Source organism: Panthera pardus, unplaced genomic scaffold, assembly GCF_024362965.1.
Source record: "Panthera pardus isolate Hobbes unplaced genomic scaffold, ASM2436296v1 HiC_scaffold_15, whole genome shotgun sequence".
Lineage (NCBI taxonomy): Eukaryota > Metazoa > Chordata > Mammalia > Carnivora > Felidae > Panthera > Panthera pardus.
In genome coordinates, this window is record NW_026526710.1 from 51,677,223 (window position 1) to 51,780,259 (window position 103,037).

General features: G+C 37.8%; 1 protein-coding gene across 3 annotated transcripts; it reads right to left on the reverse strand.

Moving 5' to 3' along the window:
• Positions 1-760: 760 nt before the first annotated feature.
• Positions 761-70,941, reverse strand: RPRD1A (regulation of nuclear pre-mRNA domain containing 1A). Of its 3 annotated transcripts, XM_019465390.2 has the most exons (8): positions 70,626-70,937; positions 47,336-47,465; positions 44,270-44,376; positions 44,092-44,189; positions 41,019-41,145; positions 40,735-40,910; positions 4,070-4,267; positions 761-1,549 (listed from the first exon to the last, which is right to left on the reverse strand). In XM_019465390.2, the coding sequence occupies exons 1-7, from the start codon at positions 70,774-70,776 to the stop codon at positions 4,118-4,120; spliced, it is 939 nt and encodes a 312-aa protein (XP_019320935.1). In that variant the 5' UTR covers positions 70,777-70,937; the 3' UTR covers positions 761-1,549; positions 4,070-4,117. The 3 variants fall into 3 exon arrangements, with proteins under 3 accessions (XP_019320935.1, XP_019320934.1, XP_019320936.1); XM_019465389.2 differs by having other exon boundaries at positions 761-4,267; XM_019465391.2 differs by lacking the exons at positions 761-1,549; positions 4,070-4,267 and adding an exon at positions 37,352-39,463 and having other exon boundaries at positions 70,626-70,941.
• Positions 70,942-103,037: the final 32,096 nt, after the last annotated feature.

Sequence of the window (103,037 nt, forward strand, 5' to 3'; positions counted from 1 at the left end):
ATAAAGTGACCACAGGGCCTTCTAGGAATGGAGAACCAGGGACAGTGGTCAGAGGACAACATTTCCCAAACTTTCTAGACGCTAAGAATCACAGAATAATCTTAGTAGATATGTGCCCTTTATGAAAATGTCCCAAGTGAGTCTTATCACGGAAGTTTGGCAAATGCTGCCCTAGAGATTCCCACAGATTTTTAGCATATCCCAATCCGCTTTAAATGCAATATGTGGTGAAGGCCTGTGCTCCAGAAGTTCAAAGTACCAAATGAATCCGTTCACTCCAAACCACTTCAGCATTACTGGGCAGTAGGTCACAAAAGAGGAGGTGATCTTGTTCTCTCCCCATAAGGAACTTACTATAGGATGAGCTGTAAAACCCTTACTTTATTATCGCATTACTTGGAATTACAAATTGGGAAGTAAGTCATGGACTTCAAAGTTGGTCTGGAGTACTGGTTGTCAAAAATGTGGTCCCTAAACTCAGTGGCATCAGCATCAAATTGTTAAAAATATAAACCAGCAGGCCTTATCCCAGAAGCTCAGGGAGTGGGGCCCAGCAATCTGTAGTTTAACCGCCCTCCGGGTGATTCTGATGTTCGCTCCAGTTTGGGAAGCACAGGCCATGCAAAAGGGATCTCCTTCAGCGGTTGCTCGGCCAGAAAGTCACGGAATACTTCCAATCCCTTGCTTCCTTCCCAGTCCATTAATCTCTCCCCTCCCACGTTACATTCAATCAATCAGATTCACAGAAATTATCTACACATTTCAAAAACAACATAAAACTTTATTAAGAACATCTTATATTGTCATCAGATACAGCCAAAGAAAAAGGGGTAAACAGGGAAACTTCATCTTCCCATGTGCTACCGCCACCTCGGAACAGACTCACGTGCGGATGGCTGGAAGTACAGATGGCAACAAATGCTGTGTATAAATAAATTCAGTGTGTAACACAATGCTCCCTTTCTATACAGAGAAGAAATGGGTTTACACTTTAAAAAGCTTCAATATAGTGCAACAACTATGAAACAAGACTACATCTTTAGGAGCTATTTCTTAATAGAATACAAAGCAGTTTTGTAGCTTTATGTTATTTCATATAATACAAATTTGTAGAATGTAAAATTCAGAAAGGGCATTCGAACTTTCCCAATTAATTTGTACTTTTAAGTTTTTTCTTTCTAAAGATTTCTCAGAACCAGTTCAATGACTACACTTTAATAGATGAGCTGCTCATCTACCGTGACAACTGACAACCTAGTTTTGTTCTTTTAATTTTGCAAATCAAGACAACCAGGTCATCCCATCGTTTGCTGATTCTGAAGGAATTCTTATAGAAAAACCCTGATTCAGAGTGCATGTGAGAAGAGGTACCAAAATAGCTGCATCTGGACTGGTTTTCCTAGAGGGGGAGGGTGGCCTTTGAGCACAGCTGATTTTTCTCAGACTCCCGGGTTCCCCCATGTGGTTCTTTTACTTACTGTAGTGATGGAAGGAGCGGAGGGAACTCCAGGGAATCTGTTCAAATGGCCACTCCAGACAGCTCTCTGCACTGTTTGTGGAGAAAAGAGTGATGGTATCCATTCAAACCACAGTACCCCTGTGGCAAGTGTGGGGACATGCTTCTCTCTTGAGGGGCCGGGCCAAACTGCACTCAAAGATGCATGATTTGCCTCATGTTCATACACAGTGGAGAAAACACTCATGATTTCGAATGTGGTATTATAGTACCCCCATCTAACCCCATTTGTTGAGAAAATGTAAGTCTACCTTTTAGAAAAGAAGACCATTCACTGCTAAGGCTTACCATGTTAACATAAGGCTGAAAAGACAACTTCTAAACCAGACCGTATCATTTGTGTTTACAGTTAGTGAGTTAACCAACAGCTTAACGGTTTGTGGAGGACTGGTCAAAGGGTGCGACTGGGGGCAGGATTCAGGTTGAGTACTATCACTTATCACAAATCGCATCGAGCTCTTTAAAAAAATAATGCCTTTTTATCATAAATATTTAGAACAGATACTGGCATTAAAATCAGTATCTAAGTCAGAAGTCTGTCTTAAATGGTGAAAATATTCCAACAAACTTCGAATAATTCAAATCTTCCCAGGAGTACATAGTTTATAAATTAGTTTTAAATGGAAAAAAATATATTTTGAATGGATAAACCACCACTTTAACAGATCATAAATAAGGTGAAGACAGTGAAAATAAATTAATATACAAGTTTTTGCTTTCACTTTAACAAGAAAAACTAACTTACACGGTATACTTTTAGAACAGGTATAACTAGGTTTTTATAATTGTGCATTTGTTACCCCACCACCCCCATGCTGAATCTTCTTTTTATATAATCTACACCTAGGGACAGAGGTACACAAAACAGACAGACACCACAATGTGTGAATCTGGCTGCTGCACACCATTTCCTTAGTTAGAGTGATGTTACAAATGCTGATCAGGATCTATTAGTAATTGTCAACCACATTACAAGTTAAGTACATTCATGGTTAAGTGGATTAGGTTCCCTGGTGACCTTTGTGTGGTAGTGTTTATAGGGAACCTAACAACTACTATTCTTTCTGTGAGAAAATGTGCCCAGAATCCCAAAAGTTGACTAAAAGACTTTGGAATATAAGCCATATATGGATGGGGACTACTAATATGTGTCTATGTTCTGGAGAGAGGCCAAACTGTTAAAAGCACTGTTTCCAGAACTTTTGGCTACCGAAAATAAATATTCGCCTTCTTCGCATAGAAATTCATTTTAACTATAATTTCTAATATTGAGAAAAAAAGAGTGAAGCCATTCAGACTAGAGAGACATAATTGGCTTGTGGGATTTAAAAGATGTTTTATTGACTATCTAATTTGAATCTGCTTACAAGGAAAAGCAAAATGTCTAATATGTAATGAATAAAAAAAAATGTTTATCCTAAGTCATTATTGAGTACAAATCCACAGCTTAACAATGTGATTTTAAAAAGAAAGCAGGAGAGCATGCAACTGCTCTAACACACAGGGTTAGAAATAAAAGGTAAAAGTACATTTGTTTTGGTAATTCTAAATATACAAATATAATATTTGCCAGATCTACCCTGTAGTGTAGCACTGCTTAATTTCCAAATATACAGTCATTCAAAAACCTTAAGGAAACATTAAAAATGTTCCAGGCTATTTTACTGAACTTTAAGGAATATTGTGTTGAGATATTAGAGCTAAAAATGCTATTGTTTTTAAAGTTAAATGGCTAAGCGAATAATAAAAGTATTTTACGGTTCTTTTAATCCCATAGACGGCTTTATGTTAAAGGGATCAATTATGTTAAAAGGAGACTGATTTGAAAATAGCAATCAGTTCCAGAATCAAAGTTGTCGTCTTGGTATAAGGTCAAATTTTACAACATTTCCAAAGCATTTTCATATTAACCTACTCAAATAATTCTAAATAGTTTAATCAAGGGGGTCCCTACTTAATACTCCTTTTATTCTACACTGGCAGCTGGAATGGAACCCCTACAGTACTATTGTGGAAAAGTTCTCTAAGCTTTGATCTGACCCTCAGTTTAGTGTTCAATTCCTGACCTCTGAGGAATAAGGAATCAAGGCATTAAGAGGCACAGAACTGCTATTTTGGTCAGGGAGAAGGGTGGAGTTTAAGTTGGAACATTTAGTCCCTTCTACAATCAAGTCCTAACTATACCATAATAAAGTCTCTACCAACTCCTGATTAGTTCTCACCCTTAGGAATTACATACTATACAGTGATTAGATACTGAAGAAAAAAAAAGGAAAAACACTTGAAAATACATGAAGAAATAGAAACATGGAATTTCTCACAAGGCCCTGGATCAAAAAAATTTACAAAAAGATCTTCTGAAAATAATCACTATTTGTGAGCTTATTAATACACAGAGATCATCACTTTGTTTAAACTAAGTCATGTTAACTTACCAATAAAATAGTAAACAAACCAACATTTTAAACAATTTTATAAATTACTTGTCACTTCTTTTGTTAGTCATTCTGTCAACCATATACAAAAATAACGCTACAGGACTGTCCACCTAACCTGTCTCCATCTCTTGCAAAGTCCTGGGCCCTGGAAAGAGACTGGTCATCAGTCTTCACTGTAGATGTCCCCTGCAAAGGGCAGGTGCATGTGGCTTCCAGTCACGTTGGGTAATCGGGATAAGTCTGGCAGGCTCTGGATCCGGGACCTGAGTTCTTTGCGCACCAGGGAAACTCTGGCTAACTTGCGCTTGTATTCCTATAACATCAAACCACTTTCATTAGCATTCTGGGAGTTGAGAGAAGAGCTATCTAGCTAATGGTCTGCATAAAATCTGGTATTACACTCAGTTAATGCTTAAAAAAAAAAAAAAAAAAAAAAAGGATAATTACCAAGTTAGCATTAAGATCAAAGGAGGGGCTTTGGAAATATACTACTAGATAAACTCTATTATTATGAAAAACCATCATCTTAAACAGTTGTCACACACCTGTGAAAAGAAGATTACCATGTCAATATAGTTAACCTCAACATGTAAGATCTTCAGGTGTCCTTGAGCTTGGATAAGAAAAACCACATACCTGTTTTCACAAACTTAAACTGAAATTTAGCACTGTTTTCAATTGTGAATTCTAGCAACAAATCACAGTATTATCAGTAACTGTGAATTTGTCTTCAATGGAAACAAGCTGCTATGATATTACATTACAGTTTTTTAAAGCTATCTTGAGCTGCTGACATTTATCATGACTTTGAAATTATGGTAATTCTCAGACCAAACATTAAATGTTATTTAATGTGTCAATAAAGAAGCATATATTATTGTACAAATATTATGTCAATAACTGTACTTTAATATAACTTGTTTCCTTTGTAATGCTAAGCAATTTATTTTCTACATTAAAATACTGAACTTGAGGTGCACCTGCTCAATCAGTTGAGCATTCGACTTCGGCTGAGGTCATGATCTCATGGTGCATGGGTTTGAGCCCTGCATTGGGCTCTTTGCTGACAGCTCAGAGCCTGGAGCCTGCTTCGGATTCTGTGTCTCCCTCTCTCTCTGCCCCTCCCCAACTTGCGCTCTGTCTCTCTCAAAAATGAATAAATGTTAAAACAAAATTTTTTTAAATATTAAACTTGAGAAGGGCCCAAAGCTTCACCAGACCACTAAAAGTTCCAGTGGCCCCCTAAAAGGTTAGGAAACCTTGCAAACAGTGGCCTAAAGACTCAGAAACTGGAAACCAATCAAGATCATGTTTGGTTTTGAGGGAAACAGTCCACTGTCTCTACTGGGAATATTTCCTTTTAATGGAAGTTTCCAGACTTCCACATGGAGAAACAGGATCCTTCTATACTCCATTACCTAGTAGAGGTGGGACAGGAAGGAGGTAATCTAGAATATGGGTATTCTTCCTTCCAGAAAAAATTAGAACATCCTCCTTCTAACCAAGGCTGATCTCACAAACAAGACAGAACAGGTGAGTGATAAGCTTTCATTCTGGGAAGAAGGCTAATCCACAAAGAGCTCTTCTTTAGTGTTCCTCAGCTCTATACATCAGAATCAGCTAAGAAATTCTTGAAGAAACAAATTTTTCAGAAGAAGCTCAGTCCTCCTACATATCAATTAAATGAGGATAATTTCTAGAAGTGGGTCCAGAGTTCATGGATTTTACACAAGTTCCCCAAAGGATGCTAATACACAGAGTTATGAGCCACTTTGTTAGTTTTTCTGCCTAAAATGAAATCAACTAGTGGGGTTTCTTTGAATGATTGAACCTCCTCCTTTAAAGAATAACCACACGAGGGGCACCTGGGTGGCTCAGCTGGTTAAGTGTCTAACTTCAGCTCAGGTCATGATCTCATGGTTCATGGATTCACGCACCACATCAGGCTCTGTGCTGACAGCTCCGAGCCTGGAGCCTGGAGCCTGCTTCAGATTCTGTGTCTCCCTCTCTCTGTCCCTCCCCCACTCGTGCTCTGTTTCTCTCTGTCTCAAAAATAAATAAACATAAAAAAAAATTTTAAAAAAAAAAGCGCATGTGGGGAAAGGGATTTGTCAGACTTACTGAAACTCCACTATTCTAAAGGAAGGAGGAAAAGAGACCTTGGAAGCATGGGGGACTGGGCACAGTGGCAGGCAAAGCAGGTAAAGTTGAAGGCTGGAAAAGTTCAAGCATAGCTTCGGGCACCTAAGAGAGGTATCAATTCTTGCCATGTCTACCTGTCCCTGCAATTCTAATTGATCATGAAGATCAAGATGTAGTAAAAGAGAGTTTAATAGAAATCTGTAATCTCAAGGTATGATTTTCTTCTTCCCCATCCCCTTCACCAGTGATACACGCTGGAACACCAAGTAAGTTTTAGCACAGCAGCTCAGAGTGGCATACGAAAGATTAGCACCAGGATATTTCACATTCCAGAGGCCTACTTCTCAGTAGGCTCTCATAACACACGTCCACATTTAGCACGTTTCTTCCTCAAAACACACCGGTATGGGGACAAACACTTGTCTCCATCTGTCTCACTGTTCTTAGCTGAATCACTCTTGAATACATAATACATAAAGCACTCTGGGGTCAGCATGACACATTTAGATGTTGTTCAAACATGCTCAAAAGCAATCATTCTCTGCTAGAGACTTGAGAAATGTCATATGTGCTGTTAGTGGTCATTACTGCTCAGCCTAATTTTTAGTTTCTAGCATCCAGATAGGTTGTTCTTCAACTAAGATTTCATTCAAATGATACTGGCAACTAAAAGCCTTCACCTTTTTCGAGCCCCGCGTCGGGCTCTGTGCTGACTGCTCAGAGCCTGGAGCCTGTTTCAGATTCTGTGTCTCCCTCTCTCTCTGACCCCCACCCCCCATTCATGCTCTGTCTCTCTCTGTCTCAAAAATAAATAAATGTTAAAAAAAAAAAATTAAAAAAAATAAAAATAAAATAAAAAATAAAAAAATAAAAGCCTTCACCTTTTTTGGTATATACTGCAAACAAAATATTGGTAAATATAAACAAAAGCTACCATTTATTGAATGTCCATTATATGCCAGGCATTAAAATATGAACTCATTTAATCCTCTCAATAATCCCATGAGAAAAGTTATTATCCTTCATCAGCATGTGAAGTCATACTTTCCCAAAGCTTTCTGCTACTGTCACAGGCAGGATCTCCTACCCAGAAGATTTAAGGAACTGTGGCAAGCTGTCTGATGTGAGTCTGAAGAAGAACCTGGATTTCACCTTGTAACTACTCGATTACATGAACCAGGCCATAGTCCTAAAAGTTTTAAATTGCTAGACTAGGTGGTCTAGAAAGAGGCTCTAAGATTTCACAGGTTGGTTTCATATGGCAACAATGCTTTCACCAGGATGTGTGTATTACTTTGATTCTGAGGTACAATAACGTCAGTACTTCTCTCAGATCAGAATCTTCACAGCACCATGAATGTACTCCCCTCTTTCATGGCACGGCAGTCCTGCCATTTGGCAAGTGTATATTTATTGAGTACTGGAGATACAGCATTAAGCAAAACAGATGAGGTGTCCTGCCTCCACAAAACTAACCTATCAGGAGGAAGGAGACATAAAACATAATCTCAAGTATAAATACAATGAAGAAAATAAAGTTGGGCAAAAGGAGAATATGATGGAGCAATACTGGGGAGGGTTAAGAGAGGATTAAAGATTGAAAGAGTTAGCTTTCAGAGCCACTGACCTAGAGGAGGCTGACTTCCAGCCTGATACAGCCAGGAGCTCAAAGGCCCCACTCCTTGGTGAGAACTATTTTTTTTTATCTTTAAATTTATTTTTAACATTTATTCATTATTGAGAGACAGAGCATGAGCATGGGAGGGGCAGAAAGAGGAGGAGACACAGAATCAGAAGCAGGCTCCAGGATCTGAGCTGTCAGCACAGAGTCTGACGCGGGGCTCGAACTCACGAACTGCAAGATCATGACCTGAGCCAAAGTCGGACGCTTAACCGACTGAGCCACCCAGGCACCCCAGGTGAGAACTATTTTCAAAAACCCTACTGGCCATTTCAAGCCTTTGGAAATTATCCTAAAGGCAAAGGACCTATGAAGAAACATCTATTCCAGAAAATCCATTAAGAAAGGCAAGCGTCTGTGGTATGTAAACCAAGATATTCCATCCCTCCCTACTCCCAGCTCAATAAGGCAGAGTCCCCTGAGACTGCCGCAGCTGAGAACCCAAGGATCACTCCCCAACAGACAGACTTTCCTCCTGAGAAGGCTAGGCCGTTAGCATGTAATCCTCCGCAAGCTACCTGTTGCTTACACTGTCTGCCTCAGGATAGTTTAGAAGGCATGGGGCTCGGTTCTACTCAGCCCCCACTGGTGACAAAAAGGCTGTACCTTGGATGTGGCAAGCTGAGAATGCTGGGGCACTCACAACCCTTGCCCCCGACTCAGGAGGTAATGTTCTAACCCAAAGGGAAAAGCTAAGATGAACACAGGCTGCCACCCACCTCTCATTTTCACTAAGAGCTCAGCTCCTACAGCAGGGGTAACCCTAAAGAAAAGTTTACTATGGTCCCCACCCCTAGTTACAGACCCCTGACACAAAAGATTTTTGCCTGACAGAAGAAACAGGAAATAAAACAGAACCTAATCTCTTCACAAAGAAACTGATTTTAGTTACAACAAAGCAAGAAGTTGTTCAAGCCTAAGGGTACCACCAAGAACAGTGGAAGCTACGGTGAAAGGCAATTAGGAGATTCATTCATAACAGGGGCTAAACTGAAGACCAACTAGTTTGCAGGACAGAAACGCAGTAAGACAGTTGGAAGGTGCCGTCCTGGTGTCAGATATCTAACACTGGCCTCAGAAAGAAAATCAGTTATCTCGAAGAGGTAAGTGAACCCCCATGTTCACTGCAGCATTATTTACAACAGCCAAAATATGGAAACAACAAAGTTTCTATCAACAGATGAAGGGATAAAGATGATGTGGTGAATACACACACAGACACTCACACAATGGAATACTATTCAGCCATAAGAAAAAAGATAATTCTGGTATTTGCAACATGGACAAACCTAGAAGACATTATGTTAAGTGAAATCAGCCAGACAGAGGAGCATCTGGGTGGCTTAGTCAGTTAAGCATCCAACTTTGGCTCAGGTCATGATCTCGTGGTTCATGGATTCAAGCCCTGTGTTGGGCTCTGTGTTGACCACTCAGAGCCTGGAGCCTGCTTTGGATTCTGTGTCTCCCTCTCTCTCTGCCCTTCCCCCACTTGCACTCTGTCTCTCTCAAAAATAAACATTAAAATTTTTTTTTAAAAACTAGCCAGAGAAAGATACATATTGTATCATTTATATGTGGAATCTTAAAAACAAACAAACAAACAAACAAATAAACAAACAAAACAAAGGTGAACTCATAGAAACTGAGTAGAATGGTGGTTACCAAGAGCTGGGATGGCAGGGGGAAATGTTGACTACAGTTAATAATAAGGCTGTGTACTTGAAATTTGCTGAGAGATCTTAAGTGTTCTCACCACATATACACAAAACTATGTGAGATGATGGATATTAATTACCCCAATTATGGTAATCAGTTCAACAAAGTACACATACATCAAGTCATCACATTGTACAGTTTAAATATATAAAATTTTATGTGTCTGTTTTATCTCAATAAAGCTGGGAAAAAAGAAAGCTCTTCTTATTACATTAGTAAACCACCCACACCCCCCCCCCGAAAAAAAACTAAAAAAGACCCACAAAAACCCCTAAGCATTGAAAGAGAAAACATACCTGTGGGCCCAGCGTCATACCTGTACTGTATCAGGTAAAGACAGGCGTGTGGAAGCCTAACCTGACAAGTAAACCAATAGGTAAAGGCCAATACTGGTTTATCAGTTATTTTCAGAACCTTCTCATCCTTTTCTAACTAAACCTGCATTTTGCAAAAACAGCTTTCAAAAAATTTATTTTGTGTTGGGGTGCCTGGGTGACCTTTTGGTTCAGGTCATGATTTCACAGTTCGTGAGTTCGAGCCCCAAGGAGGGCTTTGTGCTGGCAGTGTGGAGCCTGCTTGGGATTCCCTCCCTCTCCCTCTCCCTCTCTCCCTCTCTCTCTCTCTCCCTCCCCTGCTCACATTCTCTCTCTCTCTCTCAAAATAAATAAACATTAAAAAAAAATCTGTTTTGTGTATAAACTTTTTTTTCCAGAAGAACTTAATTGTGTTCCAGCACCAAAGGGAGGAACCCGAATTTTAAGATTTAAGATAGGGGCGCCTGGGTGGCGCAGTCGGTTAAGCGTCCGACTTCAGCCAGGTCACGATCTCGCGGTCTGTGAGTTCGAGCCCCGCGTCAGGCTCTGGGCTGATGGCTCGGAGCCTGGAGCCTGTTTCCGATTCTGTGTCTCCCTCTCTCTCTGCCCCTCCCCCGTTCATGCTCTGTCTCTCTCTGTCCCAAAAATAAAAATAAAAAATGTTGGAAAAAAAAAAAAAAAAGATTTAAGATAAAAAATTTCTGGCACAAAAACAGACACATAGACCAATGGAATAGAATAGAAACCCCAGAACTAGACCCACAAACATATGGCCAACTCATCTTTGACAAAGCAGGAAAGAACATCCAATGGAAAAAAGACAGTCTCTTTAACAAATGGTGCTGGGAGAACTGGACAGCAACATGCAGAAGGTTGAAACTAGACCACTTTCTCACACCATTCACAAAAATAAGCTCAAAATGGATAAAGGACCTGAATGTGAGACAGGAAACCATCAAAACCCTAGAGGAGAATGCAGGAAAAGACCTCTCTGACCTCAGCCGTAGCAATCTCTTACTCGACACATCCCCAAAGGGAAGGGAATTAAAAGCAAAAATGAATTACTGGGACCTTATGAAGATAAAAAGCTTCTGCACAGCAAAGGAAACAACCAACAAAACTAAAAGGCAACCAATGGAATGGGAAAAGATATTTGCAAATGACATATTGGACAAAGGGCTAGTATCCAAAATCTATAAAGAGCTCACCAAACTCCACACCCGAAAAACAAATAACCCAGTGAAGAAATGGGCAGAAAACATGAATAGACACTTCTCTAAAGAAGACATCCGGATGGCCAACAGGCACACGAAAAGATGCTCAACGTCGCTCCTTATCAGGGAAATACAAATCAAAACCACACTCAGATATCACCTCACGCCAGTCAGAGTGGCCAAAATGAACAAATCAGGAGACTATAGATGCTGGCGAGGATGTGGAGAAACGGGAACCCTCTTGCACTGTTGGTGGGAATGCAAATTGGTGCAGCCACTCTGGAAAACAGTGTGGAGGTTCCTCAGAAAATTAAAAATAGACCTACCCTATGACCCAGCAATAGCACTGCTAGGAATTTACCCAAGGGATACAGGAGTACTGATGCATAGGGGCACTTGTACCCCAATGTTTATAGCAGCACTCTCAACAATAGCCAAATTATGGAAAGAGCCTAAATGTCCATCACCTGATGAATGGATAAAGAAATTGTGGTTTATATACACAATGGAGTACTACATGGCAATGAGAAAGAACAAAATATGGCCCTTTGTAGCAACGTGGATGGAACTGGAGAGTGTGATGCTAAGTGAAATAAGCCATACAGAGAAAGACAGATACCATATGGTTTCACTCTTATGTGGATCCTGAGAAACTTAACAGAAACCCATGGAGGAGGGGAAGGAAAAAAAAAAAAAAAGGTTAGAGTGGGAGAGAGCCAAAGCATAAGAGACTCTTAAAAACTGAGAACAAACTGAGGGTTGATGGGGGGTGGGAGGGAGGGGAGGGTGGGTGATGGGTATTGAGGAGGGCACCTTTTGGGATGAGCACTGGGTGTTGTATGGAAACCAATTTGACAATAAATTTCATATATTGAAAAAAAAAAATTTCCCCAGAGCAAAACCATTAAGAAATTAAGTTCTCTCCCTTAGCAATAAATAATGAGCTGATATATATGGCTTTTACTGCAAATGTATAGTATTCTGGCTACTCTGTGGGTATGAAAAACTTGTGATGCAAATCAAAACCACAATGATACCACTTCACAACTACAATTATGGCAATAGTCAAAAAAGATTTGACAATAACAAGTGTTGATAAACATCTAGAAGAAATGGAACCCACACACAGTGCTGATGGAAATGTAAAATGGTCTGGTAGTTCCTAAAAAATCAGAGTTACCATATAACCCGGCAATTCTGCTCCTAGGAATATATAAGAAGAGAAATGAAAATGTATGCCCACACAAAAATTTTAACATGAATGTTCATAGTTCACAATAGCTAAAAAGTAGGGGGAAAAAATCCAAATATCCCTCAATTGATAAGAGAAACAAAATATGATATAGTCCTACCATGTAATATTTGGCCATAAAAAGAAACAAAGTACTGACATATGTTACAACATGAAAGACCCTTGAAAACATGCTAAATTAAAGAAGCCAGTTAAACAGATCATATACTGTATGGTTCTATTTATATGAAATCTCCAGAACAGCCCAATTTATAGAGACAGCAAACCCGAGTTTGCTTAGGTTTGGGGTGGGATGAAGTGAAAATGGATAAGAGGTTTCCTTTACGGTAGACAAAAATGATCTAAAATTATACATTGTAGTGATGGCTACGAAATCCTGCAAATATATTTAAAACCTGTACACTGTAGGGGCACATGGCTGGTGCAGTTGTAGAGCATGCGACCCTTCATCTCAGGGTTGTAATACAAAAAAAAAAAAAAAAAAAAAAAAAAAAAAAAAAAGCCCCACATTGGATATAGAAATTACTTAAAAATAAAATCTTAAAAAAAAAAAAAAACAACCACAACACCCTGTACATTGAAAACACCAAGTTACATGGTATGTGAGTTACATCTCAACAAAAATGTTAAAGAGAGGGGGAAAAAAACTCTTTGTGAATTAGTCTGAGGACCTCAGTGCCACAAACAGTATTGCTTTTAATGGCAAATGGATTCCAAGTTTTGCTACTTTACAAAAAAATCCCCTTAAAAAAAAAGCATTAAGGATAGGGACGTCTGGGTGGCTCAGTTGGTAAAGCATCCAACTTGGGCTCAGATCATGATCTCACGGTTCGTAGGTTTGAGTCCCATGTCAAGCTCTGTTGACAGCTCAGAGCCTGGAGCCTGCTTCAGATTCTGTGTTTCCCTTTTTCTCTGCCCCCACCCCCTCCTCGTGCCCTGTCTCTCTCTGTCTCTCAAAAATGAATAAAAGTTCAGGGGCGCCTGGGTGGCTGAGTCAGTTGGCTGTCCAACTTCAGCCCAGGTCATGATCTCAGCACTGGGGAGTTCAAGCCCCACATCAAGCGTCGCCCTCTCTCTCTCTGCCCCTCATCTGTTCATGCTCTCTCTCTCTAAAAAATAAACTTAAAAAAATGAATGTTAAAACAATTTAAAAAGCCGTTCAAGGATAAATTAAAGGTGAGCTGGTTATTCTAGGTGCAGTAAATGCCAAGCTCATACAATACACTCTCCACCAAATTCCAACCTGACTTCTTGGAAAGACCAATCTGTTAATGCAAATATTACATAAAACCCAGTGATGAACATGAGTGATGGTCCAAAGGGTCAAACAAAAGGAATTCCATACAAAATAAACAGATATTGTTTATAATAACTGTTTGTATTATACATCACCGGCAACTTCTAACACCTACTGATTTATATACCAACAATTGAGCTGTCAGTGTGACAGTTTTCTGAGTTGAGATTCTAGCTCTTACTACATATTATTTGCAATTTTCAAACAAACGCATCATTCTGCTGTTTGATACTGAATTCGAAGGTCTCAAGTGATCTACTCCCTACTTCAGTTCCACTAACATTTCTTGAGCATCTACTATAGAAGGTGCCAGTCACTATCCTGGGAACACAAAGATGAATCATAACCCTTACGGAGAACATACAATTTAATAAGCATGCAAACAAATGAGTAATTACAATAAAGTATAAGATGTTCCATCAGAGGTGAAAACCGCTATGACATACGAGAACTGGAGGACGGAGGACTTTACCACAGTTCAGGGAGGGTTTTCAGAATTAAGGATAGGTGAAGAGAATACAACAGGATTACGGGAACAGCAAGATAACAGGCTAGAGAGGATAAATAGCATGACAGGAGCACGACAAGTCACTATTAGACAGTGCATGGTGCAAAGTGAAGAAATTAGTTCCATTACCAAATACAGTCACATTTAAGTCATGAGAGAACTGGTCTGGATATAGTATAGAAGAGGATGAACCTGAGGAAGAATCCCAATCAGGACTTGACAGCAAATGTCTAAGGAAGACTAGGGCCTGGACCAAGCCTGTCGCAGTACAGCACTGCACAAATCACACCGTTCGTCAAGTAGCAATGCACTTCACACACTACATTGGATGCACATAATACCTTAATTAAAAAGACAAAAACAATGTGTAGTAAGAAAACTCAGGGAGCGCCTGGGTGGCTCAGTTGGTTGAGCGTCCAAGTTTGGCTCAGGTCATGATCTCACGGTCTGTGAGTTCGAGCCCCGTGTCAGGCTCTGTGCTGACAGCTCAGAGCCTGGAGCCTGCTTTGGATTCTGTGTCTCCCTCTCTCTCTGCCCCTCCTCCGCTCCTGCTCTGTTTCTCTCTCTCTCTGTCAATAATAAATAAACATTAAAAAAAAAAAAAAAAAAAAAAGAAAACTCAGCAGCACTGGTTGTAGTTCTGATGTGAGGAATGAAGAAGTCTCAGGCTTGATCAGTGGCTAGATGGAGTGTTGTTACCTAAAATAGCAAAAATAGGGAGACACTCCTTTGGGGAAGATAAACAGTACAGTTTTCATCATGTGAAGTGTGAGTTATCCTTGAGGACTTCTGGTAGTAGGTACTTGGAAATAGAAATGTGGTTTCTAGCATTCTGAACTGGAAGTAAGATTTCGGCTTGGGCAGCAGCAAATAAAAGTCTATGGCCCATTAAGCCTACATGGGTGTATACAGAAATGTTTCTGAGTCATTTTAAGCCATTTTGCCTCACCCTAACACAACTCTATCTTCTGCATATCCACCATCAGCCAAGATTCTGTCAAACTCTGGTTTTTGTGGTTTCAGAACAAACAAATCTCTACAAACCTGATTTCCTGAATTATCTACCATACCACACTAAATCCTATGATTCTAATGTGCACCAAGAATATGGCTTGTCCCCTCCCATCCTTGGCTGGGAATCAGACATACAAGAAGAAAGAGAAGTAGGCTAACGACGGAACAAATGTTCCCAGTATTAAAAAGAAATGAAGGGGCGCCTGGGTGGCTCAGTCGGTTAAGCATCCGACTTCAGCTCAGGTCACGATCTTACGGTCCGTGAGTTCGAGCCCCGCGTCGGGCTCTGGGCTGATGGCTCAGAGCCTGGAGCCTGCTTCCGATTCTGTGTCTCCCTCTCTCTCTGCCCCTCCCCCATTCATGCTCTGTCTCTCTCTGTCTCAAAAATAAATAAACGTTAAAAAAAAAAAAAAAAAAGAAATGAAAAAAGCAGTCAAAGTTAATCAGGAAAGTATATACATGGAAAGGTTTGAACTTTTTTTTCTCAGGGAAATACTAATTTTCCCAACACATGCTTCGTGTACTGTGACTAGGACTATCCAACCCTCAGAAGAACAATATACCATTTATGTTCATCATCTGAAGAACTCAGCAATCATACTTAACCAACTCAAAATATCTGCTCTCCAAGTTCTTACGAGAATTCAATTCAAATTGGTTGTAATTTGAGATTTCAAAAAGATCCATTTAAAGCATTTCAAACTTGAAAAGTTTAATGGATTGCCACTGCTCAAGTGTGGGCTGCACACGGTGACTTATTTCTCAAGAGTAGAGTATGAAAAGAGAAAAAATCAACTAAGTTTACAATGAAGAAGCCTGACAAATACTGCCTCAGCCAGGTGATCAAGGGCACATCAACACTGATCAGTCATTTGAGAGTAAGTATCCCTGATAAAATGTGATGCAATTGACAATTTATGTCTGTGCTCTTCCTTTCCAAGATGCATGAACTCCAGTCTAATTTTAAGAAAAACAGCAGACAAATCCCAACAGAGGGACATGCTAAAAATCCCTGAGCAATATTCCCCCAAACTATGAAGGTCATCAAACACAAGGAAGGTCTAAAAAAGTGTCACAGCCAAGAGACTAAAGAGACATGACAATTAAATGTAATGTGATAACCCAAATGGGATTCTGGAATAGAAAAAGCATTAGGTAAAATTTGAAGAAAGTATGGAATTTAGTTAATAAAATAAATCTATACTGGTTCACCAACTGTGGCAAATGTACCATACTAATATAAAATATTAACAATAAGGGAGGGGCAGTCGGTGGCTCAGTTGGTTGAGTGTCCGACTTTGGCTCAGATCATTATCTCACAGTTCATGAGTTGGAGCCCTGCGATGGGCTCTGTGCTGACAGCTCAGAACCTGGAGCCTGCTTCAGATTCTGTGTCTCTCTCTCTTTCTGCCCCTCCTTCGTTCACACTGTATCTCTCTCTCTCAAAAAATAAACATTAAAAAATTAGGGAAAATGGATATAGGCTATATGAGAACTCTGTACTATCTTCATAGCTTTTCTGTGAACTTAAAATTGCCTAAAATAGTTTATTTAAAAAGAAGTCTAATGGACAAATTAAATATTTTCACAGATTACCAAAGCCACTTTGCATACATTCTTATCTTAAACTTCACAAAAATCCTGCAAGAGGTATCACTATCCTTGTTTTATGGATGAAAAAACTAAGAATTAGAAGACTAAGCATAAATTGCTCGAGTTATAAATGCCAGAAGCCAGCCATACAACACATTTTGTTTAATAACATTCATCAAAATTAATGAATAACAAACTAATAGATTAGTTATTCTTGGTCAAATGCTACAACAATCAGCACGCAAAAAGATGATATAATCAAAAATTTTTCAAGATGTTTTGTAGAATACCATTTGTATTATTCACATTCTGATGCAGATTTGCTAAGAATATTGCAAAACCAATTGTAATTTCAGATTCTGAATAACATATTAGAGCAATATACTAAATTTATTAATAAAAATATGAGGAACTGGATAATATTAAGCCTGATCTGTATACAAAATTTTTGTGAAGTCAAAAATGGTACATCTTTAGAATCTTTTGTCCAAATTATTCCTCTTTTACCTGTCCAGGATCCTCATCCCATTCTTATCCTTCAAGTGCCAGCTTAAACCCCAAGCCGTCCAAATGAACCTTCCCTGATTACTTCTCCCACACTGAACTTTCACTACTATTTGACCACTCAACAACATCCTGCTTTGACATGCTGCTAACTATTCCCTATACTACACATAGGATACACTTAAAAAGTTGATGAATGAGAACACCAAAACAATAGAAAAAAATTTGAATCATCTGAATGGCTAAAGCCCTTTCACACAAATATATATACACGTTTCTGAAGAAATGCAATATTCATAAGAAAATACAGATCTTTTCTTCATATAATGGTTGAGTTACATCCTCTAAAAAAGTTTTGAGAAGAGGATATAAATAAAAAAATTTACCTGAATGTTTTTCTACTAGGAACAAATAACAAATTAACCAGAGGCAAACTTTACATCTTTTTCCTCTACAAATTCTGCCCTCTTTTCCATCGTAACCACCTTTGTTTAGCCAACAGCTATTTATAATATTTTATTTAATTTTAAGAGACAGAGAGAGAGAGAGAAGAGAGAGATGGAGAGTGAGCAGGGGAAGGACAGAGAAGGAGACAGAGAATCACAAGTAGGCTCTGCACTGTCAACATGGAGCCCAATGTGGGACTCAAACTCACTGTGAGATTATGACCTGAACAGAACAAAAGTCAGATGCTTAACTGACTGAGCCACCCAGATACCCCCTACAATATTTTCAATGAGACACAACTTAAACCCAGAACTAGTTTTTAAAAGTAGTCTCTACGACCAGTGTGGGGCTTGAACTCATGACCCCAGGATCAAGAGTCACACACTCCACTGACTGAGCTAGTTGGGTGTCCCCATAAGTGTATTAAGTACACACTATACTCTTGCTAGTGTATATGTTATGTATCCCAAACTCTACATCAAAAGATAGATTTTTTTCAGAACCCCAGGCTTCCTCATACCTTCTTCCAACTTTTAATCAGCTTTGTTGGGCTACTTTGGATTTAACTCACTCACTGAAATAAACACAACTACTAGAATAAATGTTCTCAGGCAGCAGCATGGCATGAGTATCACCTTGGGAATGAATGCTTTACAACTCACTCCTGTCAACTTTATTTAAGTCATTTACATCTCCTTCATTACTTCCTTCATTTTAACAAGGCCCATATTTCTGTCTTTAATTTACTGCAACTATCTCTGTGTTTTTTCATTTACAGACACACACCTGTCTCCATCCCAAGGACTGAAAACTATAGCACCAAGTACTTCAACATTAATGAATCAGGAGGTCTGATCTGCCTTGTGTACACTCAAAGTGGGTTAATCTGAACCTTAAGAAAACGCTTTCTTTACAGCTGAGTGTATATTGAGTGTCCAATCTTCCCCATTTTAAAAGACCTACTTTAACGCCAGACACTGCCACAGGAACGTTTTCTACTTTAGTCTCACACTAACTTCCTATGTTCTGCTACTATTAGAGTTATTTCTGAACTTAAATGCTACTATAGGGTTTACTAGTGGAAACACACTTTGCATCCAGCAGAGCACTGGGTACGAACAGGTCCCAGTCAATATTTCTGGGCATGAGGTCAGAAGATCTGGGTGCAAGTACTGCTTCCTGAATTTACTACCAAACGATTTGTTTGCAAGACTTTATGCAAGACTCCCTAGTATTACCTAAGCCTCAAATGCTTTCTTTATAAAATAGGGGTACATATTTTATAGAGTTGTGAGGATTAAATAAGTTAATGCACAAGTTTTTAAATTATGAAGTGCAAAGAAAACAAATGTCCCAAAATTTGTTCTTACTCATTTTAGGGCTGACCCACATACAGTTGTTCCAATTGCTTTCAATGTTTTAACTATTTTTTGAATTTAAATATTTATATGGCTGCCTTTTTCTTGCATATGCTACTAATAATTCCTCTCTTGTGTCTTGACTGTGACGTTTTAAAAAAAAGACTTGGGATGTATGTAAGTGATGAATCACGGGAATCTACTCCTGAAGCCAAAAACTACACTGTATACATTGTATGTTAGCTAACTAGTCAATAAATTATTTAAAAATAAAATAAAATTAAAAAAGACTTGGGAGAATTTCAACTGCTTCCACATGCGGTCATTAAAAACCATGGTCAACAACTACAAGCATCATGCCTACCAGGTCACAGCCCCCTGTTCCCTATACACTTCCTGAGAGCCGCTGTAGCAGGAAGAATGCATCAAGCAAGGAAACCAAATCCCGATTCTAGTCAGCAAGTTGTGCAGTGTTTGTAGGATGCAAGTTTGAGCAGAGTCCAGTTTTCAGAATGCTCTGAAAACAGGGCTTTGAGAAGTCATTCTCTCACTTTTCATTTGTAAAATCAATCTTTAAAAAAATTTTTTTAATATTTTTGAGAGAGAGAGAGACAGGGTGAGAGCAGGGGAGAGGCAGACAGAGAGGGGGACACAGAATCTGAAGCAGGTTCCAGGCTATGAGCTGTCAGCACAGTGCCCGACGCAGGGCTTGAACTCACAAACCAAGGTGAAATTGGACACTTAATCAACTGAGCCACCCACACACCCCTGAAAAATCAATCTTCAGGATCCCTTTCAAGTAGAACAGTATGATGGGACTGGAAAGCACCCAATAAAAATAAAAAAGATATACTAGGATATTTTTTCAGCAAAGAAAACAGGAACATCTGAGCATGATGGTTAAAGACCACCCCACCCCAAAAGTATTTCTTAAAGATAGAGATAGGGTTGTAGTATTCTCGTAACTCCTTATTTCCAACATATTCCAGAAGGCAAATATCTAAGCAATTTAATTTCTCCCTGTATATCTCAATATATGTATCATTAGACTGAAATATGATTTAGTTCTATTTAAAATTTATCTATTTTATCATTATTATTAGTCATTATAACTAAATATTTGAGAATTAAGTGAATTCTTGGGTCACAAAAGAACTAATGTTGAACATAAGGCTAGTTATCTTCACTCAAAATAAATATCGAGACATAATCTTTATATTACAGAACCTCACTTTCACAATCGTGGTTCCTTTTGTTCTCTTGCAAACCCCTAAATGGTTTTGTTCTTTGACATGTATTTATGTCCTTTGCCTCTCTTAAAAAGTTAACACAAACATTTTTCTTAAGCCTCTCTCTTCAATTAAACTATAAGCTTTGATTCTCATTTTTCAGGATCCACTATAATTTATTTCATTTTGGTTCTCAGATTGGATCTCTTTCCTAGGATACAAAAAGTTAATAAAAACCCACAAAAGGGCAGTTTTTTTCTTTTAAGGCAAAAAAAATTCCATGATGTTGGGGACTTTCTGGAGACTGATTAGTCAAGTCGGTTGCCATCTCTAGGAGAAAGAGGGAAGATCTCAGTGGTTTGCTCTAACTTATCTTCTAAAAACAAATACCCAGGGGTACCTGGGTGGCTCAGTTGGTTCAGTGTCCAACTTCAGCTCAGGTCATGATCTCACGGTTTGGGAGTTCAAGTCCCACATCACGCTCTGTGCTGACAGCACGCAGCCTGGAATCTGCTTCGGATTCTGTGTTTCCCTCTCTCTCTGCCCCTCCTTCACTCGTACTCACTCTCTCTCTCTCTCCTCAAAATAAATAAACATTAAAAAAAATTTTAATAAATAAAAATACCCAAATTTAGCTTGGAATCCAATCCTGCTTTTGATAATTTTTTTAAAATATAAAACACAGGTATCAAATCCTCTCTCATTTCTTCTCACATCCCAGTCCTCTCTGATGGAGTTATTTTTCCCTGACAGTGTGCAGCTTTACCATTTAATGGGAAATACTTAGGGTAAATGAATAACCTCTACACACCCTCTGACATCCTTTGAAGGCTTACTATCATTCTCTTAAATAAGTTTTCTAAAGGCAGATTTTACTTTAAAAATATCCTTGAAATGAGCAATTTCCACCTGTTAAGTTTCAATTCTATTACTGCAAAGGTTCATTAGCCTTCTAAATTGTTAGCAAACAAGTGGAAAAGACAGTTTACTCAGGGACTAATTTTTCTGCAAGGAACCCAATGCCCACCTGGCTAGCAACTGAGGTTTGGAAAATCAATGCTAACTTGTAATGAGAATAGATACTGTTATAATTAAGTTTATGTATTTCTAGATGTAATTTAGTATACTGTGACCCTAACTAAAATTTTGATATACTTACTAAATGTCAATCATTGTTCTAAGTGATCCATTTAGTCTTCATAAGTAGAATTATTAACCATGCGTTACATATAATGAAACTAGAGCACAATCAACCACTGATTAAGAAACTTCCTCAAAGTCAACAGATTAAGGAGCAAAAAGGAATTCAAACCTAGACAGTCTGGGTTCAGAGTCTTCATGCTTAACCATTAAGCTACCCTGCCTTTCATATCTTAGAATTATTAATGGGATGGGTATTCTGAAGTAGGTTATCCAACTGAAAGCTACTTAATACCAAATACAGGACCACCACAATGACAGGGCTAATTCATATCCATAAAACAAAATCCTGTAACTAAACGAATTGTGACTTGTATTAGGTAGTCTAATTCTGCCATTAAAACATCTCTGGAGGGGGCGCCTGGTGGCTCAGTCAGTTAAGCATCTGACTTCGGCTCAGAGTTCGATCTGCTGGCTCAGGAGTTCGAGCCCTGCCATGGGCTCTGTGTCAACAGCTCAGATTCTGCATCTCCCTCCCCCTCTCTCTCTCTCTCTGCCCCTCCCTCTTTCACACTCTGTCTCTCTGTCAAAAATAGAAATTAAAAAAAAAATCTCTGGAATTCCCAATAGTGGCGAGTTGTCCTTTTCTTATGAATTATAGCACATGGGCCTATTAATGTTTTTAAACACAAGAGACCAATAAAAAACAGCAACACAAAGACACAAGGGAAAAGACACAAGGGGCTAGTCCAATTAGGAATGATGACAAATATTCCAGGAAAGCAGAACCTGCTGATAATGTTTTGACTTTGGTGGGGAAGAGGCTGTCCAGAAGCTAATAGCATGTAACTTAGGCTGATTCTGTTTATTAAACAACTTAAAAATCAAGTAAGAAGGGTTGCCTGTGTGGCAGTCAGTTAAGTGTCAAACTCTTGATTTTGGCTCAGGTCATGATCTCACAGTTCATGCCATCAAGCTCTGCACTGACAATGCGGAGTCTGCTTGGGATTCTCCTCTCTCTGCCCCTTCCCTGCTCATGCTCTCAAAATAAATTTTAAAAACCAAGTGGGGAGAAGAAATTTAAGCAAATGAGCTGTAACAATCAAGGTGATTTTTTCTATTTGTACTAAAGTTTAAATGAGGAGGTAGACTTAGTCATGCTATCTTTATTCTCGTTTTCCTGTCAAGTTTTTAGCCTCACTCCCTTAGTATGTATTATCCACTTACTAAAGAATGACTCTATCTCAGGGTCATAAAGATCAGCTAATCTGGGGCTTCCCAAATTGGGTGTCTCATGGAACACTGCTGCACAAGGTTTTAACAGGCAGACCATAACTTAGAGATTTTGGGCTGTTTTGAAGCAAAAAAATAAGTTTCTTAGCTACATCCCTGCTCCAACCCTTAATATGCTCATGTCCAGAGCAAAGCTCCAAGAGCAGAATCTGCTTTGTAAAATTCCTCAAAATCACTGAAACACATTTTTGATGAATACATCCTACCATCTCGCAGGGCTAATAGTTTATATATAGAATACAAACAAGAGACCCAACATTTCTCTTGTCCTGGTCATTCAACCTCTTCTTGACAACTTCCAACAGCAAATGCACTACTTTATTTAACCTTCATTCTTGAAGAATAGTTTAATTGGATATAGAATTTTAGGTTGGTGATGTTTTCTTTCAGCACTTTTCATTCCTCTTCCCTTCTTTCTTGAGTGGTTCAGCTGAGAAACCCGCTCTAATTTTCATCCTATAGGTAAGAGGTCTCCCTTGCCCCAGTTCTTTCAAGGTTTTATCTTGGTTTTCTACAGTTTGAATAAGATATGTCTAAGTGTAGACTGTGGGGGTTTTTTTGTTTCGTTTTTTGTAATCCTGCCTCGTCTTTGTTCTTGGAATTTCCTAATCAGTGGCTTGATGTCAGTCATTAATTTTGAAAATTCTTGGTCATTACTTCTTCAAATACTTCTACTTCAATTGTTCTCCTGGTGTTCCAAGAATATGCATGACATCTTTCCAAAATGATCCCATAATTCTTGAATCTTCTGTGTTGGGCTTTTTTTTCCTTTTTGCATTTCAGTTTGGAAATTTCTATTGACCTATTACATAGCTGATAGGTCATTTCCCCAGCAATGTCCAATCTACCGAGGTGACCACCAAAGGCACTCATTTGTCAGTGTTTTTCATTTCTAGTATGGTACCTACTTTTCCATTAGAGTTATTAACATATTAATCAGTTACTTTAAACGCCTGGTCTGACATCTCCAAAAGTTGTGTCCTACATTAGTCTGTTTTGTCTCTTCAGACCGTTTCGTGACTTCTGACATGCCCTGTAATTTTTTCAAAAGCTGAACTTGATTATCAGGAACTGGGGTAAGTAGGCCTTTATTGTGAGGTTTTATCTTAATCTGGCCAGGAGTTGGGCTGTGTTTGCTGTAGATACAGACGGCAGAGGCTGAAACTCATTACTTTAATAGTTCTTTCATATTAATGTCATTTCAAACTAGCAGAATGGTCTTGTCACCTGTAACATACCCACTGGTCCTAGTTTTGCGCTCTTGCCTAAACCCAACTCATCTCTTCTGATAGTTTTCAAAGCATGTGAAGATAGGTAGCACAAGTCTGATCTCTGATATCCCCATTTCCTTCAACTGTTCTCCAAGGTATTTTGTTTCTATTTCTTTGCCATCCTGGCCCCTACCTCTGGATACGCTGTAGTTAATTCCATTAGCCAATGTGCAATCCAGAGTTGAATACAGAAACCCAGCTGTGACTGAACCAGCTTTCAAAGAAACAGAACTTACTTGGCATATTCTGAAAACTTGGTGTAGCTTAACACTGTTTATACCAGCTACGTCACAATGCTAACTGCTACATGACCAGTACTTTCTCTCATGAAGTGATGCCAAGCCATGTCCTAACTGTATTGATGCAGTGAGTTTAGGAGGAAATAACTGGAAGTTTTTAAGCAGAAAAAGTAATGCAAGATTCCCACAGATCCCCATTAATTTTGCACTGGTTACGAACAAAGGTCATTAAACTGTGAATCACTGTTCGTCTCAGAGGTGGCCCTAATTCAACTGAAGTTGTAAGCAAATTTATGTGCATATGTGGATTTTTCAAAGATGCTGGCAACTCAGAAAAGGTTAACAACGTCTATGTTCTTCTCGTATTCTATAATCTTCCTGATTTTCATGAACACTCTTTTTTTTTTTTAAATAAAAAAACCCTAAACACACTTAACCATATTCCCAAAAGTCAAACAGTAACTAGAATTTTATGAAGAATTAGAATACAAAACATATTAACTGCAGCATAATGTTACGTCTAGCATCTAGTAAGTCATCAAATTGATCAAGTTTACTGATAATGAGCTGCCTTAATATCTATGCATTTTGTTGTATGTGCATTGTTTTAAAATGTATTGTTAAATGAATGTATTGCTTATTAATCCTAAAAACCTCCCAGGAATATTACTTTATATTAGAGTCAGATGACTGGATGGATCTTAGAAAGGTTCCAAGAAGAACAGGCTTTGCTCTGAAGCAGTTACTTTCTCCAAAAACTGATCTAAACATGACCAGATTCAGGAGATGCTTAAAAAAGAATTCTCGGGGCGCCTGGGTGGCTCGGTCGGTTAAGCATCCGACTTCAGCTCAGGTCATGATCTCACGGTCCGTGGGTTTGTGCCCCGCGTCAGGCTCTGTGCTGACAGCTCAGAGCCTGGAGCCTGTTTCAGATTCTGTGTCTCCCTCTCTCTGTGACCCTCCCCCATTCATGCTCTGTCTCTCTCTGTCTCAAAAATAAATAAACGTTAAAAAAAAAAAAATTTAAAAAAATAAATAAATAAATAAAAAAGAATTCTCATGTTAGGAAGTTAAGTCTGACAGAGCTCTAGGAGACTGTTAGTATAAATGATGCACAGTTCTCCTTAAACTTTTCATTTACTGAACTACGTGAGAGGTTCACATTTTACTTGAACAAGTCTGATGTGTGCAATGGTATTAAAATTATCAAGACTTAAGTTCTAGTTCTAACACAAATCTTACTTCAAAAGCAAGAAGTGGATAAATTAAATGGCATAGTTACAAGTAATACCACTACTCCCCTAATTACAATGGTGTGAAGGAATTAGACATAAAGAGGCAATGACTTTATTAAAATTTAAATATTCTTGATAGTACATATTCCTCCACAATTCTGTCACAGAGATCTAGTTCTTTAAATAGGTCCAACAGGTATAACTTAAAATTTAACTTAATATGGATAAATGGTCTTTTTCCCCCTTAAAGCTCCACTCCTATTTGAAATAAAGGAAACAAAAAAAAAATAAATGCTGGCCAGCAGCTGTCAATGTTTAGAAAATCACTTACACAATTTAAAAAAATGAAACTGAATATACACAACTACTTAAAAACAAAAGAGTGGAACAAGTACATCAAAATATTAATTAACAAATGTTTTCACTGGTTCATGTAAACCAGTGAATGTTTTTTTGTTATTTCTTTTTCAGTATTTTCTGGATTTTTTCTTCTCCTTTTAAGTAGGCTCCACGCCCAATGTGGGACTTGAACTCACAACCCTGAGATGAAGAGTCACATGCTCTACCGACTGAGCCAGCCAGGTGCCCCTACTTTCTATAATAAACATGTATTGTTTTTATGCTGGGAGACTACTGTATGAAGAAAATGGCATATTGCTTTTATAAGCTGAATTAAGATAAAGTACTTAGAAATTCCCAAGTATAACATAAGGAATAGGGGGAAAAGTCAAGAGCACTGAACTTTAGAACGTTAATAGACCTTATAATACATCTACATCCTAAGGTTGAGAAAAGAACAGGTTTGATACTATACAATTTCTTCAAGTTCATATAGTAAATTCTAGAACCCATAACCCTTAAGTTCTAGGTTCATTAGTCTAAATCCATACTCTATTCATTGAAGACTAAGATATCCAAGTAGAATGTAAATTTGTACATACAGTATGGCTATTAACTGTTTTTCAAGATAAAATCTTTTTGTTTACTTATTTTTGAGTGAGAGACGGTGCGGGGGGGGGGGGGGGGGGGTAGCGGCAGAGAGAGGGAGAGACAGAATCCCAAGCAAGCTCCACACTGTCAGTACAGAGTCTGACATGGGGCTCAATCTCATGAAACCATGAGATCATGACCTGAGCCGAGAGCAAGAGTTGGGATGCTTAACTGACTGAGCCACCCAGGCACTCCCCGCCCCCATTTTTTATTATAGTTTACAATGTTTCAAATCTATGATTTTCATAAGACAAATGTATGAAAATGTTCTCAGGAGCTAAGTGGTTTTAATGTATTCATTTAAATGGATTTTTCAAATTTCCTTGGAATATATTAGTATTTCTGAGCCTCAGTGTTCATTTGTAAAACATGTGTAACTATAGTTATCTACCTCATAGAGCTACAAATAAAAACTGGACCAATACTTAGAAAAATTTTGTTCTAAAATGTAATTTACTTTTATTCACATTTTTAGGAATGCATTACATGGAAGGATGGAGCACTGACTTACTATATTAAGTTTAAACTTCATCAGTAGCTTTACTTTTTCAGAATCCCACAAAGTAGCTCACTTGTCCCACTGTTTCAGTCTTATACTCCCATTTTACAGCCATTATGACTTTAATGCTATTGCTTATAGTTTGCTTGCTTACTTGCCTAGAATTCCCAACCATTCCTTTGTTGATAAGAATAAAAAAAGTAGAGAGCTTTCCCTAACAGGACTATGAGGACACTCTACCTGCTGATGGCTACTCATTAGGGGCGGGCCGGGACCTCCAGGTGTTTAGGCATTTTCAGCACATCACAATGCTGGGTTTTCTTTTTTCTAAAGTTTGTTTATTTATTTTGAGGGAGACCGTGGCTGAGGGGAGTGTCAGGGGGAGAGGGAGAGAAAATCCCAAGCAGGCCACATGGTCAGCACAGTGCCTGACACAGGGCCTAATCCCATGAACCATGAGATCAAGACCTGAGTTGAAATCAAGAGTCGGACATTTAACTGACCGAGCCACCAGGCGCATCCTTTTTTCCCCTCAAGTTTACTTAGAGAGGGAGAGTGAGAGAGAGAGAGAAAAGGAGACAGGTTTCTATCAACTATTTCCTAGGGGAAATTTCTTCCCTCTGATTCTACTTACATATTGTCTTCCTGAAAATGCTTGGTGGTTCTGGTGATATCATCTTATGTAACTACAGACTGTAAGTACAACCTGCCTGGGTTGTCAGTAAAGTGGGCAAGATCCAACATGGATTACAGCAGTGAGTGGTTTTCCAGATACAGATGATCACCATCACTCCTGGGCCTCACCACGCAGAAGGAACACTGCTTTTCCTCTGCTCCAAGATCCCATACAGACAGGTTCCTCACCACTGCAATCTGGTCCAAGAAAGGAGATGCACAGGAGCTGACCCTCCTGGTAGTTTCCACTGGAGCACTCTTAGTTCCAACCTCCTGCTTCCAGGTGTTCAATGTGGGGCAAAGAACATTTATGTAAACGCTCCCACCTGAAGAAGAGTAAATGCCAAGATGTGGTTCCTCTCTTCAATTCCTGTTCCGTATCTGCCTTCTAAGAATACTGCCATAAGGGGCACCAAACTGCATTTCTTCTATTAGAGCAGAGCTATTACATATTTTATATATAGTAAATAAAATTTCTTCATTTCCCATATATCTATCTCTCCATTTTATCTATACCTATCTTTTAAGCAAGGCGGATCAATCATTACAAACAGAACTTTCTGTGACAATGAAAATGTTTTGTATCTACACTATCCAACAAAGTAGCCAAAAGCCACACGAGGCTATTGTGCATCTGAAATCTGGATAGTGCTGAGGATTTAAACTTTGTTTTATTTAATTTTAATTATTATTATTTTTTAGTTTATTTATTTTGAGAGAGCGAGCAGAGAGAGAATCCCAAGCAGGCTCCAGAGCATCAGAGCAGAGCCTGATGCAGGGCTCAAACCCACAAACTGAAATCATGACCTGAATCGAAATCAAGAGTCAAATGCTTAGCTGACTGAGCCACTCAGGCCCCTAATTTTAACTAATTTAAATAGCACAAACAGCAAAGGGCCTACTGAATAGTGCATGCAGCTATCTCTCTATATTTCACCTCAATTCCTTCATCTTGTCTTTCCATTTTATTTCTCTCCCCTCACTTACCCTCTTTTCATTAGATCTTTTTATTTTGCGTTTATGCAAATAAGATACGTAACATAATATATAAGGTATCTTTATATACATCTTTATTAGTTACACTAAGTTTTATATATTTATTCTAACATCTTAAAATAGAAGTCATGGGTAGAATGTCTGAACAACTATCCTGCTTTTGTTTTTTCTATGGAATAGAATGAAAATCTAAATCATCAAGGAAATCATGTGACACTTTGACTGCAAGTCTCTTAACGTAATCAACTACACTCCAGAACACTGGGGTGAAATATAGAAAACATTTTAGACTAACTTAATTTCTGAGACAATTACCTTCAAGAAATCATGAAAAATTACCAAAAGGGTGAATTGTACCTAATTTTGCAAATTATTACAGTATTGCAAATACCGTACCTAATTTTATTTATTTATTTGGTACCTAATTTTAAAGAGGTAGATTCCATAAACAGACAAGTAGGCCTTGATACAGATAAATCAGAATTTCAAAAAATGATTAAACATACTGTTTAAGAGTTTAGGAACCCAGGCACAATCCCTGAGATGCTAAGAATATAACTAGCAATATAAACATCTCCTTTTTTGAGAGGAACTATAGATACAGTAAGACAAGACACAGGCTGGCTAGAAAACCTCCACGTTTTCTTGTTTGGGCCGAAACTTCTGAGGTAGTTACTATAAGCTGGGCAGTTTTAAGCACCCAATTCATGTAAATCACATAACAAACATATAAAGCAGGTATAAGTATTATCCCTATTTTACAGACGAGGAAATTGATGTACAAAGAGGTCAAATGCTTTGCTGAATGTCAGTGAGCTAATAAGCGGTGAAGCCAGAATTTAAACTCCTATAATCGAGAGTCTTCACTCGTCATCACAAAGCTAAAATGCTTCCTGAAGTGTTCACTGCTCTAAGGCCAAAGTCACCTAAGAAAAACTTCTAACCACAGACCTATGTCCTGGCCTTATATCTTTAACACACAAAAACATTTTAATCTTTAATTCAGAATAAATATATTCTTAAGAAATCTAAAAAGCAAGCCAAAATAAGAAATGACAAGTCAAGTTTTTAAGAAATCCCATAGGATGAAACACTAAGATAAGAAAGATATATTAGGGGCGCCTGGGTGGCGCAGTCGGTTAAGCGTCCGACTTCAGCCAGGTCACGATCTCGCGGTCCGTGGGTTCGAGCCCCGCGTCAGGCTCTGGGCTGATGGCTCGGAGCCTGGAGCCTGTTTCCGATTCTGTGTCTCCCTCTCTCTCTGCCCCTCCCCCGTTCATGCTCTGTCTCTCTCTGTCCCAAAAATAAATTAAAAAACGTTGAAAAAAAAATTAAAAAAAAAAAAAGAAAGATATTATTTTAAAAATTAATTTTATAAGAATCTGATGAACAACTTCCAAGAATGGCTGATGTTAAAAAAATAAAGAGGTTTAGGGGTGCCTAGGTGGCTCAGTCGGTTAAGCATCCCCAAACTTTTGATTTCAGCTTGTGTCATGACCTCACGGTTTGTGGGATGGAACCCTGTGTTAGACTCCGCACCAACAGCACAGAGCCTGCTTAGGATTCTCTCTCTCTCTCTCTCTCTCTCTCTCTCTCTCTCTCTCACTGCCCCTCCCCCCTTTCAAAATTAACAAACTTAAAAAAATAAAGTGATGAAGTAGTACCAAAATTAACATGATCAAAAATGCTGATGCTACATTGTCAAAAATATTACACCTCATAAAAAAAAAATACTTCAGAGCTTAGAAGTAAAGCTTATACACAGCAGAAATAAATACCATAAATTATTCATGCTGTAGTAAAAAACTGTATTTACTGGACCTTACTTAAATACTCTTTATTTTAAAAATAAGAAATATAAAGACACATTATAGGTCTTACTGTAGTTACATGTTGTTTACTGAAATGATGCTTAGATTCTTTCTCAGAGCCCATTGCTTTCATCAGACATACACTTTCACATATTTACTTGCATAATTCCTAAACCCATGGATTAGAAAAAGTAATGTAAAACTAGGGAGAGCAAAAGCTTTAAGCACTCATTGCAGAAAAAAAAAAAAAAAAAAAGATAAACAAAAAAAACCACATTAAGGTTTATAAAACTTAGTGTCTAATTAAACAGTATTTTACATTTACATTAAACAGGTCCAAACACTGCAGCAGATTGTATCAAGCTTTTCGAGGTGTAACTAACTTGTTAGGAACATTTATACTTGATTCTCCTATGGGTCACTTCAACAGGGAACCTGTGCCTGCTGGGACTCCCAATACCATGATGATCCAGGGACTGCAATAACCAAATCAGTACTGAATGCTGCGGTTGGTGTGCTGGCAAAACAGAGGTAAGGTTCCAGCCAGATCTGGGCTGACTTGTCAAACTCACAAAACTCTGGCACTACCATCTCCTCTGACTGATTTCCTTCTGACTTGTCCCAGAATGGGAGGATCTGTGAGTTGTCCAAGTAAAAGCTGTAATAAATCCCTTTGTTTCAACAGAGTCCCATAAAAAGGTGAGAAAACAATCTCCACTCCCAACATCAGACAAGCAGGCTGTAAGGAAGAATATAACAAAAACAACAAACTCAAGGGAAGAGGCACCTGGGTGGCTCAGTCAGTTGAGTACCCAGTTTTTACATTGGCTCAGGTTGTGATTCTGGGGTCATGGGATCAAGCCCCATGTGAGGCTCTGCACTGAGTGTGGAGCCTGCTTAGGATTCTCTCTCTCTTCCTGTGCCCCTCTCCCACATACTCTAGTCAAAAAAAAAAAAAAAAAAAGTTTGGAGCATCTGAGGGGCACAGTTGGTTAAGTGTCAGACTTTAACTATTTGTCTATTTGTGAGCTCGAGTCCCGCACAAGGCTCTGGGCTCTCTGTGCAGAGGCAGCTTCAGATCCTTTGTCCCTCTCTCTCTCTGCCCCTCCCCAGTTTGCACGCATGCTCTCGCTCTCAAAAATGAACATTTAAAAAAAATACAAGGGATGGGGCACCTGCATCCAACTTCGGCTCAGGTCTGATCTCCCTGTTTGAGTTCGAGCCTGTGTCAGGCGTGTGCTGACAGCTCAGAGCCTAGAGCCTGCTTCAGATTCTGTGTATCCCTCTCTCTCTGACCCTACCCCACTCTTAACTCTCTCTCTCAAAAATAAACCCTAAAACATATATTTTTTAAACACTCTAGGGAAACTAAAGGAAGATTACAGACATGAGGAAAAATGAAAAAAGATAAACATGAAGTCAAGATTCAGAATACTCAATATACACATAAGTTAAAGAGAGGGGTGCCTGGGTGGCTCAGTCTTTTTGGCGTCTGACTTTGGCTCAGGTCATGATCTCACAGTCCATGGGTTCAAGCCCTATATTGGGCTCTGTGCTGACAGCTCAGAGCCTGGAGCTTGCTTCAGATCCTGTGTCTCCCTCTCTCTCTGCCCATCCCCCATCCCCTCTCTCTCAAAAATAAACATTAAAATTTTTTTAACTTTAAAAAAAAGGAGAAACCATAAAAAATCAGAAGCAAAAAGAAAAGGCAACTTAGATCTTTGCAATTAAAGGGAACATCAACATCAAACAAAATTACTTTTTTAAATGTTGATTTATTTTTTAAGAGGGGAGGCAGAGAGAGAGGGAGACAGAGAATCCGAAGCAAAAGCCTGATGTGGGGCTCCAACTCGTGAACTGTGAGATCATGACCTGAGCCAAAGCAGGACACCCAACCAACTGAGCCATCCAGGCACCCCTCAAACATCAGGCAAAATTAAAAGACCAATATCCTATGTATGTGTAGGCAAAGTGTTAAATGTGCAAGAGAAAGCAAAAATACATTAACTAGGCCAAAAGAAAAAAAGAAAAGACATGATCCAAGAATTCTACATTCAGTGAAGCAGTCAGTGATGGGTGAGCAAAAAAGGAAGCTGTTCTCAGACATGCAAGGACTTTTTGTTACTTTTCATGACTGCTATATCCTGTCCTTTATTTTGACATAGTTGACAGAAATAGCTATTCACATAAATTTTTTCATGACAAATAATACATGAATGGCAATAACACAAAAAAAATAGGATTCTTTACACACCAATAAAAGGATCTAAGATCCTATAAACAAAATTGGGTCTATAGAAAGGAAGGGAAGAGAGTAAGGGGCTATTATTTCAAATTATGCATTTTCAGTATCAATAGCAGATTTTGGTTTTTATCTTCCATTCTGGATTTTTGGTATTTTCCATTTTCCCCAATGCACAAATGTGTATGTATGTATACACACACACACACACACACACACACACACACACAAATATATATATATATTTGAGCAAATACATTTGTGAAAATGTTAAGATAAAAAAGTATGTATGTTCTAGCAGTTTTCCAGAAAATGAAAAAGACTGCTCTCAAAACAGTGTGTTCCCTTTACATCAGAAACATTCAAGTAGAGAATGTGTTTTGGGAAATGTTCTAGAATAATTTCCAGCACTGGTGCATTAAATTATCTCCAAACTCTTTTTAATAACAAGTATCAACTTTAGACTATATCTATCTATCTATCTATCTATCTATCTATCTATCTATCTATCATCCCTTTATAACAACGATGAAACAAACAGCCCATTTAAAAAATAGACAAAGGACTTGAACAGACATTTCTCCAAGATGATAAACAAATAGCCAATCAATTAGGATGGCTACTATCAACAAAAACCCAAATAAAAAGTGCTGTCAAGGATGTGAGGAAATAAGAACCCTGTGCATTTTTGGTAGTAACATAAAATGGTGCAATTGTTATGAATGGTATGCTATGGTACATCAGTTTCTCAAAAAATTTGAAAATAGAATTGTCATATGATCCAGCAATACCATTTCTGGGTATAAACCCAAAAGACCTGAAAGTAAGGACTCAAAATAGATACATGCTAAGACCCCATGTTCATAGCAGCATTATTCACAACAGCAATAAAGTGGAACCAACCCAAGTATCCAAAGACACATGGGAAAACAAAATGTGGTATATACATACCATGGAGTATTTCAGCCTTAAAAGGGAAGAAAGTTCTGGCACACGTTACAACACCAATAAACCTAGAGTACATTATGCTGAGTGAAGTAAGCCAATCACAAAAAGTGCATGATTCTACTTATATTAGGTACCTAGTCAAATTCAGAGACAGAAAGAATGGTGGTTGTCAGGGCTGGGGACAGTAGGGAATGAAGAGCTGCATAATGGGTATGAGTTTCAGTTTGCAAGATGAAAGAATTCTGGAGATACGCTGCCCAACAACGAGAATGTATTTAACACTACTGAAGCATACACTTAAAAATGGTTAAGACAGTCACGGCACCTGGATGGCTCAGTGGGTTAAACATCCTTGACCCTTGATTTTAGCTCAGGTCATGATCTCACAATCACGAGATCAAGCTCCACCATCAGGCTCCCTGGTGGGCATGGTGGCCTGCTTAAGATCCTTTCTCTCCCTCCCTCTACACACTCTCTTTCAAAAAATAAAACTTAAAAAAATGTTTTTAAATAGTTAAGATGGTCAATTTTACGTGTATTTTACCACATGTTTTTTAAGTTTTTAAATTTATTTTGAGAGAGAGAGAAAGTGTAGGAGGGGCAGAGACACAGGGAGACATTGTTAGAGTGGAGCTCAAATTCAGGAACCATGAGGTCATGACCCGAGCCAAAGAGTTGGATGCTTACCGACTGAGCCACCCCGGTGCCCCAACTACGGTTTTTTAAAATACAAAAGCAAAAAATGTACCATCACTTTAATGGCTCCCAGAATTTGCCCTACCAACTAGCTACTCTGAGAGCATTATGCAATTTAAATGACCTGGTAAAAGGAAAAGAGTAGAAAAAATCATTATGTAAAAATAAGGGTTTCTGATACTTATTATCAACTGTCTTCACACACGTTGTGTCATTATGAATTTATATCAATTAATATGCACTTGAGACGTCTCCACTTCCACCTCCCTTTGTCACCAGACAGAATATCATTTTGTTTTCTTAAATTCTAGAAGACTGAGCATTAAAATTACCTTTGCCTCACTGCTTTCATTTTTTCCCCCTACATCTAGGACTTTATGAAAAAATGATCACAGTGTCTGGGTAGCTCAGTCGGTTAAGCGTCCAACTTCAGCTCAGGTCATGATCTCACGGTTCGTGGGCTCAAGTCCCACGTCGGGCTCTGTGCTGACAGCTCAGAGCTGGAGCCTGCTTAGATTCTGTATCTCCCTCTCTCTCTGCCCCTCCCCAAGCCGTGCTCTGTCTCTCAAAAATAAACAAACATTAAAAAAAAGAAAAAATTATCAAAAATAAGCAAGGATTTACCTAAAGTGCAATTCAAAACCATGTTTTTCTAATAACAAGAAACTGGAAAAAACAAACGCTAAACAGTAAATAGCTGGTTAAGGAAATACTTCATTTTAGATAATGAGAATATAATCATGAGAAAATGTTTACTGTAAATGTGTAAAAAAGACTACATAAAATAGCATACACTGGGATTCCATCTCTCAAATCTTATCAATGGTTCTTTAGGAGGTAATGAGATTTTAGGTGGCATCTGTGTGTGCTTATGAATGGTTTCTAAACTACGAGGAACATGTACTACTTTTACAACTAGAAAAACTCTGGTGTCAACTATATTTCAATTTTTTAAGAAAGCCAAAAAAAAAAAAAAACCCTTTAATTCACTCATATGCCAGTTATCTCAATAAAGCTGGGAAAAAAATAAAAATAATATACCTCACTGCACAAAAATGAAAGTGAAAAAGTTAAAAAAATTTGACCTGCCTAAAACCAAATCATCCTCCTCAGCAAAACTAGTCCCTTATTTTAGTATCCTTTTAGTCAATGCCAGTTTCATTTGCCCCATGGTTTCCAAAATTTCATTTATCACTGATTCCTTCTACTCTCTATGCTCAGATGCAGTTAAATTATGATTCAATTGTTCCCATCCCGCCCACTCCTTTATTTTCTCAGTGCTATCACCAAGTAAGGTTCAGGCCTACATTATCCACAATATAAAACTTTCTAATTAAGCTCTGTTTCCCTATTGAAATTTGTCCCCATTGTAATCCACTCAGCAACTTCAATCAGGCTGTCAAACACTGCCACTGCCACCATTCCTCTCCATCCTTTGGACTGTTACAACCAGCAGCTCAAGCTGCTACATGAAGGTAAACACCTCCAGCAATAAAATTTTAATTTAAAATTTTCAGTCCTATTTAAAACATTATTTCCTATAGTAAGAGAGTTAATATTAGAAATTTCTAATCATTAAATATCTTAGGGAAAGCGCAGCTGGGTGGCTCAGTTGGTTAAGTGTCAGCTCACGATCTCACATGAGTCTGAGCCCCACATTGGGCTCTGTGCTGACAACGCAGAGTCCTCTTGGGATTCTCCCTCTCTCAGCCCTTCCACCCACTTGCGCTGTTGCTGTCTCTCACAATAAATAAATTAAAAACAAACAAACAAACAATAAATGTCTCAGGTAAAACAAAATTTTTCTTAAGCATTTAAAAAATGAAAATTAGGTTAAGCATCGGGGGGCTCAATCCCACAAACCTTGAGATAACGACCTGAGCTAAAATCAAGAGTTGGACAATTGATCAACTGAGCCACCCAGGTGCCCGAGAAAATAAAGTTTTATGAAATTAAATACTTTTGAAAATCCAGGAAAATACCATCTAGCAGATAGAGGGGAAGGATAACAAGAGTAAACAGTACATTCAGAAACAGGTAAAAGGCCAAGTAAATTAAGAAACATCTACTTAGCAAAATGGCATGAGAAATATCAAGTATGAAAGCTATTAAATATGTATAAAGTGGAAAGAAAGTAAAAATTCATGTATACAATAATCATTATTTAAATTGTAGATACAAACAATACCAAAAATAATACAAACAAAAATCTGCATAAGTAAAGGTGGGTAAGACAAATTGGCCAATAGAATAGAAAAGGGACTAACTACATTCCCATGTGTACACACACACACACACACACACACACACACACGAATTAAGTATAACAGAAATGGCACTTCACAACATAATAAGAGACAGACTGAGTCATTGATTAATCATTAATACATGACAAGGGACATTCACTATCACTTTCAATTAGATCTCTATGTCACATCATAAACAAAAAAAAATCCTAATGGATAAAAATATTAGGGGAAAAAACAAAGAAAAATAGCAAAGTATTTTTACAGTAATGAATTAAGAAGACCACCTTAACTATATCCAGAAAGCCCAAAATCTACAAAAACAAAGACAAATATTAACATACAAACTTAGAACCAAAGAGAAAAGTAGTTAAAGGATATAGGAAATTTGAAATGGAAAAAAATGGCTAGTTTTTTTTTTTTTTTTTTTTTTTTTTTTTTTTAAGTAGGCTTCATGCCTGACACTGCTTCATGCCCATCACAGGACCCAAACTCACGACCCTGAAATCAAGAGTCAGATGCTCAAGCAACTGAGCCACCCAGGCGCCGGGCAAGAAATATTTTTAAAAGATGACCAATCTGAGTGAACAAAAAAATAATTTTTAAAGTATCAGATATGCAAAAATTTAAAAGATCACCGATAGTAAGTGCTAGGTTACACAGGAAAAGATGTACTCCTACGATACGGAGTTTAAAAAGGCAGAACCTGGGGCACCTGGATAACTCAGCTGGTTAAGTGTCCGACTTCAGCTCAGAGCCTGGAGCCTGCTCCGGATTCTGTGTCTCCCTCTCTCTCTCTCCCTCCCCTGCTCACACTCTTGTCTTTCTCTCAGAAATAAACATTAAAAAAAAAAAAAAAAAGGCAGAGCCTTTACACCTGAAACTAATATAACACTGGATCAACTATATTCACACATACATACATACATAAATAGATGCAGCACAAAAAAATTTAAAAAATTAAAACGGCAGAACGCTTTGGTGGGCTTGAGTATACTGTCAACACTTAAACATACATTCCCTTGGGCCCAGATTATTTTATTCTGCTTCTAAGAATCAATCCCACAGATATACCTGCACAACTATACAGGCCTGATCACCAGGATGGGATGTTCTCTGCAGCACTATATATAATGCACAAAACTAATAAAAGCAACTCAGTGGCTGCAATCTAACACCATGAGAAGAGGGACAGACTTAAATAAACAACATTCATACAACTAATATTATGCCTCATTTTTAAAAATGAGCTAAATAAGAATATACTGATGTAAGACTGCAAAAGATAAACACAGTCCTCTATGAAGTCCATCCTGACTTCCAAACTTTAGAACTACAATTTAAGAGCCATCAATCGAATTGTGATTTCCAATTTTCTATGTAAAACTACTCCATAAACTAGACAATTTTCTATGGAATCCTAGCACACTGTCAGTGTACAATGACATGATAGGGATTTGATAAAAGCATGTTTTCTTATACTGACTCCATCATGAAAAAGAATCCAAAATTGAGCATCAAAGACATTACCTTACTGAATGTGAAAGAATTTCTGATCTCTGTATTTTTCCCTCTCCAACAGTATCAAAATCAAAATGTCACTTTACGTTTCCTATCCATGAATGCCTTCCAAAATAAGCTAGGTGAACAAAAGTTAATGCAATAATTTTAACTTCTAAATGGTGAAATATGATTTCTACAACAATCTATGACATGTATTTTATAAATACAAATTAGATTAATAGTCCATTTAGACAGTAATCTGCTTAATAACCAGCTAAAGTTCCAAAAATGATTCATAATACCCAAAATTTTTAAAAACACTTCATCTTTTCATTCATTACAAATGCTTTAACAGCAACCTCCTTAAAAAACATTTAATAGACAATCCCTGAACTGATACTTTAAATTTTTGTTCCATTTAAAGAAAAAAAAAACAAACCAAAAAACGAAAAACGAAAAACCAATGAGTCATCAATACCTGGTCAATGACAGGTGATGCTCAAAGATGCAGATAACTGAAAACTGTTTGATGACATCACAGCTTACATGGGAAGCATAAATCTTGACCTCTCTGTCTCAACTTCAAAGTGATGCCACCTACTTGACACAAAAAAATGTCTAAATATCTAAAATCATTTCCATAATCTTCTGAGAAAGAAATCAGTTATAAATGATAATTTACAGAGGTTCTGTGGAATGACTTCCTGATTTATCAGAGATCTAAATTTTTTTTTACTTGTAAAAACATGTTTAGCATAATTTAGGTCGTCTCTTTTTACTATGATAATATCCACGCTGAAAAACAAAAACGTTCCTAGAATACTTTAAGACAGTGATTTCTCTGAAGAGTAGATTCCTCTGAACAGAGAGGAAGCAGAAAGAACTGGATAGGGTTTCAGTTTTTGCTTTGATCTTACATTTCTTTAAGTAAAACCTGGAAGCAAATGTGTCTTTTGGAGGCGGAGTCCCTGGGTTCTTAACAATTTACAATCTCTTTGTGACCTTGGGCAAGTTATGTAATTTCCCTGTGCCTCAGTTTCTTTACCTGTAAAGTGGGGATAAATCTTCCTGCTATGTAGGATTACACGAGCTGACAGATGTGACATGCTTACAATAGCACCTGACACATGGTAAATGTTACTGTTACTGTTATCATCAACCTCATCACCAGAACTATCAACTACACAATCTAGCTTAAAGGAACTGGGAAAAGAGGTAACTGGAGGGTGACATCTGATCTATTCCTACACTTACATTTCAAACATAAATTCTATTTTTGTAACCAGTAATAAATAACCAACTTAAGTGAAAAAGCATACAGTAGAAAAGCAAAGTTTCAGTCTTAAATCTTCAAAAACATGAGACGATACAGGCTTTGGAGTTTGATATTTATTTTTAGCAGGAAGAATATGCTAATGATGATGACATCGTTAGAAGATACGCCCATGTCCAATACCTGCAACAGAAGCTCAATAGAAGTTAAAGAAACCATACCAAAAGACTAAAGACAAGAATTGCACATTACTTACCCTTAATTCTGCTAACAGTAAAACAAGTACAGTAGGTTTAAGACAAGTTGCATCACAAGATCAAAACTGGCAAGTTACGTATCACATGTATCTTTTTAAAACTGTTTACCTTTTCCTTTTTATGTACAATTGGGAAACCTTTCTAAAGGTGGAGCATGGTGCTAACAACTTTGCTCCACCCTGAAAAGGGGTAATGCTAAACGAAGAGCTGAGAATTTGGGGTGGGAAAGCTCTTGATCAAACAGCAGGTCTCACAAGTAGAAGGGACAATCCTCTTTGGCATAGAGACTGCTAAAACAAGAACACTACTAAAAGCAACTTAATAAAGGCAGTATCCTAACAGACCTACAAATTTACAGAGAACGGTTTAAATAAAGGGATCCAGACAAGTTAGAAATTCTATTACATCGAATTACAATAGGAAATTGCTACAGCAATAAACAATTTAAACAAGAACTGGTCAAAAAAGATTCTTAAAAAAAACAAAAACAAAAACAAATCTGGCCCATCTACCCAACAACAGCTACTCTGCTCAAAGAAAATATGAGAATGTTTCTTTTTTCACCCTGCACCTCCAGATTTCATCAACTGTAGCAATCACCATTTAATTTAAAGGAGCGACTTTCTACCTAAGGGTGTGTATGAGCCAGGAGTGAGGTGGCAATATGTTAAGCATCAGAATCAGGGATGGAACAAAAGAGTAACTTGAAGACTGACTTTGTGAACAAAACTGATGAATTGTTCAGGGACTGGGAGAGGGGACTAGCATACCCACAACAAATTCTATGCCAGAAAAACTCTTTTTATTTCTTAACTGTATACCTAAAAGCCTGCATGTACTCTAAACAGGAATTCAATAAATCCAACCATAATTTACTATAGATGACACCAGACTTCATACTAACTGCTATTTTCCCACTAGTTTTGTTCTTGAAGAGTTTAAACTCTTATGATGAATTACTATTACTGGGATTTCACATCAATAATTTTAAAAAGCAGCCCGTTTCTGTAATTCCACATTTCTAAGTTTACTCAGGTTGACTTGGTTCAAGTAGAAAGAAGCCCTTTCCTGCAAGGAGAAGCTTACCTGGGCCACTGTCTAAAAATATGCAAAATGTACAGGAACAGAAATATTTTGAAATTCCTACCAAAAAATAAATTAAGCAAATAAGCACTAAAGAAAGAAAAGGTTACGCACTTCCAATTTATGCTCTTTCTCTGCAAGGGCTTCCTTTTGACAACGAAGAAAATCTGCTAACATTCGAGTGAGTTGCTTCCTATCATCTATTTCAGCCGCCAATCTGCCATTGTAATCTGCCAGCAACATACAAGCATCCTCTACCATTTTAGAAAGCCTTTCTCCAGATTCTTTATCTAAGAAAAGCACAGAATAATAGAATTATTACACAACAAAAACAATGCCATATGCCGTTCCCTCACCCTGACTTCCAAAAAGTTCCAGATCACATTTTCTTTTCTTACCTGTTATTTTATCTAGTAGGGATACTTCTTGGACTTCAACAGGCAAAGACGCTATCCTCTGATGAACTGCTGCATCACCTGAAGCTGCATTCTCTAGATCTTGTAATGCTCTAACAAGATCTAGAGTCTAAAAAGTTACACAACTTTAGAACCAAAATAAATGAAGCTTAAACAAACACAAAAGACCTCAATTTTATTTCATATTCCTTTATCCTTACGGGCTATATACTTGTTTAAAGTTTCAAGTATAAACTGCTTTTAAAGATAGTCCATTTCTTTCATATATTAAGAAAAAGAAACTATACTATGTTAGGCATTGGAAATATATAAATTGGAAACTAAAATAAGACATGGCCCTCAGCTTTGAAGAAGTCATACTCAAGCAATGGAGACAGTGTAAAAATAATTACTGGGCTCTGAAAGTGACATGGTTGATTTATATGCCAAATACATACAGTGGTAGAAGGGAAAGCAGGCTATAACTTCAACCTAGACGTTACACGTTTTACATATGACATATTCATTATATTATTATACGTGAGAATTTTTAATACTATATTAGATATTGAGGGAAGGAGGATACAAATCATGTTCTACTACAACACAGAAGGGTCTCACAAAGTCTATTTCTAAATGATGTACTTAAAGCACAAAAGCAATGTAGTTTTGGAATATGTTCAAATATGGTTATCTTCAACTATCCTACAGTTTGCTAATAAGATCATTAAGAGATCACAAAATTCCATATATCTGACGGCTAATACTTATATAACACTTAACCAATGTAAAAATTATTTTATCATTAGAATATTTACTTATACTGTTGTCATATAAGATATAATTAGGAAGAAAGGGCAAGTCTTTGCTGATAATTTCACAATTCATAATATTTATAAATTTACTCCAAAGAAAAATGAATATTTTATTTTTACTGGTTTCCATCCCCATCCACCTCCTTTTTTTTTTTTTTAATCTCTAAGACTAGTTCCTGGAACAGCAGGAAATTATACACACACTTGAAAAATATAGGATATAACCAATTCTGTGAATACATTGAGATGACACTAATAGATAGTTACTGATTTTTCTTTAAGCTATTCCCTGACCAAAAAAAAAAAAATGCTATCACTGGGGTCTAGCACACAGTAGATGATCCAGCATGATAACAATGAATGACGCCTAATAAATATACTATCCCATGTATGCTTTTAATTCATTACTATGTTTTTAAAATTCTAATATTTTACAAAATAATTTTGTTGTAAGATACATCCCCCCTACAAATGAAAGTGAGCTTCCCCCTACAAATGAAAGTGAGCTTAAGAGCAATGACGATTATCATGAAGCTTTTTTTCTCGTGGGCCCCAATTAACTTTTATATTGTCATTTCTTAATCAGTCCTAGAAAGTTCTAAAGCTTTCTGAAGTTCTGAAAAGTCATCTGGCTTTATGGTCCCGATATGCATGCTTTCATCTCACATTCACATTCCCACATGAGTTAATTCTAAGTTTCTAGTGCTGGGTCAAAGATCAGACAAAAAAGCACAGTTGTCTGAAAACAACACTAGCCTACAACTTTCTAATAGAGGAGAATGAAATGAGTTCAAGCGGATCCTACGAAGAGAAATTTTAGTCATTCTTATAAAGAATGACACAAAATGGTAACTACAAAGCTGAACCACTGAAAATTAAGCAGTACAACTAATCTGAAAATAGTCATCATAAAATGAAAAGCAACAGTGTTTTATTTAAGTACTAGATACTCCTAAGAAGTACAACTGGAGTTAGTCTGTCATCAGGGAGAATAAAAAAGGATCAGACTCTGTATCTAAAACTCAGATAAAATACTGTTCATGGAATCATAAAAGGGCTTGTTGCACAAAGTGCTTTGTCTTAAATTATTACCAAATAGAAAAAAATATACACCTTAAGGTTTGGTTGTTCAAAACATTATGTTCTTATTACTTTTTTATTCAAGCTCTTGTCCCTGGTGATCATATGGGCTTCAGTACCTCCTATCAATGAGTGAACAGGTAGTTTGGTTCAGGTCCCAGCTGAGCACCTTGGTCAGATTCTTTCTGCCTCCCCAGTACTACTATGAATATACACACAAAGTTCTAGGCAGTGATTGGTTCTATCTTTCTTTCTAGCTCCTTTCACTGGGGAAAGAGTTTCAACCAGCCTCTGGTTGCATGCAGTGAATTCAGGTCCAGTCCTCCAACTCCCATGGAGCACTGTGAGTTCTTATTACCCTACAGGATACTTATTTCTGGAAATCCATGTCTGTTTCCTGACCAAAGCTCAGAAAAACCAGGCTCTGGCCCACATATTGAATTGTGCTTCTGTACCATTTCTAGTCCACAAAGATATTTACCTTGTTTTATGAGTATGGCTATGTCTTCATTTTCTCCTTTTAAATTTTATCTGTCCCTCCTATATGTTTGAAACATAGAAGGAGGAAGCTTTAACACTCAATGCCCACATAATTAAAAGTTAAAAATGTTTTTCTGGAATCATTTGATGGCTAAGGAATGCTATACTGTACCAACCTGGGAGGACATGGGGTATTAAGATAATAACTCTAATCTGTCTTATTTTACCATGGAACTATATGGTTCTATATAGTTACATAGAACTGTATGAGTACATGCTTGCTGCTATAACACTCATTTTTACATGTTTAAAAGCAAAAATACAGTAAAGGGCAGTTGTATATCTCTAAGAATGGCATTCTCAGTGTACTTAAATCATACAACAAAGGGTCTTATCATACAATGTTTTATTTATTTAAAAGGAAACTATTTAAGTGACAGATATCTCACCAGACCTAATCATACTTAGCAATCAGATAACCTCTTTCTATGTAAAATATAACTGCCTAATATAAAACATACAACATACTATAATAAACATAAGCAATCTGTTAATCAGAAGAGATATTCACAAAGCTTCTTTCTTGCACTCAGAATTATAATAAAAGTCCATTTATATTAGTAAAACCTCAAAATTAATAAAGCTTAGTGGCCACATGAAGTAATAGTAACACAACTCCCTTAACAGAGAAAAACTTCTACCTGTGGTGGTTCACTTGGAGATCCCAGAGAGGAACAGTTTTCATTTTCATCCACCTTTATCTGTTCATAAGTTCGCTTCCTAGGCTTCTTATCGCCATCTGAATTGAAAGAACATCAAAAGTTTTAATGAAAGGAAACATTTTAATGGAGAGATCACGATAAAAGATTACACACTTACACAGAGCTTGCTTAAGTTGTTCTAACACATCATTCTCATAAACAGACCTTTCTTCCCAAATAGATAATACCCTTCCAAGGTGCTTCTTACAACTTTCATCAGTTTCACTAAAGAAAAAATAAAAATATTAACAATTAACACTGTTACTGAAAAGGCAATGGTGATTTAAAATACAGTCAGACATTCATTCTCTGAGAAAAAGCAGTCCAAATTTTTACTGAGCACGACTATGTGATCAGAAGTTCAGTGAAGTGATCAAGACAGACATACTCCCAGCTTCCTTTAAAAGTTTACAGACATTTTTGTTTAAGATTTTATTTTTAGGTAATCTCTACACCCAACATAGGGCTCAAACTTACAACCCTGAGATCAATAGTCACACGCTCTGTCAACTAAGCCAGCCAGGTGCTCCCAGACATCTTAATAAACAAAAAATTACCAAAAAAAGTGCTTGTACAAGCTACAGGTGTTTATAGAGAAGATGCCCTTAACCTAATGGCGGCTGATTATGAGGCCAAGAAGATTTCAAATAGGTGATTTTTAAATTTATTTAACAAATATTTATTGATCAAGGCACTATCTTTGACACTGGAGACACAAATGGAGCTTTATGGCAGCTGTTATTTACAAGTGCCACAAAAAAGAACCAAGTATTAAAGAGAAGCATCATGCAGAGATCTGGCCCAGTTCAAGAGAGATTAGAAAAGGTATCTGAGCAAGCGGTATTTGAGATCTGAGGACTGGAACATCAAGGAAGTGGCAAACAGACTACTCCCAACCACGTCCTACTGCCTTCATCACTACCACTGCAGACTGAACTGCTATTACCTCTTGTCTGGATTTTTAAAGTCTTCTCATTGGAGTCCTCAGCTCTTACTCTTCACTCTATGCTCTACTATTGTAAATCAAATCATAATGCTCTTGAATCTGCTAAGAGCTATCAATCATACCAAAAATAAAACCAAAAAGCCTTATCCCAGACCATAAGGTAGATATGTTCTGCTTTCTGGCTACTTCTCAGTCCACATTCCCTTAATACCTTCTGCCATACAATTCTCCCTGCTGATGCTCAAACATGCCCAGCACACAACTGTCTCATTGTTTCTGCCAAGTATTCCCTCTACCTAGAATCCTTGTCTTTTAGATGCTCAAGTGTCTCATTTTATCCTTTCCTTCAAATGCCACCTCTCCAAAATAGTCACTCTTTATCTCATGAGATAAAGTTCTCATGAGCACTGTCATACTCTCTAGTTCTTCCTTACTTTGCTTCTTCACATTACTTATCTACTGGCATAATATATATTCATCTGTCCACCTAGTTACTACTTTGGTCATCAACTGAAATGTAAGCTCCACTAGGACAGAACTTTATCTTATTCACTACTGTATCGTCAGGGCTAGCACACAGTAGGCGGTCAAGAAATATTTTATTGAATTCCTTGGGAGAGGCAACATATATAAAAGCCTTAAGGGAGAAAGAACTTAAAGAGGTTCAGTTAGCTTCAACTGTGGACTATAAAGCGTGTGTGTGTGGAAGGAACGTGAGACATGTGTCTGAAGATGTAGACAGGGCCATGAAGAAGCATCATCACCTTAAGTCCTGCTCAGGACTTCAGACTTGATCTCTGGGATCAAGTTTTGAGAACTCAAAGTCAAGGGAGTGTTATGATCAGCTCTGCAACTGTGGCTAGTTTCCTAAATGGATTAAACAACACTAGAGGTTCTTGCAAATTATATAGAAATGACATTATAGAAAAAATCTAAACTGTGGGAACTATATATACTACATGGATAAGGGGAGTGAAAGAGAAAGGAGAATGTGATACACTATAAATTACACTATCAAAGAAAGTTTAAGATGACACCTAGTTTCTCATATGGGCATCCAGATAGACAGAGTTGCCATTCACTGGGTGAAACCTGAAGGAGGAGCAAGTCTGACAGGGCGCAGTGACGTGAATTCAATATGAGACAGAGTCCATCGGAGATGTCTGGAAGCATACAACTAGAAATTCCTTAGGCAATTAGACACACAGGTCTAAAACAAAACACATCCAGTGGCCCCTGGATGGCTCAGTCAGTTAAGCGTCCAACTTCGGCTCCGGTCTTGATCTCACAGTTAATTGAGTTATTAGGGTGTGTAATAACTAAATATATGCAGTGTATGAAATCACCCAAAGGTCAAGCGAAGAATATGACCATAGCGAGAGGGACTACCACTGAACTCTTAAAAAATGGCAACATCTGAAAAGATGGTAAGATAGTATCTAAATTGAAAGATAAATAATACTCATTTAAGAAAGTAACATATGGTAGTATTTCATACACTGTAATTTTTAAAAAATGCATCCACTATGACTGAAGTTTTTGGGCATGTGGTGAGCATATTTTCATCCTTAAATCATTCAACACAGATCTTCACTTACCACTGAATTCTGTAATTTAGACTGATTTAACAGTCTACCCCAATAATGTTTACCCAGAAATCTACCAAATATTTGCATATGTTTGGAAATAAGCATTTAAAAAGAGCATAAGCCAAAGCACCAACTTTTACCCTTAGAACTTTTCTGTAGCAAAATTTTTCAACAGGTTTATAATTATTCTAAATAAATTCCTGTACTTCCAAAACACTTTGAAGTATTATCATATATACCCAAACACTAAAAAAACTTTCAAATTATATGCAAGTAAAGGGTAAAACGTTTATCCAGAAATAATACCTGGAAAACAGACAGCTTTATAAGCACACAAATTTTCAATTCAATACTCATTCATTCTTAATGAAGTCCATTCCAAAATGGCAGTTGCTTTTTTTGGTCTCTTAAAGGAAAATTGTTAATTCAAGTACTCCAAAAGCCTACCACTTTGTGACAGTTCAAAAATTTTCCTTTACAGAAAGTATTTAACACATTTACAAATGCCATTTATAGTTAAGTCTTTTCAAATGAAAATTTCAAAGAAATACATTCTCTGTTTTTTGTTTGAATGGCTTACAGTAAATTTTAACAAAAGGACATATTATGCATTTAAAACATTACCAAGTACCCAAAACAATTATCATACCTTGAAACATGTTTAAAAGCCTCCACTATAACTGGCGCAAAATCTTTTGTAAACTCCGGCCCCTTCCTTTTGCTGTTCTGAATGACATCATTGGCTAGGTAGAGAAAAGTAAGCTTCCTGTTTGGTTTGGCTGAAAAATAAAAAAATTTAAAAATCTACTTAAAATATCCTCATTTAAGTTAGACAAACATTCTCAATATCTGAATGAAGCAGTTTGAGAACTACAACATGGCTACTAACCTTTATGTAATATATTCAACTCTAGCTTCTCATTCTACTACCAAAGTCACAATTCTTTACCTCACTAGGTTTCTATAATTTCTGGAGATGGATCATGTGAGGAAAAAAGAGGACTCAAGAGGCAGAGAAAATCAATAATTAATCTGCTTCCTTGCACTTTTACCAAACTGCCCAAAATACTTACCCTTGATTCCTAGTCTTATCACAATTCCCAAATTAATAGTTTTATACACTGAATCCTCATGTCTGTAAAACTGCATCTCTGTAACTCTATCTGTACTAAATTTTGCTAAAACTATTAAACACTACCTGAAATAAAGCTTATTTAAAGTAAGATGGGACGCCTGGGTGGCTCATTGGTTAAGCATCTGACTTTGGCTCAGAAGTCATGATCTCATGATGTGTGGGTTCAAGCCCTCCATCAGGCTCTGTGCTGACAGTTTGGAGCCTGGGGCCTGCTTCAGATTCTGTGTGTCCCTCTCTCTGACCCTCCCCCGCTCATGCTCTGTCTCCCTCTCCCTCAAGAATAAATAAACATTTTTTAAAAAATAAAATAAAGTAAGATGGCAACTGGTACCATTAAAATGGTACCCTAAATCTTGAATTTGAATGTTTTAATACCCACGTTGACTTTACAGTCGATCATTAAGTTACTGTGAAACAAGAGTACAAAACGTAAAATAGGTTGAAAGAAACATCACTTCAATAATTATGGATTTTTTGTTCATGAAATAAATATTTCCCAAGCTAACGGACTAAATGTTAGAGAGACCAAATGGGCAGTTTAGATTTTCTCCTGCTTTGAATTACATGACCTTAAATAACCGAATTCATCTTGACAAAAATATGTCCCTACTCACTATATTCTGTGGGAGTAGTCATCCTTCTAAAAAGAACAGAAAAGATTTCAACAATTATGGGCCAGAATACATTTTTACTGGTTACAAGGTTAAGTGGCTTATTATTAAGTATGACTCAAATAAGAGTCTTACAAATGGGTAAAATTTAGTTAGTTGAACATAATCTTTTGTACTATTTTCATAACGTTATTTTATTAGAATTAAATCTAAATTATTCAAAGTTGTACCATCATATTCAGAAACACTGTACTTTGTGGCATCCACATTCAATGATGGAGGAAACTTCTGGTCAGGAATGATAATCCAGTGCACCATTAATGTGGCCACTTACTGGTTTTAAGACAAAAACAGGCAGGCTATATTTGGTCCTCTAGATTTGAGTATTCAGTTTAAGTGTTCAATGAATTAAAAGCCATTTCTGAGTTCACATCTTTCTTGAGGGGAAACTAGTAACACGATCTTACAAGAAACTAAAATACTGAGTTAGAGATGACCAGACTTTACAAACCTATGCTATCCGCTGCAGAATCTTGTTTGCCTATCTAAAGATGTGGCCCCACACTTTTCATGTTTTTCAAAGTCTTGGAATAGAATAGAGATATGAAAGAGATGGCAATAACAAAGACCAACTTCTGATTTGTTTTTGGCTTGTCTGGTTAGATAAACTATACAGTGTAACTGGTGAAGATACTAGGACCTTTTCCCATGAAGATGACAATAATGTCAACTTTCCCAATATTCAACCCTATTTTTTTTTTTTTACCTAACTCTGCCCAAAGAAAATCTTACCCAAAGGAAAGGTTAATATTACTTAATCCAAGTATTTGCCTTCTCAGCATCAAAATGATTTTAAAAATTCAAATTTGTGTTATTACCCAATTGGGAGAGCATCTGCAGTACTTTGAATGGGTACCTGAACCAATGGGCTCCTTTTCCTAAATAACAGTAACATTCAGCAAACTTTTACTATGTGTTACACACTACTCTAGGCACTTTACGTATAATTTACATTTAATACCTAATTTAATCCAAGGAATGTGAGGTACCATTATTACCTTCATTTGGCAGTTTAACAAATTGGCATCAAAAGGGTTAATTGCCCACAGTGAAATATCCAGGAAGGGATCAGCCAGGATTTGAATCCAAAGTCCAACACCCAAGCTTCCCTCTTAATAACTGGACTATGCCTCTCATGACTATGTTATAAATGAAAGAGAATGTTACCTTTGGAAAAGATCAAGGAGCAACTCAATCAAAGTATTTTAAAATGTTAGCAGCATTATTCACAACAGCAAAAGGTAGAAACAACCCAAGTATCCACGGACAGATAAATGAACAAAATGTGGTACATCAATACAAATGGAATATTATTCAGCCTTAAAAAGAAAGGATCCTGGGGCGCCTGGGTGGCTCAGTCAGTTAAGCAGCCGACTTCAGGTCATGATCTCGCGGTTCACGAGTTCAAGCCCTGCGTTGGGCCCTGTGCTGATAGCTCAGAGCCTGGAGCCTGCTTCAGATTCTGTGTCTCCCTCTCTCTCTCTGTCCCTCCCCTGCTCAAGCTGTGTCTCTGTGTCAAAAACAAATAAACATTAAAAAAAATTTTTTAAGAAAGAAAGAAAGAGAAAGAAAAAAGAAAGAAAGAGAAAGAAAGAAAGAAAGAAAAGAAAAAGAAAGAAAGAAGAAAGGACATCCTGACACAGGCTACAACATGAATGAACCTAGAGGATATTACGCTAAGTGAAACAAGTCAGTCACAAAAAGACAAATACTATATGGTCCCGCTATATGAAGTACCTAGAATAGTTAAATTCAGAGACAGAGAGTACAATGGTTATTGCCAGGGGCTGGGGGAAGAAAGGCATAGAGAGTTACTGTTTAATAGGTATAGAGTTCCAGCTTGGTAAGATGAAAAGTTCCAGTTTTGGAAATGGATCATGATGATGGTTTCATAACAGTGTGAATGTACTTAATACCAATAAACCAAACACTTAGAAATGGTTAAAATGGTAACTTCTGTTATGGGTACTTTACTATGCAAATTAAAAAATGTGTATTTGACAGTATTTTTTAAATCCATGGGCTACCATCTCTTAAAATTAATGCAGAAAAGTTACTACAATATACATTAAAGCAAAAATTCACAAGATTTCAAACTGCAGTTCCCAGTGTATTCCAAAAACAAACCATACCAGGAGCGTGGATTTGGTATGGGGTACAAATATCAAGACATTATTTTCATTTTGTTTCCCTTGTGGAATCCAGGCTAAAATATGAGACATACCTAGAAACTGCTGTAATGTATACTCTTTTCCAAGTTTTCAGTGAAAAAATTTACTTTCATTTAAAGCTAGGTGTACCTTTATGTAGAGCAAATTAAACTAAAGGAACTAATCAAAACAAGCAATTCCAGAAGAAAATTACAAAAATGACTTTCAAGTGAATTTTGATAATTTGAAAATAACAGGGCCATAAATTTTTATTAAGGCATACAAAATTAACAGAAAGAGCAACAAACCATTTCATAATTCCTTAAAGAAAAACTGTTGACAATAAGGCTTAAAACCAAGTCTGATCTAGTCACTTCCTTTATTTCTACTGTCACAGGGCTCCTTATTTTCCAAATCTTCCATTCAATTTAAATAGTGTCCCATGCTGGGCACAGATCAAAAATAACCTTTCCTATTCAATCAAGAGCTTGTAAGCTCTATATAAACTGGTACGTGATACGTCACATCACTAAAAATGTAAGTTCTCTTTCTTTATTCCTTCTCTCCGACGATGTATCACACAAACACTGGAAACAATCTTAAATACAATATTATGTCCCAGTGTATCTGTATGTGTCTGTACTGCTATATTTGCACCAATAAAGTATAAGCAATTAAAGACCGATCAATATTTATATTGTGAAGAACCATTTTCTTATATCTCACCTGTCTGAACTGTAAATTTTAAGCTTCTATGGGTATTAAGTATAGCCCCTTTTCCTCAGACCTTGTATGTAAATAGGTACATCAAAACAAACAAATAAAAATAATAAAATCTGGCCAATATGTGAGGACATAATATTACCTAAAATGTTAAGCATATCCCCTAAAGGGCAATACAAGTTCAGTTCGTCACACAAGTAAGAAAGAGTTACATAATTCACATAACTCAAATTAAAAAAAAGATCAACTACAAGGCTTCAAAAAGAAGAGTCTGGGCTATTAGATAAACAATATGAAACAAACTTAATTAGTCAAAGTACTACATAAATCCCACCTAGTTTCACTAATTCATAATCAGTTCAGAATTCAGTTTTACTTATTCATAATCAGGAACCAACAACATTACTTATTTTCTTACACTGTACAAACCATATACCTATTCATTTTGACATAATACAGAATATTATAATTTAATCACCCATGTTTTTACAGGGACTGAAATTTAAAATCACAGATAATAATGCCAATAAATACAACAAATAGCTAAAATTTTACTGTGTTACCTATTAACACAAGAACACTTTACAGAGGAAGCCCTATTAATGGGAGAAGCAGCAAAAAAACTGAATAAATGGGTGTCTGGTGACTCAGTGGGTGGAGCATCAGACTTGGCTTCGCCTCAAGTCATTCGTGGGATCACGTGGGGCATTACACTGAGCATGAAGCCTGCTTAAGATTCTCTCTCCGTCTGTCCCTCCCCTGCTCTCATATTCTCTCTAAACAAACAAAATAACTGAATACACATACACACACACACACACACCAATGAGCATTACTATAGGTCTTACAGAAAGAAATCAGAAGAAAAGCCATTACCTTGAAATAAAATTCTATTAAAGACTTACTACTGACTGTTGGACAGCCTCATTTATTTCCCTGGTAAACTGATTATCACTACAGACTAGAAGACATGCTCATATAAATAGTTGGTTATATGGCAGAAACTAATTTTCTTTGTCACAGAAACTGTATAATCCACAGGTGATTCCTGAATGGATTCTGTCCCAGACAGGACCAGCTGCAGCTGGCTGCTTAACAGCTGAGGTGGGTGAAAAACGAGGTGGATAAAGCCAGCGTATTCCTGCACCATTGCCACAGTGCCTCAGATTTTTGGCAGCCCACCCTTTGCTTTAAAATCCTTCAAAGATTTTCTATTATTCTCCAGATAATATTTTAAATCCTTAATATGAACCAAAGGCCCAAAAATGTCTGTCTCTGCCATCTATACTACTCTCTTCATGCCCAATACAATGCCTCCTCTAACTTCCCCAACTCCTACCCATCCTTTAGACCTCAGTTAATAAGTTCTTCTGGTTTCCCTTGACCACCTAGTACACACAGGTCAGGCAACTCTGATATGCTCTCGGAGCACCCCATACTTTACTTTGAACACTTAATCCCAAAGATATCATTTTTATTTAATCTAATGCTTCCCAACACAACTAAGTTCCATTGAAAGCAACAACTGTCACTCTCATCTACCAATCTATGGAATCAAGCCCAGCAGTCGATTCAAAATTTGTTCAGCTATTTACTAAATAACTTTTGGCCTAGACCTGTGCCTTTAATTATCTGTTCTACTAAGTTGGCTCCTGGTCTTTACCTTGCCCAACATAACAGAAGATGGGAACAAGGAAATAATTAAATCACACTGCTCTCATAAACCTCAACTTCAAATTCAGATTATGAAAGACAAACTTTCTTACAGATCTAGCTAATCTTGCTTATTTTCAATGTATTGAATTCAAATATTTTTATCTCCCCCTCCACTCTAGAGTTCTCACAAATCAATAACCTATAGAAAAATGGGCTAGTATGAATGGAAAGGTCAAAGAAACACAAATACTAAGCAATTAAAACCAACATCATTTTCCACCTATTAAAATGACCAAGATGGAAGTCTGACACTAAAGTTGGCAAAAGCATGAGTAAGATTATCACCTTTAGACAACTTCAGACATTGGTGGTTAATAAATAAATTACTGCAACCTCTCAGAAAAATCATTTGGCAGTATCGATGAAAAATGTAAACACACAATCCCCTGACCCTGCAAATTTCATGTCTAGGAATTTACCCTATGGATATATTCTCATAAATGCACACAGAAATAATTAAGGACACTCATGACAACAACAAGAAAAAGATAACTAAATAAATCATGCTATATCCATATAATCCAATATCCTACAACTGTTCAAAAATGAGATATTTACATACTGATATGCAAAATTATCTCAAACAGACATCTCAGACGTAGTGTTAAGTTATACATATTCACACAAACACAAACACACAACAGACAGACCTACTTTGAGGGAAGACCAAGAAGTAATTTGGGGAGGCGTGTGTGTCAAGAGTTACCAACAACTCATGTGTTGGTATATTAAACAATTAACTTGAACCTACATGCTGAAAACGCCTTTTGGGTAGTGCTGACTCAGTGCTCCTCCACCAATATGACTTTGTCCTGTAGGTGTATTTATCAATGGTCTCTCCTATTTCAATGTTTGGTAAAAACAAACAAACAAACAGGCACACCTCCACCTACACCCAAACAAATGGACATCTTTCCCAGTCTAATAGGTTAAAATCAATTCAAGTTCCTGAAGTAACTTTAAATTTTTTTATTTTGATATATGCAACAAATGAATTTTTTAAATCTTAAAAAGAACAAACTTCATCCTGAACCATCAGACCACTATAAAGGACACTGTCAAATGGAAGAGTTCTGTTAGAATACACACTATATGGTTTGTTCACATTATGCCACTACAGTAGGATGGAGACTAAAAATTTTTTGCTCCTTTAAGAATAACGTTTTAAAAATAATATTGTGGAATTCTCACAGCCACTGTGGAAAACAATACGGGGGTATTTACCCAAAGAAAACAAAAGCACTAATTCAAAAAGATCTACGCACCCCTATGTTTATTGCAGCATTATTTACAATAGCCAAGATATGGGAGCAACCCAAGTGTTCACTGGTGGATGAGTGGATAAAGATGATGGATACACTATGGAGTATTATTCAGCCATAAAAAAAGGATAAAATCTTGCCATTCGCAACACAGATGGACCCAGAGAGTATACTCCTAAATTAAATAAGTCAGAGAAAGAAAAATACCATATGATTTCACTCATATATGGAATTTAAGAAACAAAGAAAAAAAGAGACAAACACAAAACCAAACTTATAAATACAGAGAACAAACTGATGATTGCCAAGGGGAAGAGAGTGGGTGGGTAGATGAAATAGATAAAAGGGATTAAGAGTACACTTATTTCGATGAGCACAGAGAAATATATAGAATTACTGAATCATCAGACTGTAAACCTGTAACACTGTATGTTAATTATATTTGTATTAAAAAATATATGCACTGACTATTTCCTTATAACTAGGCACCGAAATTTGGTATTTTCCATATTCAATGATTTTATAATTTTATTAGCCAAATCTATTTCCTACAAGACCTCTTGGACCTTATTTAGAAAATCTTTGCACAGTGCAAGACTAGAAATAACTATAAACATGTTTTCCTTACAGGATTCCACAGGTGATTTTTTTTTCAGTGTTGTATCTTTAACTTTATATATGGTATCAAGTAGAAACCTAAGAATCATTTCATATTCTAGCCTTTTCCGCATGAATTTAAAGTGCTTACTTTACCAAATTAATGATTACCAAATTACTACATAAAATGGGTTTCCTCATAAATCTCTGGTCTGTTCCTTCCACATACATTTTTATTTCTGTTATCAACATCACACTCTTCTACCTTCAGTGCCTTCACAGTCTGTGCACAATACCTCCATTACTGTTTTCCCTTCAAAACTGTCAAAATTCACAAAACAAAAATTAAAAATTGCCTTGGCTGTTCCTCCACATTTACTTTTCCCAATGACCTCTAGATTTAGAGGTCTTTTTTTTTTAAACCTTTTTATGTTTATTCATTTTTGAAAGACAGAGGGAGACAGAGCACAAGCAGGGGTGGGGTGGAGAGAGAGGGGGACACAGAATCTGAAGAAGGCTCCAGGCTCCAAGCTGTCAGCACAGAGCCCGGTACAGGGCTTGACCTCACGAATGGCAAGCTCATGACCTGAGCCGAAGTCAGATGCTCAACCAACTCAGCCACCCAGGTGCCCCTAGATTTAGAGGTCTTATAAAAGACCTTGCCTTGTAAAATGTCTTGTAAAAGAACACATTTCTTATAAACTGCCCTGAACTTATAAATTAATTTGGGGATAACTGGCCTCTTTGCAATACATTTTTACTTAGCAATTTACATACTACTGTGCTGTTTTAAATTTTACAAGTGTGTGTTTTAAAACAATAAAAAGTAGAACTGTTTAGCAGTTATATTAAAATAAGCTTATTAAAATACTAATACCAGATGCAAACCAGAAAGTACCTTATAATATCTCGGACAAGAAAATACTAGTAAAAATACCAGTAAAACTGATGTGTCCCAGTTCCAATATAAAGACCAGTTTTGTAGGGAACATCTGCTTCCAGGAAGATAAGAGCAGATGTAGTTTTCCCTATTTTTCTTGGAAAGTACAACTATAAATCCTGGGCATTATAACTAAAACAAATATAAGAAGAAAAAAGGCAGCAGACAGGCTAGGGACCTTGCAACCCAAAGAACAATACAAAATGAGCTCTCGGGGTTTTCTTTTTGCCTTTATCTCAAATTGGGAGTTGAAAAAGTCAGCAACCCAGAAATCCTAACAGGTGCAGACATAAAGAGTTCCAACACAAACTTTCTCATTCCAGCCAAAGGACCAAGAAAAGGACAGCCTAGAAAGACAGAAAACTTTTAGACAATAACCAATCTACTCCAGCCAAACATGACAGGGGAAAACCAAAAACACAAAACAGTGCCCCACTCACATCCATACCAGCAAAGGTTAAGTAGGAAACCAGGCTGTGATATAGAGACTAACACCTCTCAAGAGTGGTGTCAGAGAAGGCAAAGTTAGAAAGGCCTGGACTTCCACCCTTACCCAGGGGTAAGAAGGCACTCCCCCTGGGATGTGCCAGTGAAGAGTCAGGATTTTCACCATGGCCCAGCAATACTAACACCACACATTCCTAAACCCCTTACTCTGTGGTGTCAGCCAAACTCTCACTTGCACTCAGCAGTAACAAAGAGTACCTAACCTTCCCCTGATGGGTTAATGTCATAGAAATCCAGATAAAACAGGATTACATAAAGTCCAGAGTTTCAAAACATAATACATACAAAAAATTATGAATCGGGGCACCTGAGTGGCTCAGTCGGTTAAGTGTGTGACTCTTGATTCTGGCCTAGGTCATGATCTCACACTTGTGAGATCCAGCCCTGAGTTGGCTCCAAGTTGGGCCTGGAGCCTGTTTGAGATTCTCCCTCTCTCCCTCCCTCTCCCCTTCCTCCACTCCTCCCATTTGCACAGGCACGCGCCTTCTCTTAAAAAGAAAAGTATGAATCAATCAAATATCACTCATTATACCAAGAACCAGGGGGATGTGAAAGTGAATGAAAAAGGACAATCAATAGATGCTAACGCCACAATGACAAAGGTATGAGAATTATTTTAAGGTATCCATCATAAGAACACTTCAATTAACATATGCAAATAAACTGAACAGACATCGTATCAAAATTTGTGGGATAAAGCTGAAGCAGGGCTGAGAAACTTTTAGCACTAAATGCATATAATGGAAAAAATGAACAAGTCCCAAATCACTAATCTAAACTCTCACCTCAAAAACACAGAATAATAAGAGCAAAATTAACCCAAGGAAACAGAATGGGGAAATAAAAGTAAAAGCAGAAATTAATGAAACTGAAAAGAAAACTAGAGGGAAAAAAAAAATCAGTGAAACAAAGAGCTATTTTCTCCACCAGTTTTATTGAGATTTAATTGACATACATCATTGTATATCAAGTTTAAGGTGTGTAGCACAATGGATGGACTTGTACTGTGAAATGCTTACTACAGTAAGTTTTAACATCCATCATCACATACAGTTGCAAAAAAAATATTTTTTCTCCATAGGATGAGAACTCTTAGGATTTACTCTTAATAACTTTGATTTATATAACACAGCAAGGTTAATTACAGTCACCATGTTGTACATTATATCCCTAGTACTTATTTACCTTGTAACTGGAAGTTTGTACCTTTTGATCATCTCCTTACAATGCCCCTTCCCACATTCCCACCTGTGGTAACCACGCCCTGAATGATCTCTTTTTGCTGAATCTGGGTTTGTTTGTTAACATATAAATAAGATCATATAGTATTTGTCTTTCTCTGACTTATCTCACTTAGCATAAAGCCCTCCAGGTCCATCCATGTTACAAGAGGCAGCATTTCCTCATTTTTTATGGATGAATAATATTCCATTGTGTATATATAAAACAATTTGTTTATCCATTCATCTGATGATAAACACTTAGGTAGTTTCCTTGTCTTGGCGATTGTAAATAATGCTGATATTATTAACATGGGGGTGCAGACAGCTTTTCAAGTTGGCATTTTCATTTCCTTTGGATATATTCCAGAAGGGGAACTGATGTGTCATATGGCAGTTTTATTTTTTAAGTTTTAAATCTATTTTAATTCCAATTTTAATTTTCTTTCTTTCAAAAAAAATTTTTAACGTTTATTTTTGAGAAAAAGGAAGTGCGCGCAGGAGAGGGGCAGAGAGAGAGGGAGACACAGAACCTGAAGCAGACTCCAGGCTCTGAGCTGTCAGGACAAAGCCCGATGAGGGACTTGAACTCATGAGTGGTGAGATCATGACCTGAGCTGAAGTCAGATGCTTAACCAACTGAGCCACCCAGGCATCCCTCCAATTTTAATTATTTAATTTATTTTTAATTCCATAGTAACTGTACCAGATTATAATCCCACAAACAGGACACAAGGGTTCCCTTTCCTCCACATCCTCTCCATCATTTCTCTTTTTGATGATGGCCATTCTAACAAGTGTAAGGTGATATCTCATTGTGGTTTTGAGTTGCATTTTCCTAATGATTAGTAATGTTGAGCATCAAAGAGCTGCTTCCTTGAAAATATGAATTCAAATGATAAACTTCTACCAAGAATGACAAAGGAAAAAAGGAAAAACACAAATTTTCAATATGAGGATTACCACTGGTATTGAAAGGACAATTAGGATAGTAAGGGCAAACAATGAAAAACTCTGGACACATAAATTTGACACTTAGAAAAAATGGACTATAGTTCCTCAAGAAAAACACAAACCACTGCAAACTCACCAAATATATGAATATACAGAAAATATACAGAAAACCAAATATATGAATATACAGAAAATATATAGAAAACCTAAACAGCCCTGTAACAATTAATAAAATTGAATATGCAACTTTTTAACTCCCAAAAAAGAACTTTCCAGATCCAGATAGTTTCTGCCAAATAATTCTACCAAGCATTTAAAGAAGAATTTTAAAAATTCTACACCTCTTCCAGAAAATAGGGGAACAAACCTCAATTCATTTTATGAAGTTAGTGCTACTCTGATTTCAAAACAAGACACACATGTTGCATGCGCGCGCACGCACGCACACACACACACACACACACACACACACACACACTATAGACCAACAGTCCTCCTGAATACAGATGTAAATACCCTTAACAAAATTAAGCAAACAGAATTCAGCTATATATATACACGTAAAGAATTAACAACCACAAACAAGTGGGATCTCTTGTAGGGATGCACAGCTGGTTCAAGATTTGAAAACTGATCAACATAATGCACCATATTAACAGGCTAAGGAAAATAAATCACATGATCAAATTGATGCAAAAAAGGCTTTTGACAAATTTCACCAACATTTTATTTTAGTATCTCTCAAAAACCAGGAACAGAGAGGAAGTTCCTCAACTGGATACAGAATCTAAAAATAAAACTACAGCTAACACTATACGTAATGGTGAAAACACTGCTTACCCACTAAGGAAAAAGACAAGGATGTCCACTCATCATTCTTATTCAACACTGTGCCTGACATGCCAGCAAGTTCAATAAGGTAAGAAAAAGAAAAAACCACAGAGGTCAAAGATGAAAAAATAAAACCATACCCATTTGCAGATGACATGACTGTCTACACAGAAAATCCCAAGGAAACCTACCAAAAAAACTCCTACAGCTAATAAGTATGTTCAGCAAGGTCACACAAAACAAGATAAATACTTTTTTTAAAGCTTATTTATTTTTGGAAAAGAGAAAGAGTGCACACGCAAGTGGGGTAGGGTCAGAGAAATAGAGAATCCCAAGCAGGCTCTGCACAGATAGTAAAGAAAGGGGAAGATATGCCATGTTTATAGATTGGAAGACTCAGAGTAATAAAGGCCAATTCTCCCCACACTGATATACAAGACTAAAGAACCCTTATCAAAATCCCATCAAAATAATTTTTATTGATATAGACAAGAATATTTTAAAGTCTATACAGAAGAACAAAGGAACTAGAATAGCTATAATAATTTTGAAAAATATAGAAGAAATAAGTTTACTCAATTTCAAGATTTATTACATAGTTATAATAAAGACTATGTGTGATATTTATTGGTACAGGAAAAGACACACAGATCAATAGAATAGAGAACCCAGAAAAAGATGCATACAAATAAGCCCAAGTCAATTTTAACAAAGATGCAGAAGTAATTCAATGAAAGAAAGACAGCCTTTGAACAAACTGTACTGGAGATTCTGAACATCCACATACAAAAACTGAACCTTGACCTAAATTTCACCCCTTCCACAAAAATCGACTGAAAAGGCATCATGGACTTAAATGTAAAACTATATAAACATTTTAGAACAAAATGTAGAAGAAATCTTCAAAATACAGGGCCAAGCAAAGCTCTTAAACTTGATATCAAAAGCAAAATTCAGGGGCGTCTGGATGGCTCAGCTGGTTAAGCATCTGACTTGGTTTCAGTTCTGGTCATGATCTCATGGTTCGTGGGTTCAAGACCCACATGGGGCTCTGTGGTGACAGCGTGGAGCCTGCTTGAGATTTTCTGTCTCCCTCTCTCTGCCCCTTCCCTGCTGAGAAAAGGTCTAGGATGGATGATGATGCCAGTTGCAAAACAATGTGAAAATACACAGTGCCACTGAACTGCACATTTAAAAAATGGTTAAAATGGTAAGTGTATATTATATATAACCAAGAAAAAACATTAAAACATTAAATTTTATGTTACATATACTTTACCACAATAAAGAAATGTGCACGTGTGTGCACACACACAGAGTCATGCACTCAAGGGTCAAGATACAACAAAATTAGTAGTGTGCGCTGCTTTGATAAGCAGTCAGGAATGTGATACACTTTTCAGCTGTGAATGTCATGTGAAAGATACAATGAATTTCAGTAGAATGGTCCCTCTACCTTTATTAATATTTAGGCACTAACCGTTTTCACCCACACCTGCTTTTTACACTGACGTCAACACAGTCAAAAGGGGGAAAATATCTTAGAAGTATTACAAAAATAATTTTTACCTTGTGGACTCATACATTCCCTAAAAGGGTCTTGGTGATTCACTGACCACACTTTAAGAACCACTACCCTAAGAACTGATAAATATGGGAAAAGCAGAACAGTATGACAGACTGAAAATGGTGGAAATTTTCCAAGTTTTTCTCATTAAGGGAAATATTCATAACTGGAATTCATTATTTGTCTTAAAATGTTGGAAGTTCCTAAATCAGGCACTATCTTTAAAAGAAACTGTTTAAAAGCAAAACATTAATACTCCTTCCAAGCTCTAAAAATCTCAGATTCTACACACTTTCCAACATTCATTAACTCATCACGTATTTTACTTCATGCTAGATTCTGAGGCAACGAAGAAATAGGCTCAGTCCTCTAGCAATAGGAAACTCAACACAGAACCATTAAAATACAGTACAATAAGTAGTATAAGAATAGCAGTAGCAAGTACTTGATGTCAGAGTTGGGAGACCCAACAAATTTGAAAGAAGACCACTGAAATGGGAGTGTGGAGAACAGAAAGAAAAAGAATGAAGAAAAATGAACAGAACCTTAGGGTTCTGTGGCACACCATCAATACAACAAACACACACATTACAAGAATCCCAGAAGGGAGGAGGGTGCATAAAGAATATCTGAAGAAACAATGGCCAAAAATGTCCCCAAATCTAGGAAAGACATGAATCCACAAATCCAAGGATTTCAATGAACTCGAAGTAGGATAAACTCAAAGAGACCCACACTGAGACACAGAATCAAACTTTAGGGCAAAGAATTATGAAAACAGCAAGAAATGACTCACTTTCACGCACAAAAGAGACTCAATAAGACTGAGTAACAAGGACAGCCAACTTATCAGAAACTATGGAGGCCAAAAGATGCCAAAAAATACTGAAAGAAATCTGGCAAAACTATCTTTCAATACAAAGGAGAAAATAAGACATATTAACCTAAACAAAAGCTGAGGGATTTTGTCACTAGCAGATCTGTCCTACAAGAAATGGTAAAGAGACTCCGGCAGCCTGAAATGAAAGGATGTTAGATAGTAACTAGAAGAATATAAATAAAGATCATCAGTAAAGGTAACTATATAATTAAATATAAAAGCCAGTATTAATTGATGCTTTAATCTGTAACCCTCTTTTTGTTTCCTATATGACTTAAAAGACAAATACATAGAACAGCAATTTTAAGTCTTTTAATGGGCACACAACTTACAAAGATGTAACTTGTGACAGTAATAACAAAGGGGGGGGGGGGAGACAGCTCTATAGGAACAGTTTTTGTATGCTATTGAAGAAAAGTTAGTATCAATTCAAACTAGATCATTATAAATTTAGGATGTTAACTGGAATTTTTATTCCCAAAAAAGCATTAGGGACTATAAATGGACAATTAACTCTTCCTGGGGACTAGGGGAAGCTGCAGAGAGGAGTAGGTAGACACCAGAGTTTAGAGGCTAAGAAACAGAGTAGAAATAGAAACAGAGTATATAAAAGCACAGAGACACATAAAAGTGCAAGGTGTTTATAGGACTTTTTTTTTTTTTTAGGAAATTACATAACAAAATTAACCACATTAAAGTATCTAATTCAGCAGCAGTTAGTGCATTCATAAAGTTCCACAACCATCACCTATACAGTATTTAGTTCCAAAACATTTTTGTCATGCCCCCAGATGACCTCATACCCATTAAAGTCGTCCATTTTCCATTCCTCCCCTCCTCCCAGCTCCTGACAACCACTTTCTATCTCTGTGGATTTATCTCTTCTGAATATTTCATATGAATACAATCATAAAATGTTACCTTTTGTCTCTGGTTTCTTTCACTTCACATGTTTTTGAGGTTCATTCACAATGTGGCAGAATTAGCCCTTCATTCCTTTTTATTTACTGGCTGAATACTATCCTACTGCATGAATTCCACTGCACCATATAAATTCATTCATCCATTGATGGACATTCAGGTTGTTCCACCTTTTGGTACTCTGAATAGCACTGCTATAAGCAGTCTTGTAAAATATATGTTTGAATCCTTGAATATTTCAACTCTTTGAACATATACCTACAAGTGGAATTACTGGGTCATATGGTAATTCTATGCTAACACTGGTAAGGAGGACAAGCAGATGGCTGAAGAGACTAAACACAAGGAAATTAGATGGGAGGCTATTGCAAGGGTGTTAGTGAAAGATGAGGACTTGGGCAGTAGAGATAGTGCTAAAATAGCAACAAAATAGCTCAAGGTGAGGCACGTATGGAAAGGGGCCAAGCCAAACTTAAAGTTCTGAGCTTAGGCAACTGGTGGACAGTAATGTCTTTCACTGGAACAGGAAAGCCCCCCCCCCCCCAAAACAAAACAAAACCAAAAAAACAGTGGGATGAGAGTGGGGAAAGATGACATAAAGGGTTGTTTTGTGCAAGGTGAGTTTGTAGTGCTCAAGAAATACCATTCAGTAACATTGAAACAGGGGCTAAAAAAAGGGATCACTAAGTGTGATCAGCATATTGATGTTTCTACCATCACTTAACATCTAAAGCACCAAATTATAAACACATAAAATGAAATTATTTTTAGTCATGAAGAGTTTTCTATGTGCTATATGTTAGTTATAGCATATCAACTGCTTTTTAAAAATTCTCAAACAGGGACTTATTTGGATTAAATCCACAATTAATATAGTTGATTTACTAATGAAATCGTAGTAAATCCAGATAAAGCTGCTATGTTATAAGGGTTCTCCAGAGAAACATAACCAATAAAATATGTGTGTATATACATATAAAGAGATTATAATATTAAAAGGAAGTAGCTTATAAGATTATAGACACTGACAAGTCCCAAGATCTGCAGCTAGGTCCCGTGGGTCCCGTCTGCAAGCAGCTCCAGACCCAGGAAGAGTCCATGTTTCAGTGTGAGTCCAAAGGCAAGAAAGAACAGTCAGGCAGGAAGAGTTCCCTTACTTACAGGAAGGTCAGCCTTTTTTAATTCAGGCCTCCAACTGACAGAGGTCAACTCACATTAAAGGAGGGCAATCTGCTTTACTCAGTCTATACATTCAAATGTTAAATTTCCAGAAATTACTTCACAAACATACTGTATGACCCAATATCTAGCTGCCTCGTGGCCCAGTCGGCATGACACATAAAATTAACCATCATTAAGTGCTGTTAAAGATAATAATTCATGATACTCTGCTAAGAAAACTGAATTTTCTGATAAGCAAAAATATGGTCCTTGACTACCCAAATAAATTTCAGTTATTTTAAAAAGTAATATATAAAACAGAATACAGTACACAGTACGATTTGTACAAATACTAATGAAACAAACACTGTTGAGTAGATGAGGATTTTAAGCCACGCTCTTGAAGCAGATTGATGTTCCCTGAGCTAGACCAAAGCATGCCATCACAAAAATCAACTAAGGCAAGCCATTTTCTCAATTTGCAAAAAATATTTTTTCAGTTTTAAGTCTTTCTGTGTAATGTGGCTTAATCCTTTGACACATCCTTCTGTTAGTCTGTACTAGAATTAAACAAGATACATTTAGCACAAAATTATTCTAAAGTTAAGGGTGCACTGCACAATAGTCTTTACAAACCTTTATAAATATCAAGAACTGATATATAAACAAGCTTGAGAACCACTTATTTAAAGAATTATAATAAATACATTTAGAGTAAGACAGCATGATTCTCAGCCTAAAATGATTTACCATTAAAAAGATGTGAATTCTCTTTAAGCTAATATATAAAGTGAAAAGGTCATGATCTCACAGTTTGTGAGTTCGAGCCCCGCACCAGGCTCTGTGCTGACTTGTAGTCTGGAGCCTGCTTCAGATTGTCTCTCTCTCTGCCCTTCCTCCACTCATGCTCGCGCTCTCTCTCTCTCTCTCTCTCTCTCTCTCTCAAAAATAAATAAACATTAAAAAAAATGGTACAATACACTAAGGCCTAACCATTTCTATCATGGTCTCTCTTTTTTTTTTTTTAATGAAATTACTTTAAAAAAACATTTTTTTTAACATTTATTCATATTTTGAGACACAGAGCATGGGGGGGGTGGGGTAGGGGCAGAGAGAGAGGGAGACAGAATCCAAAGAAGGCTCCAGGCTCTGAACTGACAGCACAGAGCCCGACCGCAGGGCTCGAACTCACAGACCGTGAGATCATGACCTGAGCCGAAGTCAGACGCTTAACTGACTGAGCCAACCAGGGGGCCCCTCTATTATGGTGTCTTAAGTCAGCTGAAACCATTAAGAAAAACACTAGAATATTTAGTAACAAAAATTAATATATAAATATTAATATTAAAAACAGACCCATCCTATATGTTCATCAATAAAGAAACAGTTATAAATTTTGATGCGTCCAAAAAACAGAATACAATGCAGTATTTTTTTTTTTAATGAAGCAACACCATTTTTATCAATATGCAACAATCTGAAAGATATATTAAAAGGAAGCAAAGCAAAGCAAAGCAAAGTCTACATGTTGGTCTATGTAATACTCTACCATTTGTCTAAACAAGAAAGAAAAAAATTACATATATGACTGTATATACATAGAAAATTCTGGAAAAATATATAAACTGTTAAATTGATTCTAGGTGGGGAAAATCTGTGGGTAAAGAAGAGAAGAATAATCGGAAGGAGTCTTACCCCTCTTTATAACCTTTTTTGGCTTTTGAATTTTACATTATGTGCATGTTGTTACTAAGATATATCTGTGTATTTTTTAATACACCTGGAAAGTCCAAGCATCTAATGTAAGCACAGTAAAATTTTTACTTAATTTCTCAGTTATTAAAGAAGGGACTAAGGAAAAATTATAAAAAGAAGATTCTAGGTACCTGAGAGCAGCCAAGAGTTATGCTACAGAACCAAAAATGACCAAATGACCTAGAAGACAGCAAGGTAACTAAATAATTCATTATAATCCTCCTAACGCATTTTATAAACATAAAAATTTCAAATATCTTATGGGCACACGGGTGGCTCAGTCCGTTAAGTGTCCAACTCTTGATTGCAGCTCAGGTCATGATCTCACAATTTGTGCGATCAAGCCCCGAGTCCAGCTCCATACTGAGCATGGAGCCTGCTTGAGATTCTCTCTCTCTCAAAATAAATAAACATTAAAAAATACGTATCTTAGGGGTGCTTGGGTGGCTCAGTCGGTTAAGTGTCCAACTTCAGCTCAGGTCACGATCTCATAGTTTGTGACTTCTAGCCCCATGTCGGGCTCTGTGCTGACAGCTCAAAGCCTGGAGCCCACTTCAGATTCTGTGTCTCCCTCTGTTTGCCCCTCCACTGCTTGCACTTACTCTCTCACATTGTCTCAAAAATAAATAAACATTAAAAAAAAAAAAAAAAAAGAGATACAAAGATTTGCAAAAATGTAAATCACTCCAATCCTTAATATTTTTAGGAAATCGTTATCTTTTACTAAATGTTATTTTACATTAACATGAAATCAATTTGGGGCACCTGGGTGGCTCAGTCGGTTAGGTGTCCAACTTCAGCTCAGGTCATGATCTCACAGTTCATAAGTTCGAGCCCAGCCTGTGTCAGGCTCTGTGCTGACATCTCAGAGCCTGGAGCCTGCTTGGAATTCTCTGTGTGTGTGTCTCTCTCTGCCCTTCCCTTCCCCCCTTTCAAAAATAAAAAAACATTTTAAAAAAATGTAAAAATGGGCAAGAATCTGAACAAACATTTCTCCAAAGTCAACATACAAATAGCCTTAAGCACATGTAAATGTGCTCAATATCCTTAGCCATCAGGAAAATACATATGAAAACCACAATCATACTTTACAACCCAATAGGATGGCTACAAAAAAGACAGGTAATACAAGTGCTGACAAAGGTGTAGAAAAATTGGATCCTCATACACTGCTGGTAGGAGTATATGAAGCAGTCACTGTGGAAAAGTCTGGCAGTTCCTCAGAAGGTTAAACATAGAGTTTCTGTATGACCTAGCAATTCCACCCATAGGTATATATTCAAAAAAATGAAAAAACATTCACACAAAAACCTGTATGCAAATGTTCATAGCAATATTACTCATAATAGCAAAAAGCATAAATAACCAAATGTCTTATCAACTGATCAATGGATAAATCCATATAATGGATTATTATTTGGCCATGAAAAGGAATGAAAAATGCTACAACACAGATGAGCCTGGAAAACATTATACTAATCAAAGGAAATCAAGCACAAAGGATGACATGTTGTATACTTCCACTACGTGAAATGCTAAGAATAGGCAAATCTATAGACAACACAAACTAATGGATGCCTAAGGCTAGGGAAAGTGGAGGGGTTTGGGGGATAATGGCTAAAAGGCACAGGGTTTCTTTCTGGGTGATGAAAATGTTTTAAAATTGACTATGGTGGTGGTCTCACAACTTTACGATACACTAAAAACCACTGAACTATACACTTTAAATGAGTGATTGTATGATACGTTAATTATATCTCAATAAAGCAGTTAGAAAACAACAAAATCCTTACGTTTTTTGGTTACACTCTATCACATTTCTCAGGGAAAAATATGGCTACTTTATAGTCTTCATAAAGGCCTTGGGATATATACCTGCAAACAGAAATTCTTTTTTTGTCCCCACCCCAGAAATTCTTTAAAAGAGGCAAAAATAAGGAAGGTAGAACAAAAAAGGAAATCTTCATAACTGGATAATTACCATGTGTGACATTACCATTTTACCTGATTCTTACATTTTGAACAGTAATTTTTCCTACCCATGTCACATTTGTCTTCTTTAATCACTTCAAGAAACTAAAGAATGCCAAGCTTAATACAAAATGTTCTACTGATTTTACTTATTGATTTCTTTATTTCAAATTTGACCAATTCCTTTTATAAATATTTATTTTATAGAGATTATGTGAGGATTCACAATATCACAGTAAGATGGTAAGATAAAACAATGCTGATATTCAGTTAACCATTCGCCTTATCATTATGCTACAGGCCATGGAGGATCCTAAAGCTGATGAGGAGGGATGCTGCGGTGGCTCAGTCAGTTAAGAGTCCAACTTCGGCTCAGATCACGATTCCTCACTTCATCAGTTCGACCCCCACGTCAGGCTCTGTGCTAACAGCTCAGAGCCTGGAGACTATTTTGAAATCTGTGTGTGTGTGTGTGTCTCTCTCTCTCTCTCTCTCTCTCTGCCCCTCCCCAACTTGCGCGCATGCGTGCGCACACAAACTCTCTCTCTCCTCTCAAAAATAAACACTAAAAAAAAATAAAGTTGATGAGCAAAACACTGCAAAGGTGGGGGAACACAAAGGCTCTACCCTACAAAGGTACAGTCATGTCAAGGAAAGGAAACTTCTGGCAGATAATGCAAAACCAAACAAAACTGCAGCAGCAGCAGCATGATCATCATCACCATTACCACCATTACCATCATCACCATCATCACCCAACACCACTCTCCTCCTACAGTATCTATTTATATGCCTTCAATTTTTTTCTAATTATAAATCGTTTAAACATATGGAAATAACCCCAAGCCCAGTTAATAGCACATCTTATCACTTTCCCACAGGTATCAAATGATTTAAAAAAAATACGAAATGTAAGATACCACAGATCCATTTTCACTTCCTCTCTCCCTTATGGTAAGCACTATCTTGCAACGTGATGTTAATCATCACTATGCATGTTTTTCTAACTGTAACTACAGGTATCTGTGAACGAAGCAGAGTATTGTTCCTGCATGTTTTCAAACTTTACCAGATAGCATACTGATCTGCACCTTGCTTTCTTAGCTCAACATTTTGCTTGTTTGTTGTTTTTTTAATTCAGTGATGTTGTTTCATGGAGCTCTAGTCTGTTCAGGAAAACTGCTGGTCGGTATTATATTCCATGAATGTTTCAATATATTCACCCACAGCTGTTTCTAATTTTGTTACTAAGAAGCTACAATAAACATAACTCCTTGAGGACATGTATTAGTTTCTAAGACACATTCCTAGAAGAACTGCTAGGTCAAAGGATATATACCTTCAACTTCATTAGGAAGTCATGGAGTTTATCTCCTTTTTACACTTCAACCAGTAGTGTAGGAGAGTTCCTGTTTCTCCCCATCTTCACCAATTCTTTTTTTTTTTCATCTTCACCAATTCTTGCAAACTGAAGGGTATAAAGTGGTACCTCATTGGTTTATTCTTTCCTTATCAGTAAGATTAAGTATCATTCATTGGCCTTTCAGGTTTCTGCTCATGGGACACCTTTAATAGTACTGCCATTTTTCTATTGCTTTGTGGTAGTTCTTAAGATAGTCTGGGTACCAATCCTTTACTGATTATGTGTTTCTAATACTCTTCCCTAACCCCCAAAAAAGTATAAGCCTTTTGCTTATTTCGAAATCTAGTAAAGTATAGGAGCAAAGACAACTACTTCCTTCTCAGAGTTCAGCTATTTTCCAGATCTTTATATCTTATGTTTCTCAAACCTTTCTGGTCACTCACAGAAGATGAATTCCTCCCTGAGCACCAATACAGAGACACACATATGAACTGAAAAACCTCACTCCAAGGTCCATTTCTCTTAAGAGATTAACCACAAGCAAATACACAAGAAAAGGACAGTTTGTTTCCATTCCCTATAGCCAATGCCACATTTTAGCTCCCATGTTAATACATCACATCATACAGCTTTCATATAGGTCAGTAAACAAGCATCCATTTTGATTAATAATGGCTGTTAAAACCCCTAATTAATAAATAACCAGCATGTCGATACATGAGAATGTCTGAAGCAATAACGAGAAGCGCACATTCTTTCGACGCAATGAATTAAGAATTACGGTTAAAACCCAGACTCTAAGCAAATGATTTAGTCTCACTGACAATCAGTTCTTACAGATAAAGTCGCTCTGCAGAAGTGAAATGATTCTGAGTATTTTAGCGAGAGCAGACTACTGCTCAAAAAAGTTAACTTCATTTACAGGACTGATGTTTTGCAAAACAAACATGCTGCCCTGAAAGTACATAATCATGGAGCAAGAAAAGACTTTAGGTGACTCAATGTAACTCCCTCATTTTCAGGTGAGGCAACCGCAATCCAGAAATTAATAATAAATTCACCGAATGCTAGTCCTCTAAAATCTACAAATTCAGGGTTCCTTCACTGCATCAGGCATGGATGCAATTTCACATTCCCCAATTCTAAAATTCCGATTCCTCTATTAATTTTTCAAGACTGAGTTGATGCGTTATAGAAATGATGGAATTAACTCCCATCCGCACGCCAATCTTTTCCTTTCCACTTCCCTTTTTTCACCCTTACCCTCCATTATAACCCACAGAATGAAAAAGATACCTGACTGCCTGAATTTCTGGCCCTAATTAGAGGCAGAGTCCTGAGTTCCTGGCTACGGCCTCTGTGTTAAATCAGAAGGAGTTGTGTTTTGTTTTGATCCTTCATTCCTTATGCAACAATACCTACTAACCGCAGGTTCTGCGGGAAGCGCAGTGCACGCCGCTCCTCCTAGCCGGCGGACCACCGACGCCAGGAAGCCGGGCACGCTGGGTAGGGCGGTGCCGGGCAGCGGGGAGCTGGGGTCGCTGGGGAAGTGGAGCTCGCGGGGAGGGGGGTCCCGGCGGCACCAGGGAACAGGCCGGGTGGCGGGGCGACTCACCTTTACGCAGCTCCCGTTCCCACACGGTGACGATGGGCCGGGAGTGCTTGCGGTGGTGGATGAGCCACAGGGACAAGGTCTGCACGCTCTGCTGCGAGTTGCTCAACTCCGACAGCTTCTTCTCCAGCGCCGCCTCAGAGAAGGCTGACATCCCTCCGACACCGCGTTCACGCCGTCCCACGCGGTGGGGCTGAGGGGAGGAGAGTTTCGCCGCCCGCGCCGCGGCCTCGCCCCCTCACCCCACCCTTCCCCACGCCCTCACCACTGCTGCCGCCACATCCAAGACCGGCCGCAAACCAGCAAGATGGCGTCCGGCCGGCAGTGACGTCACGGCCGACCCACGCCCCGCCCACGGAAGAGGCGAGGCCAAGCGGCCGGTCCTCTGAGCGGAAGGGCGGGGCCAAAACTGGCGCTAGGGAGGCATGTGGGGGCGTGCCGCTTGGGCCAGGCTGGGGCGGAGTGGGGTTTGCCCAGTCTGGAACCCTCGTGGGTTAAAACTGTCTGCCAAGAAAGGAGTGATTAAAAATATCTACATAGGCGTGAATTGGCATAGCCAATTTGGAAGACTATTTGGCGTGATAATTACATTTTAAAATTACAATTTCCCTGTGACCCTGCACTTTCGCTAATTGCCCTCAGTGCTAGGGAAATCGCATGCTTGCCCAAGGAGCTGTATGCTAGTTTCTTGTCAGGCTTACTAACCCTAAAGAGATGGGACATTCACAACAGATAGATGGCTAAAAATTGTAATACTGCATATTACAGAGTACATGCAGCAGTTCAAAAGATTAATAAATCCAGTGGTGAATTGGAGGGTTTTTTTTTTTAAGTTCCTGGGGGAAAATACAGTATAACATTTGTTTTTTTAATATAAAAGTGTATATTTTATATGAATTCATAAGTATGTAAATGCAGGGCAAAAAGTCTGGAAGAATATACACTACATTAATAGTGGTGTCAAAGGGAGGATCAGAATCGGAGTCCTTAAGCTAGGTTTCTATTGTTTTCATTTTTTTACAAGAATGGTTTCACATATTCCTTGTATAATTAAAAACTAATTTCAGAAATCCCATAATTGGGGCGCCTGGGTGGCTCAGTTGGTTGAGTGCCCAACTGCGGCTCAGGTCATGATCTCACAGCTTGTGAGATCAAGCCCCTTGTCGGGTTCTGTGCTGACAGCTCAGAGCCTGGAGCCTGCTTCAGATTCTGTCTCCTCTCTCTGCCCCTCCCCACTTGTGCTCTGTCTCTCTGTCTCTCAAAAATAAATAAATGTAAAAAAATTAAAAAAAAAAGAAATCCCATAATTAATCTAGCATTTTGACATATGACAAATGACATGATGTGTGACAAATCCATACGTTTTGACATAGTACTACAGTAGTTCACAAAAGAAACAGGTACTGTCACATTCTAAATATTAATACAAACTTCTAGAAAGATACATAAAAAAACACAGGAATTCTTATCTTTTGAGAAGCAGTGTTCAAGAATTTTGCACCAACTGGGCATCAAATACATTTTTTGTTTGTTTGATCGTAAGTATAGTTTATCTTTCCCATTAAAAAAAAATAGCATTTATTTTTGAGAGACAGAGACAGAGCACAAGTGGGGGAGGGGGAGAGAGAGACACACACACAGAATATGAGGCAGGCTCCAGTCTCTGAGCTGTCAGCACAGAGCCCAACGCAGGGCTTAAACCCAGGAACTGTGAGATCATGACCTGAACCGAAGTCATATGCTCAACCGACTAAGCCACCCAGGTGCCCCTCCCCCCCCCCCATTTTTAATGTTACTACAGCTTGAGGTTCTGCCATACCTCAAAAGGTGAGATGACTTCTTTCTCTTCCTCTCACTCCTAGGTCTATTCCTGTCTCTACACTCTTGTCTTTCCCTATTGTACATCCTTTGTTTTTCCAATCTACTTAGTCTAGTTTTTAGCCTTCACTTTGTTCAGGTTTAACTTACCTGTCTTCTGAGACCTCAGTGTATCTTCTACACTATTCTTGTTCAGCCACCAGAATTCCTACATATCATCTCCCAAATTATGTCTTTACCTAAAATTCTGATTCTTCCCACTCCCTCCTTCTCTACCTCAATTCTACCTGAAATTTAAAGACCATCTTAAATTCCACCTTCTTTTCCTTCCCAGCCAGTTCAATGCATGTAAAAAGTTCCTTTACTGATTTGAATGCCTTCTTTAGCACTTACACTACTAATCTATGTTATGTATGCTTATATAGTTTATCTGTTCTCTCTCCAGCGAGATTTTGCTCTCAGTGACCCAGTAAAAGCACCAACTCTTCCGTCTGCCTTAGTCCTTGGTCTGATTTGGCTGTTCCTGCTCTGAACTTCTACAGTATTCTGTACATGTATGTGACATGGCTTTCCACACTAAGCTGTTAGTTCTATATTTACTGACATTGGTACTTATTGCTGTGTTTTAAAAATATTGGCTGTAACTGCATATGCCCTTAGATAATTATAACTTGTTTTCATAATATACTCTGACTATACTTCTTTAAAAAAAAAAAACTTTCAAATTATGTCACTTTCTTTTTTTTTTAAGTTTATTTATGTATTTTGAGAGAGCTAGAGACAAGCAGGGGAGGGGCAGAGAGGAGGTGGTCAGAGGGTCTGAAGCAGGCTCTGTGCTGGCAGCATAGAGCCCTATGTAGGGCTCAAACTCACAAGCAGAAAGATCATGACCTGAGCCAAAGTCATGCTTAACTGACTGAGCCACCCAGGCACCCCTCCTCTGACTATACTTCTTGATTTGCCTTTCCAAATACAGGCCTCAAATTCAGAATAATGTTGGGACACCTGGGCGGCTCAATGGTTAAACATCCAACTTGGGCTCAGGTCATGATCTCACGGTTTGTGAGTTGGAGCCCCACATCGGGCTCACTGCTCTCAGCGCAGAGCCTGCTTCAGATCCCTCCCCTGTTTGCAGTCTCTCTCTCTCTCTCTCTCAAAATAAATTTTAAAAAAATTTAAATCAGAATGATGCATTTTCCCCCCATAAATTATCTTTGGCTTGGGGCGCCTGTGTGGCTCTAACCATTAAGCATCCGACTTTGGCTCAGGTCATGATCTCCCAGTTTGTGAGTTCAAGCCCCACATCAGGCTCTGTGCTGACAGCTTCAGATTCTGTGTCTCCCTCTCTCTCTGCCCCTCTCCAACCCCCCCATCTCTCTCTCTCAAAAATAAATAAACATTAAAAATTTTTTTTAATTTAAAAGAATGAAGAAAAAAACACGTGATCATTTTAATTGGTGAAAAAACAAAAATTTTTGACAAAAATCCAGCATACTTTCATGATTAAAAAAAAAAACCTCATCAAAGCAGGAATAAAAGGGAACTCTCTGAACATAATATTATATAATAATAATACATATATAATGTTATATATATAGCATAATAAAATGTATGGGAAAGCCCACAGCTAACATTATACTCGATGATGAAAGACTGAAAGCTTTCCTCCTAAGATCAGGGACAAGACAAGTATATAAATTTTTGCCACCTTCTGTTCAACATTATACTGGAAGTTCTAGCCATAGCAATTAGGCAATAAAGAGAAATACAAGGTATCCAAATTGTAAAAGAAGAGATAAAATTATTTCTATTTACAGAGGACATGATCTTACACATAAGAAAATCCTAAAAAAAAAAAAAAAAAAAAAACCTAAGGAATCCACCAAAGCACTGGAGCTAATAAATTAATTCATCAGGGGGCGTCTGGGTGGCTCAGTAGGTTAAGCATCTAACCTCCACTCAGATGAAGATCTCGTGGTTGGTGAGGTTGAGTCCTACATCGGGCTCCGTGTTGACAACGTGAAGTTGGGAGCCTGCCTTGGATTCTGTGTCTCCCTCTCTCTGTGCCCCTTCCCTGTTCATGCTCTGTCTCTCTTTCTCTCTCAAAAAGAAATAAACATTTTAAATAATTTTTAAATTAATTCAGCAAAAAAACAAGACTAAGGTGAATACACAAAAATCAGTTGTAGTTCTATGTTCTACATACTAGCAATAAACAATCTGAAAATGAAATTAGTAAAACAATCCCACTTACAATAACAAAAAATAATAAAACACAGGAATAAATTTAAACAAGGATATTTTCAGGTATACACTGAAAACTGCAAAAATATTTTTGAAAGAAAGCAAAGAAGACCTAAATAAGTGGATAGACATAACTTGTCCATGGATTAAAAGACATATGTTGTTAATATAACAATATTACATAAAACAATCTTCAAGTCCAATGCAATTCATGTTAAAACCCAGTGGCCTTTTGTGCAGAAATGGGAAAGCTGATTCTAAAATTCATGCGGAATTGCAAAGGAGACTGCATAACCAAAACAATCTTGAAAAAGCAAAGCAAAGTGAGTTTCAAAACTTACTACAAAGCTATAGAAATCAAAACAGCGTGGCATATTATTAAGTGGAAAAAAAGGAATGAAGCAGCAATAAATGCTAGAAGATAGATGAACTTTAAAAGCATTATGTTAAATGAAAGAACTCATACACAAAAGGCACATACTGTATGATTTCATTTATATGGAATGTCCAGAATAGGTACATCCAGAGCTAGAAAATGGTTGCCAGGGGCTGGGGGAGGGGGGAACAGGGAAGTGACTGTTTAACGGAGTTGTTTTTTGCAGTGATGAAAATGTTTTAGAACTAGATAGAAGTAATGGTTGCAGCGCGTTGTAGATGTACTAAAAGCCACTAAAGTTTACACTTTAAAACGGTTAATTCTGGGATGCCCGGCTGGCTCAGTTGGAAGAGCATGCGACCCCCTAATCTCAGGGTTGTGAGTTCAACCCCCATGTTGGGCATAGAGATTACTAAAAAATAATAAATAATAGGGGCCCCTGGGCGGCTCAGTTGGTTAAGTGTCAGACTCTTGATTTCAGCGCATGTCATGACCTCACAGTTCATAAGATAGAGCCCCACATGGGGCTCTGCACTAACAGCACGGAGCCTGCTTGGGATTTTCCCTCCTCTCTCTGCCCCTCCCCTGCTCATGTGCTCATGTGCGAGTTCTCTCTCTCTCTCTCTCTCTCTCTGAAAATAAATAAACTTAAAAAATAAAAAAATTTTAAAAACCTAAAAATGATTAATTCTATGTTATGTGCATTTCACTTCAGTACTAAAAAAAAAAGGGAAGTCTAATAGAAATAATTAGATTAATGGTTTATTTCATATTTCCCCAATTTTTTTTTATTTTAGAGACAGAAAGAGAAAGAGCTCACGAGCAGGAGGACAGGGACACAGGGAGAGAGAGAGAATCTTAAGCAGACTCCACACTCAGCACAGAGCCCAATGTGGGTTTTGATCCCACAACCATGGGATCATGGCCTGAGCTGAAATGAAGAGTCAGACACTCAAGCAACTGAGCCACTCAGGCTCCCCCTTCCTTATGATTTTCTTGGTAACAATTTCTTTTCTCTAGCTTACTTTATTATAAGAATATGGTATAGAATACATCAAACACAAAATATGTGTTAATCATTTGTTTATGTTATTGGTAAAGCTTCCAATCAACAGTAAGCTATTAGTAGTTAAGTTTTAGTTATAGTCAAAAGCTATGTGTGGATTTTTGACTGTGCAGGGAGGTTGGCACCCCTAAACCTTGCCTTGTTTAAGGTCAACTGTACTTATATCCCTATAGACTTCTCTGAAATCATTAATATTACTAAAATGTTCCAGGAAACAAAGAAATTAGGAGATCGGGTACTTTGGCTGTTTTTCCCCGTACGTGTAAATACAGCCATGGTCACATCAGATGACTCAACAGCTCCTGTTCCAACAGAAGAAACATGATTACTGACTTCAATGCAATAACAGATGATGTTCTCTAAGCAACCTTCCAATCAATGAAATCTTGACAATGGGTCTGAACATCACAGAATAGCACATCCTGCAGGCTGACTTCATCTGCCCTTGCTAACATGGGGAACTGAGAAAGGAAAAAGATAACCCTGGAAGCTGATAGCTGGGCTGTAGTGTTCCTAACAAAACATCAACTATCCTCATAGGATATAAAGAGTAACTGGACAAGGTCATTCTGTGACTGTTGTGGAACAAAACAGAGTCAAGGCCACCTTGAAACCACAAAAATCACTAATGTCTTCCTCTTATAACAAACATAAATGATTACAGCTCCTTTACCAATGATATCTCTAACCCCACCCACCTTAGTCCTTTGGCATTGTAGATACAAATTACCAAAGATCTACCCACTCACCAAATTCTCCCTGCTTCCTGACAGCATCCAATCCAGAACAGATCCCTCCTTTCCCTAAAATCTCCATAGAATCACCCAACTCAAGCTCAAATCTTATAAGCCCTTCCCAATTCTTTCCTAAAGACGCACCCACAGTGTCTCTGATGTGTGTTCTTCAGTTGCAGCAAGCTAAATCAACCGAACTTTAACTTGATGTGGTTCTTGTGGTCTTTCAGCTAGACAGCTTTAATATAAGATATACATCAAACTGTTAACTAGTGGTTAGCTCTCTGGGTAAGAAAACAGGTAATGTCTTCTTTACAATGTAGACATTTCAGTAAGGTTTGAGTTTTTGACCACAAGCATGCACTGAGAAAAATAATAAGTATATTTTGATTGGGGCAGGTGAGGGACCTCCATTGGCTCCCTTTGCTCTAAGAAAAAAACCACGTCCTTAGTCTGGCGTACAAGGTTCACATTAATTGAATTCTACTAGTCTTGGCAGCCCCATTGGTCACAACTCCCCTATGTTCTCGAGCCTCTAGCTGTGTCAGACTCCCCAATTATTCCCCAAATCCTATGCAATTCCATTTTCCACTGCTTTCGACCCATTTAAACATGCAAACAATATCCTTCCTGCACCTGCCTGTTCTCCCCCACAATGAGGAACTTCCTTTTGAAGTTTAAATTGGCTTGAAAATTGGTCTGAATCTTGGGGCGCCTGGGTGGATCAGTCGGTTAAGCATCCAACGCTTTATTTCAGCTCAGGTCTTGATCTCCCGGTTTGTAAGATCGAGCCTTACATTGGGCTCTGTGACGACAGCTCGGAGCCTGCTTGGGATTCTCTCTCTCTCTCTCTCTCTCTCTCTCTCTCTCTCTCTCTCTTTCTCTCTCTCTCTGACCCTGCCCCATGCGTGTCCCACTCCCCACTCAAAATAAATAAATAAATAGGGGTGCCTGGGTGGCTCATTTGGCTTGGCATCTGACTTTGGCTCAGGTCTGATCTCACTGTTTGTGAGTTGGAGCCCCGCATCAGGCTCTGTGTTGACAGCTCAGAGCCTGGAGCCCGCTTCAGAGTCTGTGTCTTCCTCTCTCTCTGACCCTCCCCCACTGGCACTCTGTGTCTCTCTGTCTCTTAAAAATAAATAAATATTTTTTTAAAATTTAAAAAAATTATAAATAAACTTAAACAATGGTTTGAATCAATAGAATGAATGTACAAACAAAATGCAATACATACATACAATGGGATATTGTTCAACAATAAAAAGAAATTAAATTCTGACACGTTACAACATAGGTGAACTTTGAAAACATTATGCTAAGTGAAATAAGCCAGACACAAAAGGACAAATATTGTATGATTCCACTGTATGATTACACCAGGAACCTAGAACAGGCAAATCCATAGACACAAAAAGTAGAATAGAAGTGACCAGGGGCGCCTAGGTGACTCAGTTGGTTAAGTGTCTGACTTCCACTCAGGTCATGATCTCATGGTTCTTGAGTTCAAGCCCTACATCGGGCTCTGTGCTGACAGCTCAGAGCCTGGAGCCTGCTTCAGATTCTGTGTCTCCCTCTCTCTCTCCCCCTCTCCTGCTCACGCTCTGTCTCTCTCTCTCTCAAAAAGAAATAAACATTAAAAAAAAAAAAAGTGACCGCTACTGGGTGGCTCAGTAGGTTAAATGTCAGACTTCAGCTCAGGTCATGGTTTGTGAGTTCGAGCCCTGCATCGGGCTCTCTGCTGTCAGTGCAGAGCCCGCTTTAGATCATTTGTCCCGCGCCCCCCTGCCTTTCCCCCACTCGTGCTCTCTCTCTCTCTAAAATAAATAATAATTTTATGGGAATGCAAGATGGTGCAGCCACTCTGGAAAATAGTATGGAGGTTCCTCAAAAAATTGAAAATAGAACTACCCTATGACCCAGCAATTGCACTACTAGGTATTTATCCAAGGGATACAGGTGTGTTGTTTCGAAGGGACACATGCGCCCCAGTGTTTCTAGCATCACTATCAACAATAGCCAAAGTATGGAAAGAGCCCAAATGTCCATCGATGGATGAATGGATAAAGAAGATGTGGTATATATCTATATATATATCTATCTATATCTATATCTATATCTATATCTATATCTATATCTATATCTATATATCTATATCTATCTATATCTATATCTATAGATATATCTATCTATCTATATCTATATCTAGATCTATAGATCTATAGATATAGATATGTGTGTGTATATATATAGATATAGAGATATGTATATATATACATGTATATATATACATATCTCTATATCTATATCTATCTCTCTCTCTATATATATATATATACACAATGGATTATTACTTGGAAATCAAAAAGAATGTGAAATCTTGCCATTTGCAACTACATGAATGGAACTGGAGGGGATTATGCTAAGGGAAATTAGCCAGTCAGAGAAAGACAAATATCATATGACTTCACTCATATGAGGACTTTAAGAGACAAAACAGATGGACATAAGGGAAGGGAAACAAAAGTAATATAAAAACAGGGAGAGGGACAAAGTATAAGAGACTCATAAATATGGAGAACAAACAGAGGGTTACTAGAAGGGGTGTGGGAGAGGGGATGGGCTAAATGGGTAAGGGGCACTAAAGAATCTACTCCTGAAATCATTTTTGCATTATATGCTAACTAATTTGGATGTAAATTTTTTAAAAAATTAAATAAAAAATTAAATTAAATTAAAATTTAAAAATAAAATAAATAATAATTTAAAAAAATTAATGACCAAGGGCTAGAGGGAGGAAGGAATGGGGAGTTATTGTATAATGGGTACAGAATTTATGTTTGGGATGATTAAAAATTTCAGGAAATAGTGGTGATAGTTGTACAACATTGTAAATATACATAATGCCACTGAATTATACCCTAAAAAATGATTAAAATGGAATTTAAAAAAATTTTAATGTTTATTTCTGAGAGAGAGAGAGAGAGAAAGAGAATGAGCAGGAGAGGGGTATAGAGAGTGATGGGGAGGGGTATAGAGAGAGATGAAGACACAGAATCAGAAGCAGACTCCAGGCACTGAGCTGTCAGCAGTTAGCCCAATGTGGGGCTTGAACCCACAAACCATAAGACCATGACCCGTACTGAAGTTGGACACTTAGCCAACTGAGCCACCCAGGTGCCCTTAAAATGGAAATTTTTTAATTAAAAAAAAATTAAAAATTTGTTTTCATGTTTATTTATTTATTTTGAGAGAAAGAGAGAGAGAGAGAGAACATAAGCAGGGGAGAGGCAGAGAGAGAGAGAGAGAGAGAGAGGGAGAGAGAAAATCCCAAGCCGGCTCCATGCTGTCAGCACAGAGCCCGATGGCTCAGCCTCACCAACTGTGAGTTTGTGACCTTAGCTGAAATCAAGAGCCAGACACTTAAGCAATTGAGCCACCCCAGTGCCCCTAAAAATTTTTTTTAAGTAGGCTTCATGCCCAACGTGGTACAGGGCTCAATGCAAGGCTTGAACTCAAGATGGTGAGATCAAGACCTAAGCTGAGATACAGAGTTAAATGCTTAACCAACTGAGCCACCCAGGCACCCCTTAAAATGATAAATTTTATGTAATGTATATTTTACCACAATAAGAAAAGAAAAAACTTGATTTGAATTTTTATTATACAAAATTTCAGGAATATACAAAAATTAAGAGAAAAATTTAATGAGCCTCCATGTACCCATCAACACTCAGAACAATTATCAATCCCTGGCCAAACTTCTACCCTTTCTCACACCCTCCCCTCACCATACATACACTGAATTATTTTGCAGCAAATCGTAGACATTATATCATTTCATCAATAAATATTTTAGATGCTCCCTCTAAAATAATGTCTTGGGGCACCTGGGTGGCTCAGTCAGTTAAGCATCTGACTTCAGCTCAGGTCATGATCTCTTGGTTCATGAGTTCAAGCCCCACATCAGGCTCTGTGATGACAGCTTGGAGTCTGGAGCCTGCGTCAGATTCTGTGTTCCACCAACTGAGCCACGTAGGCAACCCATGGCTTCTACTTCTAGATACAAGTACCATCTCCCTCCCCTTTGTGACAACCAAAAGTGTTTCCAGATAATTGTCAAATGTCCCATGGGGAGGCAAAACTGCCCCCAGTGAGAACAACTTCTTCAGAACTACCCTTAAGAACAACACTGACTATCAAAAAATTAAAGGGGCGCCTCGGTGGCTCAGTCGGTTAAGCATCCGACTTCGGCTCAGGTCACAATCTCACGGTTTGTGAGTTCGAGCCTTGCGTCAGGCTCTGTGCTGACAGCTCGGAGCCTGGAGCCTGCCTCAGATTCTGTGTCTTCCTCTCTCTCTGCCCCCCCCCCCCCCCGCACACGCTCTGTGTCTCTCTGTCTCTCAATAGTAAATAAACGTTAAAAAAATTGTTTAAAAAAATTAAAAATAGAACCACCCTATGACCCAGGAAATTGCACTACTAGGTATTTATCCAAGGGATACAGGTATGCTGTTTTGAAGGGGCACATGTACCCCAATGATTATAGCAGCACTATCAACAATAGCCAAAGTATGGAAAGAGCCCAAATGTCCATTGATGGATGAATGGATAAAGAAGATGTGGTATATATATACAATGGAGTATTACTCGGCAATCAAAAGGAATGAAATCTTGCCACTTGCAACTATGTGGATGGAACTAGAGGGTATTATGCTAAGTGAAATTAGTCAGAGAAAGACAGATATCATATGACTTCACTCATATGAGGACTTTAAGATACAAAACAGATGAAACATAAGGGAAGAGAAGCAGAAATAATACAAAAACAGGGAGGGGGGCAAAGCATAAGAGACTCTTAAATATGGAGAACAAACAGATGGTTACTGGAGGGGGTTGTGAGAGGGGGGACGGACTAAATAGGCAAGAGGCACTAAGGGAGACACTTGTTGGGATGAACACTGGGTGTTATACATAGGGGATGAATCACTGGAATCTACTCCTGAAATCACTGTTGCACTATATGCTAACTAACTTGGATGTAAATAATAATAATAAAAAAAATTATGGCTGAAAATAGTGATACATTTTGCTAATTGCCGATTGTGGCACAAATATTTCCACTTTTAACATCTGAGTTTGCCACCAGGGAGCTGTGCCTCATGCAGAGCAGAAGACTCACCTACTTAAAAACCACCCCTCCCTGTGCACCAGCATTGAAACCAAAATGTAACAGGAACTCTCATGTTGATGACAACAGCAGAATAAAACAAAAAGGAAAAGAAAAAGAAGGTGGATACAGTATATGAGAGAATGTTGGAAGAAATACTTTAAATAATGACAGAATTGGTGGGAAGGCAAGCTGGTGCTGCCACTCTGGAAGAGTGTGGACGTTCCTCTAAAAATTAAAAATAAAACTACCCTATGAGCCAGCAATTGCACTACTAGGAATTTATCCAAAGGCTATAGGAGTGCTGATTCGTAGGGGCACATGGACCCCAATGTTTATAGCAGCGCTTTCAACAATAGCCACATCATGGAAAGAGTCCAAATGTTCATCAACTGATGAATGGATAAAGAAGATGTGGTTTATATATACAATGGAATACTACTTGGCATTGAGAAAGAGTGAAATTATTCCATTAGCAACAACGTGGATTGAACTGGAGAAAGACAGATATCATACGTTTTCACCCATGCGTGGAACTGGAGAAACTTAACAGAAGACCATGGGGGAAGGGAAGGGAAAAAACAGTTTCAAACAGAGAGGGAGGCAAACCATAAAAGAATGTTAAATACAAAGAACAAACTGAGGGTTGATTAGGGTGGGGCTGAAGAGGAGGGAAGTGGGTGAGGGATACTGAGGAGGGCACTTGTAAAAAAAAAAAAAAGAACTACACTGCCTATGTTTGTTTCATGTCTGTCTTCACTTCTAGACTGTGAAATCCTTAATGACATAGACAGTTTCTTCTTCATTTTAGCATCACCAGTGTCTGATTCTTACTGGGATCTTCATAGAAAGAAAGCTGGGAGGCCAAGTGAGTTTTGGTAGATCTTTACGGAACTTCACAAAAATCTGAAGCTATTAGGTCTAGCCTTAGTTACTTCTACAATATCCTAGTCCACTATTCCTGCAGCTTCTCTCAAGAAGTCAAGTCATTGGGATTCATCTTCCTGCAGAGGGGCTCATTTTGTTAAAATTCTTAGGGTGAGTGGAAGCTTGCTCACTCTGTTACTTTATCCATTGTCTCAACTCCACCCTCTGAATTCTTATAAAATGAACTTGATTTCAGTCAGGTTCATACGGCAGCCCTTCAGGTATGTGAAGACCACCCTTCTATTTATTCATTAAATCATTCAAACATATACCTACTTGAACAAGAAAAAAGCCTCTCTTCCTTGAAACCTACCCCAAATTACCTACCAAAAAGTCTGAATGCTTTAAGCCCTCTAAGTGAGCCGCTCCCTGGTTCCCTCTAGTGTACATTCTCCCTCATTACAACAGCTAAAAACCCAACTTGATCAACTACCCGTTGTATTCCTCATGGTCTTTGGCAGGAGGACATTGAGATATGAAACACCTAACATGAGCCGGGTGCTGCAGATACAGCAGTGAATAAAACAGACAAAAAAAACTCTGCCCCTCATAGAGCTTACTTGGAGGTAAATAATGAGCCATGTATGTAAGTGTAATACAAGGCATGGTGGAGTAAGGGCCATGAGCAAAAGTAAATAGGGGGGGAGGTAGCTTATGTTAGAATTTTATTTATCTATCTATCTATCTATCTATCTTGGGTGCAGAAGAGATCCTCTTTCTCTGCATCCTCGACAACTTGTGTTAGAATTTTTAACTTGCTTAGCCAGGGAAAGCCTTACTAAGATGATATTTTGAGATCTGAAGGACAGGGAGCAAGGGTCAAGCAACTATTTCAGAGTGTTCCCGGCAGAGGGAATGGCAACAGCAAAGGCCCTAGGACAGGAGTGTGCCTGTTGTGGCTCAAGAAATAGCAAGGAGAAGTCCTAGGGTTGGAGGGGGGTGATCAGAGAGTAAGAGGAGGCAGAGAGTAAGATGAAGTCCGGGGGCGGGGAAGAACGAGCATACAGCACCTGCAGACCACTGCAGAGACTTCAGCTTTTACTCTGAGATGGAAAATTGTGGGAAAGTGTTGAACAGAAATGTAACGTGATCTTATTTACATTTTGTTTTATTTTTTTAAAAAATGCTTTTAGGGGCACCTGGGTGGCTCAGTCGGTTGAACATCAGACTTTGGCTCAGGTCATGATCTCGTGGTCCATGAGTTCGAGCCCCGCATCAGGCTCTGTGCTGACAGCTCAGAGCCTGGAGCCTGTTTCAGATTCTGTGTCTCCCTCTCTCTCTGACCCTCCCCCGTTCATGCTCTGTCTCTCTCTGTCTCAAAAATAAATAAGCATTGGGGCGCCTGGGTGGCGCAGTCGGTTAAGCGTCCGACTTCAGCCAGGTCACGATCTCGCGGTCCGTGAGTTCGAGCCCCGCGTCAGGCTCTGGGCTGATGGCTCGGAGCCTGGAGCCTGTTTCCGATTCTGTGTCTCCCTCTCTCTCTGCCCCTCCCCCGTTCATGCTCTGTCTCTCTCTGTCCCAAAAATAAATAAAAAACGTTGAAAAAAAAAATTCAAAAAAAAATAATAAATAAGCATTAAAAAAATTTTTTTTTAATGTTTTTAAATGTTTATTTATTTTGAGGGAGAGAGACAGAGACAGAGCACGAGCAGGGGAGGGGCAGAGAGAGAGGGAGACAGAATCTGGGCAGGCTCCAGGCTCTGAGCTGTCAGCACACAGCCTGATGTGGGGCTCAAACCCACTAGCTTTGAGATCATGACCTGAACTGAAGTTGGACTCTCAACCAACTGAGACACCCAGGCTCCCCATTTACATTGTAATGAAAAACAACAACAACAACACTCTAGCTGCTAGGTTGAGGAGTCACCAGGTGAGGGGTAGCATCAAGCGAGGAGACCAGGTACTTGTAATAACCCAGTGAGAGTTGATGGTGCTTTGGACCAGGTCAGAAACACAGGGGATGAAAAGCTGACAGATTCTAGATCTATTTGGAAAGTAGAACAGGCCAGATTTACTGGTAGGGGGTAGGAGTGAAAGAGAGAAGAGTTACAACTGGAAGGCAAGTAGTTACCATTGACTGAGGAAGGATAGTGGGACAGCAGGTTTTTTAGGAGGAAAGAATAGGAATTCACATAACATTTGCAATTACCAGTGGAGATGTTGGGCAGGCAACCGAATAGCCCAGAATCCAGAAGAGAGATCTGGGTTGGAGTTATAACATCTGAGTTTGGTGATGGACAGTATTTAAAGTCCTGAGACTGCATGAGGGCAGCCAGCTGGGAATGCAGGGTAACAGAGAAGGTCAGGGATTGAACTCAGGGCACTCCAGTATTTAGACGTTGGGGAAAGGCAAAGAAATAAGCTAAACTTATCCAAAGGAATTGTCACTGAGATAAGAAACTAGCAATGTGGAATCCTAGAAACCCGAAGAACGCATTTGAAAGGGAATGATCAAGTGTCAAATGTTGCTAATAGACCAAGATAAGGATGAGAGTTGACTATTAGATTTAGCACTATCTTCCTTGGGACTTTTCTTTTCAGGAGAATATTTTATTCCATTATCCACCCCCCCTTTCTTTGTAAAATATCATTTTTTTAAAAAAAGTAAGCTCAGTGCCCCACATGGGGCTCACACTCATGACCCCAAGATCAAGTCACATGCTCCACCAACTAAGCCCGCCAGATGCCCCCAAATATCACTTTCTAATACACTACGTAAGTTGCTTATTTATCTTCTTGTCTGTCTATTCTTGCTAGAATAATAAAATAAATACTAAGGCAGGAATTTTTATTTATTTTGCTAAATAACAAAATACTGCATAGAGCAGCATCTGGTCATAGTAGGAGCTCAATAAATATTTGTTGAATGAATGGTTTTCAGATCCATCATTATGTTGGTCTGACATTTATGAACACGCTTGTTTGGCAATGTTTCTCTGAAGCTATTAGAATATGTTCTAGATAAGTCTTAAAATACTAAGGTGGTTCTCCTTTGTTTATAGTCTTGAATTTTATGGCAAGCTCAGCCTGTCTGGCGGACAATCGTCTTGCGACTTCATGCCTCCCTATCTGGCACCGTGTACTTCTACTGACCTGAAGAAAAACAAATCCATAGCCAGCCAACCCCACAGAGCTCAGGGTATGTTCCTCATCTCTAATAATGGAATCACATGTTTCAGAGGAAATGGAGAAAAAAAGACATTGGACATCAGATGGGGAAATCTCTTTTAAGACAAGGGTGCCCAACCTGAACTCCCAAATTTTTCAGCTTTTGAGGCTAATGGGAATTTAAGCCTCTTCTGTGGCATCACGTGGCATTGAGACTTTCGTCAAACCAATGAATCTAACCGAACTTCATTTTCTTCATCTGCGACTTGTAACTGATCAGGTCTACACAGCAGCGTTGTCATAAAGATTGAGAGGATTATGTATAAGCCTACAAGAGACTTTAATAAACACTATCATTTTTACTTCATAACCCCTTCCCATTTGCCAAGTGTCTTCAGCCATGATAAAGTGGAAGCAGAGAGCTTTTTTTTTTTCCAGTAACATCATACAATAAAAAAGCACAAATACGGTATGTGTCCTTTTGTGTCTGGTGTATTTCACTTCGCATAATGTTCTCATCATGGTTCATCCATACTGTAGACAGTGAAATTTTTGAGTTGTATTTTTTCTCATGAGTGAGAAATTTTGTAATATGTCATTTTTTATACAATGAAGAGCGATTTGAATCTTTGCCCGTGACCCCACAATTCATGTCATATGTGACTTCCTCCTAGCCAAGAACAGGAAATACCTTTACGTTTATTCAAATATTTGTGTCCATTAGCAGCATTTTATCTTCCCATAGATCTTACACAGATACATTAAGTAAAACTGGTTCTTTAAATTTAACACAGGAGAAAAACCTAATAGTTGAACACAGAGAGCATGATCTATAAATTCTAGTCATCCTCTCAATTTGTACAATTTAAGTTGCAGTAAAATTCCACAAGGCGGCAGACTGGTTCCATTAAATTGGCCTCAATGCACTGATTTTTAAATACATTCTAGATATTCCCAATATTGGCATCCCCAAGTATAAAACAAATTTTTAAGCCAACAAAGGGAATCTATGAAGATATTTTCTCCCAGAAACAACTTTACAAATCTAGTTGACAAGTTTTACCATTAAATTAGTTGTAATAGAATCATAGAACTTTGCATTTAAACCACGAGAACATGACCTGAACCCAAACCAAGAGCTGGACACTTAACTGAACCTCAGGTGTCCCGAAAACTTGATATTTTAAATTGCGTAACTAGTTTAAGAGACAAAAATCTACCTCATCCTTGTTTTGGAAAAAAAAGTTTGAGGCACCTGGCTGGTTCAGTCAGTGGAGCGTGTGAATCTAGATTTTGGGATTGTAGGCTTGAGCCCCACACTGAGTGCAGAGATTACTGAAAAATAAAATCTTTTTTTAAAAAGTTCTGTTGTGTTTTGTTCTGTTTTTTAAGTTTATTTATTTTGAGAAAGAGAAAGAGAGAGCGGGGGAGGGCAGAGAGAGAGAGAGAGAGGGAGAGACAGAGTCCCAAGCAGGCTCTGGTGTCAGCATAGAGCCTGACTCGGGCTTCATCTCACAGTGAGATCGTGACCTGAGTTGAAATCAAGAGTCAGACGCTTAAAGCACTGAGCCACCCAGGCACTGCCCACCCTCTCCACAGCCCCCCACTCCCCACCAAAAAAGTTTAACATACAGGACAATTTACTTTAAAAATTTTCAGTATGGTTCTATTCATTCTAATACAATATAGATTTGTGTAACTGCCACAAGAATCAGAATACAGAATGGTCTGTCACTTCAAAAAACTCTTTGTGTTACCACTTCATGGTCATACCTTCCCTCTGAACGCTAACCTTGGGAAACTACTCATGTATTCTCCCTATCTTACTATTTTTTCCAGAATGTTATGTAAATGGCAACATCCGATAGGTAACCTTCTGTATCTGTCTTTTTCTGCTTAGCGTAATGCCTTTCACATTCATGGAAGTTGTTGCCTGTATCAATGGTTCGTTCTTTCCATTACCGAGCAGTATTGCATTGAACAAATACACCAGTGTTGGCTATTCATTCAACACTTGAGGGACATTTGGGTGGTTTCCAGTTTCTTGCAGTTATGAATAGAACTGCTATGCAGCTTTTTGTGAAAATGTGTTTCAATTACTCTAGGGTAAATACACAGGAGAGGGATTGCTGGGTCATGATGTGGGTGCATGTTTACTTTCATAAGAAATTGCCAAAAGGTTTTCCATAGTGGCGCATACCATTTTGCATACCCACCAGCAATGTATGAAAGTTCCAGTTGTGCTATATCCTTGCCAGTAATTGCTATTTATTTATTTATTCATTTATTTATTGTGAACTTGATACCACACGTGGGGCTCGAACTCACGACCCTGTGATCAAGAGTCAACTCAGCCAGCCAGGTGTCCTGCCAATACTTTTTATTTTGGCCATTCTAGTAGGTGAGTAGTGATATCATGGTTTTTAAAAATCATTTTTTGTTTTTAATTTTTTGATGTTTATTTATTTTTGTGTGTGAGAGAGAGAGAGAGAGAGAGAGAGAGAGAGAGACAAAAAGTGCAAGCGGGGGAGGGGCAGAGATAGAGGGAGACACGGAATCTGAAGCAAGGTCCAGGCTCCGAGCTGTCAGCACAGAGCCTGGTGTGCAGCTTGAATTCATGAATCATGATATCATGACCTGAGCTGAAATCGGATGCTCAACTGACCGAGCCACCCAGGCCCCCCTTAAAAATCATTTTTAAAAGTTGTGTTCTATGGATCTTTAAAGGGAATATTTTGATAAGAAATAATTTTTCTTGGCATGCTTGGCGTGCTCATTTGGTTAAGCATCTGACTCTTGGTTTCTGCTCAGGTCATGATCTCGCGGTTTCATTTCATGGTTTCCTGAGTTCGAGCCCCACATTGGGCTCTGTGCTGGCAGTGTGGGGCCTGCTTGGGATTCTCTGTCTCCCTCTTTCTCTGCCCCTCCTCCGCTTGTGCTCTGTCTCTCAAAAATAAACAAAGGTAAACAAAAGCTTTGTAAATAAAAAAGACACAATACAAATTCTACACAAACTGTTCCAGAAAACTGCAGAGGAGGAAATATTTCTAAAAGGCTAGCATTACTCTTTCAATTAGTATACAGCATTTATGGTTGTATTTCTAGTTTTTTCTAGATATAAGCACTTGGCATTTCTTAAGCCTTGCCACTAGAAATATGCTACTAGTTTCAGAACTCAGTAAGAACTTCGTCCAAAACAGCCAATAACATTTCAAAAACATTGTTCTACCCCTGACATGATTTACTAATTTGTATAGGATACTTCCATAGTTGGGAGATATTCAAACATCTTTTTTTGCTACCACTCGTGATAGAGGATTTTCATGTGTGGGACACTCTCTCAAGTAGTAACAGAGACATGAGTAAGATAGACTATGGCTTTTAATCTTTCTCAGTACTCTATGTACATAAATTACTAAATGTAATTTCATAATGTTATAGGATTGACTATGAATCTACTCCCAATTTATTTTTGAAAAGTAAGTTACTGGGGCACCTGGGTCGCTCCGTCGGTTGGGCATCCGACTTCAGCTCAGGTCATGATCTCACAATTCGTGAGTTCAAGCCCCACATTGGGGCTGACAGCTCAGAGCCTGGAGCCTGCTTCAGATTCTGTGTCTCCCTCTCTCTCTGCCCCTCCCCCGCTCACACTCTGTCTCTGTCTCTCTCAAAAGTAAATAAAACGTTAAAAAAAATTTTTTTGAGGGGCGCCTGGGTGGCTCAGTCCGTTAAGCGGCCGACTTCGGCTCAGGTTATGATCTCGCGGTCTGTGAGTTCGAGCCCCCGTCGGGCTCTGTGCTGACAGCTCAGAGCCTGGATCCTGTTTCAGATTCTGTGTCTCCCTCTCTCTGACCCTCCCCTGTTCATGCTCTGTCTCTCTCTGTCTCAAAAATAAATAAAAACCATTAAAAAAATAAATAAATAAATTTTTTTTGAAAAGTAAGTTACTTCCAGATTGTATTATTTTTAACCATCATTGGAAACATGTTGCTTGCAGAAAGGCTCTTAACTAATAGTAACAATGTGACATATTACTGTTGGACTATTAGAGAACCACTACTCTATACTATTTGCTTATTTTATGTAAATTGTCTAATTTATCGCCATATTTTGCTTATAACATCTTCTTATCCTTTTGACTTCCATAGGATCTGTCTTTTCTTTAATTTATAGCATTGGGAATTTCTGTCATATCTTTTTCCTTGATCAATTTGGCTAGGAAGCTTATCAATTTTACTGATCTTTGCAAAGAAAGATCTTTTGGGCGCTTGGGTGGCTCAGTTGGTTGAGCACCTGACTCTTGATTTCAGTCCAGGTCATGGTCCCAGGGTCATGGGATGGAGCCTTGAGTTGGGCTCTGTACTGAGTGTGGAGCCTGCTTGAGATTCTCTCTCTCTCTCTCTCTCTCTCTCCACCCCTCTGTCCCCCCCCACCCCACTCACACTCACTTTCTCTAAAATAAAAAATTAAAAAAAAAAACACAGCTTTTGGTTTTATTGATTTTATCTATTATTGGTCTATTTTATCTGTCACTGGTTTTTACTTATGGTTTTAGTTTGTATTTTCCTAATGATTATTTATGTTCAACATCTTTTCATGCCCTTATTTGCCACCATACATCCTCTTTGGTGAAATATCTGTTTGAGTCTTCTATCCACTTTAAAAATTTTTGCTTTTTTCCCCCTTTGTGTTATGAGAGCTCCTTACACACTCTAAACTCAAGTAACTTTTTGAACATGTGATTTGCAAATATTTTTCTCCCAGTCTCTCTTTTGCATTCTCACAAAATATTTCAATATTTATGAAGTTGAAATTATGTTTTTTAAAAATCTATCTATGTGTGTATCTATCTATCCATCTATTTATCTATCTATCTATCTATCTAGTGCTTTGGTGTCATGTCTAAGAACACTGCCTAACCTCAGGTATTGAAGATTTTCTTCTATAAGTTTCATTGGTTTATGTCTATGACCCATTTCAGATAAATTTTTGTACAAGCTGTGAGGTTTAGGTAGATATTTATTTTTGCTCCAAATGTTCAATTTGTTGGAAAGACTATTCTCCATTAAACTGTCTTCTCACTTTTGTAAATAGCAAGTGGCCATCTTTGTATGGGTCTATTTCTGGACCCTCTATTCTATTGCATTAATTTATGTGTTCATCCATTGGCCAATACCAGAGTACTGATTATAGTAGGCTTATAGTAAGTCATAAAGTCAGATGGTATGATTCCATCAACTTTACTCTTCAAAATTGTTTTGGTTATTCTAGTTCCTTTGCCTTTCTATAGACATTTTATTTTTTAATGTTTATTTATTTTGAGAGAGAGAGAGAGCACGCACCCATAGGTGGGGGAGGGGTGTATATAGACTCCTAAGCAGGCTCTGCTCTGTCAGTGCAGAGCCTGACACAGGGCATGCCCTCATGAACCGCGAGATCACGACCTGAGCCCAAATCAAGAGTTGGATGCTTAAAGCGACTGAGCTATCCAGGTGGCCTGTATATAAATTTTGGAATCAGCTTGTCTACCTTAAAAGATCCTGCTGGAATTTTGACTGAAATGGACTTACTTTTATGTCCAGCTTTCCAATCTATGAACATGGTATGTTTCTTAGGTTTTTTTTTTTCTTTTTTTAAAGCATTTTCTAGTTTTCAGCATATTTTGTTAAGATTTGTAACTAGGGTTGCATTTTGAGGGGAGCCATTGTAAGTGGAATTTTATTTTTAAATTTGTTTCCAATTGTTCATTGCCAAAAATAGATATGATTAACTTTTGTTTGTTGACACTGTATACAGTAACCTTGCTGAAACTGCTTATTAGTTCTTGGAAACATTTTTGTAGATTTCTTGGAATTTTGTATGTAGATAATTATGTCATCTGTGGCGAGGAAAAATTTTTATCTCTTATTTTCCAATTCATATGCACTTTAATTTTTTTCTTGCCTTATTGTACTGGTTAGGAGTTCCAGCAAGATGTTGAAAATGAGTGCTGAGAGTGGACATCCTTGCCTAATATCCAATTTTAGGGGAAAAGCATTCATTCTTTGACTAATAGGTATGATGTAAGCTATCATTTTATTGTTTTTTCTTAATCATAAATGGTTGTTAACCTTTGTCAAATATCTTTTCTGCATCAATTGATATGATCATTTCTTTCTTGTAGTTTTCTTGGTTTCAGTATCAGAGTAATGTTGGCTTCATAAAATGAGTTGGGAAGTGTTCCCTCATATTTTCTAAGAGAGATCATTTACTGTTGGCATTATTCTTTTTTTAAATATTTGGGAGAATTCACCACTGAAATGATCTCAGCATGGAATATTTGTTTTCAGAAGGTTTTTTTGTTTATTTGTTTTTCGTTTCGTTTTGTTTTCAGAAGGTTTTAACCACAAATTCAATTTCTTTAACAGTTATGGTACTATTTAGGTTGCTTATTCGTCTTGGGTGAATTTTGGTTATTTGTAGTTTTTTAGGAATTGGTTTATTTGCTCTAAGTTGCCAAATTTTTGTGAATATAGTTTTCCTTGATCCTTTATTTTGAACTAAAAATGAAAATGCAACATATTAAAATGTGTAGGTTGTAGCTAAGGCAGTATTTAGAGATAAATTTATGATATTAAATGAAGATAAGTAGAAGTGTTTCAAATCGATAATCTAAGCTTCCACTTAAATAAATTAGGAAACAACAAAATAAACCCAAAACTTATTTTAAAAAGTGCCAAAATTAATGCAACTGAAAACAGATAAACAATAGAGACAATCAATGAAACCAAAAAGTGTATTCTTTGTGAAAATCACAAAAATTGGTTGATAAACCTGTAGTCAGACTGATCAAGAAAAAAGAAAAGAGACACGTTATCAATAATAGCAATGGTATCACTACTAACTTACTGCTGTTATTAGGAGGATAAGTGAATACTTTGAACAACTCCGTGCCTATAAATTTGCAACTTAGATGAAAGGGATTAATCCCTTGAAAGACACACAGTACCAAAACTCACTCAAGATGAAATATCTGAATATTCTTGTTATCTATTAAATAAATTGAATACAGAGATTAAAAACTCCAGGGTCAGATTGTTTTAGGAGTGAATTCTAACAAATATTTTAAGGAAGAAATATCAATACCATTTCTACACAAACACTTCCCGAAAATAAAAGAGGAGAAAACACTTTCCTACTCATTTTATGCAGCCAGCATTATTCTAACACTGACACCAGACAAGGAAAGTGCAAGAAAACTACAGACCAATATCCATCATGAACAAATACAGAATAAAAATACTCAATATCTGCACACTGAACTCAGCAATACACAAAAAAGATAACATATCATCTACAATGGGATTTATTTTAAGAATGCAAGGCTGGTTCATTTAAAAATTAATTAACCTACCATATTAAAATTACATTATCATATCAATTGATACCAAAAAAGCATTAAAATTTTTTTTAATGTTTATTTTTGAGAGAGACAGAGTGTGAGTGGGGGAAGATCAGAGATAGAGGGAGATACAGAATCCACGGCAGGTTCCAGGCTCTGAGCTGACAGCACAGAACTGATATGGGGCTTGAACTCACGAATCGGGAGATCATGACCTGAGCTGAAGTTGGACGCCTAACCGACTGAGCCACCTAGGTGCCCCACCCCCCTTTAAAAAATTTTTTTTTTTTTTTTTATCAAAAAAGCATTTGACAAGATTCAACATTCATTCATAAAAATTCTTAGCAAACCAGAAGCAGAAAGAATTTCCTCAATTTAATAAAGGACATCTACAAAAAATTATAGCTAACACTTTATCTAATGGAGAAATACTGAATGCCCCTCTAAGATCAGAACAAAGCAAAGATGTCCATTTGCACCATTCCTATTCAACATCATACAGGAAGTCCTAGTATAATGTAGTGTAATAAAGGAAAAGAAATAAAAAGCATACAATTGGAAAGAGAGGCATACAATAAGCTCTTCTCATAGATGACATTACTACATAGACAATCAAAAACTATCTACAAAAATCTTAGAATGGGGTCTGTGGGTGACTTGGTCAGTGTAGCATGTGACTCTTGATCTCAGGGTTGTGAGTTTGAGCCCCATGTTGGGTGTAGCTGAGTGTGGAGATTACTGAAAAATAAAAAAATCTTTAAAAATCTCTCAGAATAAATGAGTATAGCAAGGTTGCAGGATATAAGGTGAATACACAGAAATCAATTTTATTTCTGTATACTAGAAAATAAATTGGAAATTGAAATAAAAACCAGAATGATTTATTAATGGTACCCAAAACATGAAATACTTAGGTATAAATCTAACAAAATGTGTGGAGGATTATGCATGCTAAACACTATACATCGATGAAAAAAAGATTTTAAAGACCTAAATAAATGGATAAACATGGTTGTTCATTGATTAGAAGACTCAATATTATTAACTTGTCAATTCTTCCCAAATTTACCTATAGTTTTTACGTGATCCTAGTCAAAATCCAAGCACAATATTTTTGGACATTGAAAAAGTGATTCTAAAATCTTTATTGGAAAATGAAGACTAGAATATCCTAAACACTTTTTTTATCCTAAACATTTTTGAAAAAAGTAAACAAAATTTGATATGTCATGATTTCAAGACTTGATTTCAAACTTGTGAAAATTTAGGGGCACCTGGTTGGCTCAGTCAGAAGAGCACATGACTGGTGATCTCAGGGTCATGGGTTTGAGCCCCACATGGGGTGTAGAGATTACTTAAATATATAAACTTAAAAACAATTCAGGGGATGTCTGGGTTGCTCAGTTGGTTGAATGTCCAACTCTTGATTTCACCTCGGGTCATGATCCCAGGGTCATGGGATTAAGCCCCTGCACTGGGCTCCGTGCTAAGCGTGGAGCCTCCTTGAGATTCCCTCTCTCTCCTCCTCTGCTCTTCCCTGCTCTTGTGTGCTGTTTAAAACATTTTTAAAAATTAAAAAAATTCAGTAATCAAGACAGAATAGAAACTTCAGTAACAGATTCAAATAGCCAGAAAGTTATAATAGGCAAAACAGTGTGGTACTGCACAAAGACAGATAAACAGACCAGTGGAATGGAATTGAGATTTTGTATATATGGTCAAATTATTTTCAACAAAGGTAAAGACTATTCAACAGAGACAGGACAGTCTTTTCAACAAATGGTGCTAGGGAAAATGGATATCCACACCCAAAAGAATGAAGTTGTGCCCTTACCTAATATGATATATAAAAATTAACTCAAATTGGATCAAAGAAGTAAGAGCTAAAACTATAAAACTCTTAGAAGAAAGCACAGAGGAAAAGCCTTGTGACATTGGATCTGGCACTGGTTTCTTAGATATGATATCAAAGGTACAGACAACAACAACAAAAATAAACAAATTGGACTTAATCAAAATTGAATACTTTTGTGCACTGTAGGACAATTTAACAGAGTAAAAATCCCCTAGAGTGGGGGAAAATATTTGGAAATTACATATCTGATAAGGAGTTAATATCCAGAATATGTGAGGAACTCCTACAAGTCAACATGAGCACGAAACAAACAGCCCAATTAAAACACAGGAGAAGAACTTGAACAGACAATTCTCCAAAGATACAGCAATGGCCAACAAGCACATGAAAAGATGCTTACGGTTAGTCATTAGGGAAATGCAAATCAAATCCACAATGAGACACCACTTCCCATCCAGTAGGATGGCTATTACCAGAAACTAACCTACAAACAAACCAGAAAACAAATGTTGGTGAGGATGTGGAGAAATTGGAACCCTTGTGCACCGATAGTGGGAATGTGAAAATTGTGCAGTCACTGTGGAAAATGGTATGGTAGTTCCTCAGAAAATGAAAGCTAGAATTCCCATACAATTCCACTTCTGGTTATATACTCCCAAAGAACTGAAAGTAGGGAAACAAGATATTTGTACCCCTGTTCCTAGCAACATATTTACAATAGCTAAAAGGTAGAAACAACTCAACTGTCCATCAATGGATAAATGGACTAACAAAATGCAGTATATACATATAATGAAGTAATATTCAGCCTTAAAAAGGAAGGAAATTCTGGCGCGTGCTACAACAGGGATGATACTTGAAGACACACTAAGTGAAATAAGCTAGACTCAAAAGGGCAAATTGTAGGATTTCACTTATATGGTATACGTAAATAGATACATAGAGACCAAAAAAAAAAAAAAAGTTGGACAGTGGTTACCAGGGGCTGGAGAGGAGAATGGAGAATTACTGTTTAAAAGTTACAGAGATGCAGTACAGGGTGATGAAAAAGCTCTGGAGATGGATGGTGGTAATGGTTGCACAACACATGAAGATAGGTGATGCTATTGAACTGTACCTTTAAAAATGGTTAAAATAGTAAATATTATGTTTATTTTACCAGAATTTTTTTAAAGGAAAAATTCTTTCTAGTTATCAGTAACATAGTGTTTATGATGACAGCTATGAAATTGTGGTACTCTGCTACCTCCTTTCTCATTATACTTTGTATACTTTAATGGGAAGTTCAAGCTCTGATGTTTTTGGACTTGTAGTTTCTCTCTTTTTGGTCTACATTAGTTCCTCCTTCTCTGCACAGTTCCCTTCCCCTTTTTTTTTTGTTTTTACAAAAATATTTTGAGAGAGAGCATGTGTGTGTGCACACGAGTGGGGGAGTAGGGGAAGAGAGAGAGGAAAGAATCCCAAGCAGGCTCTGTGCTGACAGCCTGACGTGGGGCTTACGAACTGAACCTTAAAATCATGACCTAAGCCTAAATCAAGTCAGATGCTTAACGAACTGAGCCACCCAGGCACCCCTCTCCTGTTCTTTCTCAAGCCCTTGACTTCATAGGATGGGGACACCAAAAAGGAGCTAAGTTTTTAAAAAGGCGAAAGATTTATACAATTTGAAGAGAAACCAGAGTATATAAAGGAGACAAGTTTTTAAAAGACTTCCTGAATTCCAAAACATTTCTTGTACTCTTAATATGCTAAAATGTTTTCCTTTAATCCTGAAATATTAAACTTTAAAAAAAAATTGTTTTAATGTTTATTTTTGAGAGAGAACGCGAGTAGGGGAGGGGCAGAGAGAGGGAGAATACAGGAGAATACAGAATACAGAATCTGAAGTAGGTTCTAGGCTCTGGGCTGTCAACACAGAGCCTGATGTCAGGCTCGACTTCACGAACCGTGAGATCATGACCTGAGCTCAAGTTGGATGCTTAACTGACTGAGCCACCCAGGTGCCCCCTGAATTATTTAATTTCTGATCCAGTTACGATTGTGTTTTTCTCTCTTTAACATAGATTACAGCAACAGGGTTTCTGATGAACAATGCCTACATTCCTAGGATCACCTTACCTGATGATATTATAAACAGAGTGAGCTATTTAGGATTCTTGTACCTAATGACTCTAAACCCATATCTTCCTATAATAACACTGAATGTAAATGGACTAAATGCTCTAACCAAAAGACATAGGGTATCAGAATGGATAAAAAAACAAGACCCATCTATTTGCTGTCTACAAGAGACTCATTTTAGACCTGAGGACACCTTCAGATTGAAAGTGAGGGGGTGGAGAACTATCTATCATGCTACTGGAAGTCAAAAGAAAGCTGGAGTACCTGTACTTATATCAGACAAACTAGACTTTAAAGTAAAGGCTTTAACAAGAGATGAAGAAGGCATTATATAATAATTACAGGGTCTATTCATCAGGAAGAGCTAACAATTATAAATGTCTATGTGCCGAATACGGGAGCTCCCAAATATATAAAACAATCAAAAACATAAGCAACCTTATCAATAAGAATGTGGTAATTGCAGGGGACTTTAATATTCCACTTACAACAATGGACAGATCATCTAGACACAGGATCAATAAAGAAACAAGGGCCCTGAATGACACATTGGATCAGATGGATTTGACAGATATATTTAGAGCTCTGCATCTCAAAGCAACAGAATATACTTTCTTCTCCAGTGCACATGGAACATTCTCCAAGATAGATCACATACTGGGTCACAAAACAGCCCTTCATAAGTACAAAAGAATTGACATCATACCGTGCACACTTTCAGACCACAATGCTATGAAACTTGAAATCAACCACAGGAAAAAGTCTGTAAAACCTTCAAAAGCATGGAGGTTAAAGAACACCCTACTAAAGAATGAGTGGGTCAACCAGGCAATTAGAGAAGAAATTAAAAAATATATGGAAACAAATGAAGATGAAAATACAACAATCTAAACGCTTTGGGATGCAGCGAAGGCAGTCCTGAGAGGAAAATACATTGCAATCCAGGCCTATCTCAAGACACAAGAAAAATCCCAAATACAAAATCTAACAGCACACCTAAAGGAAATAGAAGCAGAACAGCAAAGACACCCCAAACCCAGCAGAAGATGAGAAATAATAAAGATCAGAGCAGAAATAAACAATATAGAATCTAAAAACATTGTAGAGCAGATAAATGAAACCAAGAGATGTTTTTTTGAAAAAATAAACAAAATTGATAAACCTCTAGCCAGGCTTCTCAAAAAGAAAAGGGAGATGACCCAAATAGATAAAATCATGAATGAAAATGGAATTATTACAACCAATCCCTCAGAGATACAAGCAATTATCAGGGAGTACTATGAAAGATTATATGCCAACAAACTGGACAACCTGGAAGAAATGGACAAATTCCTAAACACCCACACACTTCCAAAACTCAAACAGGAAGAAATAGAAAACTTGAACAGACCCATAACCAGCAAAGAAATTGAATCACTTATCAAAAATCTCCCAACAAATAGGAGTCCAGGACCAGATGGCTTTCCTGGGGGAATTCTATGAAACATTTAAAGCAGAGTTAATACTTATCCTTCTCAAGCTGTTCCAAAAAATAGAAAGGGAAGGAAAACTTCCAGACTCATTCTATGAAGCCAGCATTACTTTGATTCCTAAACCAGACAGAGATCCAGCAAAAAAGAGAACTATAGGCCAATATCCCTGATGAATATGGATGTAAAAATTCTCAATAAGATACTAGCAAATCGAATTCAACAGCATATAAAAAGAATTATTCACCATGATCAAGTGGGATTCATTCCTGGGCTGCAGGGCTGGTCCAACATTCACAAATCAATGTGATACATCACATTAATAAAAGAAAAGATAAGAACCATATGATCCTGTCAATCGATGCAGAAAAAGCATTTGACAAAATTGAGCATCCTTTCGTAATAAAAACCCTTGAGAAAGTCGGGATAGAAGGAACGTACTTAAACATTATAAAAGCCATCTATGAAAAACCCACAGCTAATATCATTCTCAATAGGGAAAAACTGAGAGCTTTCCCCCTGAGATCAGGAACATGACAGGGATGTCCACTCTCACCGCTGTTGTTTAACATAGTGCTGGAAGTGCTAGCATCAGCAATCAGACAACAAAAGGAAATCAAAGGCATCAAAATTGGCAAAGATGAAGTCAAGCTTTCGCTTTTTGCAGATGACATGATATTAGACATGGAAAACCCGACAGACTCCACCAAAAATCTGCTAGAACTGGTACATGAATTCAGCAAAGTTGCAGGATACAAAATCAATGTACAGCAATCAGTTGCATTCTTATACACTAATAATGAGGCAACAGAAAGACAAATAAAGAAACTGATCCCATTCACAATTGCACCAAGAATCATAAAATACCTAGGAATAAACCTAACCAAAGATGTAAAAGATCTGTATGCTGAAAACTATAGAAAAGTTATGAAGGAAATTGAAGAAGATATAAAGAAATGGAAAAACATTCTGTGCTCACGGATTGGAAGAATAAATATTGTTAAAATGTCAATACTACCCAAAACTATTTATACATTCAATGCAATCCCAGTCAAAATTGCACTAGCATTCCTCTCAAAGCTAGAACAAGCAATCCTAAAATTTGTATGGAACCACAAAAAACCCTGAATAGCCAAAGTAATTTTGAAGAAGAAGACCAAAGCGGGAGGCATCACAATCCTAGACTTTAGCCTCTACTACAAAGCTGTAATCATCAAGACAGCATGGTATTGGCACAAAAACAGACACATAGACCAATGGAATAGAGACTCCAGAATTGGACCCACAAAAGTATGGCCAACATAATCTTTGACAAAGCAGGAAAGAATATCCAATGGAAAAAAGACATTCTCTTTAACAAATGGTGCTGGGAGAACTGGACAGCAACATGCATAAGATTGAAACTAGACCACTTTCTTACACCATTCACAAAAATAAACTCAAAATGGATAAAGGACCTGAATGTGAGACAGGAAACCATCAAAACCCTAGAGGAGAAAGCAGGAAAAAAACCTCCCTGACCTCAGCTGCAGCAATTTCTCACTTGACACATCCCCAAAGGCAAGGGAATTAAAAGCAAAAATGAACTATTGGGACCTCATTAAGATAAAAATCTTCTGCACTGCAAAGGAACAATCAACAAAACTAAAAGGCAACCAACGGAATGGGAAAAGATATTTGCAAATGACATATCGGACAAAGGGCTAGTATCCAAAATCTATAAAGAACTCTCCAAACTCCACACCTGAAAAACAAATAATCCAGTAAAGAAATGGGACAGAAAACATGAATAGACACTTCTCTAAAGAAGACATCCAGGTGGCCAACAGGCACAGAAAAGATGCTCAATGTCTCTTATCAGGGAAATACAAATCAAAACCACACTCAGATACCATCTCACACCAGAGTGGCTAAAATGAACAAATCAGGAGACTATAGATGCTTGAGAGGATGTGGAGAAACGGCAACCCTCTTGCACTGTTGGTGGGAATGCAAACTGGTGCAGCTGCTCTGGAAAACCGTGTGGAGGTTCCTCAAAAAATTAAAAAATAGATCTACCCTATGACCCAGCAATAGCACTGCTAGAAATTTACCCAAGGGATACAGGAGTGCTGATGCATAGGGGCACTTGTACCCCAATGTTTATAGCAGCACTTTCAACAACAGCCAAATTATGGAAAGAGCCTAAATGTCCATCAACTGATGAACGAATAAAGAAATTGTGGTTTATATACACAATGGAGTACTACGTGGCAATGAGAAAGAATGAAATATGGCCTTTTGTAGCAACATGGATGGAACTGGAGAGTGTTATGCTAAGTGAAATAAGTCATACAGAGAAAGATACCATATATTTTCACTCCTATGTGGGTCCTGAGAAACTTAACAGAAGACCATGGGGGAGGGGAAGGAAAAAAAGAAAAGGTTAGAGAGGGAGGGAGCCAAAACATAAGAGACTCTTAAAAACTGAAAACAAACTGAGAGTTGATGGGGTGTGGGAGGGAGAGGAGAGTGGGCGATGGGTATTGAGGAGGGCACATGTTGGGATGAGCGCTGGGTGCTGTATGGAAGCCAATTTGACAATAAATTTCATATTAAAAAAAAAAGGATTCTTGTACCTATATCCATTTTTTTCTTTCTCTACACAATCCTATAGTTTTGTGAGGGCCTGAGATTTTATCCAATTTAGGAGCTGCAAGCAAGCCTGAGATATTTCAGGGATAATGGCTGAAGACATGAGACTTCCGGGACACAAAGGATTTGACTGCTCACAGCACAGCAAGCATTTGCATCGGTACTTCTTGACCCCAAATCCTACAGTAGCAAAGTGAAAGGTCTCCAATGGATGTTGTACATGGTATAAATCTGTGTAGCAGCTGAACCTGGGGAATTCACCTCATATACAAGCCTGATCTTTGTCTCTGACCTCATCCTTCAATGTTGTTCACTGAGAAATGACCCAAGCAAAGAGTGGTCAGGGTCCTCCATTCTCGACCTAGCTAGCAAGAATGTAGGGAGTCTTAGGGTACCAGGTAGACTGCCTTTCCCAGCACGGTTTTATTTCAAGCTTACACTACCCTCAATTAACATGGTGAACATTCTTTTTTTCTAATCCCAGAAGCTATTTAAATAAATAACCTAGGGATTTATGTGCTGCTTGAAGTTTTGGTAAAATTCACAGCAAACAATGCCTTGTCTGGGAGGAGGAAGGCGGGAGTTTTGACAGGATTATTTTAACAGTAATTGACTTTCTATTTTTTTCTTGAGTGGCCATTTTCCAGAAAATTAATCCATAAAGTTTTCAAGTATACATGATCTACTCTATGCATTTTTCATTCAAGGTATTACTTGTGCCTTTTTCTATCAGTCTTTTAAGTTTTCCCTACCCTTCCCCCACTCCCTGCCTGATCAGCTTGTTTCATATTCTACAGCTCCTACATTTTTTTTTTTTTTAACATTTATTCATTATTGAGAGACAGAGGGAGATAGAGCATGAGCATGGGAGAGGCAGAGAGAGGGGAGACAGAATCCAAAGCAGGCTCTATGAGCTGTCAGCACACAGCCCGGCGTGGGGCTCAAACTCACAAACCGTGAGATCATTGCCTGAGCTCAAGTTGGACACTCAACCGACTGAGCCACCCAGGCGCCCCCCTACATTTTCTTCTCATCTCCATTCTCCCCCATATGGAGCCATGGAAACTACTTAAATCTTCCACATATCTACTAAGGAGTTTAACCTGGAGTAGGAATTATTTCCAGTTCATTGTTTTGTGGGCTGGTCCTGCACACCTTCCACCTTCAGAGTCTATGAAGTCTGTGTTCCCCAAACTCAAGGAACATTTTCAGCTCTTCCAGAACTTCCTCATCTTGCAGTGATTTAGTAGTAGCAGTAAGGTAGGTCTGTGGGCAGAAGTTTGAAGCACAGTAATCATTGAACTAGAGGAGACACCTCATGTCATGCTTTGAGGCACCCTAAATCCAAGTCATTCTCTGGTTACCCATATCCATCCCTGTCACTTGGTTTGGGGAATAGAAATGATAGCCCAATTGACTCTCAGTAGGCCATTGGGTTTTGTCCAATTTTCTTCTGATTCTCTAGAACGTAGGGTATCAATGCTTCTCGGGCTTAAGGCCCTGGTTGTTATAAAA

Excerpts from the sequence above, each read along its gene's own strand:
- RPRD1A (XM_019465390.2), bottom strand. The coding sequence starts at position 70,776 with ATGTCAGCCTTCTCTGAGGCGGCGCTGGAGAAGAAGCTGTCGGAGTTG. Across the intron at positions 44,377-47,335 it reads GCTTTTAAACATGTTTCAAG|TGAAACTGATGAAAGTTGTA; the intron begins GTATGATAATTG and ends TTTTTTCTTTAG. Across the intron at positions 4,268-40,734 it reads AGAAAGAGCATAAATTGGAA|GAATACAAGCGCAAGTTAGC; the intron begins GTGCGTAACCTT and ends TTGATGTTATAG.